At 53.6% G+C, this 136,901-nt stretch overlaps 10 protein-coding genes and 3 long non-coding RNA genes across 18 annotated transcripts; 4 read left to right on the plus strand and 9 right to left on the minus strand.

The window, feature by feature from the left end:
- Positions 1-7,451: 7,451 nt before the first annotated feature.
- LOC139684153 (zinc finger protein 239-like) lies at positions 7,452-12,249 on the minus strand. Its single transcript, XM_071579754.1, has 3 exons — positions 12,218-12,249; positions 9,596-9,674; positions 7,452-9,407 (listed from the first exon to the last, which is right to left on the minus strand). Exons 2-3 carry the CDS (start codon positions 9,645-9,647, stop codon positions 8,659-8,661), a joined length of 801 nt encoding a protein of 266 aa, XP_071435855.1. The 5' UTR covers positions 9,648-9,674; positions 12,218-12,249; the 3' UTR covers positions 7,452-8,658.
- Positions 12,250-25,557: 13,308 nt separating this feature from the next.
- On the minus strand, positions 25,558-25,992 carry LOC139684136 (RILP-like protein 2). The gene has a single exon (XM_071579733.1). The coding sequence runs from the start codon at positions 25,990-25,992 to the stop codon at positions 25,558-25,560; it is 435 nt and encodes a 144-aa protein (XP_071435834.1).
- A 151-nt stretch (positions 25,993-26,143) lies between these two features.
- On the minus strand, positions 26,144-29,618 carry BANF1 (barrier to autointegration nuclear assembly factor 1). Its single transcript, XM_071579734.1, has 3 exons — positions 29,272-29,618; positions 28,370-28,651; positions 26,144-28,224 (listed from the first exon to the last, which is right to left on the minus strand). The coding sequence occupies exons 1-3, from the start codon at positions 29,282-29,284 to the stop codon at positions 27,800-27,802; spliced, it is 720 nt and encodes a 239-aa protein (XP_071435835.1). The 5' UTR covers positions 29,285-29,618; the 3' UTR covers positions 26,144-27,799.
- On the minus strand, positions 29,563-42,568 carry LOC139684138 (spidroin-1-like). The gene is made up of 4 exons (XM_071579735.1): positions 42,451-42,568; positions 32,150-32,356; positions 31,271-32,066; positions 29,563-29,569 (listed from the first exon to the last, which is right to left on the minus strand). Exons 1-4 carry the CDS (start codon positions 42,566-42,568, stop codon positions 29,563-29,565), a joined length of 1,128 nt encoding a protein of 375 aa, XP_071435836.1.
- Positions 42,569-44,422: 1,854 nt separating this feature from the next.
- On the minus strand, positions 44,423-49,763 carry LOC139684143 (toll-like receptor 13). The gene is made up of 2 exons (XM_071579742.1): positions 49,714-49,763; positions 44,423-49,368 (listed from the first exon to the last, which is right to left on the minus strand). The coding sequence occupies exon 2, from the start codon at positions 49,355-49,357 to the stop codon at positions 46,397-46,399; it is 2,961 nt and encodes a 986-aa protein (XP_071435843.1). The 5' UTR covers positions 49,358-49,368; positions 49,714-49,763; the 3' UTR covers positions 44,423-46,396.
- Positions 49,764-50,824: 1,061 nt separating this feature from the next.
- Positions 50,825-59,067, minus strand: LOC139684144 (histone H3-like centromeric protein A). 3 transcript variants are annotated; one of them, XM_071579744.1, is made up of 6 exons: positions 59,031-59,067; positions 56,278-58,767; positions 55,020-55,571; positions 54,530-54,621; positions 52,334-52,411; positions 50,825-51,495 (listed from the first exon to the last, which is right to left on the minus strand). In XM_071579744.1, the coding sequence occupies exons 2-6, from the start codon at positions 56,372-56,374 to the stop codon at positions 51,361-51,363; spliced, it is 954 nt and encodes a 317-aa protein (XP_071435845.1). In that variant the 5' UTR covers positions 56,375-58,767; positions 59,031-59,067; the 3' UTR covers positions 50,825-51,360. The 3 variants fall into 3 exon arrangements, with proteins under 3 accessions (XP_071435845.1, XP_071435846.1, XP_071435844.1); XM_071579745.1 differs by lacking the exon at positions 56,278-58,767 and having other exon boundaries at positions 59,031-59,062; XM_071579743.1 differs by lacking the exon at positions 59,031-59,067 and having other exon boundaries at positions 56,278-58,881.
- A 2,945-nt stretch (positions 59,068-62,012) lies between these two features.
- On the plus strand, positions 62,013-84,909 carry FCGBP (Fc gamma binding protein). Its single transcript, XM_071579726.1, has 21 exons — positions 62,013-62,108; positions 63,056-63,100; positions 65,822-67,030; positions 67,172-67,506; positions 67,730-68,300; positions 68,675-69,279; positions 69,464-70,034; positions 70,678-71,258; positions 71,650-72,217; positions 72,415-72,608; positions 73,553-73,694; positions 74,477-74,808; positions 76,016-76,589; positions 77,971-78,569; positions 79,170-79,737; positions 80,087-80,682; positions 81,200-81,653; positions 82,051-82,250; positions 82,908-83,282; positions 83,778-84,059; positions 84,794-84,909. Exons 2-21 carry the CDS (start codon positions 63,058-63,060, stop codon positions 84,794-84,796), a joined length of 8,802 nt encoding a protein of 2,933 aa, XP_071435827.1. The 5' UTR covers positions 62,013-62,108; positions 63,056-63,057; the 3' UTR covers positions 84,797-84,909.
- Positions 68,681-85,129, minus strand: LOC139684129 (uncharacterized). Its single transcript, XR_011699857.1, has 5 exons — positions 84,929-85,129; positions 82,109-84,069; positions 76,000-76,216; positions 71,806-71,908; positions 68,681-71,228 (listed from the first exon to the last, which is right to left on the minus strand). It is a non-coding gene; the product is annotated as an uncharacterized lncRNA (long non-coding RNA).
- A 736-nt stretch (positions 85,130-85,865) lies between these two features.
- On the plus strand, positions 85,866-86,629 carry LOC139684130 (uncharacterized). Its single transcript, XR_011699859.1, has 3 exons — positions 85,866-85,894; positions 86,284-86,384; positions 86,555-86,629. It is a non-coding gene; the product is annotated as an uncharacterized lncRNA (long non-coding RNA).
- A 130-nt stretch (positions 86,630-86,759) lies between these two features.
- Positions 86,760-88,424, plus strand: LOC139684139 (sushi, nidogen and EGF-like domain-containing protein 1). The gene is made up of 4 exons (XM_071579736.1): positions 86,760-86,807; positions 87,158-87,445; positions 87,683-87,820; positions 88,203-88,424. Exons 1-4 carry the CDS (start codon positions 86,760-86,762, stop codon positions 88,422-88,424), a joined length of 696 nt encoding a protein of 231 aa, XP_071435837.1.
- A 622-nt stretch (positions 88,425-89,046) lies between these two features.
- LRRC14 (leucine rich repeat containing 14) lies at positions 89,047-93,176 on the minus strand. Of its 3 annotated transcripts, none has more exons than XM_071579740.1 (4): positions 93,129-93,176; positions 92,028-92,333; positions 91,314-91,937; positions 89,047-90,455 (listed from the first exon to the last, which is right to left on the minus strand). In XM_071579740.1, the coding sequence occupies exons 2-4, from the start codon at positions 92,318-92,320 to the stop codon at positions 89,897-89,899; spliced, it is 1,476 nt and encodes a 491-aa protein (XP_071435841.1). In that variant the 5' UTR covers positions 92,321-92,333; positions 93,129-93,176; the 3' UTR covers positions 89,047-89,896. The 3 variants fall into 3 exon arrangements, with proteins under 3 accessions (XP_071435841.1, XP_071435840.1, XP_071435839.1); XM_071579739.1 differs by lacking the exon at positions 93,129-93,176 and adding an exon at positions 93,043-93,124; XM_071579738.1 differs by lacking the exon at positions 93,129-93,176 and adding an exon at positions 93,050-93,115.
- Positions 93,177-109,047: 15,871 nt separating this feature from the next.
- On the minus strand, positions 109,048-110,684 carry LOC139684151 (zinc finger protein 664-like). The gene is made up of 2 exons (XM_071579752.1): positions 110,440-110,684; positions 109,048-110,015 (listed from the first exon to the last, which is right to left on the minus strand). Exons 1-2 carry the CDS (start codon positions 110,582-110,584, stop codon positions 109,270-109,272), a joined length of 891 nt encoding a protein of 296 aa, XP_071435853.1. The 5' UTR covers positions 110,585-110,684; the 3' UTR covers positions 109,048-109,269.
- A 14,050-nt stretch (positions 110,685-124,734) lies between these two features.
- Positions 124,735-130,340, plus strand: LOC139684159 (uncharacterized). 2 transcript variants are annotated; one of them, XR_011699862.1, is made up of 3 exons: positions 124,735-124,953; positions 125,656-125,734; positions 129,874-130,340. It is a non-coding gene; the product is annotated as an uncharacterized lncRNA (long non-coding RNA). The 2 variants fall into 2 exon arrangements; XR_011699863.1 differs by lacking the exon at positions 124,735-124,953 and adding an exon at positions 124,960-125,092.
- Positions 130,341-136,901: the final 6,561 nt, after the last annotated feature.

Raw genomic sequence — 136,901 nt, forward strand, 5'->3', positions numbered from 1 at the left:
TTTTTCCATACTCTCAAGTTTATTCTTTTTTTTCTACTCACAGTCACCTTTATTCCCTTACCGAAAGTGTTGTGGTGATCTGCCCTTCCCACAGCCTTCTTCCACTGTTGTCAGGCCACAGATTGAAAGAAAAACTTCAAAATCTATTTAAAATGAATTAGGCTTTGTGGTAAAACCGTGCAGTGGGTAATTTAGTTACAAGGACACTTATTTTTAAAGGGTTTCCATTAAGAAAATGATCAAAAGTGCTGGAGGGAACCACGCTGGGTCCTCGTTGCCTCTCTGGGGTCACCTTGGGGACCCTCCTGCACCCCCAAATCGAAATTATTGGATACTCTGCCCTCCCCAGCTGAGGAAGAAAAGTTGGGAAAGCTGGGAAAAGGGCCGAAAAGCAGATGGAGCTGGAGGGTGGAGCTGCAAGACAATTTCCCAGGAAAAAAAAACCAATAAGATAAACTAAAATAATTATTAATTCTTTAAATATTTACTGTTCTGGTTTTGCAGGACATCGGGGCCGGGAGGAGCCAGAAGAGGGGTGTTGAGAGAGAAAAGGTAATTGGGGGAGAAAGGTTTAATTATGGGGAGAAAATTTAATTGACTGGATTTTAATAAGGGGAGATTGTTTTAATTGGGGAGGAAATTTAACTGGGGCAGAAAACTCTAAGGAGGGAAGAAAGCTTTACTCGTAGAAGATTTTAATTTGGGGAAGGAAAGTATGATTGGGGAGAAACCTTTAATTATGGGGAGAAATGTTATTATTCAGTTAATTTTAATTAGAGGGAAAACTTTATTTGGGGAAGAAAACTTTAATGGAGGAGAAACGTTTGTGTGAGAAAAGTTTAATTATAAGACTAAAAGTTTATTGGGGAGAGAAAATTTAATGAGGAAGTTTGATCATTAGAAGAAAACTTCAGTTACGTGGGGGAAGTAAATTTAATTGTTAGGAGGAAACTTTACCTGTTTATTCTCCCTCGAATCCTGCTCAAAGAGATGCAGGAGCCTCTGTGGAAGCCTGTGCGGAGTTCAGAGGCTTTGGGAACAATTAAGGGGTATTTTACGAGAATTCTGAAGTATGTGCGGAGCTTTCAAGTATTTTGGAGGAATCCGAAGTATTTGAGGAGGTTTCTGTTATTTGGGGAGAATTCAGAGATATTGGGAAGGGAGAAATTCAGACCTATTCTGGGATAAATTCGGGCGTGTTTTGGAGTAATTATTCAGGAACGTCGAGACACGCGTGGGTCTCTGTCCGCACTTCCCTCCCAGCTCCAGTGTGCCCAAGGAGACCCAAACCCGCTGTTCAGCCACGAATTTGCCACCAGCAGATCCCCCGCTGCTCCAATCCCCGCCCGGGCTCGTGGCACTGAGATGCCGCTGCTCAGCCGGGCATGTCACGGGGGGAAATCTTTATAAAAAGGGGTTTTTTAGTCCACTGGGGCAATGTCTTGGGGGCCTGGTTGGGAACTGCGGGGCGGCCTCCGCGCGATGCCCGAGGACTGAGTGGCCCGGCTGGGAACACCCCGCTCGTCTCCGCCGCTCCAGCCGCTTCCCGGTTCCGGCTCTGCCGCCGCTCGGCCCCGGCCGGTCCCTCGGGGCTGCTCTTTGAGTGTCACGGGCCGGCGGGGACTCCTCGGTGCCGCTCATCGTCCCCTCACCACCCCCCCGGGGCCGCCCCGCTGATCTCTTGAGGCAGCTGTTTTATGTACCGGGAGGCACAAACGCCTTGTCGCAGATGTTTTATTCCGTATATTTTTTCGCTGTATTTTATTCTATTTACACCCCGTAGGTCCTGCCGTGCAGCTCCTTCAGTGACAGGCGGCAGCGGAGACTCCCCGGTGCGGTTCTTTTTTTTTTTATTATTCTTTGTATTGAATTCCGTTCAGGCTTCCCGTTTCTCGGCGCTGCCCTTCTGTCGCCGTCCAGTGATGCGGCTTTTTCGGGGACACCGAACATCATCCAACCTCCACGGTGCCATCCCGCTGCTCCCTTGGAAAAGCTCTTTTTAGATACGGAGCAGAGACCGCTCGGCGCAGGTTTTTATTCGATTTATTTTATTCTCTATATTTGGTTGCATTCACAGCTCGCCTGTCCCGCTGTGCAGCTCCTTCAGTGACACGGGACGGCCGGGACCCCTCCGTGCCGGTCTCCAGCCCCTCACACTCCCCGCTCCCTCGGGGCAGCTCTTTTAGATCCGGGCCGGCGGGGACCCCCCTAGCGCGGCTTTTTATTCTATTTATTTTATTCTCTCTGCTTAATTCTAGTCACACCTCGCCCTCCCCTCGGTGCAGCCCTTTGACGACACCCGACAGCGGGTCCCTCGGGGCAGCTCTTTCGGTGACTCGGGAACGCTCTTTTAGTGTATTTTATTCTACTCTCTATATTTTATTCCATTCACGCCTCCCGCGCCCCACCCGGGGCGACTATTTCACCGCCGCTACTCTTCGCTCATCCCACGGTGAAGTTCTTTTAGATATCGGGCGGCGGAGACTCCTCCGGTGCGGCTCTTTTACTATTTTTTATCCTCTGCATTTTATTCTACGCAGACCTCACCCCCCCATCTCGGGTCACTCCCGACAGGGCCCGTCCCGCGGTCAGTGTCGGCCGGGACCCCTCAGTGCCGATCTCTCTTCCATTTACTTCATTCTCTGTTCGTATTCGCACTTCGCTCGTCCCGCGGGGCGGCTCTTCAGAGACGTGGGCCGGCGAGGACCCCTCGGTTCAGCTTTTTGTCCTATTTACTTTATTCTATTGTCAGTAGTTTATTCCATTCCCACCCCGCCCGTCCCGCGGGGCGGCTCATTCAGTGCCACGGGCCGGCGGGGACCCCTCGGGGCGGCTCCCCCAGGGCCCTTCTTCTTCTCCTCCCCCCTCCTCCACCTTCCCCCTTCCCCCCTCTCTCCCAATTCCGCCCTCCTCCCTCTCTCCCTTCTCCTAATTCTCCTCGCCCTCCCCCTCGTCCTCCTGCTCTTCCGCCTCCCCGGCCTCCTCCTCCTTCCCCTCCTCCTTCTCCTTCCCCTTCTCTTCCCCCTCCTTCCCCTCCTCTTCCCCCTCCTCCATCCCCTCCTCTTCCCCCTCCTCCATCCCCTCCTCTTCCCCCTCCTCCATCCCCTCCTCCTCCTTCCCCTCCTCCTCCTTCCCCTCCTCCCCCGCCTCCTCCTCCTCCCTCCTTCCCCGCTTCCCGCTCTTACGTCTCCTCCTTCTCCTCCTCCTCCCCCCCAATCCCCCTCCTCCTCCCCCTCCTCCTTCCCCTCCTTCTCCCGCTCTTCCACCTCCTCCCCCTCCTCCTCCTCCTCCTCCCCCTTCCCTTCCTCCTCCCGCTCTTCCACCTCCTCCCCCTCCTCCTCCCCCTCCTCCTCCCCCTCCTCCTCCCTCTCCTCCTCCTCCTCCCCCTTCCCTTCCTCCTCCCGCTCTTCCACCTCCTCCCCCTCCTCCTCCCCCTCCTCCTCCCTCTCCTCCTCCTCCCCCTTCCCTTCCTCCTCCCGCTCTTCCGCCTCCTCCTCCTTCCCCTCCTCCCTCCCTTCTTCTCCCCCCCTCCTCCTCCCCCCGCTCTTCCGCCTCCCCCCGCTCTTCCGCCTCCCCCCGCTCTTCCGCCTCCTCCTCCTCCCCCCTCCTCCGCCTTCTCCTCCCCCCTCCTCCTCCCCCCTCCTCCTCCCTTCCTTCTTCTCCCCCCCTTCTTCTCCCCCCCTCCTCCTCCTCCCCCTCCACCTCCTCCCCCCTCCTCCTCCCCCTCCTCCTCTCCCCCGACAGGACAAGCGGGGGCTGCGGGGAGCCCCCCGTGCCCCCGGGTGCAGGCACTGGGGGGTCGTGTCCGTTGCCCCCCGCCCCGGATCGGTGGGGGAGAGGAACTCGAGGGGGGTGGGAATGGGAGCGGGTCCCCAAGAGCTGCTCAGGGTGGGAAAACAGAGGCCGGGGCTGAGGCTGGGGGGGGGGGGGGGGGGGTTCTCGAGGCTCTGATTGGCTGCTGTCCCACCCCCGAAGCTGGGACCCCTCAAAGGAGGGAGGAGAGGTTTTTTGGGGGACACTCAGCTCCTCCTGCTCCTGTGCAGAGGGGTCTGAAGGGATTTGGGGGGTCTCACCAGGGGGCTTTGCCCCAGGACACCCTGCCTCGGGCTCTGGGGATGGGAGGTGACGGATGCCTTGAGTCCCCCCTTTTTTCCATGCCCCTTCCTTGGAATTCCAGGACCTGAGGTGTCCTCATTGCAGCCTCCTCCCCACATCGCCCCCCAACACCCCTGCTGTCCCCACTGTCCCCTTGGGGCCCTGACAGCTGCCCTAGCGCTGTCCCTCGTACTGGGTGGGGAGTTGCCCCCAAGGGCTTTCTGGGGGGATGGTGCCTCTTCCCACCCCATCCCTGATGTCCCTGACGGGGCTTGACATCCCACTTTCCAATGCCTTGGTGGGTGGCACAGAGGGGACAGCCCGCTCGTCCCAGCCTGAACGGCATCTCTGGGAGCTGCAGAGGATCCTGTGCCCCCCGCCAGGTCACCCACCCCTCCGGGGTCCCCTCAAGGCAGGGACAGGTTTTGACAGCCCGGGGAGAGCTCACGGTCACACAGAGCCTGAAGAAAATGGGGCCGGGACAGACGCTCAGGGAGAATGTGAGAGCCAAAGGGAATGGATGTGGGAGCCAAAGGGGGTGGATATGGGAGCTGAGGAAGGGGATGGATGTGGGAGCTGAGGAAGGGGATGCAGGAGTCGGGAGGGGATGAGGCAGCAGGTGTCGCCATCGCCTGTCCAACAACCACCACAAATGAACGAGGCCCTTCCCTGGGTCTGCTCTCTGGTGTCTTCCAGCACCTGATCAACAGGGACACAAAACCCCTGACACCCTCCCACGTCCCCAGCCCACAGGTTTCTTCTCCCACCACTCACATGGCGTGTGTGTCCTACAGCTGCTTCCAGGGCTGCTGCAGCAGCACCTTTGGGGGGTCAGGGTTAGGGGGCCCTGAGAGCCCTGGATGCAGTCCCAGGTGAGCAAAGCCCCCCTGAGCACAGCCAGGGGTGTCCCCGCCCTGCTGCAGGGACAGACCCCTGACCCCAGCACCACCTCTGCCCTCCCCAGCTCTGCCCCTCCTGCCCCTCCCTCTGCACTGGGCAGAGGGCACAGGAAACATCTGCATCCCCCTCCAGCTTCCCAGCCCAGGAACAGCTTTGGAGCTGCAGCTGCTGCTCAGCACCCACAGCTGGGGCTGCGCTGGGGCTGCTTTTCTTTGCCCTCTTGTGCTGGGAGAGAGAAGGAGCCTTTCCCTGGTGCAGAGGCCCTGCCCAGGGCTGGGAAATGGTTCTGTGTGGGGAAGGCTGGTGGGTTCCAACCCCCCTGACCCACTGGGGGCCGGTGGGGGGAAGGGCTGGAGGGGCCCTTGGGAGGGGTTTGTGAGCTGCTGTCCCCCTACCCAGAGGGATCTACTGGAGCTTTGGTCCAAAACAGGCCTGGGGTGGGTGTGAGTAAAGACATCAGGGAGAGAGGAAAGGAGGGGAAAAGCTCTGAGGGAGAGATATTTCTGTGCCTCCATCCCCTTTTCCGACCTCTTTCCACCCCACACTTGGTTTTCACTGCAAAATACCTCAAGCTGCAGCCTGGAGCAGGAGGGATTTGGGGATGGGGGACAGGAACAAAATGCTGCATCAGTGAAACCTTATTAAACATTCAAGTATTTGGACAGGGAAAAACATTCTTTTTGGTCTTCCCTTTGCAAACATAGGCAGGGGATTCTCACCTGGAAAATCTTTACCTGTGGGGGAAGTACCAGGTGCAGGGGCTGGTAATAATTTTATTTACATTGGTGATGACAAGAACACCTGCTGGGCATTGATGTGGGGGGGGGGTTATTTAATTTTAGTAAGTACAGAAACCCTTTGCAGTTTCCAGTGACTCAACAGCAGCATCCACAGGTATTTCTAGTCTGTGTCAATTGGTCCTTGTTCTATTGAATTTTTTTTTCTTTTAAATATTGCACAAATCGCTCCTATGGGACCAGTTTTGCTTTGCTGAGGAGAGCTGTGACTGCCTGGGGGGGAGGGAGCACAGGAGCATCCTGGCAAAGCCCTGGGCTGCAGCAGCAGCTGTGCAGGCTCTGGGAGCTCGGGGTGTTATTCAAGCTCAGGTGGTGGCAGGAGGAGCTGAGGGTGCCCCTGTCCCCTCTGTGCCCCCCCAGGGGTGACAGCGCCTTCCCCAGCCCTTCCTCCCTGTGGGCTGGCCTTGCCCAGCTGCCAGGCTGTGGCTCCAGGTCTGGCTGGCCCCCGGAGGGGCTGGCACTGCCTCCTGCTCCAAAGCAGCGCTGGGACCCCAGGGCACGTTCATCCCCCTGGGCTCTGCCTTGCCCAGGGTGCCCTGGGTGGGGGCACAGCCAGGCTGGTGCTGAGGGTGTCCCCGGGGCTGGTGCTGAGGGTGTCATCGGGGTGGTGCTGAGGGTGTCACCGGGGCAGGAGTTGCTGGGACAGTCCCTGCCCCGTGCTCAGCACCACCCACACCCCACCCTGGCCTGGTTTAACCCTGGGGGCAGCTGATCCCTCCCAGCTGCTCACACACTCTGCTCCATGCTGGGCTGGGGGACACAATCCAAGGGAGAAAAATGCCAACCCCCCTGGGCTCAGATGGGACAGTTTAATAAAGAAAACAAACCCAAACCAGTCAAGGGATGCAGAAAGCCACAGGGGCTCACTCCCAGCTGCCCCAGGCCTTGTCAGGGCAGCAGCAGCAGCATCAGTTGTGTTGCTGCAGACATGGGGTGTGGGACACCCACTGGGTCAGGGGGTTCAGCTGGCCCAGCTGTGCCCCCTCCCAGGCACTTGTGCCTCCCCCAGGCTGCTCTCTGGGGCTGGGCTGAGGGGCAGGACAGGCCTGGGCACTGTGCCCTCCCTGCTCAGCCGTGGATGAAACCCCAGGGTGGCCCTGGGATGATCCGTTCCCAAAGAATGTGGCCTCAGCATTCCCAGCCTTCAGCTCTCTCATTCCAGACCCCATCCCACCCTCCCAATGCCCAGCCCACCCCTCACCTCCCCAGCTTCATTTCACCCCCCAGTCCACATCCCACCACACCCTGGCCCCATCCCACTTCATCCCAATGTTGTAGTTTGGGATTATTATGTAAATTCTCTCCCCTGCCACTTAACTGCCCAGGCCAGCGGTTAACAAAAGAAGCAGTTAACTGTTGATCGCTGGGGTGGGGGCAGGTTTGTCTCTTTTGGGTTTTTTTTTTGGATATTCTCGGGAGTCTTGGCTCGGCGGAACGGGGGAGTGGGGGCTCGAAGGAGGCAGGCTGCCCTGCTGGTTACTGCTGGGGTTTTTCCTGGCTGTCTTGCCGCTGTCCACCTCGGACTACTTTTTTTCGTGCCGCGCTGCTGCTGCTGCCTGCCTTGGATTTGCTGCTGGTTGCTCGTACCTTTCTGCTTCTTGGACGGGGAACACAGGGGGAAGAGACTGAGTCCATCTGAAAGCTCACTGCTCGTCTGTTTCGCTGGCGAGGGACTGAAACTCACTCTGCAGCCAGCCGGGCTGTGACAAGGACACTTAAGTATAACCTTTTCTCCCGGAGAAAAAACCTGCTGGGTTTTGTTGTTGTTTTGTTTCTTTTGGTTTGTTTTTTTTTCCCTCTCTTGTGGTGTTGGGGAAGTGGGTTGCACTAGTCTGTTTACATATATATATATATAGCAGTTATCCTTCTTGTATTAAAATTCCTTTTCTTAAATTTGATAAAGAGTGGTGTGATTATCGTGGAGGAGGCCCCTCCCCTGCTTGTGGGTAAAACATTTTGGTTTTTTTCCCCTCAAACCGAGACACCCAGCAATCCCAGACACCATCCCACCCATCGCAGTCCACATCCCACCCCTCCCAATCCAGATCCTACCATTCTAAGGGGTCTGGGTGGGCTGTGGGATCAAGTAATTTTGGGGAGGGATTGAGCCATTTTGAGGTGGGATCAAGACATTTTCACTGGGATTGTGTTGTTTTCAGGAGATAAGCAAAGGAGAAAAGTCCCCCAAATCCAACCAGGTTCCCCAAGTATCTTTCTGAACACCAACATCCCCTCCAATCCCATTAAAATGGACAGGCTTTAGAGATTATTGTTCCTTATTTTTATCCCAGTTTTGGGTGTTTCGAAGGAATGAAGATGAATCACAAGTAAAGCAAAGGCAAAAGAAAAGGATTTGCATGTTTGGTGTCATGTGAATATCCATGGGTGGGTGGAAGAGATTTTTTGGAGAAGTTTCCATCCCAGTATCTCCAAAATCTTGGTTTGTTCACCAATCCATAACCATTGGGATGCGGAAGACCCCCATGGACCACAGAGAACTAGAATCATGGAATTACTGAGGTTAGGAAAGACCTCATAGATCACCCAGTGTTGCTTGAGGCAACCAGAAGAAATGATGGGACGGAGCAGGTGAGATTTTTCTGAGGTCTAAAGTCACCAAATCCACTCTTCCCACACAATTTCTGACATCGGTCTATGTCCAGATGGATGTTATTCCCCCTGCCTTCACCCAAGTGCCCACAGGGAACCAGGAGGCGGTGGAATCCACAAGCCAGGTGTTTTCCCAATGGGGATCACTGGGAACGTGGCTCACCACGTCTGCTGCCAACACGGATCCTCCAAAGGGTGATGGAGTTGGAGCAGCGTACGAAGCTCTTCCCGCATCGGGGCATTTGTAGGGCTTCCCTTATTGGTGGGTCCGTTGGTGCCTGGTCAAGTTAAAGCTCCGGTTGAAGCTTTTCCCGCAGTCGGTGCAGTGGAAGGGCCTCTCCCCCGTGTGTGTTCGCTGATGGCTGAGGAGCCACGAGGTGGTCAGAAACCTCTTCCCACAGTCGGAACACTGATAGGGTCGTTCTCCGGTGTGGATCATCCGGTGACAGGTCAGCCTGGAGCTGTTGCTGAAACTCTTCCCACACTCTAAGCACTTGTAGGACTTAGCGTGGCTGCGCTGGTGGAGGATCAGGTGTGAGTTCCATCTGAAGCTCTTCCCACATTCCAAGCACTTGTGGGTCTGTTCCCTGGTGTGTTTCTTTTGATGGCAGATCAGGTCACATCTCCAGCTGAAGCTCTTCCCACATTCCAAGCACTCATAGGGCCGCTCACCCGTGTGTATCCGTTGGTGGATGAAGAGGTTGGAGGTCCGGCTAAAGCACTGCCCACATTCCAAGCACTTGTAGGGCTTCTCCCAAGGTGGAAACTGAACATGGATGACCAGATCAGAGCGCCAGGTCAAGCTCCGGCTGCCTGCCTTGCACAGCCTGGGCTCCTCCTTCTCAGAGCATCCTGGGCAGGGCTTAGAACTTCTCCTCCTGTGGGATCTCCGTGGCTTTTCCTCCCTGGTGACTTCCTGTGCCGTGGAGCCATTTAAAATGGCCTCTGCCACCAGGTTCTGCTGGGGGGATTTGTCCTCCGTGCTCCCCGTGCTCAGCTCAGGGCCTGGGGCAGGAAGGAACAAGGACAGGCAGGGCATTTGCCTCCGGCCCACAGGGAAGGCCAAGGACATCCCCCCAAACCCGGCCCCGGCAGGACGGCGTCGGCAGCGGGGCTGTCCTGCAGCCGGGGCCATGCTGGGCTGGAAGATGCAGCACAAGAGAGGGGCAAAGGGGCACTGACTTCCTCCTCACCTGCCTGGGGGGCCCGGGCCACCTTCCTCTTCCTCACAGTCTTCTCCTCCATCCTGACAAGGTTTGGGAAGGACAAATCCTGGTTTTAGGGGAAAAACAAGGTGTGAGTGCACTGGGTTGAGGGTTCCACCTGCCCAAGTCCATCTCTGGAATGCACTGGGCTTCCTGTGTCCATGTAAACCTTCAAAACACCATGTTCAGACCAAGGAAACCCTCCCAGGATCTCCTTCTCTTTGGCCTCCCCACAGAGTTCTGGGGGTCCCCTGCCTGTCTGGGCTGCTCGGGGTCTGTCTATTGGGGGTCCTCCCTCTCCAGGGTCCCCACCCTCTCCAGGCTGCCAGGGCTTCAGGACCCCCTGCCTGGCCATTCCCGGTTTTCCAGCCCCCACACCCCATTGTCTTTGATTCCAGGATCCTCCTGCCCCCTCTTTCCTGCCCATCCTGCCTCTCTCAGTCCCTGCATCTCCCTTTTCTTTGACCCTACGGACTCTCAGGCCCCTATTCCCAGCCATCCCAGCTCACCTCACCGACCAGCCCTTTTTCTTTGACTCCAGGAACCCTCTGATCCCACTTTCCCACCCATCCCACCTCTCCCAGACTCCATATTTCCATTTCCTTTACCCTGGCACCCCCTGGACTCCCCTTTTCTGTGCACAGGGACCTCCTGCACCCCCCAACCACCTCTCCCCACCCCTAGTCCTGCCTTTCCTTCACCTTGGGCTAATTCTGATCCTCCATTCCCAGGCCTCAGATGCACCTGCCCCACCTATTCCAGCCCTCACAGCCCTCTCTTTGCCTTGACCCTGTGACCCCCAGAATCCCCACTCCTGCATTTCCCAGACCACAGACTCACCTTCTTTGAACCCTGGGGGACCCATTGAACCCCTTGTTCTGGCCACTCTTGGTCTCCTAACCCCATGACTCCCCTTTCCCCGATATCTAGGACCCCTGGACCCCTCTTTCCTGGGCACAGGGTCCCCCTGGAACCCCCACCCCACTTCTCCAAGCCCCTACACCCCCTTTTTTTTGGCCATGCAACCCCTGAAAATCCCCTTCCCCAGCACTGTGTCCCCCCTGCACCCCCAAGATTCAGCCCAAAACCCCAAGATTCAGCCAAAAAAACCCTGTCAGGAGTTCCCCCTCTCTGGTCTCCCCACTTTGGTGTTCTGGGGGTCCCCCCTCTCTGGGGTCACCCGGTTTAGGGGTGCCAGGGGGGATTTGGGGCCCCAGGGTTCCCATCTACCCTGATTCTGCTTGGGGTGCTGGTCCCCAAAGGTCCTCCCCTCTCCAGGATGCTGGGGGTCCTGAGGGAGCCCCCTCTCCAGGCTGCCCGTTTGGGGGCTCCAGGGGGGTCCCTGAGCAGCCCAAGCAGAAGGTCAGAGGTGAAGTGACCCCCGGGACCCCCAGCACTCCTAAGAGGGACCCTGGAGAGGGAAGAATCCCAGAACCCCAAAGGGGTCAGATCACAGAGTGGAGGACCCCTGGCATTCCCGGGATCTCCAGCAGTCTGGAAAAGGCAGAACTCCAGAGAGGAGCCCCCAAAACACAAGGCACCCCCAACAGCCTGGACAGGGGTGATCCCCAGAACCCCAAAGTGGAGACAGCAAAGACAGCAAATTTCTGGGAGCGGTTTTGGAGGTGAATCTTGGTCGTTTCAATTTCTTTGGCCTTAATCTGTATATTTGGCAGGGTTTTTTTCCGAATCTTGATGGCTTGGGGTTTTATGGGATCTGTGCCAGGCGCCTCCATTTGAGGGGATGGGAAGATCCCAGGATTTTCCAGCATCCAGGGATGCTCCCCAGGCAAAGCCCTTTTTGGGGTGACTCCCTTTGTTCCCCACACTGTGGTTGCCCCTCACTCTCCCACACCGTTCCCTTTTCCAAGAACATCAACCCCAATTTCCTCCTTTCAGCCTCTAGGAGAAAAACAAGAAATAAATCCCAGTTTTCAGCTTTTTAGGGCTGCCCACATGTCTCAGCTTCAGATCTCTGTTTCAGTTGTCATTTTGAGATCCCAGTTTGGTGCTCCTGAGGTGGTTTGAAGGGACTGGGAGGCAGTTTAGGGAGGGTTTAGGGTGGTTTGGGGATTTTGAGGAGGTTTGGGGTGGTCTGAGAGGGGGCCTGAGGGGAGGTTGAGGGATTTGGGCATGTGTGGGTGCTCTGGAAGGGGGTTTGGCTCATCCTGCGGTGGTTTGGGGAGCCTGGGAGGGGATTTAGGGGAGTCTGGGGATGGTTCAGGGGGTCCTGGGAGAGGTTTGGGGGTCTGGGAGGGAGTTTAGGGGATCTCTGGGGTGTTTGGGTGAGCCCGGGGTGTTTCAGGGGCTCCGGAGTGTTCATGAGGGGATTTGGGGCATCCTGGGGGGTCGGGGGAGCTTGGGGGGGGCGGGGGGGGTTCTGAATTTCAGGGGTGTTTTTTTAGGGGGCGCTTGGGGTTCCAGTCGGGATCTGGGGGGTCCTGAGGAGAATTGGGATGGGGGGAGGGACTTACCCGGCTTCTTCACCTTCCCGGCCAACACGGCCTCGGGGAGGTCCCGGGGGTCTGTGGGGGGTGGGTGGTATCGTGAGGGACCCCCAAAACCCGCCCCGAGTACCCCATCCCCCCCAATTCGGCGCCATTGTCTCACCTCCCCGCTCAGCGCACCCGAGTCCCGCCCTCCGTCTGTGCCGCCTCTGATTGGCCGACGCACCTGCTCGTCACCACCCGCAGCCAATCAGCGCCTAGAGATGCGGCGGCTGCAGCGGGACCCGGAGTCCCCACCATTTTAAGATTGTCGTGTACTACAACTCCCGTCATGCATCGCTGTCCAATTGGAGTCCTTTTCTCGCCGGGACTACAACTCCCATCACCCCCGGCGGCCTTTTTAAGCCCTCTAAAAGTCGGGTTTGCAGCCCCCCACCCCCCCGCGGACCCCAAATCCTCTCCCTGGACCCCCATGTGCCACCTCGGACCTCAAACTGCCCCAGAAGTGTCCCCAGGACACCCAAATGCCACCAAACCTTGCCGAGATCCCTCTATTCCATTCCAGCCCCCCCACCTCCCGCTTTCCCACGGGGCCCTTTTCCGGGATTTGGGGCACCAAGGGGGGCACTTGGGGGCCAAGGGGGATTTGGGGGCACTTGGGTATTGTAGAGTTTCGGTGGAATCGGCGGTTTTATGGGGGATTAAAGTGATTTGAGATGGAATTAAAGAGGATTTGGGGTGGGATCAGGAATTACAGGTGAAATCAGTGGAATTTTAGGGTAAATTAAGGAGATTTTGGATGAAATCAGGGAGATTTTAGGTGAAATCTTAGGAATTATCTGTGCATTTAAGGGATTTTGGAATGGAATTACGAGAATTTTCAGTGGCTTTAAGAGAATTTTCAGAAGATTGAGATTTTGGGGGGAAATTAAGGGAATGTAGGGTGGAATTAAGTGAACTTTGTGTAAAATTAAGGAAAATTTCGTGGAATCTTGGAAACTTGGGGTGAAGTTGGAAGGATTTGAGATGAAATTCTGGGGGTTCCAGGAGGTATTAAGGGACTTTTGAGTGGAATTAAGGAATTTGGGGTGGAATTAGGAGGCTGGATGGTACCAGAAGAAATGATGGGATGGAGCAGGTGAGATTTTTGGGGGTGTAAAGTCAACACATCTGCTCTTGCCAAGGAATTCCCAACACTGCTCTGTATCCTGATGGATGTTCCTCCCCCTGTGTTCCTCATGGTCACAGTTATGGCCATCTCAGGGGTTTGATCACCTCAGAGTCGTGGTTGTGTCATGTCCTCTCATGGCCAAATGGTCAGTGTCCTCTCATGGGTTTGATGACATCATGCTCACGATCATTTCACGGTCACCTCATGGTCACGATCATCTTTTGTTCATGACCCTCCAGTGGTTGGGGCTGGAAAAACCCTCTGAGGTCATTAATCCAACTCCAGCTGCAGGGAAATACTACTTTATTAACAGCTAATAACTACAAGCAGCAAGGAAAGCCAGAGGACCAAGAGCTCCAATACCCTCAAGAACCCAAACATCCCAAGCAAATCAAGTAAGCCCCCTTAACAGAAGCCTTAACTGTTTATATATCATCTTTCTCTCTGTCCATGCTCACATATATCACTTTTAATTGGCTAAAACTCTTTGTTCACTCATCTTGACTCAAGTCCTGGCAGGTGGCTGATATCTCTCTCTGTGCTGGCAGTTCTCAAGCTTTGTGCTTAGCAATTCTCAAAACATATCTTGTTATTTTGCAGGTGTTCTTCCTCCTCTCTGGTTTCCCACGCCATAATTAAACCCACTCAAGGTCAAGGCTGCCAGCAGCCCAGACTTCATCCTCAATTCCCCCTTTCTGTTTTAGTGTCACAAAACACTTTATACTCTGTTATTTCTTGAGTTGCTGCCTGCAATTCTGCATTGTTTTTGTATATTGGTTTAGATTCATGCAGCACATTCCTTCAAAATCCTGAGGCCCATGTCCCTGTGCTAGAAGCGAAAAATCAATGGCAGCTCAGTTTTGAAGAGTGGCGTGGGGTAACGTACACTATCGACATCTCTTGCTAATTGATATAAAGTTGAAGAGGTTTTCTTTGCTTGCTTAGTTATCCAACATGCCTTTCTATTCAATGTTTCTGAAGCTTTGCCTGCCGCTACTCCAGGAGCAAAGAATGAAGCTGCTATCACTTCACCACGATTCTCTAACCATATATCACTTTGACAATTAGATGCTGCTCTTATGTTGCATTTGTATCATGTATGCATGTGAAGCTGAGTATGATTTAGTTAGAGTTTCTGAGTTCGTGTCAAGGGTCCTAAATGACCAATAGTATAGGGTCTTCCTTTTGTTTTTCCAGGAATCCCTGGCCTGGCTCTGTTTCCACAAATGAGAAACAGGCCACTGTTACAAATATATTTGTAAATCTAATCGTGGAAGTAGTTATGCTAAGGTTTACGGGGTTTAACTGGGCCTGAGGTGGGGTAACTTGAAACAGTAGTGGGGTCCTGGAAACTGTTGGGAATTTGCTAGGAACAGCAGGACAATAATCAAAGGGATTAGTGAAGTAAATAGAACCTGAGGAAGAAAACAAACTGTTGCTTAAAGATAAGATTAGAATCAACATATGTAAGGGGATTTGCAAATGGTCTGGTGGTGGGAGTCTAATTAACCAGTATCCTGTGTTAGACGAGCATGGTAGATTTTTAACCCTTGGAGACGGACATCAATTGTATATGTATAACCTATGTAACTGATTTATGGACGAGACCGTGTGTCTTTGTGCACGTACAACGCTGTAGAAAAGGTATAAAAGCTGTCTTCAAGAATGGCTCGTTGGAACCCTGGCTTAGGACACTAGTCCCCAGGTTTCCCGGGCCCAGCAAATAAAGCACCGCATAAACTGGCATTCTGTCGGTTTGTGTTCTCCTTTAAACGGGCAACACCACGAGGTAACTGTTTTGCAACAGCAACTCCTGGAGGAGGATGTGTTTTATCATGTCCTAGGTGTTTACACCAGGCAGAATGATTCTGGTAAAGAGGAACATCAGAGGAAACATCTTGGAGAATTATTCCACCCCTCTTTCTGTGTATCATGACCTTTAGCACAGTTAAAGTAAATGCGGCCTTCACCTGACAAGCTCCCCAATATGGCTAATCCTTGGGGTTCTGCTGCAGGTGGGAGGTTATCATCCCACACATCCCAATTGTCTGTACAAACTTGCATGTTCGTGCAGATGCCCTTTGCTATGGAATTGTTTTGGGTAGTGTTTGCTTCACTGCCATTTATCAGAACTCCCACCATGCAAGTATGAAAGGGCTGTTCAGGTTGTGCAAGTGAGGCACAGAAGGTAGTTTGATTTAAGGCTTTCATTAAGGTCACCCAGACATTCCTACTGTTCCATGGGATCAAATAGTGCAGTTTCAGGTTCTGTTCAGGTTCTGGTTCGGGTTGCCTTGGATCACTCTTAGGCCCATAGCAGGATGCACACACCTGGCAGGAACCCACCAGGGTCGGCATCTGTGGAAACACAAGCATACCCGTGTCCCCAGGTAATGGGCTCCCACAGATCGTCCCACTCTTAAGTCTGCAGGTTGTCCCACTCTTAAGTCTGGCCTTAGGCTGTAATTCATCTTTGGCTCCCAGCAATTGATAAGAAATGTGTTCAGATTACAGGATTTTCTGCATCGGAGGGCACTGTGACTGCTTTCTATATCCATTCTGTGGTGTTTCTCTACGCATTCCCCCTTTCTGTTTTTCAAGCATGTGCTTAAGGGTCTGATGCATCCTTTCGACTACGGCTTGCCCTGTTGGGGAATGTAGGATACCTGTAACATGAGAGATGCCCCAGTGGTCAAGGAAGTTAGTGGTTTTACTTGCAGCATACCCTGGGCCATTATCAGTTTTAATGAGATGGGGAACACCCAAAGCAGCAAAAGCCTCACGTCAAAGTGCAATGACCTGTGTGCTCTTCTCACCGGTATGAACTGAGGCCCACAGTGCAGTCAAGTGGGTGTCAACCAATACATGGACTTATTTGAGGTGATCAAATTCCGGCACGTGTCACATCCGTCTCCCAAAGCTGTAAACTTTGCAAATCACAGGGATTTAACACTTGGTGAGGGTAAACGCGTGACATTGGCAGTCTCCACAAGAAGCAACAATGTCTCTCACCTGACCACTTGTAATGCGAAACTGACGCTGCAAAGCGAGCACACTCTGACTAAAAAAGGCATGAGAAGACAATGCCTGTTGACAAGTATCTGGTACTGGGGCAGCTCACGCAGGGGCATGTGTCAGCCCATGCATTGCCCTCATAAATGAATCCAGAAAGGCCAGTGTGGCTATGGATGTGCAGAACATAATAGGGCTCTGTTCTACTCTGTAATTCATGCCATAAAAGCTTTAACAAGTAAAACAAGTCTGATTGTTTACCTCCGTCAAGACTGCACGATCTAAGTGTCGCAGAACACCTGCCACACAGGCAGAGTCAGTTAAAGCAACAGAAGAAAAATATTGGAATGCCATAGCTGTAGCATGTAGTTCCACTAATTGAGGAGATCCATCCTCTTGGCCCACTAATTCGTGCCATTAACCTTGCTCTTTCTGTGTAACTATTGCTTTTCCTGTCTTCCCAGAGCCATCAGTGAATAACGTGACCCCTCTGACAGGACAGAGGAAAACAAAGGTTTCTCTATAACATGCAGTTCTAATTCCAAGCAAAGCTGCAAAACCTTGTGGGAGGGCATGTGAAACAAAACCTCCCTCGCAAAATGCAGCAATGCTAATTGTAGATTGGAGCTGCAGGCTAATCACCGCTCCAGGAAATCCTGATGCATAAGTAGAATGATATTCTGTGTATCGGGGCCAGTAAGCTGTAGACACTGATGCCGGCCTTTACAGATCACCCCTGCAATGAGTTCAGTGAGGGTACTCACGGTCTTACGTGGTTGATGGGGCAGAAAAAATCACTCAGTGAAATGCAAGTGGTCTTTCCCCCAGGCATCCCACTGCCCTAACAAGCCAATAATGCGGTTAAGATCAAAAGCAACATACAAATTAAGAGGATGATCTTCTACAATACAGAATGCCTGTTGTGTTTCTGTTGCTCTTTCAACTGCCCAAAGAGCAACTTGTGCTTCTGTAGTTAAAGTTTGAAGAGACAGAAAGTCAGTGTCACCCTTTAACAACGGAAACAGAGGTGCCAAGTGAGTAGGAGTTAGCCCAAGCAAGGGACGTAACCAGTTAATTGTCCCCAGAAGTTTCTGCACATCATTCAATGCTTTACCTCATGAGAAATCTGAATAGTTTGTGGTTGTATATTCTGATCCAAAATTTTAACTCCTAAATATTTCCATGGAGCCTGGGTCTGTATTTTTTCTGGGGCAATTTGTAAGCCATAAATCTGCAGTGAACATTCCTCGACTGGCGTAACCTGACACAATTGCAATGCAGTTGAAGCAGTGACAAGAGTATCTTCCATGTAATGGTAACAAAACACCTGTGGGAATTGTTCCCAAACGTCTGACAAAGCTTGAGCTACATACCACTGACAAAGGGCGGGGCTATTTCTCATGCCCTGTGGCAAAACGGTCCATTGGTAATGCTTACAAGGTGCCTGATGGTTAATTGCTGGGACAGAAAAAGCAAACTTTTCAACATCATCAGGATGCAGAGGGATAGTAAAAAAGCAATCCTTCAAATCAGGAATGTAAATATCCCAGCCAACAGGAATCATAGCAGAGGATGGCATGCCAGGTTGTAAGGACCCCATAGGTTACCCAGTTTATATGCCTCAGGTCATGAAGAAGCCTCCACTTCCCTGATTTTTTCTTAATAACAAACACAGGAGTGTTCCATGGGCTATGGAAGGGTTCTATATGATGCTGCTCTAATTGCTCTTGCACTAACTGATGGAAGGCAAGCAATTTCTTCTGAGATAGGGGCCACTGATCCTTCCAGACAGGAGTGGTAGTTAGCCACTGCAATCTAATTGTAGGTTGGTGTCCTGGGTTAAGATGGCAAAATGCCAACTGCCTAATACAGAGTCAAAGTCTCCCTCCCCCTGCCGAGAGAAGGGAGAAAGAAAAAAAATTGTAGGGGCTAAGATCTAAACTTAAACTAATTATATATATTTATATAGAAAGGACAAAATTAAAAGAATATAACAATATAACACACACTTACACAAGTTAGAGATAACAACAATTTTCTACTTCCCACCAAAACCACATTTCATTACTCTAGATTCATAAGCACCCCAAAAGACACCCAGCAAAGAACAGAAAGAATAACCATAAAATGTTTCTACTTCCCTGAACTCAAACAAAATGCAAAGTAGTGGTGGCTGCAGCAAAGCCCAGCACAGCAGAACAACGGCAGCCTGTCCTGCCTCTACTGCAATTATGATGCCAACTGAGAGAACACTTCTACTCTACTGTATTTATATCTCAGGTTTGCGTCATCTGGTATGAAATATTTCTTTGGTTACTTAAGTCAGGTGATACCTGTCTCTCCCAATCTATGTGGATTCTCTGAGCCTGCTAAATTGAGGCCTAGCTAAAACTAAAGCCAAAATGACCACAGTCAGGTTTTTTCCCTCATGCACAGTGACCCCTAGAAAAAAATCCCTCTGTTCAGTTCCAACAGACACCCCCCACATGCTCAGCATGTCTCTCCCCCCCAAATTCAATGGTTCCATGACCACAAAGGGTCATGTTGTTGCTACCTGCCCATCAGGGTTCACAAATCGGACAGAAAATGTGCTCTGAAAGCTTTGAGCAACACCCCCAACACCAGCAAGCACAGATCCCGCTGCTACTCTAGGCCAGTATTTTGGCCAGTCCTTCTGTGAGATGATAGTCACATCAGCACCAGTGTCAATCAAGCCCTTGATCTGTATGTTTTCTGAATTTCCATGTGTGAGTGTGAGCACACAACTCAGTGTTGGTTTGTCCGCAGTGACGGCTCTTGTCCAGAGTACTTATGCAGCACCTGTGGACCCAAAAGCTCCTGAACCTGCACCTGAGGGTCTGCTACAGGGACTTTAGCAACAAAAGGTGTGCTATTCCGCTCCCTTTTGGGATAATCACCGGGGGGAAGGAGGGGGTCCACACAATAGTTTGGATTTGTCCCGTATAATCTGCGTCAGTAACACCGGGCCAAACAAAAAGGCCTTGTATGGTAGCACTAAAACATCCCACGAGTAAAGCACTCAATCCATATCCCAGTAGCCTGTGTGCCTTTAAGGGTACCTCATGCACTTTGCAGTCTGTGATCATAGTCACTGTTGTTGTGGCAACATCCAGTCTATCTCTTCCAGTGGTTCTTGGGATGAGTCTGCCACATAAGCTTTGGTCTTGGGGGTAGTTTGTGTTTGAGCATGATTCCCCTGTGTGCTCAGCTTCCCATTTCCCGATGCCAAGCACGCCTGTTCCAGCTGAACCTGAAAAGGAACCTTGGACTGACAGTGCTCAGCATAATGTCCTGGTTTATGGCATTGTGCACAAACGACACTTGCAAAGCCTTTGAGAGGCCATACCTTTTTAAAATGTCCAGTCTGTCCACAGGTAAAACAACTGTTTTCAGGCCATACTGCAGCAACAAAGGACTTCGTGAGAGAGTCCATCTGATGAGTATCACTGCTTCCTTTTGAACAGGCTTCAAACATGTCCACTAAGCTGGCAGTCACAGGAAGCCACATCAAAGCACGTTTACAATCCTCATGAGCATTATCTCTGGCTACTTGCAACCAAAGGGCCTCTCGAGCTGGGGGATTGAACACTTGTTTCTCTATAGCATCACGAAGTCAGTCCACAAACATGACATATGATTCATCAAGTCTCTATTTATGGATGGCCAAGACTGTTTGGGCTTTCCTGTGTCAGGTACCAACAGTAAAGCTATCACCAATCTCCATGTTGTCAAGCCATTTGTGGCGACAGAGTCCCCTCTAGTAGCAGCCTCAGTTAATGCATATCCTGCATTTTGCCATGTGTCTATGAAGAATGCTGTTTGAGAGTTTGCCTCTATGCCGTTCCTTTTGCACCAGACTAATAGTTCTCTGAGTGCATGTTCTTCAAATTTCACTCTATGTTTCTCTAATATTTTAGTTAATATAGTTACTATCGACTTCTCCTCTATACTCATGTGCACACCCATGATTGTATTCTCAACAGCTCACCTGCTTTCCCAGGTGTCTGCAAGTGTTGTCTGGACTTCCCAGCTCCATGGCCTGCTGGTGTCTGATCTGCTGAGCTCTGCCACTACCCATTCTAGGTCCGTGGCTTTCTTCCACACAGTTCTAGGTCCACGGTGGCTTTTCCAAACAGCAAGGTATTTATTTTCCAGCATGGGGAGGGGCTGGCCAGTTACCACTGGACATCCAGATCCCAAGTGTCAGGGAAAAGCAGGGTAATTTATACAGTTTTTAAACAAAGTTACAACGTCTTAACATACATATTCATATAACTTTGACATCTAATTATCATAATAGGTGAAGTTTAAGTGGAGCCTAAGGCAGAGCCTTCTCAAACCTTCTTTTGGTAGGGTTTTCAGGGGGTCATTCCGGCCTTCAGCCTCACTTTTGGGGCCTTCTGCTTCTCTTCCTCACTTTGAACTTTTCAGCTTTCTTTGTTAGCCTGACTCAAGTGCTAACACTTGTAGATCTTCTTGACTCATGTCCTCCCTATCTTCTCTGAGTGTCTACCTAATGATTTCTGGGGTGCTTGAAGTACACTCCTAACACCATCTATTCAGTCAGGACAGAACAAGTTATCAAAGTTTCACGCAGTAATTTGCAGAGCAAGGCACTAACATTACAACTTTTTAAGGCCTTGCTCTTGTTTCAGTCCTGCTTTTCTTAGGACTTATGAATTCTTTTGTCAAATTCTAAAGGCAAAGGATTTTGGTAGGTATGCATCATTGCTTATATTATTTGTGTCTTCTTGACTATGATGTAGTTAGTTGACAGTACTTGAGATGACTCTTTTTAGTTGGCATGCAGGGGTCACTGTTGAATAAGAGGCATCATGGGAACTTATGTTGTCTCTCTGCTTTAGCTATAGGCAAGGCTTGAGTACATGACACAGGTGTCTCTTATACCTCTTGCATCTCTTGACAAATTTTGCTTATTTGAGTTTTAGGAGTGTTTTCCATAATTCACCACTCAGTTAAGTTTTATAAGGAGTGTGCAATTTTGCAAATCTCAGGCATTTTTCAAAGGGATCTCGAATTTTAGAATTCTTACATTTTGACAATATAAAAAGAGATTCAGCATTTATAATATAAAGCAATTAACTGCTTGCCACAGGCAAGGTGTGTTTGGAGTTTTTGCAATGTCAAACAACATCTTGGCACTACTAATTGCTCCCCACACAGTGCTTGCATTCTCTGAATAGATTCTGGCTTCATCGAGGACAGGCCATCCCGCCACAGCCTGTCCCTTGACTGCAGTCAAACCTTCTTCCTTTCACGGAGTGACTGCGCAGAAGTCTCTTGCCTCCATGTATAAAAGCATTTTTTTCAATGCCAAACTGTGTATGTGTATGTTAACATGTGAAATAACAATGGCATCTTCACATATTGTGAGCTATACTATGAGTTTCTAAAAAGATCACTTAAGTGAAAGGAATCCAAGAGCATGAAGAAAGTATCCAGGACATGACTGGAATTCATTTAACTAGCTAAACAAGATACAAGCTAAAGAAATAATTTAAATAACTTAAACAAGCTATTAAGTTATAATGGTTATGATGTTACCAGTTCATCTCAATTATTGTAGGCTTGCTGTAAGCCAAGGTCTATGAGAGAGTCCATCAAATCAATCTTGCAGCTACAGTGTTGCAAACTAGCTACTTTCTTGTCTTCTAATTCAGGACTTGTTTTCTACAGTTAGACACTGTGACAAACCCTAGATGATAAGACATGTTAAACACAAAATTCAAAATAGACAAATTTGATTTTTCAATCACACAAACCTCTGTGTAGAATTCTCAACCCAGATGCAGAGAAATCTCTCTCACGCAGCAGCAATCAAAGAGGAGACGTGGTCATTCTACAAAATGCTTGCACAAGATTGCTTTCCTCGACTTTGCTCTCAGTTTGGATTTTTCAGAGGCATGTCCTTCAGATCTGGTGGTGGCATAGACTTCTTTGGTGGTCTGAAAATAGTCATATTCTAACAGCAAATGGTTAGTTCACATTAAAGGCAAAAATACATTGGTGACAAGTATTGATTGCTTTCTGCACGAGTATGATACTGGTCCTGGTCTTAGCAGCCTCAGTCTAAGCTGAGGAACTGACTTGCTACAGGTTGGAGAACCCAGGGACTAACACAGATTGTCTTTTGCTTTGCCAAACTCTCTCAGTGTATCAGATATTGAGGCTTTTTTAAAGGTGGAAATGAATGAGAACCTCAGACAGAATCTTTGGGCTTTTGCAAGTTACACTTAAACAGGATGAAGGATCTTAAGTTAGTGCTTTAACATTTATCTAAGTTAGAATTAACTGCTTTTCTTCAGGCAACTTGTTTCACTCTTCTGGCCTTTTTTTTTCATTTTTTCTGATCTTGGTAACAGGGGTAGGGGCAAAGGCTGGGAATGCCCCAGGGGGGTGTGGAGAAACACCCCCCTCTTTTTCTGCAGTTAGAAATTTTGTACACCAGGGGAGGGTAGTCAGATGACTTCACTGCCTGCCTGCTCAGTGGGGAGTCCTGCATACTGGACAAGGAGTCCACATCCTTTGCCTGCCTGGCGGGAGAGGTACGGACTTGTAGGAACAGGGTTCAAGAGGAAAGGATGGCCCGTGGCCCCACCGCTGTCAGTCGGGGCAGGGGCTTGGCTGCAGGCACTGCCCGTGCTTCCCTGGCCCTGGTCTTGCTGTACTGTGCTGCCCAGTCCCGAGGAAAGCTGTTTTTTGGCTTCCTGCTCCTACTTTGTTTGCATGTCTGGCTACTCCGCAGCTCCAGGCTCTGGGGGGAACCCTTGTCCCTCTTTTCTGGCAGTGCTGTTGTGCTTGCAGCCCCAGAGAAGCTGCACTTGGCTCCCCCGTGCCCTCTGCACTTGCTTGGCTAGTAAGTCTTGCTTGTCTGGCCACCAGCTCTGGGATCTGTCCTTTTCTTTTCTTTCTGGCTAGTATCAGGTGATTGCTAAACAGCAGCCTTGCCTGCATGAGAGGGAGGGAACTGTTGCAACTTCGTGCTGGGGAATGTTTTTGCCTCGCAGCTGGCCCAGGGCAGCTCTGGGCCAGGACTGCTGTAGTGACTAGGCAGACTGTTCTACTCTGGGGGGTCCTGGACCATGCTCAAGTTTCTCTTCTCTCCAGAAACTGCTTCATTTCTGGCTGCCCATGGTTTGTTTACAAGGAGTTTCTATAGTGACACTCTGCTTCTCTGCTCTCTGCAATGTTGGTGTTAGATGCAGCTTTTACCCTTTCCCTCTGTATTATAGCAGGGGCTGCCTGCTGGGCAGGGGCAGAGCTGGCTGCTGGGCAGGGCTGACTGTTGGGCAGGGGCTGGGCTGGCTGTTGGGCATGGGCAGGGCTGGCTGTTGGGCAGGGGCAGGGCTGGCTGCTGGGCACAGGGGCAGGGCTGGCTGTTGGGCAGGATTGGCTGCTGGGCATGGGCAGGGCTGGCTGTTGGGCAGGGGCTGGGCTGGCTGTTGGGCAGGGGCAGGGCTGGCTGCTGGGCAGGGGCAGGGCTGGCTGTTGGGCAGGGCTGCCTTTTGGACAGGGCTGGCTGTTGGGCACAGGGGCAGGGCTGGCTGTTGGGCAGGGGCAGGGCTGGCTGTTGGGCACAGGGGCAGGGCTGGCTGTTGGGCAGGGGCAGGGCTGGCTGTTGGGCACAGGGGCAGAGCTGGCTGTTGGGCAGGGGCAGGGCTGGCTGTTGGGCAGGGGCAGGGCTGGCTGTTGGGCACAGGGGCAGGGCTGGCTGCTGGGCAGGGGCAGGGATGGCTGTTGGGCACAGGGGCAGGGCTGGCTGTTGGGCACAGGGGCAGGGCTGGCTGCTGGGCAGGGGCAGGGCTGGCTGTTGGGCACAGGGGCAGAGCTGGCTGTTGGGCAGGGGCAGGGCTGGCTGTTGGGCAGGGGCAGGGCTGGCTGCTGGGCACAGGGGCAGGGCTGGCTGTTGGGCAGGGGCAGGGCTGGCTGCTGGGCAGGGGCAGGGCTGGCTGTTGGGCAGGGCTGCCTTTTGGACAGGGCTGGCTGTTGGGCACAGGGGCAGGGCTGGCTGTTGGGCAGGGGCAGGGCTGGCTGTTGGGCACAGGGGCAGGGCTGGCTGTTGGGCAGGGGCAGGGCTGGCTGTTGGGCACAGGGGCAGAGCTGGCTGTTGGGCAGGGGCAGGGCTGGCTGTTGGGCACAGGGGCAGGGCTGGCTGTTGGGCAGGGGCAGGGCTGGCTGTTGGGCAGGGGCAGGGCTGGCTGCTGGGCAGGGGCAGGGCTGGCTGTTGGGCAGGGGCAGAGCTGGCTGTTGGGCAGGGGCAGGGCTGGCTGCTGGGCAGGGGCAGGGCTGGCTGCTGGGCAGGGGCAGGGCTGGCTGTTGGGCACAGGGGCAGAGCTGGCTGTTGGGCAGGGGCAGGGCTGGCTGTTGGGCAGGGGCAGGGCTGGCTGTTGGGCACAGGGGCAGGGCTGGCTGTTGGGCAGGGGCAGAGCTGGCTGTTGGGCAGGGGCAGGGCTGGCTGCTGGGCAGGGGCAGGGCTGGCTGTTGGGCAGGGGCAGGGCTGGCTGCTGGGCAGGGGCAGGGATGGCTGTTGGGCACAGGGGCAGGGCTGGCTGTTGGGCACAGGGGCAGGGCTGGCTGTTGGGCACGGGCAGGGCTGGCTGTTGGGCACAGGGGCAGGGCTGGCTGTTGGGCAGGGGCAGGGCTGGCTGTTGGGCAGGGGCAGGGCTGGCTGTTGGGCACAGGGGCAGGGCTGGCTGTTGGGCATGGGCAGGGCTGGCTGTTGGGCACAGGGGCAGGGCTGGCTGCTGGGGAGGGACAGAGCTGGCTGCTGGGCAGGGACAGAGCTGGCTGTTGGGCACAGGGGCAGGGCTGGCTGTTGGGCATGGGCAGGGCTGGCTGTTGGGCACGGGGCAGGGCTGGCTGTTCGGCAGGGGCAGGGCTGGCTGTTGAGCACAGGGGCAGGGCTGGCTGCTGGGCAGGGGCAGGATTGGCTGCTGGGCACAGGGACAGGGCTGGCTGTTGGGCACAGGGACAGGGCTGGCTGTTGGGCACGGGCAGAGTTGGCTGCTTCACCTGTCTCTGTCTTTGCATAGTTGGAAACGGCAGAGGCAGAGGAAGGGGGAAGGGAAGCTGCTGCCTCCCACTCTTCGCTGCTCCTCGTAGTCTCAGTGTTGGCTGCTGCACGTTATTATAGGGGCACTTGGCTTGTCGTGGCCTGCAGCTCCGGGGGTGACTCCTGTGCCAAGGGCATTGATACCCGTGGTGTCTGGGGCAGTGCCCAAGTGCCTGCCTGGTCCTGTCCCGGGAGTGGTGCCATCGATGGAGGAGGCAGCTCTTGCTCACTCAGCTTTACTCACAATTCCTGAAACTTTTCTTGCCTCTGTTTCATTTCTCACTACTTTTCCCTCAGTCTCTGCGACAGCTTCTCTCGCCTCTTGCTGCCTCTTGCCCTCAGCTGCTGAAGGGCCGGGGGCAGCAGAATCAGCGCTTGTTCCGCTGGCAGCAGCGGGTGGGGTGGGGTTCAGCACAGCCGAGTGGGACGGCTCCTCCTGCTCTTGCCGCAGCTGCCTCTCGGTCACAAGCACCTCTAAGTTTTCTAAAAATTCCAGGATCCTGTACTGCAGCTGCCCACAGGCAACGGTGACCTGGGGCCTGGTGCTGAGCTGCATCAGGTCTTGGCCCAGGACAGTCGAGACGTCACAGACATCATCGCCTGTCAGCTGGAACGGGCTCTTCTCCAGAGCCTTCTCTGGGCTACGATCCACATCTTTCATTCTCAAGGATTTAAACCTGTGATACTCAAGACCATCTGTCTTTCTCAGGCTGAGAAAACTGATTTGCTAAAGTCAGCTTCACCTCCCAGCCCAATTCCAGGAGAAAACACCTCTCTTGTAATTTTGCTAGCAAAATACCCAAACATACTTAAGAACTGCTCTTTTTATTTCACCCATGATTGTTAGGAGTTGGCTTTTCAAAGATCATTGAAGGAATTCTTCAAAATAGCAGGCAGTAGAAGAATAAATTTCCCTGTCCAGAGCCCTAGTTGTTCCAGGGTGCTGGAGTTCACTGATTTTACATTTAAAACACCTAAATGTCATTTACTCATAATTGTCACATTAAAGAACATATATGCATGAGCCAGACAGCAATAGAACCTAATTTACTGAGTCTCTTTTTTTTTTTTAACTAACTCTACACTGAATACAATCCAAATTTAGAGTTTGATCTAGTCTTATTTCCTAGGTACTCCTGGGTCTTAGAGAGAAAGGCTTGTGGACAATGCAGTATATTCATAGTTAATAATTTAGAATAATTTCTTAGAATTACTTCTTCTATAATAGCTTAAGCATACAAAAGAGATTCTTCACAGAAAACTTTTAGGTTTTAACATAAGACAAGTTGACACAAAGGACAAACAGAACAGATAAAACACAGAGCACTGCAGTTATCACAGTTATTGCACTTCATGAACTTATTATTAACAAGATGAAAACTAAAAGGAAACTTGGACACGTAGCTTCTCAAATCTTAAGAAAACGAAAAGGACACTTAGCTTTCCAAATCTTAAGATAAGTAAAAGGAAACTTAGAAACTTAGTTTTCCAAATCTTCAAGTCAGAATAAACATTTGGCCAAATACAAACAAATCTGCATTAAATCCAGGGGTCACTGCCCCTTTAAGAAAAGCATCCTTTTATGTAACCCTTCGAGACATGGTGTCCTATTCTCATTTTAAGGAAACCACAACTAATGCAAACAAAAGAATAAATACTTTTAGGTTATGAAGAGATCCTCATCCACGTGTATAAGTCAAGGGAAGGGGAATCTCACTGACCAAAATGGAGCGGGGGGGCCGTCGAGAGTCCCCAAACCCCCGACTTCTACCACCAGTGGAGTATTAGGGTCCCGTCTTGGGGTGCCAGATCTGATGCCAAAAAGGCATGGAATTAAAACAACTGCTTAGAGACAATTTATCTTGAAACAGCAAGGTATTTATTTTCCAGCATGGGGAGGGGCTGGCCAGTTACCACTGGACATCCAGATCCCAAGTGTCAGGGAAAAGCAGGGTAATTTATACAGTTTTTAAACAAAGTTACAACATCTTAACATACATATTCATATAATTTTGACATCTAATTATCATATTCCTAGTAGGTGGAGTTTAGGTGGAGCCTAAGGCAGAGCCTTCTCAAACCTTCTTTTGGCAGAGTTTTCAGGGGGTCATTCCAGCCTTCAGCCTCACTTTTGGGGCCTTCTGCTTCTCTTCCTCACTTTGAACTTTTCAGCTTTCTTTGTTAGCCTGACTCAAGTGCTAACACTTGTAGATCTTCTTGACTCATGTCCTCCCTATCTTCTCTGAGTGTCTACCTAATGATTTCTGGGGTGCTTGAAGTACATTCCTAACACCATCTATTCAGTCAGGACAGAACAAGTTATCAAAGTTTCACGCAGTAATTTGCAGAGCAAGGCACTAACATTACAACTTTTTAAGGCCTTGCTCTTGTTTCAAGATAAATTTTCTCTAAGCAGTTCTTTTAATTCCATGCCTTTTTTCCATCACTAACACCTCCCAAAACCTCCTTTAGCCCCTCCACAAGGGGTTGGAACCCCCCTGAGGATGTTGGGGTGCCTCAGGCAGGGAGGGGCTGGGGGCAGCTCCAGAAAGGGATAGGGGGCCCGGGCAGGAAGTTGTTTGGCCCAGGGGTGACCCAAGGAAGTTATTGCACCAGCTCCTCAGGTAGGCCAAGACATCTTGGCTCTGCTTGGCATTGGCTTTGCATACTTTTTTGAGCCATTTCCAGAACTCTTCCTCATTTCTCTGCAGAGCCAGGTATTGTAGTATCACCTTGCCAACCTGAAGGGGCACAGGGGGGTCACCGGGGGAATGGGAACACCCCCCAAGTATCCCAAGGCAAGTCCTGCCCTCCTCCCACCTCCATGTCCCCAACAGCTCCTCGTCCTTGTGGAGCACCTGGAACTGCTCCAGGCCGGGGGGCGCACAGGGGGGTCACCAGGGGACACCCCCATATCCCCATAGTTGTCCTGCACTCCGTCATATCACCAAGGGGTCTCTGTATCCCCCCACATTGTCCCCAGAAACGACCATGTGCCACCCCTGTGTCCCCAGGGATGTCTCCATGGGTCCCTCATGTCCCCAGTGGGGTCCCTGGGCCCCCAGGAGACATCCCCGTGTCCCCCCAAGTTCCCAGGGACACCCTTAACCCCTTGGGCACACCCCAATCCTTCCAGTGACACCCATGGGGACACCCCAATCTCCAGTGTCCCTGATGTCCCCAGTGTCTCACTGTGTCAAACCCACTCCTCTCGAGGTGCTTCCCCAGCACACGCCCAATCTTGGGCAAGGCCTGGACAGGCTTATTCCCCCAGGGCTCTGTCATCAACTGGTGTTTCTTTGGTGGCAGGGGCAGCGCTCCTGTGGGGACAGCGAGGGGACAGTGGGGACACCGCCAGCTATGGGGACACGGCACTTCTGTGGTGATGTGGGGACAAGGACAGAGCCGGGGGGAACAGGCTGAGGACAGCAAGGACCCCCCTAAACTACCCCCCAGACCCCTTTAAATCCTTCAAAAGCTCCTTTAGCCCCACAAACCCCTTTGAACTCACCCCAAAGGCTCCCAACGCCACCCTGAAGCCCCCAAACGCTCACAAGACGCCCCCAAACACACCTATAACACCCCCCAAAACCCCCTTGAGCCCCTCCACAAACCCCTTTTACCTCCCCAACCTCCCTGTAACATCCCAAATGCCCTGTTAACTCCCCCAAAATCCTCCAGACAGCTCCTAATACCCCACTAACCCCCCAGAGAGCCATCTACATCCTTGTCCCCCCCAAAAAACCCCAAGAATTCTGAGACTCCCCTCAAAACCCTTTTAAACCCCCCCAGAACCCCCAGTTCCTCCCCAACTCCCCTTTTCTCCCCCCCGCAATCCTCTTTAATCTCCACCAGACCCTCTTTAACCCCCCCAGACCCCCTTCAATCCCCCCAGACACCCCCTTTAACACTCTCCAAACCCCATTTTATCGCCTCGTACCTTCATTTCTCATCCCCACCACCACAGCAGCCTCAGGGAGCTCCCCTGGCAGAGTAGGCTGAGGGACACCCCCCTGAGGGCTGGAACCCCTGGGTGGGCTGTGCCCCCCGGTGGGACGCCTGACGTGTCTCCGGCCCCTTCAACCCCGGCACACTCGCCCATGGTCAATGGCGAGCCAACAACGGCCGTAGGTGCCGAGGCTCAGCCAATGGGAGGTGAGGAGGGAGTGGAGGGACCAACAGGAAAGAGGGGTTTGAGTTTGGGGGGCAGTGTCGGCTGCGGGTCCAAAAGTCACGCTCTGAAAAGATACAAAAAAGGGCAAATTAGGGGTGTGGGGGGAGGGTGAGCGGGGGGGGCGGGGGCTCCCCCAGCCTGAGCCCCCCAAACACGGCCCCTCCCCACAAATCCCCCCCCAGGCCCCAAATCGGCCCCTCTGCCCCCACCCCCTTTTGCAAAAGCAGCAAAAACCTCCAAGGAAAATCTCTCAAATCAGCAGGTTTGCCCCAAAACAGCGCCGAGGGGAGGGGGTTTGGGGAGGGGGAGGGGCTTTGTGGAAGGAGAGAAGGTTGAGCAACCCCTCCCCCCACCCCGAATGTACAGGTGACCCCCCCGGGGTGGGGGAGGGGATGGGGAACCCCTTAAAGGAGGAGGGGCGGGGGGGAAAGGGAACAGGTTTGGGGAGCAAAAGTGGCTTGGGGTGACAAAAGGGAGCTTGGGGGTGAAAATGTATCTTTGGGGAAAAAAGGGGGTTTGGGGTGAAAAATGTCGATTTTAGGGTTAAAAAATGGGCATTTGGGGGTGAAAAAGTGCTTTGAGGGAAAAGAAGGAGTTTGGGGTGAAAAATGGGGATTTTGGGGGTGAAAAAGGTGGTCTTAGGAATGACAAAGTGGTTTTGAGTGAAAAATCGGGGGTTGGGAGGTGAAAAAGGGGAATTTGGGGGGTTAGAAAGTGGTTTGGGGTGAAAAAGGGGGGGGCTGCGGGTGAAAACTTGTTTTGGCGAGAAAAAAGGGGGGTTTGGGGGTGAAAAAGTGTTTTGGGGTGAAAAATGGGGATTTTGGGGATGCAAATGGGGGCATTGGGGCTGAAAAAGTGGTATGGGGAGAAAAAAGGGGGTTGAGGGGTAATGTTGTGGGATGGGGGAACAGCTCTTAATTTGGGGGGGTTGACCCCCAAAATGGGGGAAGAGAGGGAGAAAAACCTCAGATAAACCTAAACCTGCCCATTTTAGCCTCTAAAAATCTGTATTTTTGAAAGGAATGAGCAACTTGGGGTGTTTTGCCCCAAAATGAAGGAGGGAGGGGGATGGACACCCCCCCTTTACAGGGAAAGGGGGAATTTGGAGGGTTTGCCTCAAAACTTGAGAGGTGTGGGAGGAGCTCCCAAAATAGACATTTTGTGGAAAAAAGTGAAAACTGGGGATTTTGACCCATATTTGAGGGGGGAAAAGGGGTTTGAACCACTCAAATTGTGAGGAAAGGGAAAATTTGGAGCTTTGGCCCTGAAAGTTGGGGAGGGGTGAATTTTACCTTTAAATTACCCTCAAAATGAACAATTTGGGGGCAAAAAGGGAGAAACTGGGGGGGGGATTTTGCCCCTAAACGAGAGGGGGAGGAGCCTGGAGGGAGAGGCCCCGCCCACAATACGTTAAGCCACGCCCCAAGGGGTATTGCTGATCATTAAGGGGTTAATTAAACCCCCGAGAGTTAATTAAACCCAAAGCCTTAGCCACGCCCCAACTGGGGTAACTGATGCTCTTTAAGGGTTAATTAAGCCCTCAACAGGGCTAATTAAACTGTGAGCAAACCGCGCTCCCGCGCCTTTAACACGCCCCTCCCGGGGCATTCACACCCCCGGGCGCCTCCCGCGGGGTTAATTAGGCCGCTCTCACAGTTAATTAACCCTCTATGGAGCCCAAAGGGCTTTAATTCCGCCCCGGTCCCTCACGGCCCTGAGAGCCGGCCCTGCCCCCGCAGTGAGAGCCCCCTGGAACCCCCCGGACCTCTCGCCCCCGGCCCCGCTCGCCGCCCCCGGCCCCGCTCGCCGCCTCTCTCGCCGCCCCCGGCCCCGCTCCCCGCCTCTCTCATCGCCCCCGGCCCCGCTCCCCGCCCCGCTCGCCGCTCCCCGCCCCGCTCGCCGCCTCTCTCGCCGCTCCCCGCCCCGCTCGCCGCCCCCGGCCCCGCTCGCCGCTCCCCGCCCCGCTCGCCGCTCCCCGCCTCTCTCGCCGCTCCCCGCCCCGCTCGCCGCCTCTCTCGCCGCTCCCCGCCCCGCTCGCCGCCCCCGGCCCCGCTCGCCGCTCCCCGCCTCTCTCGCCGCTCCCCGCCTCTCTCGCCGCTCCCCGCCTCTCTCGCCGCTCCCCGCCCCGCTCGCCGCCCCCGGCCCCGCTCGCCGCCCCCGGCCCCGCTCGCCGCTCCCCGCCCCGCTCGCCGCTCCCCGCCTCTCTCGCCGCTCCCCGCCCCGCTCGCCGCCTCTCTCGCCGCTCCCCGCCCCGCTCGCCGCCCCCGGCCCCGCTCGCCGCTCCCCGCCTCTCTCGCCGCTCCCCGCCTCTCTCGCCGCTCCCCGCCTCTCTCGCCGCTCCCCGCCCCGCTCGCCGCCCCCGGCCCCGCTCGCCGCCCCCGCCCGCCGCTCGCCGCTCCCCGCCCCGCTCGCCGCTCCCCGCCTCTCTCGCCGCTCCCCGCCCCGCTCGCCGCCCCCGGCCCCGCTCGCCGCTCCCCGCCCCGCTCGCCGCTCGCCGCCTCTCTCGCCGCTCCCCGCCCCGCTCGCCGCCCCCGGCCCCGCTCGCCGCTCCCCGCCCGCCGCTCGCCGCCCCCCGGCCCCGCTCGCCGCTCCCCGCCCCGCTCGCCGCTCCCCGCCCCGCTCGCCGCCCCCCGGCCCCGCTCGCCGCCCCCCGGCCCCGCTCGCCGCTCCCCGCCCCGCTCGCCGCCCCCCGCCCCGCTCGCCGCTCCCCGCCTCTCTCGCCGCTCCCCGCCCCGCTCGCCGCCCCCCGCCCCGCTCGCCGCTCCCCGCCCCGCTCGCCGCCCCCGGCCCCGCTCGCCGCTCCCGGGGCGGAGCTCCACCCGCGGGAGTGCGCTCCGATTGGTAAACAGTGCTGCCAGTCAAGTCGACAGCCAATCAGAGTGCAGGAAAGGGCCCCAGGGCGGGTCAGGGCTGTGTCGGTCGCGCACGTCAGTCCTCACTGGCTGAGCGCGCTGGGGTTGAAACTTCGAGAAAAAAGTTTTTAGTAACTTTGGAAAAGAGGCCGCGGGGGCTGCAGGGGAGACCCCCCAAAACGGGGGACGGCCCCAAGAAATGGGGGGGACCCTGATGCCTGAGGATTTTAGTGTGTTTTTGTAGATTTTTGAATCGTGTAAGTTACATGGATTCTCCTGGACTGTTCACATCTTCAATGAGTTACCAAACACTTCGTCAAAGATTCTTAGACTCTCTCATGCCCTGCCAAGGACACGCTGTTTGGAAGGAGCCACTTGCAAGAAAGCTTGGAGATAAAGCACAAGAAGAAGGCCTAGAGGTTCTGGAACTCTGCAAGGGACAGTTCTGGAGAGCCCTCTGGGTGGGGCACAGAGGGAAATGAGAGTCAGTCATAGATGTCTCATCTGTTCGTTGCTGGAGAGGCTGTGAAAGCCGTGACATCCCTGCCCACGGGGTGCACGTGTGGGCTGTGCCTGTGTGTGCACAGAGCTCGGGGGTGCCCCTTGAAAGCTTTCACTAAAGGGAACCCATCTAACCTTCTTAATACTGAGTGTCCATTTTCACAGGAACACGGGCATCAGGCAACAGCCCCCAAAAAAGAAGGGAATCCCCAAAAACAGGAGGGGTCCCCAAAATAGGGGGGGACTCAAAAAATAAGGAGCCTCCAAAAGGGGAGGGGTTCCCAAAAAATGGGGGGACACTCAAAACCAAGCAAAGGTCCAAAAGAATTGGGGGGGGAGGGGGCACAAAAACGGTGGGAAAGGCCTAAAAAATGGGGGGAGACCCTAAAACGGGGGAGGCAAAAAATAAGGGGACCCCCAAAAGTAGAGTAGGGCCTGAAAAAATAAAGGGAACCCCAAAATCAGGAGAGATTCCCAAAAATGGTGTGGACCCTCAAAAAACAAGTAAGGGCCCCAAAAATGTGTGGATCCCAAAAACAGAGGAGGGCTCAAAAAAATAAGGGAAGCCCTAAAAGAGTGGGGGTCCACAAAAAATGAAGGTACCCCCAAAACCGGAGAAGGGCCCAAAAATTGAGGGACTCCCCAAAACGGGGGGGGGATCAATAAAGAAGGCAGCCCCCAAAAACCAGAGGGGTCCCCAAAAAGTGGGGAGACCCCCCAAAACAGGGGAGGGACCTGGGCACACCTGGGGTACCTGCCCACATCTGGAGGCACCCCTGGGGGTACCTGTGGGCTTACCTGGGGTACCTGTGCCCTCCTGTGCACCCCGGGGAATGGTACATGTACCCACTCAGTGCAGCTGACGAGGGCACTGCTGGTTGGCTGCAGAAGGCAGGGGCTGCAATACAGGCCCCATTGCACCTTCAGGGACCCCAGAGACTCCCAAAGACCCTTGGGGATGTGTCTGTGCAAGGCTGAGGGTTGGACTCCGTGATCCTTGTGGGTCCCTTTCCACTCAGCACATTCTGGGATTGTGGGCTGGTCCCAGTGCAGGAGGAGCCCCTTTCCCCCAAAAAATACTGTGGTGCCCCCTGTGTGGGGAGGGGTTCCAGCCCCACCCCAACAGGCCTGGAGGAAGGGGGGACACCCTCCTGCAGGTGGGATGTGCATCAATGGTGACTCCCCCACAAGCCACTTGAACACCTCAGAGCTGGGGATTATAACCCCCCTCAGCCCCCAGTGGAGCCAGGGGGTCCCTGCAACCCCCAGAATGAGGGGGGGGGACTCCCAAGAGCCATTTAGAACCGAAAAAACTGGTGATCTACCTCCAAATGGGTTCATCTCACTCCCCTCCCCAATGCAAGGGCTTCACCTCAGTCCTTGAAAAAGAGGAAAGGGACCCACAAAAGGTGTTTATAGCCCCCAAAATTGGTGGAAAGCAGCAGGATGCCCCCACAACATGTTGCTTGGTCCCATCCTATGGGGCCCCACTCCAAGTGCTGGAGACACACGTCACCTCCACATCTCTCAGTACCCCCTCAGGAAATGGGGTCTCTGCAAAAGCTCCCTCAGTATTAGAGGGTACCCCAAAGCCTCCTCAGGAACAAGAGATATGTCAAAATCCCTTGAAGGAATAGGTACCCCCTGGCCTCATCCCATCCCACTTCTCTGAGTATGATGTCCCTCTTCTCTGGTTTTGATTCCCCACAGGTGGGTTTTGGGGGTCTCTTGGGAGAGATTGAGTCATTTTGAGTGGGGTTGAGCCATTGTTGATCCCTCTCAGCTGCTGGAGTGAAAAGTGCTGGAGAGAACTTTTTCCACTTGGGCCCCCTGAATTTTGGGGAAAACTCCCACAAATCCTCCCAGATCCCTGAAAATGTCCCGAATATCCCCATGAACCCAAAATTCCCCACCTCACCCCCCGCCCCCCAAAATTCTGGAAACATTGTAAGGCTTTAGATGTCTTTGTTCAATTTCTTTATTTTTACCACAATTTCATTAAGGGATAAAGATGGATCAAAAGAAAACCAAAGAGACAGAAAAGGCACTATGTGAATATCTGGGGGTTGGGTTGGGTGGCCTTTAGACAGGGAGGGCCATAGAAAATTGAAGTCATGGAATTATCTAACTTGGAAAAGAACTCAAAGGTCATCCAGGGTTCTTGATGCCACCAGAAGAAACAACTGAACAGAGCCTGTGAGACTTTTTGCAGGTCTCAAGTCAACAAATTCCCTCTTCCCAATGAATTTCCAGTATAGGTCTGTGTCCTGCTGGATGTTCCTCCCCCTGCATTCACCCAAGTGCCCACGGGGAACCAGGAGGATGTGGAGACCACCAGCCAGCTGTGTTCCCAACATGAATTACTGGGAATGTGGGTGACCAGGTCTGTTCCCAACGTGGGTCCTCTCATGGGTGACGGAGTTGGAGCAGCAGACAAAACTCTTCCCACAGTCAGGGCACCAAGGCTGACAGAGCTCCAGGAGCATTTGGATGATGCTCTGGGGCACAGGGTGTGAGTCTTGGGGATGGGCCTGTGCAGGGCTGTGGGTTGGACTCCATGATCCCTGGGGGTCCCTTCCAACTCAGCATATTCCATGATCCTTTGTAACACCCCACCTTTGCCTGCTTTGCTGCTCCTGTTCACCACAAGTTCCTTCCTTTACTGTTCTTTGCTTTGCTTGACTGGTTTCTTTCCATTGCAGCTTTGGGTGCACAGGAAAGGAATGCTGAGACATATTGGAACATCGTGGAATCGTGAGGCCATTGTGACTCTGTGGAACCTCCTGAACTTAGTGGTCATTCTGATACTACTGGGCCCTATAGAATCAAATAAACCCTGGGATACTGTGAAACTTCCTGGAATCCAGGGAGCATTATGGCAATACAGGGCCGCAAGGAATCAAAGGCCATTGTAACACCCCAGGGCCTCATGGAACAAAGGGGCAATTTTGACACTGAGTGGGCTCATGGAAAGCAAAGGAACCCTGGGGCACTGTGGAACCTCCCTGGATCCAGAGGCCATTGTGACATTGAGGGCCTGCATGGAACCAATGGGACCCAGGGACAGTGTGGAACCTCATGGAATCAAGGGGCCATTGTGACACTGTGGAATCTCATGGATCTGATGTCACCCTGTGTCTGGGGTGGGATTGTAGGGCTTAGATAAAATTTATTAAAGAAGCCCTGTCATTAAGTCATGAGGGGCAGAAAGGACCCCTGGGCTTTCTAAACTCCTCCTCAGAGCAGCCTGGGAGGAGCTGGATCCAGTCCCAGCCTCGGGTTATGGCAACGGTTTGAATTCACAGAATTGTAGAGGTGTGACTGGATCACATTTGTCCTGCAGGTTTTAATGATGGCAAATCAAAACTATGCATATAAAATTAATTACTTATTATGACAACACACAAATGAACAGATTAGTGAGCAGATGAAAGATCACAATCAGAATTATTTACTACACAATACAAACGCTACAACTACCAGTACTACAGTTTAAGACAGGACATTGCACAATACTAGAGCAATTATTGAAGCAATTATATTAAAGCTGGCAAAAAGAAGCAATTATTAGTAGGCATTTGATGTAACTCACCCAGCCCAAGGCTCCTGGGAGTTCTTTTATTCAGCCTCTAGAAGTGACATTGGGAGGGAAGGGGGCCCACTCAAGGGAGGAATCTCCAGACACACCCTAAGAAAGGTTATGTTGGAAGAACCTGTCCCTGTGAAAGGGGACTGGACCTTTATGGAATAAAGGGACTGAGTGACAGTCATTTGGTTCCAGTGCTTGCCTCACCATCAGGATGTTAATTCAGGGTTGAAGCCAGACTGGTTTCAACCAGGCGCCCATCTCAGCCAACACTGATACATTTGCAAATAGGGCATTGTTTGCTTGGACATTCCAGCCACAGCTCTAAAGTAGACAAATTCTCACTGCCCGCATTGTCCTCAGTGTCCTGAAGCGTCCTCCAATGGGGCACAAGGAGGATGAGGAGACCATTTGCCAGGTGCTTAGAGGGTTTTTCCAGCCCCAACCACTGGAGGGTCATGAGCAGGAGACGGTTCTGGCCATGAGATGACCATGAGATGATTGTGAGCATGATGTCATCAAACCCGTGAGGGGACACTGACCATTTGGCCATGAGAGGACATGACACAACCACGACTCTGAGGTGATCAAACCCCTGAGATGGCCATGACTGTGACCATGAGGAACACAGGGGGAGGAACATCCATCAGGATACAGAGCAGCGTTGGGAATTCCTTGACAAGAGCAGATTTGTTGACTTTACACCCTCAGAATCTCACCTGCTCCATCCCATCATTTCTTCTGGTACCATCCAGCCCCCTAATTCCACTCCAAATTCCTTAATTCCACTCAAAAGTCCCTTAATACCTCCTGGAACCCCCAGAATTTCATCTCAAATCCTTTCAATTTCACCCCAAACTTCCAACATTCCATCAAATTTCCTTTAATTTTACACAAAAATCCCTTAATTCACCCAACAGTCCCTCAATTCCCCCCCCCCAATCTCTTCAATCTGCTGAAAATTCCCTTAGAGTCACTGAAATTTCCCTTACTTCCATCAAAAATTCCATTGAATCCACAGAAAATATCCAAGATTCCACCTAAAATCTCCCTGATTTCACCCAAAATCTCCTTAATTTACCCTAAAATTCCACTAATTTCACCTGTAATGCCTGATTCCACCCCAAATCCTCCTGGATCCTATCCCAAATCCTCTTTAATTCCATCTCAAATCACTTTAATCCCCAATAAAACTGCCGACTCCACCACAACTCACCAATTCCCAAGTGCCCCCAAATCCCCTCCGGCCCCCCAAGTGCCCCCCTTACAAGAAAAGGAGACCCTCCCTTTTTTGAAGATAAATCACTGGAAGTCCTTTAACAACAGATTGTTTGGTGTGGGGGAGAAACATTATCAAGATAAGGTCAAACCTATCTACAAAGCAGAAAAATGTACTCTGGAAGATGAAGCGCCTGCTCAAACAGCATGGGCTCAAACTAAGTGACTTTCCTTTACAACACTCACTGCGGTGGTGTATCTGGGATTAATAAAATGCTATTATTTTTGGTCTATGTTTTGGACAGCCACTTGTGGAAAGTTTCTTTTTTTCCTGCCAAGTTCTAGGGAAAAACTGCTGATAAAGAGAAGTTTTTGCTCTTGAAGACAGAGCTTGTATAAACTAGAACTAAATGTGTTCACCTCATTGGCCAACAGCCTTTAGAGGACATTTGAAGGAGAAAGTGACAATGAGGAGGATGAAGGAAGCCCCCAGACCCATTTGATAAAGGCCTTCTGAGTGATAACACACATGCAGGAGGGGAATTCCAATGCCCACGCACATGTGCAAAAGAAGTACCACTTACATAAGCACGAGGTGGGGCCAAGGGCCTCTGAGTGGGCAGTGCTGGCCACACCTGCCTAGGCAGACATCATTGGCAGATGAATAAAGGGCAGATGGCTCGTGCTCAGGTGCTGCTTCAACATGAAGACCAGCGTTGCTGTTCCTGTGAGCCAGCCAATGCCTACAGAATGATGCCTCTGCCTTTGGGGAGTCTGAGCGTTCTGGGTCGGTAAGACAACCTCATGAGTAACCCTTGGGTGAGTGGGGATGTTACATGTAGGGCTTATGTTACCTCTTTCTCTCAGGTTCACAGTTACTTGGCCACCTCTGGTAATACAGATACTGTTTTCACAGAATCATAGAATTGACTGGGTTGGAAAAGACCTCCGAGATCATCAAGTCCAACCCTTGGTCCAACTTCAGTCCCTTTACCAGATTGTGGCACTCAGTGCCATGTCCAATCTCAGTTTAAAAACCTCCAGGGATAGGGAATCCACCACCTCTCTGGGCAGCCCATTCCAATGCCTGATTACTCTCTCTCTGGAAAGAATTTATTCCTGATATCCAACTTAAGTTTCCCCTGGCAGAGCTTGAGCCCATCGTGCCCCCTTGTCCTATTGCTGAGTGCCTGGGAGAAGAGACCAACCCACACCTGGCTGTAACTTCCCTTCAGGCAGTTCCAGACAGTGCTGAGGTCATCTCTGAGCCTCCTCTTCTCCAGGCTGAACACCCCCAGCTCCCTCAGCCTCTCTCCACAGCACTTGTGCTCCAGTCCCTTCTCCAGCCTCGTTGCTCTTCTCTGGCCCCGCTCATGCCCCTCAATCTCTTTCCTGAACTGAGGGGCCCAGAACTGAACACAACACTCAAGGTGTGGCCTCACCAAGGCAGAGTCCAGGGGAAGGGTCACTGCCCTGGTCCTGCTGGCCACGCTATTTTTGATACAGGTCAGGATCCCATTGGTCTTCTTGGCCCCCTGGGCACACTGTTGGCTCCTGTTGAGCTTCCTGTCCCTCAGTGCCCAGGTCCCTCTGTCTGGCTGCTCTCCAGCCACTCTGTGCCCAGCCTGCAGCCCTGCAGGGGTTGGGGTGGCCACAGGGCAGGACCTGCACTTGGCCTTGTTGAACTTCATCCCATTGGAATCAGCCCATCTCTCAAGTCCATCCAGATCCATCTGCAGAGCCCTCCTGCCTTCCAGCAGCTCGACACTCCCTCCCAACTTGGTGTCATCAGTAAATTTCCTGATGATGGACTCAATCCCCTCATCTAAATGATCAATAAAGATGTTAAACAGGACTGGGCCCAACACAGACCCCTGGGGGACACCACTGGTGACTGGCTGCCAGCTGGACACAGCCCCGTTCACCAGCACTCTCTGGGCCCGGCCCTCCAGCCAGATCCTGACCCAGTAGAGGGTACACCTGTCCAAGCCATGGGCTACCAGCTTTTCCAGGAGTATATTATGGGAGACAGTGTCAAAGGCCTTGCTGAAGTCCAGATAGACACACCCACAGCCTTTCCCTCATCCCCCACGTGGGTCATCTGATCAGGTTGGTCAGACAGGACCTGCCCCTCCTAAACCCCTGCTGGCTGGATCTAATCCCTTGCCCATCCTTTAGGTGCTGTGTGATTGCACTCAGGATGATCTGCTCCATAACCCTGCCAGGCACCGAGGTCAGGCTGACAGGCCTGGAGTTGCCAGGGTCAACCTTGCAGCCCTTTTTGTGGACTGGGGTGACATTGGCCAACTTCCAATCATCTGGGACCTCCCCAGAGAGCCAGGACTGTTGGGAGATGATGGAGAGTGGCTTGGCAAGCTCTTCCACCAGCTCCCTCATCACCCCAGGATGGATCCCATCTGGTCCCATAGACTTGTGAGGATCCAGCTGGCTCAGTAAGTCACTATTTCCTCCTGGAATACAGGGGGACTATTCAGTTCCCTCCCTCTGTCTACCAGCTCAGGAGGCCAGTTGTCTTGAGGGCCACCTGTCTTACTGGTAAAAACTGAGGCTACAGGCTCTTCAGAAAGGATAGGCAGGGTAGGAGAGGTGGAGGGGTGGCTTTATATGTTAGAGAGTCTCTTGACTCTGTTGAAGTTGAGGTCAGCAGTGAAAAGGTTGAGTGCCTGTGGGCCAGAATCAGGGGGAAGGCCAACAGGGCTGACATCCTTGTGGGTGTCTGTTACAGGCCACTCAACCAGGATGATGAAGGAGATGAATTATTCTACAAGCTGCTGGCAGATGTCTCAAAATCTCCAGGCCTTGTTCTTGTGGGTGACTTGAACCTGCCAGATATCTGCTGGGAGCTCAACACAGCAGAGAAGAGGCAGTCTGGGAGATTCCTGGAGTGTATAGAGGATAATTTCCTTCATCAACTGATAAATGAGCCTACCAGGTGTAAGGCCCCACTATACCTACTGTTTAGAAACCGAGAGGGGCTGGTGGGAGATGTAGTGTTTGGTGGCCGCCTGGGGCACAGTGACCATGAAATAATAGAAATTTCAATACTCAGAGATGCAAGGAGAGCCATCATTAAAACCACTACTCTGGACTTCCAGAGGGCAGATTTTGGCCTATTCAAAAGACTAATTCAGAGCATACCCTGGGAAACAACCCTTAAAAACAAGGGGGTCCAGGAGGGATGGACATGTTCCAAGCAGGAAATTTTGAGTGCACAAGAACAGGCTATACCAGTGTGTTTTTGTTAAGCTCTCACTTCCGGTATTCTTCTGAACCCTTCCCTGTAACAGAGGGAGGGCATCCAGGGGGACCTTGAGAGCAGAGTTTCAATCAATTGAAGTCTGAGCAATGTGATGGAGCTGAGCCCTGCTCATTGCAAGGCACTGGGACTAGATGGCCTTTAAAGGTCCTTTCCAACCTGAACTGTTCTGTGATTCTGTGCATTTGCATTTCATGACACATTCTGCTCATTTTCTGTGCTCATCTGGATGCAGATTTTGCCTGTAAAGCAAGTACAGAAAAGACACATGTGGGTTGAATCAATGTCAGGAAACTAGTTTGCTCCCTGTTGGAAGCAGGTGAAAAAAGGTGGGGAAGGAAGCTGGGAAAATGGTGGGTTTGGATGAGTTTGGAATGTTTTAAAGTGTATTTCCCATGACCCCCCGCCCAAAATACCAAAACAACCACATCAAACCTCAACCTGTTCCCCCAAACTTAAAACCAAACAGCTCAAATTATCCCAAACCAACCAACCAAGCAAAAAGCAAACCCCAAAAGACAAACACCACTCCAAACCCCTCAGACTCCAGCAGGACCCAGGTGCCTCCAGCACTCCATGTGTAGATGGTCTCAGCTATGCCAGAAGGATCCCTCACTCAGGGAAGCTTTTTTCACTTCAGCTGTGTAAAGGACAGAGTGTCTGTTACGTACAGTATTCAAAATAATGGGAAGGACAGAATTATGTTTTTATAATTAAATATGAGGAACCATTTCTACTCTCGCTCTGTCTTCTCAGTAAAGCAAACTCCTTTAAAGGCTTTTATTGCTGTCACAGCTCTATCGACCCCACTGCCCAAGGCACAGACTTCGCTGCTTCCCCAGCTTGAGGGCTCATCCTCACCTCCAAACTGGTCCTGACCCGCCTGGGAAGTGTGTTTGCAAATCCTGAAATCTCCTGCAGAGCCATAACAGCTCTGACCCGGGAGTCCCCCAAACCGCCTGTTCCACCCCAAATTCTTTTCCAGCAGTTCCCCCGCTGCTCCAATCCCTGCCCGGGCTGGTCGCACTGAGATGCCGCTGCTCGACCGGGAACGTCACGAGATACAAACGTGATGAAAAGGTTCTTTATTCCATCCAGGCAATTTCCCGGCGTTTCTTGGCGGCAGCGGGACAGGCGGGGCCCGGGCCATGCGGGCGGAGCTGGGTGGTACAACCCCCCGATACCCCCCGGTGCCCGAGGGCTGAGGGGACCCGGCTGGGAACAACCCCCCCGGTGCCCGAGGGCTGAGCGGACCCGGCTGGGAGGAGAGGTTTGCTGGGGGACACTCAGCTCCTTCTGCTCCTGTGCAAGAGAGGTCTGCAGGGATTTGGGGGGGGGTCTCACCAGGGAGCTTTGCCCCAGGACACCCTGCCTCGGGCTCTGGGGGTGGGAGGTGACGGATGCCTTGAGTTCCCCCTTTTTTCCATGCCCCTTCCTTGGAATTCCACGTCCCAAAGGGTCTTCATTGCAGCACGCACACGCACACAACACACACCCACACCCACACCCACCCACACACACACACACCCCGCTGTCTCCGCTGACGGCCACCCTGGCGCTGTCCCTCGTGTCGGGTGGGGAGTTGCCCCCAGGGGCTTTCTGGGGGGATGGTGCCCCTTCCCACCCCATCCCTGATGTCCCTGACGAGGCTCAGCATCCCCCTCTACAGGGTCCTGGTGGGTGACAAAGAAGGGACAGCCCGCTCGTCCCAGCCTGAACGGCTCTCTGGGAGCTGCAGAGGATCCTGTGCCCCCCGCCAGGTCACCCACCCCTCCGGGGTCCCCTCAAGGCAGGGGACAGGGTGTGACAGCCCGGGGAGAGCTCAGGGTCACACAGAGCCTGAAGAAAATGGGGCCGGGACAGACGCTCAGGGAGAATGTGAGAGCCAAAGGGAACGGATGTGGGAGCCAAAGGGGGTGGATATGGGAGCTGAGGAAGGGGATGGATGTGGGAGCTGAGGAAGGGGATGCAGGAGTCGGGAGGGGATGAGGCAGCAGGTGTCGCCATCGCCTGTCCAACAACCACCACAAATGAACGAGGCCCTTTCCTGGGTCTGCTCTCTGGTGTCTTCCAGCACCTGATCAACAGGGACACAAAACCCCTGACACCCTCCCACGTCCCCAGCTCAGAGGTTTCTTCTCCCACCACTCACATGGCGTGTGTGTCCTACAGCTGCTTCCAGGGCTGCTGCAGCAGCACCTTTGGGGGGTCAGGGTTAGGGGGCCCTGAGAGCCCTGGATGCAGTCCCAGGTGAGCAAAGCCCCCCTGAGCACAGCCAGGGGTGTCCCCGCCCTGCTGCAGGGACAGACCCCTGGCCCCAGCACCCCCTCTGCCCTCCCCAGCTCTGCCCCTCCTGCCCCTCCCTCTGCACTGGGCAGAGTGCACAGGAAACATCTGCATCCCCCTCCAGCTTCCCAGCCCAGGAACAGCTTTGGAGCTGCAGCTGCTGCTCAGCACCCACAGCTGGGGCTGTGCTGGGGCTGCTTTTCTTTGCTCTCTTGTGCTGGGAGAGAGAAGGAGCCTTTCCCTGGAGCAGAGGCCCTGCCCAGGGCTGGGAAATGGTTCTGTGTGGGGAAGGCTGGTGGGTTTCATCCCCCTTGACCCACTGGGGGCCAGTGGGGGAAGGGCTGGAGGGGCCTTTGGGAGGGGTTTGTGAGCTGCTGTCCCCCTACCCAGAGGAATCTACTGGAGCTTTGGTCCAAAACAGGCCTGGGGTGGGTGTGAGTAAAGACATCAGGGAGAGTGGAAAGGAGGGGGAAGGCTCCAGCAAGATTTTGTCCTGGTCTCCCTCATTGTTTTTCTCTTAAAGTTTGTCCATTACACTCTGGTTGGGCAGACAGAGATGGGCAGAAAAGGCAGCTGGATGATGAGGCTGAGAGAGCAGAGGGGAAGTGGAGAAGTTGTACCTGGAGTCATGCTTGGACATTTTGGGGCAGCACAGGGGACTCTCCTGAGACCTGGGAAGTTCAGCACCTGGACCCATGACCCAGAGGACACAACTCTCACCATGTTTATTCATGGTGTTAAACTGGGAGTAACATTCCTTTGTCTTGGGATGCCATTCAGGGGACACCTGACAGGCAGGTGGACTGTCCATTGAAAGTTCATAGGACAATCCAGGGAGGGGAGGGAGCTCAGTGGTCTGCAGTTCAGTGCCCAGCTCCAACCTCTGAGCTCAGACTGGATGTCTCAGTAAATGTCAGCATTCACAGATTTTACACACAAACCAGATATCCACATCTCCCCCAAAAAGTAAAGGAGATGCGATTTTGACCAGCTACCTGAAAACAGGCATTGGTTTGCTGTACCTCCTGACATTCCTGGGAATATCCACCTTGTCCAGAGGATGGGGTTCCTCCTGTAAGGGCTGCTGGCAAATCTTCAGGCCATGGGGTGCTTTGTGTTGTGCTTTAGGGATGAACTTCAAGTTTATTGTTCCCATTGACTCTCCAAACCACACTGGAGAGGAGAATTGGAGGCAAAAAAGGTGAAGATCACAGACTGAGATAAGAACAGTTTACTGGAAATTGTGATAAGAAAAGGAACAGCAACAGCAACAAATAATGGAAAGCACAAGAGAAAGTGACTGAGATATATGAATGTATATACAAGAAGAGGTAGCACTTCCATAGTCAGTGCTGACCCTCCAAGGCGCCTGTTGAGTTCATTTAGTCCATGACTGTGGGTTCTATCCATCCTGGATGTCTCCCAGGGTGCTGTGGGCTGGTTCCAACTGCATCCGTACCCATGACTGGTGTGTCTGGAGCAGTCCATCCTCATGGTCCATGGTAGTTCTGGCACACAGTGGCAGTGTCATTCATCCACCAGTATTACACAATTCAACATTACAGACTCTCCTCACCCAAAATCAAATCCCCCATCCCTCTGCAGTACCCACCAAGGGCACACAGGTCCTTGAGCAAAAACAATCCCACAGATGGGTTTGCCTTTGTTTGAGGCAGGACTGATCCAAACTGTCTTCTCTCACACATTCCTCATGTGCACCACAGGGACTTATATCCCCTTCTGTGACAGGGGGAGGTTTGGATTGGGCAGGGCCAGCTCAGTTTGTGGAGCCCCAGGTGTGAACTGACCAGGTGGCCTTGGCTAAATGGAGATCCCAATGTTTGAAGGTTCCACCACCCAGTGCCTACAAGGTGGTTTTTAACAGTCCATTGTTCCATTCAGCTTTCTCAGTGGCTGGTGCATGCCAGGGAATATGAGACACCCACTCCCATCCCAAGCTCTCTGGCCCATGTGTCCATGAGGCTGTTTTTGAAATGAGCCCTGTTGTCCAGCTCAATTCTCTCTGGGGGCCATGTCCCCACAGGACTTGCTTTTCCAGGCCCAGAATGGTGTTCCAGGCAGTGGTGTGAGCACAGGGTGTGTCTCCAACCCTCCAGGGTGTGATGTGATCCATCTGCCAGGCCTCTCCAAATCTATATTTCTGTCATGGTCCCCCACTCCACAGAGACTTTACCTGCTTGTCCTTCTAGATCTCAGCATGTTGCAGTCATGGATAACCTAGAAGTTGGTGTCCATGGTTAAATGCACCCCTCCATCATGAGTCAATGTTCTATCTCTTCCCTGATTACCTGGGCCCACTGAGCCAGAAATAATTAGTCTTGTGTTGCCAGTCCAGATCCACCTGACACTTCAATCTTGGCATCTCAATTCACCTCCTGACCCTACAACAGTCTGTCAGTGCAGAGAGCATGTCACTTTTCATCTTCTGGGAGCTGACTAAAGGGTGGGGCCTCCTCAGCACATGGCACCTTCTCTGATTATGATGATAGTCTGAAATTTCACCTTCAGGCCAATTTGTGATGATCTCCAAGACCTCTGTTCAACTGGGTTTCTGTGTGAGCTTGCAGTGTGATGACACTGATCCAGTTGCTCCTCATGGCATCAGTGGCACAATGTGTGGAAAAGGACTTTCCCTTTGAACATCCATCCCAGCACTGGTAGTTGGGATGCCAGGAGGATCTGGGGTTCTATGCCAATCACTTCCAAAGTGGCTTGAACCCCTTCACAGGCTGCCAGGATTCCTTCTTCCAGGGGGAATGTGAAAGGCTTCAGATCCTTTGTATCCCAAACTTCAGAATCCCAGGGATAATCCTCAAGTCTCTCCAGGTACTTTCTGCCAGAGGCTCCAGGAGGACCATTTTCCAGGGACTGGGGAGCTGCTGGGGTTGGGGGCATTGAAGTCCACCTTGCGTCCCTCTCCTCCTCCTCGCTATTGTCCTCACTGTACAAGGTACATTTTCCAAAGGGAAGATGGGGATTTGGGGGCAAAAAGCTGGGGTTTTGATGGGGAATGTTCTCAGGGGTCACAGTTGCACCAGGGTGAGGCTGCTGTTGGGCAACTGCTCTCTCTCCTTGGAGCCTTCCTCATTCTTCTCTTCCTCCACCTCACTGTCATCCCCACCATGCAAGCGCATATTCCCCAGATGAAAATCAGTGATTTGGGGACAGCCATTTCTCCCTCTCCCCCTCCTCTTCCTCACTGCCCAGGGCACATTCCCCAGAGAAAAAACAGTTATTTTGGGGAAGAAAGCTGCTTTTCTGAGGGGGGACCTCCTTAGGGGTCCTGGTTGTGCCCCTCTCTCTCTTCCTGTCCTCCTCCTCCTCATCCCCACTGCTCAGGGCACCCCTAAGCTTGGCCCAGAAGAGGGGCTGTGCGGGGGGCTCCTGGGGCCAGCGCAGGTGGGTGCGGCGCAGCAGCACGCGGCGCATGCGGTGGAAGGCAGAGAGCTCAGCCTCGGGGATGTCCTCGAGGAAGATGAGCACGAGGACATCGCGCAGCTCGTCAAAGAGGCGGTAGCTGGCCATCTGTATCTCCAGTGAGCACCACTCGCTGCGCAGGTACCCACGGCTCACCACGCACACCGTGTGCCGGCTGTTGTACACGGCGTCCACGATGTTGTCCACGATGGCACGGCCGGGGCGGAAGTCGCGGTGGTGGAGGCAGAGCCGCAGGGCCCCGCGCTCCAGCTCAGGCACCAGCTCCTCCAGCACCCAGCGCTCATCACCGGAGTTGTAGGACACAAAGGTGTCATAGGTGTAACGACGCTGCTCCCGCCGCCAGCGCCCACGTACCCATGCCCGCAGCAGGTACAGCTGGTAGCGCAGCAGCCAGTACCAGCGGTGGTGCAGCAGCGGCAGCACCAGCAGCAGCAGCACGGCCGGCGCTGTCCCAGCAAACAGGTACCGCCCCATGTCCAGGTAGCACACGTGTGTGTCAAAGCGGTGCAGGTATGCCGGCGCCCCGCCCGCCTCGCCGCAGGTGTAGTTGTACAGGTAGACCACCTGGACGGGTCCATGTGCCAGCCAGGCGGGCAGCCAGGCGTTGGCACAGCTGCAGCTCAACGGGCACTTGCGCAGGTCCAGGTAGCGCAGGGAGGGCAGGTGCATGGCCAGGGCCACGTCCAGGCCACGCAACTCATTCTTGGCCAGGCGCAGCTGCTCCAGCTGCGTCAGGTTGCCGAAGACCTCAGGGCCAAGCCCGCGCAGCCCTGCGCTCTCCAGGTCCAGGCTGCGCAGGCGGCTCAGGTTCTTGAAGATGCCGGCGGGCAGCGTGCCCATCCCGCCACTGCCATCGGCCAGTGTAAGGTAACGCAGCTGCACCAGGTCATCAAAGGCATCGGCAGGCACAGCCGAGAGCGCGTTCTGTGACAGGTAGAGCGAGCGCAGGGCAGTCAGGCCTTGGAAGAAGCGATGTGGGACCACGCGCAGCCCGTATGGCTGCTGTGCCTGCAGCTTCAGGTCGTAGAGCCGGTGCAGGTGGCGGAAGGGTGGGGGCTGCCGCGGGCGCCGGCTCAGGTAGCGCAGTGCATTGGCGCGCAGGTCCAGCACACCCAGCATCGCCTGCACCGGCCGGAATGCAGCCTCACTCACCTCCAGCAGCCGGTTGCGGTCCAAGTAGAGTCGGCACAGCCGGGGCAGCCACTGGAGTGCCGCGGCTGCCAAATGTCGTAGGTTGTTGCCACCCAGGTCGAGGGTCTGCAGGTTTCTGAGCCCCTTGAAAGTGTCACGGAAGAGCACGGCCACGCGGTTGTTGCGAAGGTTGAGGTCACGCAGCTGGCTCAGGTCGATGAAGGATCTGGGCAGGAGATCGGTGAGCAGGTTGTTGTCAAGCCGCAAGTGCCGCAGGTTGCGCAGCCCACGCAGTGCCATGCGGTCCAGCCGCGCCAGCCCATTCACGTCCAGTCGCAGCCGCCGGAGTGCTGGAGTGTTGGCAAATGCATCTGGACCGGCCACCAGGATGCGGTTGAAGCGCAGGGACATGTTGTGGAGCCGGTTCAGCTCTGGGGTCCCAAGGCATGATGGCAGCCTCTGCAGCAGGTTGTGCTCTGCCACGAACTCGCCCAGCACCGCACGTTGTGCTGTGCCCAGCATCTTCCCCACGCAGGGCAAACTCTTCAGCCGATTGCCAGACACATCCAGGGTGCCCAGCACTGGGCAGTTGGCCAGCAGCCCATTGGACATTTTCGTCAGCCCCACACGCTGCAGCCGCAGCTGCCGTAGCGGTGACCCCGCAAGGCGCTTGCACAGCTCAGGCAAGCCCTCTGCACCCACCTGCAGCCCCGACACGTCCACGTGGCGTGGAGGGACCACGCTCAGCAGCTCCATCACATCCAGTGGGTTCCCAGCCAGGTGCAGCCACGTCAGGTTGTGCAAACGGAGCCGGGCGAGTGGCGCCACCTCCGAGATGTTGTTGTAGGACAGGTCGAGCACGCGCAGCCCCGGTGGCAGCGTCCCAGGGGCTGCTCCCGAGAGAGCCCCCAGGGAGTTGTTGCAGAGCAGCAGGACCCTCAGTGTGGGCGGCAACCCCGGGCCCAGGGCCGACAGGACATTGCCACACAGGTCAAGCAGGTCCAGGCGGGGCAGGTGCCCCATGGCCGCAGCCACGGGGCCCAGGGCACCGAGCCGTCCCCCTCGCAGCCTCAGCGTAGCCAGTGCAGGCAGTGCCCGCAGGGCCCCTGGGGCCACAGCCAGAAGCGGGTTGTGATCCAGCCGCAGCACACTCAGGTTGCCCAGCCCAGTGAAGACACCCGTGGGCAGCACTGACAGGTGGTTGTGGGCCAGGTCCAACTGGGTCAGCGCTGGCAGCCCCTGGAAGGCCCCTCGGGCCAGCAGCTCCAGCCGGTTGTGGGTCAGGTCAAGGGTGTGGAGCTGCGGGAGGTGGGCGAAGGCGTCTGGGGGCACCTGGCGCAGGGTGTTGACGGAGAGGTTGAGGGAGGTGGTGTTGTAGGGGAGGTCACCCACTGCAGCCTCCACAGTGGCCAGGAAGCGCTGGACACAGCGGAACAGCCCTGGGTCCCACGGAGCTTGGATACAGTTGCGGAAGCCGTAGGGAGAGATCCCCATGGGCACCATCACTAGTGTCACCAGCATCACCAGCACTGGGAGGCACATCCTGCCCCACCCTGGGGGGTATTGTTGGGGGAGGGGAAGAGAGAGCAGGGTGAGGGATGTCCTTTGCATCCCAGGGACCACCCTCAAGGCCCAAAGACCACCCTTGGGGCTCAGGGATTCTTCCCCACACCACCTCAGAGACCCTCTGTTACACCCCAGGGACGCCCCAGGGCCCAGGGACAGCTACAGGGCTGAGGATCCCTTATCCACATCCTTCGGACCACCCACAGTGCCCCAGGGATCTCCCTCAGGGCTCAGGGACTCTTCCCCCTCAGGACCCCAGGGACCCCCCCCTCACATTCCAGGGACCTCCCTCAACACCCCAGTGACCACTGCCCCCAATCCAAGACACCTACCCCACCAGCAGGATTCTACGGTGCTGCTGCCTCCACCTCAGGCGTTTGGGGCACAAAAGGGAAGTTTTGAGTATCACTTTGGGGCACAAAAGGGAAGTTTTGGGTATTGTTTTGTGCCACTGCTTCCCTCCCCTCTCTCCCTGTGACATGGGTGGGGTTGGCCCCTGCCCAGATGGATTTGGGGGTCCCTGGAGGGGCTGGGGGGAAACAGCTGGGTCACCTCTCCCTGCCCTGTGCAGCCCCCTGGGGGGCCCTGGGGCATCCCTGGGACCCACAGTCTGGTGCTTTCCACCCACTGCCCTTCCCCCCAACACGTGCTGATCTTGGTTCCTCTTTCCTCCATCCTGGACAGACCCACCTGGTTTTGGTTCCCCAGGGGAAATACTGGGTTACTGATCTATACTGGATGGTACTGAGGGGTCTGGGGGGTCCAGGAAGCTCAAGGGGAGCTGGGAAGTGCTGGGTGGGGCTGAAGGGACTAGGGTGCATCGGGCCTGGGGGTATATTGGGGTCTGGGGGGGGCTATAGGTGGCTAGGGGGCCCCTGGGGGGCATTGGAGTTGGGGAGACATTGGGGTCGGGGGGTTATGGAGATCTAGGGGGGCTGTTGGGTCTGGGGGTGTCTAAGTGGGCTGCAGACATTGGTGTGCATCAGGATCTGGGGGGCTATGGGGTTTCAGGGATCTGGGAGTGCTGGGGGGTGGGTCCTTGGGTTTTCTGGGAGGGTCCATGACGTGCAAGGCGGGTTTCTGGGCCCTTGGAGGGGCATCTCTGGTGTGTCTCTGAGGTGTTTTTAGGGGTCCCTGAGGTTTGGGGGTCTCATTCCTCTGCCTAAGCCCTGCCCATAAAGAAAACCCCTAAGCCCTGCTCCCACAACCCCACCTCCTATACAACCCGCCCCATACAAGGGACCCCTTATGCACTGACCAAGATCCTCCTGTCCACTCCCCCAGCTGTCCCCCATCTCAGTCTCCCCAGAGCTCCCCTGGGGGTGCCCCCCCCACCAAATCTCCCTTCCCTGGGTGTCCCCCATCCCAGCCTCCCCAGAGCCCCCCACCATGGGGGTCCCACCCTCAATTCCTCCCCCCTTAACCAGAAGCAGCACTTGAGAGGTCACAGATATTTATTGGGGAGTGGCAGCACTGGGGGTGTCCCCAACAGGGGGGGCTCCTGGGAGAAGTCATAGACAGGGATCCCCAATAATCAGGAAGGGGACCCCCACCCTGGGCTGGGTCCCTGGAGGAGTTGGTGGGGATCTCGGGGTGGGGGTCCCATAGGAGGGGCTGTGGGGGGTCCTAGGGTGAGGGGAGACTGATGAGGATTGTTAATAAGATTGGGGTGTCAGGATTGAGGTATGTCCCATGGGGAGATCCCTTGGGTGGTGGGAGGGCATCTGGGGTGCAACATCCCTGCAGGGGGGGGATCTCAAACAAGACTGGGATGTCAGGATAGGGCCCCAGGCTGGGGGCCCATGGAGGGGGTCTCTGGGGTGCAGCATCAGCAGGAGATCCCTGGAGAGGGTCCTAGTGCGGAGGGGGGGGGGTGTCTCAAGCACGGTGGTCCCATAGGGGCCCCCAATAAAATCAGGGGTGTGAGGTGGGGTGGGGGTCCACAGGGTGGTGGGTACCAGTGCAGGGGGTGTCCCCGTTCAGATGCCCCCCGCCTCGAGCCCACGCAGGCGCCGGGCCAGCTGCAGGTCCTTGGGGAACAGGGTGACCCTGCGGGCGTGCAGCGTGCACAGGTACGCATCCTCCAGCAGTCTCACGGTGAAGGCCTCCGCTGCCTGCACCCCAAAAACCTCAGAGGGGGCCTCCAAAGCCCCCTCAGCGACCCCTGGGGGTAGCAATCCCCAACCCCCAAACAGCCTCTCCTCTCCAAACCCACCCATGGGGCACGGGACAGTGAAACAGCTTGTGGCACTAAATGGGTGAGGGGCTCCTCCCTGTACCCTGACAGACCTCTGGGGTTGGAGACCCCCAAATAACCCCTCCAAACCCACCCATGGGGGGCTGAGGGGCATGAAATACTCCTGTGCTGCTAAATGGGTGGGGAGGCCCGTCTGTGCCCTGACAGACCCCCTCCAGCACCCACAGGACTCCCCCAGCCCCGTGGGAACACCTCAGCATGCATAGCACCCTCCCAACACCCGTGGAATCTCCCTCAGCACCCATAGGATCCCCCCCGAGCCCCCATGGGAACCCCCCAGCACCTCTGGGACCCGTCACAACCCCACTAAGCCCCCTGGGACTACCCCCCAGCACCCATGGGAAACCCCCCAACCTTCATGGGAAACGTCCCAACCCTCATGAGACACCATCCCCCCAATCCTCATAGCCCCCAGCCCCTCTTCTCACCCCCCTAAGCCCACTGGACCATCCCCACAGCACCCATAGGACCACCCCAACCCCCACTAGAACCCTCCCAACCCCCATAGGACCATTCAAACCCCCACAGGAACCCCCACCCCAGCATCCGTAGGACACCTTCAGCCCATCTGGCACCCTCCCAGCACCCCCAGATCACCCACAAGCACCCATAAGACCCTCCCAGTTCCCCCTCAGCTGCCATAGGAGCCTCCCCAGTTCCCCTGGGCCCCTCTGAGCTCCCACAGGACCCCCCACCTCCTGCAAGGCCAGTATGGCCATGCTCTGCCAGCGGTAATCGACCCCCCGGGTGAAGAACAGGCACAGCTCCCGCACCTGGGACAGGGGGACAGACCAGAGGACATGGGGGGGACAGCAGGAGAACATGGGGGGGACAGCAGGAGAACATGGAGGGCATGAGGGGATATGGTGACACCCTGGGCTGGGGCCACCACGCCAGGGATACCCTGGGGACATGGAAACACCACCCTGGGCACATGGAAACACCAGCCTGGTTGTCACCCTGGACACACTATGGGGACAGCCCAGGGACAGGGATGCTCTGGGGACATCTTGGGGACACCCAGGATCAGGGTCCAGGCAGGTCAGTGGCACCATGGGAACACTTTAGGAACATTGCAGACATGGGGACATGGGGGACATCTTTCTCGGAACACCTCGAGACAGGGCACAAGGGAGAGAGTGACACTTTGCACGGGTCCCAGTGTGGATCTGGCAGTTCCCAGGGGTTTGGGAGGGTCTCAGGGGAGGTTGGAGGGTTCCAGGTTGGATTTGGGGAGAGGTCCAAGGGGGGGGATTTAGGCTGGATTTGAAGGGCTCCTGAGGATTGTTTGAGGGGTCCCAGGGCAGGTTTGGGGAATCACAGAGCAGATCTGAGGGGTCCTGAAAGAGGTTTGAGGAACCCAGCAAGGTTCCTGGACAGTTCTGAGAGATTTCTAAGGATTCTGAAGTCCCAGGGTGGATTTGGGTGTCCAGAAGTGCTTGGAGGGTACTACTGGGTGTTTGGGGGAGTACGAGGGGAGTGGAAGAGTCTCAGGTTGGATTTGGGGGATCCCAGGGGGTGTTTGGAGGCATCCTGGGGGATGCTGGGGGATTCTGGTATGAATCTGGGGTTCCTGAGACGGGGCAGGGGCATTTATGGGGGTCTTAGAGTAGATTTGGGGAGTCAAGTGTCCTGGGGTGGATTTGAGGGGTCCCAGGAGGTGTTTGAGGGCCCCAGGTATGGATTTGGGGCACCCAGGAGAAGTGTCAGAGGGGTTTAGAGAGTCCCAGAGAATGTTGGAGGTTCTGGGGTAGATTTGGGGGGTCACTGGGTGGATTTTGCAGGGTTCTGAGAGGGTTTGGAGGGTCCCAGGGGAGTTTAAGAGTTCCTGGGGGTGGGTTTGTGTGGGTCCCAGGGTGGGTTTAGAGCTCCCAGGGTGGGTTTGGGGGCACCAGGGGTGGGTCTGGGGAGCCCCAGGGGTGGGTGGGGTGGGTCCCAGGGGTGGGTGGGGTCCCGGTGTGGGTTGGGTCCCACTCAGGGTGGGTTGGGGGGGCCCAGGGGTGGGTTGGGGGGCCCAGGGGTGGGGTTGGGTGAGTCCCAGGGGTGGGTTTAGAGGTCCCAGGGTGGGTTTGGGGGGCACCAGGGGTGGGTTGGGGGCCCCAAGGGTGGGTTGGGGGGGGTCCCAGGGGTGGGTTGGGGGGCCCCAGGAGTGGGCTTGGGGGCCCCAGGAGTGGGCTTGGGGGGGTCCCAGGGGTGGGTGTGGGGGGGGTCCCAAGGGTGGGTGTGGGGGGGGTCCCAAGGGTGGGTGTGGGGGGGGTCCCAGGGGTGGGTTTGGGGGGGGTCCCAAGGGTGGGTTTAGAGGTCTCCGGCATGGGTGGGGGGTCCCAAGGGTGGGTTGGAGGGGTCCCAGAGTGGGTTGGGGGGGTCCAAGGGGTGGGTTTGGGGGCCCCAGGGGTGGGTTTGGGGGGGTCCCAAGGGTGGGTGTGGGGGGGTCCCAAGGGTGGGTGTGGGGGGGTCCCAGGATGGGTTTGGGGGTCCCAGGGGTGGGTGGGGATTCCCAAGGGCGGGTGGGGGGGGTCCCAGAGTGGGTTGGGGGGTCCAAGGGGTGGGTTTGGGGGCCCCAGGGGTGGGCTTAAAGGCCTCAGAGTGGGTTTGGGAGCCCCAGGAGTGGGCTTGGGGGCCCCAGGGGTGGGTTTGGGGGCCCCAGGGGTGGGTTTGGGGGCCCCAGGGGTGGGTTTGGGGGCCCCAGGGGTGGGTTGAGGGGGTCCCAGAGTGGGCTTGGAGGGGGCCCCAGGGGTGGGCTTGGAGGGGGTCCCAGGGGTGGGCTTGGAGGGGGTCCCAGGGGTGGGCTTGGAGGGGGTCCCAAGGGTGGGCTTGGAGGGGGTCCCAGAGTGGGTTTGGGGGCCCCAGGGGTGGATTTGGGGGGTCCCAGGGTGGGTCGGGGGTCTCACCAGTCGGGCGAAGGGCGTGGGCCGCAGCAGCAGGCGGGTGGTGGTCTGGAACTTGCGGATCTCCTGCAGTGCCCGCTGGCCCGGGCGAGACCCTGGGGGGCACAGGGGGTATGGGGCCTATAGGGCATCTATAGGGCCTGAGGGATCTACAGGGCCTGGAAGGGTACAGGGGGGCTACAGGGGATCTCTGCGGGGCTGTAGGGACAGGAAAGAACTATAGAGAAGTACCGGGGGTTATGGAGAGTATAAGAAATCTCTACAGGGCCTGGAGGGACCTGAGGGGTATAAGAAATCTCTGTAGGGCCTGGGGAGACATGGAGAGTACGAGAGATCTACAGGGGCTCCAGGAGCTGGTTGGTATAGGGGGGTATAGGGGACAGGGTATGGGGGTCTATAGGAGGGGGTCTATGGGAGTCTATAGGGACCAAGGGAGCTCTAGGGGGGGGTCTGTAGGGTGTCCATAGAGGGTCCCTCCCGCCCCCCGACTCACTCCGTGCCCGCCGCTCCGGCGGGGGCGCTGGCACGGCCCGGGGGGGCACGGCCCGGGGGGGCACGGCCCGGGGGGGCCGGCGCCGCCGGGGGGTGGGCTTGGGGCGAGGCATGGCGAGGCCGAGCCCACCGCGGGCTCGGGGGGTGCTCCGGGCGTCTGGCGGGGGTGGGGGCTGGAGGGGACCTGGTGGGGCCGGGGAGGGCCCAGGGGGCTGATGACCCCTCCCGACCTTCCCAGCTGTGCCCCCCCGGCTCGCCCGTAACGTCACTCGCAGAACCCCCCGGACCCGCCGCCGTTCAAACCTCCCGCCGCTCAGCGCTGCTTCGACGTCAGTTCCGCCGGCACCGCCCACGAAGGGCGCTCGGTGGCCGCTCTGCCCCGCCCGGAGGCCGCGGCTCGATGGTGCCATGGCGGGACTGCAGACCAGGACGTCAATAACACAGCGGATCCGCCCCCAAAACCGCACTCTCGGGTGCTGATTGGTTGGCAGTGGGGACGTGCGGGCGCAGCGGCCAATGGGAAGAGGCGCGCGGGGAAGGCGGGAAGTGCCGGCTGCGACCCCCAGGTGAGCCGCGAAGGGGGAGAAGGCAGGTGAGCCCTTCCCCCCACACTGCCCCGAGGGCCACTGCAGACCCCTCTGGGCCCCCCCAAAATACCCCCGAGACCCCTCGGCCCGTTACAGCCTCCCCAAACCCCCTGCACACCCTCCCCCAACATCCCCAAACCAACCCCACAGACCCCCAGGTTTCCCCCCAAAGCACCAAACCCCCCGTAGATCCCCCCAACCTTTTCTGCAACGCCAGTGCCCCCTCAAATACCCCCAACGCCCCCTCCACCCTGCCCAGAGCCCCCCAAATGGGGGATTTTGGGGTCCCCCCCAGCTGCAGTTTTGGGGCGTCATTACTTTATTGGGCCCTCCCGGGCTGGGGGCTCCAGGAGGGTCTCGAAGGCCAATGGGGGGGAGAGCTGGGGGAGGGGCACGGGCAGATTCCCCAGATTTGGTGTGGGGGTCGTACTGGAGCTGCTCCTGCAGACCCCAATGGTGGCACCGCAGCAGCCGCAGGATGGGGGCCTGGGCAGAGCCCGGGGGGGGGGGGGCTGCTCCACATGTGCCCCCTCCTGGCCCCATAAGGTGTCCCTCACCCCCACAATTTCCCTGCCAGACCCACAAGTGCCCCCAGCCCCTCAATTTCCTCCCTCAGCCCCTAAATTTCCCCTCAGTCCCCCAAGTGCCCCCCAGACCCACAATCCCCCTCACCCAGTGCCTGCTGTGAGGGCATCCCCTGCTGGACATCCCAGGTGCCACTCCTGATTGGCTGTGGAGCATCCTGAGAATCACGTGGCCCCCCCAACATGGCACCCTCCTCAGGGCACCACGGGTATCATGTGACCCCAACATGACACCCTCCTCAGGGCCCCACGGGCATCATGTGACCCCAACATGACACCCTCCTCAGGGCCCCACGGGCATCATGTGACCCCAACATGACACCCTCCTCAGGGCACCACGGGCATCATGTGACCCCAACATGACACCCTCCTCAGGGCACCACGGGCATCATGTGACCCCAACATGACACCCTCCTCAGGGCACCACGGGCATCATGTGACCCCAACATGACACCCTCCTCAGAGCACCACGGGCATCATGTGACCCTCCAACACAGCACCCTGTTCAGGGCCCCACGGGAATCACATGACTCCAATGTGGCACCCTCCACAGGGCCCCAAGAGCATCACGTGACTCCAACATGGCACCCTCCACAGGGCCCCAAGAGCATCACGTGACTCCAACATGGCACCCGCCACAGGGCCCCAAGAACATCACGTGACACCAACATGGCACCCTCCACAGGGCCCGAAGAGCATCTCGTGACTCCAACATGACACCCTCCTCAGGGCCCCACGGGCATCATGTGACCCCAACATGGCACCCTCCTCAGGGCCCCACGGGCATCATGTGACCCCAACATGGCACCCTCCACAGGGCCACAAGAACATCACGTGACACCAACATGGCACCCTCCACAGGGCCCCAAGAGCATCACGTGACACCAACATGGCACCCTCCACAGGGCCCCAAGAGCATCACATGACACCAACATGACACCCTCCTCAGGGCCCCACGGCCATCATGTGACCCCAACATGACACCCTCCTCAGGGCCCCACGGGCATCATGTGACCCCAACATGGCACCCTCCTCAGGGCCCCACGGGCATCATGTGACCCCAACATGGCACCCTCCTCAGGGCCCCACGGGCTTCATGTGACCCCAACATGGTGCCCTCCACAGGGCCCCAAGAGCATCACGTGACTCCAACATGGCACCCTCCACAGGGCCCCAAGAACATCACGTGACACCAGCATGGCACCCCCCACAGGGCCCGAAGAGCATCACGTGACTCCAACATGGCACCCTCCACAGGGCCCCAAGAGCATCACATGACTCCAACATGGCACCCTCCACAGGGCCCGAAGAGCATCTCGTGACTCCAACATGGCACCCTCCACAGGGCCCCAAGAGCATCACGTGACTCCAACATGACACCCTCCTCAGGGCCCCAAGAACATCACGTGACACCAACATGGCACCCTCCACAGGGCCCCAAGAGCATCTCGTGACTCCAACATGGCACCCTCCTCAGGGCCCCACGGGCATCATGTGACCCCAACATGGCACCCTCCTCAGGGCCCCACGGGCTTCATGTGACCCCAACATGGCGCCCTCCACAGGGCCCCAAGAGCATCACGTGACTCCAACATGGCGCCCTCCACAGGGCCCCAAGAGCATCACGTGACACCAACATGGCGCCCTCCACAGGGCCCCACGGGCTTCATGTGACCCCAACATGGTGCCCTCCACAGGGCCCCAAGAGCATCACGTGACTCCAACATGGCACCCTCCACAGGGCCCCAAGAACATCACGTGACACCAGCATGGCACCCCCCACAGGGCCCGAAGAGCATCACGTGACTCCAACATGGCACCCTCCACAGGGCCCCAAGAGCATCACATGACTCCAACATGGCACCCTCCACAGGGCCCCACGGGCTTCATGTGACCCCAACATGGCACCCTCCACAGGGCCCCAAGAGCATCACGTGATTCCAACATGGCACCCTCCACAGGGCCCCAAGAGCATCACGTGACACCAACATGGCGCCCTCCACAGGGCCCCAAGAGCATCACGTGACTCCAACATGGCGCCCTCCACAGGGCCCCAAGAGCATCACGTGACCCAAGCATGGCTGTCCTCAGAAAGACTCCCGGGAGTTGGGCTGCGGCAAGAGCGCCCCCTGCAGGAGGGACATGCAGACGTAGTTCCTGATTGGCCGCAGGGGCTCCGGCGGGTCACCACTCTGCCGGGCTCCAGTGGGGTCACGTGACAGTGAGGAGCCCCTGCCCAGGGGCGTGTCCGGCACCGGCTCCTCCCCCCAGCGGCGCTCCAGGCGCCATTGGGCAAGGGGCGGGGCCTAGCCGAGACTCCGCCCCTCCAGCCCGCGGGGGCGGGGCCTGAAAAGACGCTGACGGGGGGGCGGGGACCCCTCGCAATGCCGCCCCTTTCCGAGAGGTTTGGGGGCCAACGGGGGGTCTCCAAGGGGGTTCTGGGGCCAGAGGAGGGCACTGAGGGGCACTTGGGGATCCGGGGGCTGGCACTTGAGTCTCCCGCGGGTCGTTTGGGGGCCGCGCCGCTGCCCCACCCCCTCTGCACCAGCCGCTCCGCTCGCTGCTCCAGGCCGAGCCCCTGCGGGGTGGACGCGGAGGGTGACGCGGGACCCCCAGATTCTCCCCCGCGACCCCGCAAATTCCCCCCGGATCCCCCACACCCTCCCCGCGACCCCGAAAGTTCCTTCCGGACCCCCCAGATCCTCCCCCAGGACCCCGCAAATTCCCCCCGGACACCTCCCCCCCCTCCTCCAGAACCTCGCAAATTCCCCCGGACCCCCCACACCCTCCCCCGGGACCCCGCAAATTCCCCCGGGCCCCCCAGATCCTGCCCGCCCTCACCCGCTCCATGGCCCGGCCCCGCCCCTGAGGCCGGTCTCGGGCGCTGATTGGCTGCGAGCACTGACAGACAAGCGCTGCGGCCAATGGGAGGCTGTGGGGGGAAAGGCGGGAAGTGGGGGCGCTGCGGGCGGGGTGGCCCTGAGAGGGTTTGGGGGGGGGGGGGGCCCTGAGGAGGTTCGGGATCCTACGGAGGATTTCGGGGGTCTTTGAGAGGGTTTTGGGCTCCCACTGGGGGTTTCGGGCTCCGACAGAGGATTTGGGGGGTCCCTGAGAGGGGTTGGGTCTCCCACGGGGGATTTCGGGGGTCCCTGAGGAGGTTTCAGGCTCTCACTGAGGATTTTGGGGGTCCCTGAGGAGGGCTGGGGGTCCCTGAGAGGGGTTTGGGCTCCCACTGAGGATTTTGGGGGTCTTTGAGAGGGTTTTGGGCTCCCACGGAGGATTTTGGGGGGTTCCTGAGGGGGGTTGGGGGGATCCCTGAGGGGGTTTTGGGCTTCAACTGAGGATTTCGGGGGTCTTTGAGGGGGCTTGGGGGGGTCCCTGATGGGGTTTTGGGCTCCCAAGGAGGGTTTCAGGGACTCCCTGAGGGGGGTTGGGGCTGACACTGAGGATTTTGGGAGTCTCTGAGAGGGTTTTGGGCTCCCACAGAGGATTTTGGGGATCTTTGAAAGGTTTGGGGGATCCCAGAGAGGATTTCGGGGGTCCCTGAGAGGGGTTGGGGCTCTATCTGAGGATTTAGGGGGTCCCTGAAGAGGTTTGGGGGGTCCCTGTGATAAGAAATTTTATAAATAAAGACACTTTAGCTTAAATATTTTTGGGGGCTTTTTTTTGGTATACCTTCAGGGATTTTAGTCCTAAGATTTAAGTTTTGGCTAAGGGGGGGGTTTTCTGACCGTACATATGAGAAAAGTTACAAGCTGTGGAATTCACTGGCTGCAAAGGTGTCTTTTTCCTGATACCTATTTCTTATCACTACAAAGCCTGGCCGAGCTAAACTAGACCTTAATTCATGGCTATGTCCAATCAGAATTCAGCTGCAGAACTGGTAAAACAAGCCAGGGACTTTCCAGAGAAGAATGTCGAAACAGAGTGAGCGTCCAGCAGAGAGGTTAAAAGTTTAAGTGAGGAAGAACCCCTGAAACGACCCCCTGAGGCCGAAGAAGAGCGAGACCCCCACTCAAGAAAAGCACCGCGCGGGTGCAGATCAAAGCACCGCCCCAGTTACACCATGTGCATGAAGAGTTCTCCTTATTGTACATGTATCACATTCCTCAGCCATTGCTTTGCATGTGCAGCACAGAAGTGTCCAAGGTGTGTGAGCTGACCCAGCACGGCAGGAGCAGCGGGTCTCACCAGCTCACCCCTCTCTCCCCGCTGGCGCTATAAAAACAAATACCTGCTGCTTAACAGAGCACAACTCAGCAGTTCTTTGTCGACCGGGATTTACCTCCCAGGAATTTCGGCATCACCTGGGGGAGTTTGGGGCTCCCAGGGGGGATTTGGGCCTCTCAGCCCTCCCACTCAGCTTCAGGGACCCCCCCAAATCTCCTCTAGGAACTCCAAACCCTCCCAAGAACCACCCCCCATGAGTTACCCTCAGCCCCCTTTTATCCCCAAGCCTTAAAATAATCCCCTTAAAACTCTCCAAGGAACCCCAGACCCACCCTAGGGACCACCAGAGTTCTCGTGAGTTTGGGGTTCCTGGAGAGGATTTGGGGGTTCTGGGTTACTGGGGGTTTGGGGGGGCTCTGTGGGGGGGCCCTGGGTTGATTTGGGCACCCCTAACTGGTTTTAGGAGTCCCATCAGGTTTCCGAGGTTCCCCATTTTTCTATCTCTATTTTAAGGCAAAATCCCTTTAATTCCCTGTTTTCCTTCCCGGCTCCAGCTGGGTTTTCTCAGCCCTTCCCGGGCTTTGGGCCAGAATTCCCCATTCACTGGAATTCCCCCCTGGGACTCGGCTCGTTCGTTTTGGGTAAAAATGACCTGGATTTCAGTCTGTCCCTCCCCACGCAGGGTCGGGGGGCAGAGGGCTCTGAGCGGCCAGCAATTCCAGCAATTTGGGGGGGCTGGGAGGGTCCCACGGACATCTCTGTGGGTCCTGATAGGGAATTGGATAAATAAAGACACTTTAGCTTAAGTATTTTTCATATAACTTTGGGGATTTTAGTTGTAAGATTTATGTTTTGGTTAAGGGGGGGCTTTCTGACTGTACATATGAGAAAAGCTACAAGCTGTGGAGTTCAATAGCTGCAAATGTATCTTTTTCTGATGCTACAAAGCCTGGCAGAGCTAAAATAGACCTTAATTCAAGGTTATGCAATTCAGCTCAAGCAGCGAGAGAACTGATAAAACAAGATAAGGGAAAACAACGGAACAGAGTGAGCATCCAGCAGAGAGGTTAAAAGTATGTGAGGAAGAACCCCTGAAACGACCCCCTGAGGCCGAAGAAGAGCGAGACCCCCACTCAAGAAAAGCACCGCGCGGGTGCAGATCAAAGCACCGCCCCAGTTACACCATGTGCATGAAGAGTTCTCCTTATTGTACATGTATCACATTCCTCAGCCATTGCTTTGCATGTGCAGCACAGAAGTGTCCAAGGTGTGTGAGCTGACCCAGCACGGCAGGAGCAGCGGGTCTCACCAGCTCACCCCTCTCTCCCCGCTGGCGCTATAAAAACAAATACCTGCTGCTTAACAGAGCACAACTCAGCAGTTCTTTGTCGACCGGGATTTACCCCCCAGGAATTTCGGCATCAGTGCCACACCTGTCGTGACATCCCTGTTGGTTCCCCCCCCCCCCCCCCCCCCCGCCTCCCGACGTCTCCTCAGTGAAAGGATCCAGCTGCCACTTCCCAAATTCTCTAGAATTCCAGCGTCATGCCCCCTTGGCTCTCCTCATTCCCAAAATTCTGCCGAATCAGCCCAAATAAGCAGGTTTTGGCCCAAATCTGCCGGTTTGGGACCAAATCCGCCCTTGGAAGGAGCTCCAGCCGAATCCCATTTGGGTATAAAAAGGGGGATTTGGGGTCAAACGCCGACTCTGTGGCTGCAGGATCCCAGGAATTCTGAGCTCAGGGGCCGGTGAGCGCCTTCATTCCCTGCTTTTCCCAATTTTTCCTCATTTTTAGGGTGGTTAGGAATTTCTACCCATATTTCAGAGGTTTTACCCTTCCCTGCCCCCCCACCCCACCCCCCAGTTTTGTGTCTTTTACCTCTTATTCCTGACAAGTTTCATATTTTTAACCCCTTTTTCATCCCAAAGGTTGGATTTGTAACACTTCCTATGCTCATTTTTTTTTACTTTTTACCCATTTCCCGCCCGCCTCCCCCCAATCTCATGTTTTCACTTTTTGTGCCCAAAATTCAGATTTTCACCTTCCCCTGTCGTCCTCCTCCCCCCCCCCCCCCGCCAAATTTATGGTATTTTTGCCCTGTTTGTGTCCAAATTGAGCATTTGCCACCCGTTCTATGTACAAAATCAGCACTTTTTTGTCCACTTTCCCCCTAAATTTCAGGGTTTTTTCTCTTTGTGCCCAAAAGTTGGATTTTTGTTTTCCCCATTTTGAGCCCAAATTGAGGATTTAGGGGGTGGGTGGAACAAAGTGGCAGAGAGTTGTCCTGGCTTTTAAACTCCATTTGGCCCCAAATTCGGGGGATTTTGAACAACATTTATAATATGGGGAAAGTTTTGGGGTGGATTTGGTGGAAATGGAGACTCTGAGGTGGGTCTCGGAGGGGGTGTTAAAAGGGGAAGGGTTATCCTGGCTTTTTAATCCCATTTTGCTCCAAATTTGGGCAATTTTAAACAAACTTCATCAATTTTTGGAAGATTTTGGGGTGGATTTGGTTGCAACAGGGGCCAAAATAAGCCCCAAGAGGTTTCAAAGGGTAACAAAAAAAAAAAAAAGCCATTTTGGGGTAAATAGGGAGTTGTTTGGGGGTTCTGGTGACACCCGTGGGCTCAGGTGGATTTTCCACACAAAACAGAGATTTGGGGTGATTGTTGTGATTTGGGGTGTTTTTTTCAGTGATGGCTCCAGGCGGGACCTGGTGGCTCCTCCTTCACTTCTGTGGTGAGAAAACCCCCTTTTCCCCCCTAATCCCCCCCCCAATTTCCTGTATTGTGGTCTTATTTTAGGGCTTTTTAGGTCAGAAAATTATTATTTTGAACCAAAAGCTCATCTTTTTTAGTAACATTTTTCATCCAACAGCCTTTAGGATTTTCTTTTTTTCATAAAAAAAACCCCTTTATTTTCAGGAAAAAAGCTTTTTTTCCTCCCTATTTACAGAAAAGAAGTGCACTTTGTCCAAAATATTTTGGTTTCAGGGTGGGGTTTTTTGTGGTAAAAAATTTATTTGGGTTTTTCACCGGGAAAAAACAACCCAACAAAAACATATATAAAAAAGCCACTTTAGAATCTATTTTTAAAGGGGGGTTTAGTGAAAAAAAGTCCTTTTATTTGACCTATTTTAATAAAAGATCCATTTTTTAAAGGAAAAAATCCCTTTTGTTCTCTATTTTCCTAGAGTGTTTTTTTTTTTTACAATTTTCATGAAAAGAACCCTTCAATTGTATTTTTATGGGGTTTTTTATGAAGGGAAATACCTTTTATTCCCCTTTTTTAAAACAGAGTCCTTATTTTCTTTTCATTTAATTTATTAGGCAAATAAAAGCCCTTTTGAACTCTGTTTTGGGGTGGGTTTTTTAAATGAAAAAACTCTTTTATTCACTGTGTTTCAATTTTAAAAATCCTGATTTCTGATTCCCAATTTTATTCCTTGTTTGTCCCCTCCAAAGACCAAAATTCCCTGGGGTTTTTTCGGGAGAAAACCCAACAAAATCAGTGGGTTTTTTTCAACTCCCCCCTAATTTCCTATTTTTAAATAAAAGCAAAATCTTATAACCCATTTATATATATATGTAGTTAGATTTTTAAATGAAATTTTATTAAATTTTAATCGAGTAAATCCATTTAATTAAATTTTAATTAATTGATTATTGATTAAAAGATGATCAATAATAATCTTTTGGGGATTTTTTCCAGTGAGAATCTCTACGATATCTTTCCTTATTTTTTATTTAGAAGAAAAAAAAGTCCTTTTTGAAACCTGTTTTAGTTAAAAAAGGACTTTTTTGTTGTTCTATGGCATTTCAAAAAAGCCCCAAAAACCTTTTTTTGGGTCCTTTTAAAATCCCTATTATTTATACAGTTTAATTTTATATATTTCCTTAGATTTTTATGGATAATTATTAATTTAGACAAAAGATTAAAGAGTTAATTGATTAATAATAATATTGGATAGTGTATCCGAATAACATCTATTACTTATTAATACTTATCTATATCCTTACATGCTGTGGGGATATTCATTTTAAATTTACACTATGTTAATTTTAGATATTTACCACTATAGTTATATATGAATGTAATAATAGAAATAAACATAATCTCTCTATAAATATAATAATAAGTAGATAAATAAAATTATAAATAACTCTAATATCTATATATGAATAGAATAGATAATAAATACAATATCTTTGCATTATCTAAAATATGGCAGTAAAATATAAAAATATCGAATATATATTTATGTAATATATTCGTATATTAATGCAGCAAATGATATCTCTAATTACATCTTGATATGGAGAGATAATTATAAAATGCAATAATATAGAAATATAAATTACTATAAATGTGGACAATTTTTAATTATTATAATATGAAATATGGCAGAATTAAAGTATAGTATAGTATTATTTATAATTGTATATAATTAATTAATAATAGAGGATACTCATGAATTTATTATCATCATTGTTGTTGTTACTAATTCTTATTTAATATAAAATATTATTGAATGGCTGTTGTTATTTATCAATGTAACAACCTGTCAATATAATTTTTCCTATGATTATATATAAAAATAGACCCTATAAATTAAAGATAAGGCTGCCCTGCCGTTACAGTTTTTGTGTCATTTAAACACAATTCCTACTATAATTCTATATTCCATATAACAAATATTAGTCTATATAACCCTACATTAAAAAATCTACATAATTCTATATAAAAAATTCTGTAACATTCTAGATATGTTGCTCCATGTAACTGTCTATTAAAAATCTATATAATTCTATATAATAGATATTATTCTATATAATCCTACATAACCCCTTATATAATAGGTACTATTATATACAGTTCCATATTAAAAAATCTGTATAATATTATAGAATAGGTATTGTATATAATCTTAAAAACTCCATACTTTTATATAATAGATACTATTATTTATAATGCTACAGAAAATGCTTATATAATCCTATATAATAGATATTATACTGTATAGTTCCACATAAAAAACTCTAAAACTCTATATAATGTATATTATTTTACATAATTCTCTCTAAAAACCTGTATAATTCTGTTTAATAGGTATTCTTTGTAATTTCTCTAAAAAAATCAGTATAATTGTATATAATATATATTCTATATCATTCTCTGTTAAAAACCCTATAATTCTATATAGTATTTATTACTGTATATAATCCTACATTTGAAAAAATCTATCCAATTCTATATAATACATAATATTCTATATAATTCTACATTAAATAATCAATTTAATTCTATATAATATATCTTACTCTTTACAATTCTCTACTAAAAAGTCTATATAAGTCTGTATAAACCCCTGTATATAATTATTTATTAAATGCGTCCATCTCATTCCCCATAACCTCACTGTCCCCTGACCCAGGAGCCCTTTTCCTCCTGTTTTCCCAGCTCTCTCCAGCAGCAGCTCGGTGGGCCGGGAATTCCTGGCTGTGTTCCCCCAGAATGATGATGAGTCTCCAAGTGCGGAACTGCGGCTGCTGCTCACCCGGCAGGGCCCCAGTGACACCGCGGCCTCGGTGGAGCTGCATGGCCCCTTTGGCACCCGCAAGGTCACTGTGCGGCCCGACACCACCGTGCCCGTGTCCCTCCCTGCCAGCCTGGAGGTCACTGGGAGCCGTGTGGCCAACAAGACTGTGGTGGTCCGGGCCAGCGCCGATGTGGCTGTGGTGGCCATGAGCGCCAAGAGCTACACGGTGGGTGCCACGGCCCTGCTGCCCGTGCCCAGCCTGGGCACCAGGTACTACGTGGTGACGCCCATGGGGATTGACACCTATGGCATGGCCGAGCTTGTGGTGGTTGCCGGTGCTGCCATAACTGCCATCTCCATCACCACCACGGCCACCTTCCAGTATGAAGGGGACACCTACGTGCCTGGTGCGGTGCTGCGCCTCTTCCTGCAGCCCTACCAGAGCGTGCAACTGCAGAGCAGCCAGAACTTTACCGGCACAGCCGTGGTGGCTGATGCACCAGTGGCTGTGCTCAGCGGCCACACCTGCGTCAAGGTTGCTGCACGCTATGACTTTGTGGTGGAGCAGCTCCTACCCACAAAGGCATGGGGGAGGAGCTATGTGGTGCCACCCAACCCAGTGCAGCCGGGCACTGACCTCGTCTACGTGGTGACGGAGGAAGACAATGCCATCACCTATGACAGTGGCAGTGGGGAGGTCACCATGGCCATGGCAGCGGGGGAGGCGCGGGAATTGGTGGTGAGCCACAACTCCCCGCTGCGCCTCAGCGCAGTGGCGGTGGTGCAGGTGCTCCTGTTCTTCACTGGCTCATCTTGGCAAGACCCCTTCCTCCTTGTTGTGCCACCCATCACTGCCCACTGTGCCGCCTTCTACCTCAGCAGTGTGCCTGGATACAACAACCATGCTGTCCTTGTCACACCCACTGCTGCCAAGACCACTGTCACCCTCAACCACCAGCCGGCCACCACCATGGTGTGGCATGACATTCCTGGTACAGAGTTCTCCTGGGCTGGCATCAATGTGGATGCAGCAACACGGAGTGTCGAGAACCCACAAGCACCCATGGGACTCCTAGTGTTTGGATTTCTGAACCGTGATGGGTATGGCTTCGCTGGGCTCTGTGTTGGTGGTGAGTACAGTGAACCTGTTCTTGAGTCAGCCCAGTGGTTGGGTGTTTTCCAGTTGGTCATCCATGGATTTCCCTGTTGCATCAACCCAAAGGTTGGGTGTTCTCCCATTAGCCATTCATGGCTTTCCCTGTTTTTTCCAGCCCTTGAGCCGCTATCCTGCAAGGATTTGATGTGTGAGGAGAGGTGTGAGGTGGTGGATGGTCAACCAGGGTGTGTCCAGGAGTCCTTCTCCACCTGCTGGCTCACCAGTGGGCTGCACTACCAGAGTTTTGATGGGAAGACCTTTGATTTCATGGGAACGTGCACCTACACCTTGACCACCATCTGCAATCCTGATCCTGCCCTTCCTGCCTTCTCTGTGGAGGTCCAAAAGGAGGAAAAGGAGAACTCCAAAGTCTCCTTCATTGGTTCTGTCACCGTTCACATCAACAACATCACTGTCACTGTGGTCCGGGCAGAAAAAGGGATGGTGAGGGTAAGTAAAAATCAGCATAATTCCCAATTTCTAAGCAATATTATGGAGTTTCACAAAAATTACACATTTAGTGGTGATTTTGAGGGTCTTTTTCTAAATAATTCTGGGATTTGCCAGTGTGCAGACAGGCCTTGCATGAAAAAACCCCAAATCTTCAAAAACTCCCCATTTTGCTCGATTTTGATGGGGTTTTGGCTATTTTTCTGTTCATTGCCTCCCCCAGGTGAACAACCACCGCTCCCGCCTGCCCATCTCCCTCTCCCACGGGAAGCTCCAGGTCCGCCAGAAGGGCAAATCCATGCTGATCCAATGGGATTTCAGGTTGAAGGTCCTCTACGACTGGGACAATCATGTAGTCATCAAAATTCCAGCTGATCTTTCTGGCAAAGTCTGTGGGTTGTGTGGGAACAGTAATGGAGACCCCCAGGATGATGCACTGGCTCCCAATGGGAGCCAGGTGTGGGATATCGTGGAACTGGGGCGGAGCTGGAAGGTGACCAATGGGAATGGTCGCTGCCAGGACTCCTGTGACGGGGACTGCGGGCGGTGCAAGTGGGATCAGGTGGTGCTGTACAAGGCAGAACCATGGTGTGGAGTGTTGTCCCAGCGTTCTGGGCCATTCCGGCTCTGTCATGATGCCATCAATCCCAATGTCTATGTGAAGAACTGTATCCGTGACCTGTGTGCCCATGGTGAACATCATGCCGTGCTGTGCAGCACACTCCAGGCCTACGCCAACGACTGCCAAGAGAGAGGGATCTACATTTCTGATTGGAGGACAACGGTGGGATGTCGTGAGTAAGAGTGGATGTTTGTGTGGAAATACTCCCTGAGGTGGGAGGAACTTAGTTCAAGTGGGTCCCAGGATCCATGAGATGCTGTGTTGGGAAAGGTTATGCTAGCAGGTCCACGCAAGAAGTCCATGGAAATCCAGGGAGACTCTGGGAATTTCATGTAGAAAGTCCATGAAGCCCATAGTCTCTAGAAAGTCCAAGCAGGAAATCCAAGAAGTCCATGGAGACTCTAGAAAGTTCAGGTGGAAGGTTCAGGAAGTCTGCGGAGACTTCAGAAAATCCATGGAGACTCCAGGAAGTCTGTGTAGTTAGTCCAGGGAGTTCATCCCACCACATCCCACCCCGCGCTGACTATGGTCTCCCTCCCTTTACAGCCCTCATCTGCCCTCCCAACAGCACCTACAGCACCTGTGGCCCTGCCTGCCCCCCCACCTGCAACATCCCAGCCGTGCCATCCAGCTGTCCCGCCTCCACCACCTGCGTGGACAGCTGTGTGTGCCATGAGGGCCTTGTCCTGGATGCCAACACCTGCATCCCTCCCTCCGACTGCGGCTGTGTCTTCGGGGGTCTCCTCCATGGCCTCGGCGAGGAGTTTTGGGGTGACCCCACCTGCACCCAACGTTGTGTGTGCGATGCAGAGCAGCGGCAGGCGGTGTGCCAGAACTCCAGCTGCGGCATCAAGGAGGAGTGTCGGATGGAGAAGGGGATCCAGGGTTGTTATCCCAAAGTTTTTGGGGTCTGCAGTGCTGTTGGAGCCACCCACTATAAAACCTTTGACAGTGCGAGGTTCATCTTCCAGGGGACTTGTGTCTACCTGTTTGCTGGGTTGTGTGAGGGCATCCCAAATTTGGTGGGGTTCCAGGTGTTGGTGCAGAACGGCCACTGGCATGACAAGCTCCTGTCAACCATTGCCATGGTGACAGTCAAAGTCTACAACAAAACCATCAGAATCAGCTGGGAACACCCTGGGAAAATCATGGTGAGCTTGGGAAACAGTCCTTTATCTTTCCACCACCTCCTCCCAAATCTCCTCATCCCATAAATTAATTATTAAATCTAAAATGGAATTAAATCAACATCATTTCAGTGCTCTGGCTGTTGAAAATAGTTGGTATTTCCCATCAGGCCCCAAATTTGATCCATTTTTACGGTTTTTCCCCCAGATCAATGAGCAGTTGGTCAACCTCCCATATGTTCACAGTGAAAGGCAGTTTGTTGTCTATCGCGACGGGTGGGAAGCAGTGGTAGAGACCAACTTTGGCCTAGTTGTCACCTATGACTGGCATGGCCACGTCACCACAACAGTGCCTGGCAGTTTCACCAATGCCCTGTGCGGGCTTTGCGGGAACTTCAACGGTGCCGCTGAGGATGACATGAGGATGAGCAACAGCCATGTGACATCAGATGCAGACGTCTTCGGGAGCAGCTGGAAGGTCACTGATATCCCAGGATGCATTGAGAACTCGATGGCAGAATGTTTTGGCACTGCTGTGGCACCATGGCTGCAAGAGGAGGTTTCTGGAAAGGGGTGCAAGGTTATTTTGCAAGAAGATGGACCCTTCGGAGCATGTCATGGGCATGTAGATGCCAAGCAGTACTTCCAGAGCTGCATCCGGGACTCCTGCCTCTTCCCAGAGCAGGAAGATGGGATGTGTCCCATCATTGCCAGCTATGCCAGTGCATGCCAGGCTGCCGGCGTATCCATCGGGAACTGGAGAATGAATAATTTCTGCTGTAAGTTGGAATAATTGGAAAGGTTTCTATTAGCAGGATCCCCAATTCCACTCAAAATCCTTGTAGGAAAAACCTAGAGGTGGGAAACCAGTGGGAATCCCAGACAAAGCCTTGTTTGATTCCATAATCCCTATTTTCACCCAAAGTAAACCCTTCCCAAGGAAGAACTTGTTTCATCTGTTAAAATTTTCCCCCCAGATCTCCAATTTCGTGGTATTGGCTAAAAAATGGATGATTTGGAGGGAAACCCAGCAGAAATGCACCAAAATAGCGGAGCTGGGGCAAAGGGATCCAGCCTGGGGCAAAGGGATCCAGGAGGTCAAGTGAGGACCCACCATGGAGTGATCCCATTCCCAGTTTTCTCCATGAAGATGCGAAAAATCAAGTATTTTAGGGGCAAAAATTCCTATTTAAGTTGGTTGGGATGCTCCTTATGGATGATCATTGGATCATCACTGGGTAGTCACTGGATTGTTATTGGATGATGTCCCTTCTCATGTCCACGGGGAGGAAATCTGTGATTGGGCTAAAATACTCTGTGTTTTGTGACTTTCAGCAGCAGACCCATTTGAATTCTGGGAAACCTCCCAAGTTTGGCTTGGGATTTTCCTGGTTGCTCATGGGTCCCGTTGTCTCCCGGCAGATACTCCATGTCCTCCCAACAGTTCCTATGAGCTCTGCTCCCACACCTGTCAGCACAGCTGCGTTGCCAGCTCCATGGTGTGCCCAGGGCAGTGCCGCGAGGGCTGCACATGCCACGATGGCTTTGCGCTCAGTGGGGACGAGTGTGTCCCCACGTCCCGCTGTGGCTGCATCCACCACGGTGTCTACTACAAAGAGGAGGAGACCTTCTCACCCACAGAGCATTTGAAGTGCCAGTGCCTCGCCGGTGGTATTGTGGAATGCCAAAATATTTCCTGTCCTGATGGTGGTCCCCAGGAGGTTGTTGATGGCGTCTTCCAGTGTCCCTTGCCAGCATACAGCACCTGTGTAGCCATGGGTGACAGTGCCTATGTCACCTTCGATGGGGTGGCCTTCAGCATCACTGGGACTTGCTCCTACATCCTCAGCCAGACCTGCACAGGTGACAACGTGACGTCATTTGTGGTCTCAGTCCAGAAGGAGGCCCGGCGGAAGGGGAAGGTCTCCGGGATCCAAGCGTTGTCTGTGGAAGTCTATGGAGTCAACTTGACCCTAAGCCAAGGAAAAAGGGGAGATGTCATGGTAGGGTGGCACTTCATTGGCCAGATCACATGGGGTCCTTCCAAAAGTGGGTTTCCTTGATGCAGGGGACACCTTACCCCATCTCCAAACCGATTCCATATTCATTGCAACTTTTCTTTCTAAGTGAGATCCAAATTGCATGAAAACATTGGTTGGAAGATGCTATCCCCAAATTTTTAATCCTACCTCCATCAACCCCTAAACTCTTTTTCCATGACAAAGGGAGCCCTCACCCCATCTCCAAGACCCATCTCCAAGCCTAATCCATGCTCATCCCAACTTTCCCTTCCAGGTGGGGTACATGAATCCATCAGATTATTAGTTGTAAAGTGTTTGCCCCACATTTCTAGTCCCATCTCCTCACTGGAGGACTCTTCCTTTCCTTTCTCAGGTGGATTCCATTTCCCACCACCTCCCAGCCATCCTGGGTGGGGGACAGATTCAAGTGTATCCCCATGGGACAGGTGTTCTGCTCCGCACTGACTTTGGCCTCATCATCCACTATGACCTCGCCCAGCATGTGACAGTCATGGTCCCCCAGACCTACCTGGGCCACCTGTGTGGCCTCTGTGGCAACTACAATGGGCAGCGCGATGATGATTTCCACTTCTCCAATGGCCAGCCAGCTCTGGATGCAACAGCCTTTGGATCTGCGTGGAAAATCAAGGATATGCCTTGCGACGATGCCTGTCCCAAGGAGGATTGTCCCACCTGCTCCAAGGAAAAGGTGGTCATCCTCCAAAAACCCAACTACTGCGGTCTTCTCACGGCTCCTGAGGGGCCCTTCAGCTCCTGCCACCACATTGTCGACCCAACTCCATATTCCCAATCCTGTATCCAAGACCTCTGTGTGACTGGAGGGGACACAGGTGTGCTGTGCCAGAGCATCCAGAGCTATGTCAGTGTGTGCCAGGACGCTGGAGTCACCGTGGAGAATTGGAGGACACCATTCTTCTGCCGTGAGTTTGGAGGGAAATGTCCCTGGTTTGGGTTGATCTCCAGGTGAGATCCCACCTGGAATGCCAGGATTTGGGGAGGATGTCCCTTCTTTGGGGTTGGGTGACAGCAGTGACACTTAGCGTGTAAGATGATGGTTATGGGCTGAACTTTAAGGTCCCTTCCAATCCAGCTCAACCCAATTCCATGAAAATTCCAGCTGTTCTCTGCCCGGCCAACAGCACCTACTCCCTCTGCACCAACACCTGCACCAACAGCTGTGCCGGGAACACCACTGCATGTCCCCAGACCTGTGCCGAGGGCTGCCAGTGCCACCAGGACTTGGTGTTTGATGGCCAGGGTTGCATTCCCAAGGAGCAATGTGGGTGCTTTGAGGATGGGCAATACTACAAGGTAGTTTTTCCATGTTTTTTGCCCTTTTTGCCCTATTTTTAGGCATTTCATCTTTTTCCCAGGCATTTTTTCCCATCTTTATACAATTGCATCCTTTTCCCTGCACTTTTTGCCTTCTTTTCCCTATTTTTCTGTTTTATCTCTATTTTTCCTGCATATTTTTCCCTATTTTTTACTCATATTTTTCTGCATTTACCTTTTTCCATGGCATTTTCCTTTCATTCCCTAGTTTTATCGATTTACAGTTTTTATTACTTTCTCCCCTTTCCCCCTATTTTTATGCATTTACATCTTTATTCTCTGCATTTTACTCTTTTCCCTGTTTTCCTGTCTATTTTTCCAGCATTTCCCCCCCTAACCATTTCCCCCCCTGTATTTCATTCCTTTTTAGGTAGTTTTTGCCATGTATTTTTCCCTGGTTTATGCGTTTGCATCTTTTTTCCTGCATTTTTCCTATTTTTCCTATATTTGTTCATTTTCCCTGCATTTTTCCATATTTTCATGTATTTGTGTCTTTTTTCCTGCATTTTTCCCCTTTTCCCCTTTTTTCTATTTTCCCAGCATTTCCCACCTTTTCTCTCCCCTATTTTTACATTACTTTTCTCCCTGTATTTTCCCTATTTTATGCATTTGCATCTTTTTCTGCATTTTTCCTACATACCCTATATTTATGTATTTCTCTGCTTCCCCCCCTTTTAAACATTTATGTCTTTTTCCCCTGGTTTTCCTTATTTTTACACATTTACAACTTTATTCCCTGAATTTCTGCATATTTTTCTCTCTATTTTCCCAGTATTTTCTCCACCTATTTTCGCTTCCCCCCCCTCCCCGGCTTTTCATGCATTTTTTCCCAATTTTTCTGGCCATATGTAATTTTTCCTACATTTTCCCTTTTTGTGCCCTATTTTCATGGATTTCCTTCTCTCCCTCCTCCTTCCCCACAGCCCCATGAGGTAGTTTTCCAGGATCACTGCCGGCGCCGCTGCTCGTGTATCCCAGGCCAGGGCCTCACCTGCCACGACTACTCCTGCACCGAGGATGAATCCTGTGAAATTCGGGAGGGGGTCTTGGGATGCATCAATAAAAGTGAGGGAAAATGGGGGTAAAGGGGATTTTGATTTAATGGGTAAAATCCTGTGGAAAGGGGAGGCAGAGGGAACAGATCCCACCTGGAGAGTCAGGGGTGGGGAGTTTCTTACCCTGGTTTCTCCCACCCCATGATTTTTCCTAAGGTCTTTCCCATATTTGTTCCCATCCCAAGTCTTTTTTCATTCTTCTTCCTCTGTTTTTTCCCATGGCCTTTCTCATGTTTTTTCCCATCCTGTGGTTTCTCCCATGATTCTTCTTCCCATTTTTTTCCCCATGGTCTTGCCAATGGTCTTTCCCATCCCATTCCATGACTCGCCTCCAGTGTTTTCTCATCCCATGGTCTTTCCCATCCTACAGTTTTCTCTGTCTCCTGAGTTCTCTCAAGTGTTTTCCCATGGTGTTTCCTACATTTTTCCCATCCCAATGTTTTTCTCATTCTTCTTTCCATGTTTTCTTCCCTGTTTTTTCCCATCTCATTGTTCCTTCCATGGTTCCTCCCAGCCTGTGGCTTCCTACATCGTCTTTCCTATGTTTTTTCCCATCCCATGGTTTCTCCACGATTCTTCTTCACAAGTATTTTCCGTAGTCTTTCAAATTTTTTTTTCCATCCCATGGTTCCTCCCTGACTTTCCCCATGATTTTTCCCATCCCATGCTTATCCCACCCTGTACTTTTCACCATCCCACAACTTCTCCCAAGTGTTTTCCCATCATTTCCCACAACCCATGACTTCTCCCAATGCTCACGCCACATTCCCCTCTCTCTCCCTCCCTTTCCAGACCCCTGCAAATCCCTGAGGTGCCGCTCCAAGGAGCGGTGCCGGCCCCGTGGCTCTGAAGCCCGCTGCGTCCCAGCGCTGGTGGCCACGTGCTGGGCATGGGGCGACCCCCACTTCCGCACCTTTGACGGGCTGGAATTCGACTTCCAAGGAACCTGCACCTACACCATGGCTGAATCCCATGAGAATGACCCTGGGCTGGAGCCCTTCAGGGTGGAGGCCAGGAACGACATCCGGGGTGGGATCAGATCCGTATCCTATGTCTCTGTGGTCAACATCGATGTCTACGGACAGCGGGTCTCCTTCCACCAGAACGAGGACGGGAAAGTCCGGGTGAGTTGGGAAGAGAGGAGGGAAATCTGGGATTTTTCCCAATTTCTTGCTTTCTCCACAACTTCCCAGCATTCTTCATCTACCCAATGGCTCCATCAGTACCAGCATTATTTTGGGATAAATTGGTCAGACTGGAAGGCAAATTGTTGAAATTTTGGGATGTTTTGGGGATAAATTGTTGGGATATGTCGGGAATAAATGTTGGGATATGATGGGAATAAAACCTTGGGAATAGTCAGATATGGCAGGAACAGAATGTTGGGATAGGCTGGGAATAAGATGTTGGGATTTGTTGGGAATAAAATATTGGTGTGTGCTTGGAGTAAGATGTTGTGATAAATTTGGAATAAAATACTGGGATATGTCAGGAATAAAATGTTGGGATATGGTGGCAATTAAGTGTTGGGAATAGAATATTTAGATATATCAGGAACAGAATGTTGGGATGGGCTGGAAATAAGATGTTTGAATTTGCTGGGAATAAAATGTTGAGATATATAACGAATAAAGTGTTGGGATGAATTTGGAATAAAACATGAGGATCTGCCAGGAACAAAATGTTGGGATAAGTTGGGAATAAAATACTGGGATATGTCAGAAATAAAGTGTTGAAATATTGAGGGAATAAAACCTTAGGAACAGATTATTTGGATATGTCAGGAACAGAATGTTGGGATAGGCTGGGAATAAGATGTTGGGATTTATTGAGAATAAAATATTGGGATATGTCCAAAATAAAACATGAGGATATGCCAGGAATAAGATGTTGGGATGAGCTGAGAATTAAATGTTGGGGTGTGTTGGAAATAAGATGTTGGGATAGGTTGGGAATAAAATGTTGGTATATCGAGGGAATAAAATATTAGCATATTTCAGGAATAAGATGTTGGGATGCACTAGGAATAAAATATTGGGGGGTGGTGGGATATTTTGGGAATAAAATACTAGGATATGGTGGGAACAGAATGTCGGGATAAAATATGGCAGGAATAAAGTATTGGAATATGTGATGTGTAAAATGTTGTGATAGGATTGGATTTAATGTTGGGATATGATAGGACAATGTTGAGATATGATGGGATTTAGTGTTGGGAACACACTTTGAATAAAGAATTGGGATATATGGTGAATAGAATATTGGGAATGAAATTGTGGGGGGTGGGAGGGGTGTTGAATCCAATCCCGGGTTACCTGGGAATGCCGGCAGGTGGACGGGGAGCTGGCACTGCTCCCGGTGATCCTGGCAGACGGGAGGCTCCGTATCCGTCCCAGCGGGCTCCGCGTGCTCTTGGACACGGATTTCGGGCTCCGTGTCTCCTACGACTGGAACTGGCACCTCCTCATTGACCTCCCCAGCAGCTTCTCCGGCCACGTGCGTGGCCTCTGCGGGAACTTCAACCTGCAGCCCCTGGACGACATCCCTGAGGCTGGTGACAACATCCCTGCCCTCGTGGCCTGGGCCAGGGGCTGGAGAAGCTCGGACCCTGAGGCCCAGGACCCACTGTGCTGGGATCACTGTGACGGGGAGTGCCCTGTGTGTGAGGAGAAGGAGCTTTGGGGTGGGAACAGCTACTGTGGGATCATCAGAAAGTCCTTCCAGGGGCCCTTCCAGGCATGTCATGCTGTGGTGAAGCCCCAGGAGTTCTATGGCAGCTGCCTGACTGAGCTGTGCCGGAGCCGTGGCGCGAGGCAGGTCCTGTGCCAGGTGCTGGAGACCTATGCGGCAACATGCCGGAGAAGTGGGGCCACCGTGGGCGACTGGAGGACACCAGCACAGTGCCGTAAGAGATGGGGGTACTTTGGGGTCCAGCTCCTAAACCCTTCGCTGTTTCATTCCAAATCTGCCAAGTCCCCCACCTCCATCCACAGTTCTCTTCATCCCACCTAAAATCCCCCTTATTTCAGTCCAAATCCCCATGACTTTCCCCCTAATTCCATCCACAGTTCCCTTCATCTGACCTAAAATTGCCCTCATTTAATTCCAAATCCCCTGACTCCCCTAATTCCATCCACAGTTCCCTTAACCTCACCTAAAATCCCCTTGGCTTCTCCACAAATCCCCTGACTCCCCTAATTCCATCCACAGTTCCCTTAACCTCACCTAAAATCCCCTTGGCTTCTCCACAAATCCCCTGACTCCCCTAATTCCATCCACAGTTCCCTTAACGCCCCAAAAATCCTCTTTGTTTCTCCTTAAATTCCTGGTTTCATCCCAAAACCACTTAATCCTACCCAAAAGTCCCTTAATTCCACTCCAAATCCCATAAATATCACCAAAAATCCCTTAATTCAACCCCAAAATTCCTTAATTCCTCCTACTCCTGCCTCCAATCTCACCCCAAATTCCCTGAATTTCAGTTAAAATTCCCAAAGCCCCCTCTAGGGTCTGACTCCCTCTAGACCCTCTGAACCATCCTCTAACCAGCTCTGGAGACCCCGTGGATCCTCCCTTTCCATAGGCTCAATCCTCCCAGGCCTTGGGGGCCCGAGGGAGCACTTGGGGGGCACTTTATGGGGCACTTCTGGAGCAATGGGCTCTATCCTGGGGTGAAGCCCTCAAATTCCTCTATTGGGAAGTTCTCCAGACCCTTCTCCATGTGTCCCAGACCCCATCCTGTCTTTCCAAGGCCCCATCCCACATTTTCCAGATCCTTCACCTATCTCCCACTCCTTTATCCTTGTGTCCCAGACCCCATCCATTGTATTCCAGACTCCATCCCACATGGTCCAAACCCTGTCCTGCCTATTCCCAGACCCTTCCCACATCCCAGCCTCTTCCCACATTTCCAAGACCTTACTCCTTGCACACTAGACCCTTCTCCTTGTATCTGGAATATCCCACATGTTTCAGACCTCCTCCCACTTCTCCAAGTCCCCTTTCTGTGTACCCCAGGCCACCTCCCACATGTCCCAGTCTCTTCCCACATCTCAGACCCCATCCCCCATGTCCCAGACCCTGTCCTGCCTATTTCTAGACCCTTCTGATGGGTCCCAGACTCTATCACTTGTATCACAGCCCCCATCCCACATATCCCAGCCTCTTCCCACACCTTCCTCCTCGTGCTCCACATCCTTCTTCTTGTCTCCCAGACCCCTTCCCCCTCCTCCCATCAGATGCTCTCCATTCTCTCCATCCCTCACCCCAATTCCCTCCCTCCACAGCCCTCCCTTGCCCCGAGAACAGCCACTACGAGTCGTGTGGCACTGCCTGCCCTGCCACCTGCTCCGACCCAGACGCTCCATCCTCGTGTTCTCTTCCCTGCGTGGAGTCCTGTGTATGTGACCGTGGCCATGTGCTGAGTGCTGGGCTCTGCGTGCCTGTGTCCCGCTGCGGCTGCACCCGTGCCGGGCGCTACCATCGCCCTGGTGAGGAGTTCTGGGAGGACTCCTCATGCCGCTCTCGGTGCCGCTGCGACCCGGAGCTGGGCATGGTGGTGTGTGAGGAGGCCAGGTGTAAGTCAGGTGAGGTGTGTGCAGTGGTGGAGGGTGTGAGGAGGTGCGTGGCCACCAACTATTCTGTCTGTGTGGCCACGGGGGACCCCCACTACACCACATTTGATGGACACCGCTACGATTTCATGGGCACCTGTGTGTACCTGCTGGCTGGGCTCTGCTCTGCTGACCCCACCCTGGTGCCCTTCAATGTCACTGTGGAGAATAACCACCGTGGAAACAATCTGGTGTCCTTCACCAAGGTGGTCACCTTGGAGGTGTTCAACATAAGCCTCAGCCTCAGCCAGGAGCACCCCAAGAAGGTCAAGGTAGGGAAGAGGCAGGGGATGGGAGGGAAGGTTTCAGAGTCACTATGTGGCATTTGGTGGGGGTTGAGGTCATTGTGTGCCATTTGAGGGAGTTCAAAGTCATTGTGTGGCAATCTGGGGGGTGTTCAAGGTCATTGCATGGCACTGGGAGGGGGTTCAAGGTCACTGTGTGTCTTGGGGGGGTTGAGGCCATTGTATGATGGTATGTTGTGTTTCAAGGTCTTTGTGTGGCCTTTGGTGGGTGTTCAGAGTAGTTGGGTGTCGTTTGGGGCATTCAAGGTCATTGTGTAGCATTGGAAGGCAGTTCAAGGTCATTGTATGGTCTTCAGATGGGTTTCAAAGGGATCCCATAGCACCAGGGGGGTTTCAAGGTATTTTTAAAGGGATTTAGATGGGTCTCAAGGTCATTCTATGGCATCTAGGTGGTTTTCACAGTCACTGGGTGGCATTGGAGTAGGCTGCAAGGTCCTTGGGTTTCAAGGTCACTGCATGGTCTTCAGGTGGCTTCCAAGGCCACCGTGTGCCATCCAGGTGGCCTTCAAGCCCATCCCATGCCCCTTGGGTGGTCTCTAAGTCCATCTCTTGCCCTCCCACCCCCAGGTTGACGGTGTCCTGCTGGACCTGCCCTTCTCTCACTCCCACCACAAGCTCCGGGTGTTCCTGCGTGGTGTCCACGGCTTCATCACCACAGCCTTTGGTGTCACTGTCACCTTTGACTGGCACAGCTATGCCCGTGTGATCCTGCCCAGCACTTTCGCTGGTGCCGTCTGTGGCCTCTGCGGCAATGCCAATGGAGACCCCCATGATGACTTTGTAACCAGCCAGGGCCAGCCTGCCCACAATGACACCCACTTTGGGGATAGCTGGAAGGTCACTGAGGTCCCCGGGTGCTCCCCGGGTTGCAGCGAGGGCTGCCAGGGGTGCGGTGAGGCCCAACGCCGTGCCTACCGTGGGGACAAGCACTGCGGGGTCCTGGTGAAGAAACGAGGCCCCTTGGCTACCTGCCACGAGGTCATCGACCCCACCCCCTACATGGAGGACTGTCTGTTTGACACGTGTCTCTTCGACGGCCACCAGGATGCTGTATGCCAGGCTGTGGGCGCCTATGTCAGCGCATGCCAGAGCCAGGGTGTGGCTGTGGGGCGATGGCGCACCCATGCCTTCTGCAGTAAGGGGTCCTGCGGGCTAGAGGGGTTTTTTGGGTGTCTGGGGGTTTTGGGGTCTGCATGGGGAGGTTTGGGTTGTTCATGAAGGTTTTAGGGTGCCCATAGTGGGTTTGGGGTGTGAAGGGTGGTTTTGGGGTGTAAATGGAGAGTTTTGCATTGTCCATGGGGATCTGGGGGTCTGCATGGGGAATCTGGGGTGTCCATGAGGGTTTTAGGGTGTCCATAGATGTTTGGAGCTTTGGAGGGGTTTGGGGGATTTTGCAGGGTTTTTTTGGATGTCCATGAGGTTTAGAGGGTTTTTGGGTCTCTATGATGCTTTCGGCCTCCTCATCCCTTCTCCCCTCCCTACAGGCCCTGTGTGTCCCCCAAACGAGCACTACGAGCTGTGTGGTCCCCCGTGCCCCCCCACCTGCCAGGATGAATCTGGCCCTGCTTCCTGCCCAGAGTCCTCACGGTGCTTCGAAGGCTGTTTCTGTGATGCCGGCTTTTTCCGGAGTGGGGATTCCTGTGTCCCGCTGGCCCAGTGTGGCTGCACTCTGGGGGGTCGGTACTACCCCCGGGGGATGCAATTCTACCCCTCCTCACCCTGCACCCAGCGCTGCGTGTGCTCCAGTGGAGGACATGTGGAGTGTGAGCCCATCCCGGGGTGCCCCCCAGATCAGGAGTGCACGGTGCAGGATGGGGTCCTGGGGTGCTACCCCCGCAGCACCTGCAGTCACTGCCAGCTTCTGGTTGGGGGCACCTACACCACCTTTGGGAGGCAACTGGGGGGCTTCAGGGGGTCCTGCACATTACCCCTACTGGAGGTGGATGCAGGGGACCCCGAGGAGGGGCCGGAGCCACTCCGGGTTTCCCTGGAGCAGCACGAGGGCGAGGTGAGGAGAGTGACGGTGATGGTGCAGGGGGTGACAGTGGCCATGGACAGAGGACAACGCTGGGAGGTCACGGTGAGTGTTGGGTGGGGAGGACACAGCAAGACAAAGAGAGGACATGGGTGGGGAGGAGGGCCGGGTTGGGGGAAACCTGGGTTTGGGGGTGCAAGTCCTGGTTTTGGGCTGGGAACACTGGTTTTGGGGGCAAAAAGGGGGATGGAAATGGGGTTTTGGTGGGCCCAGCAGTGGGGAAAGGATTGGTTTGTGGTGAAACCTCTGACTTTGTGTGCAAGCCCTGGTTTGAGGTATAAACCCTTTACTATTCTTGGTGTATAAGCCCTGTTCTTTGGCAAGCAAACCCCGTTTTAGGGGGGGTTATAAACCCTGGTTTTTTGGGGGTGTAAATGCTATTTTTGGGAGCATAAACCTTACTGTTTTAAGGGTGCAAACACTATATTTGGGGGCTAAACCCCCTATTTTGGGGGTTACAAACCCTGTTTTGGGGGATACAAAACACGTTTTGTGGGGGGTCCCCCCTTTTTAGACTCCACACCCCCTTTTGGCGCTCCAACCCTCCTTTCCCCCTCCCCAGGTGGATGGCGAGCGCCATGCGCTGCCCCTGTGGCTTGGAGGGGACTCCCTGGGGGTCACGCAAGTGGGGTCCCACCGGCTGCTCCTCGTGCGGGGGGGGCCCAAAATCCTCTACGATGGCGATTCCTACGCAGTGCTGACGCTACCCCCCACGCAGCGACCCCCTCGCGGGCTCTGCGGGGACCCCAACATTTTGGGGAACCTCCCTCCGAACTGCACCTCTGCGGGCGCGGCCCTCCCCACGTGCCCCTCGGCGCAGCGCTGCGCGGTGCTGGCGGACCCCGCGGGACCCTTCGGGGGCTGTCACCGCGCGGTGCCGCCCCAGGCGCACATGGGAACGTGCGAGCGCCAGGTATGCGCAGGGGGCGATCCCTGCCCCGCATTCCAGGGATACGCGGCCGCGTGTCAGGCGGCGGGGGGCGAGCTCCGGGAGTGGCGCGAGCAGACGGAGTGCCGTGAGTACACGAGGGATTCAGGGAATTTGGCGGGGGCCGTGGGATAGAGGGAGGTCGGGCTGGGAGTTTTGTGGGTGGGATTTGGGATAATGGGAATTTTGGGGGATGGGAATTTGAGGGTGGGAATTTGGGTGGGCAGGAATTTTGGGGGTAGGAATGTTTTGGGTTGAGAATTTGGGCATTGGGAATTTGGGGCGTGGGAATTTTGGGGAGTGGGAATTTTGGAGTTGGGAATTTGGGGGTTGGGAATTTTGGGCGTGGGAATTTGGGATTTTAGGAGTTTGGGGCGTTGGGAATTTTTGGGGTTGGGAATTTGACCCCAGTGGCCCCAGCTGAGCCCCTTGACCCCAGGTGCCTCTCGCTGATCCCCCGATGCCCCTCTCTGTCTCGCCCCCAGCCCTGTCGTGCCCCCCCCACACCCGGTACCAGCTCTGTGCCCGCACCTGCGAGCGCACCTGTGCAGGTGTGTCGGCCCCTCCCCCCTGCACTGGGCGGTGCTTCGAGGGCTGTCAGTGCTCTGAGGGGCTCCTGTTCGACGGCGCCCGCTGTGTCCCCCCGGGGTCCTGCGGCTGCTTTCACCAGGGCCGGTACTTCCAGGTGGGTGTGGCCCCAGTGCCAAACAGTTCTGCGCAGTTCCGTCCAAGGCCCTCCGACCACAGCCCAGTTCCAGCCCTGGGTCCTCCCAGTTTCCCCCAGCTGATCCCACTCTATCACACCACCTCCCCAGCGTCCCTTATCCTTCTCAGTATGCTCCAGTTTCCTCTCTTGTGCCCCACCAGTGTCCCTAGTCCCTCCCAGAACACCACAGCATCCTCCCAGTTCCCTCCAGTATGCCCCCAGTGTCCCCAGACCATCCCATAATCCCCCCGTCTCTTCCAGCAATCCCCAGTTGATCCCAGCCTTCCCCACTATCCCCCCAGTTTTCCTAATCCCTCCCAGTTTGTCCCTGTCCCTACTACCAGTGCCTCTCAATTCATCCCAGCCTCACCCAGTGTCCTTCCCAGAAAACCCTGGAATGTCCCAGTGTCTTTCCCAGTGACCCCAATGCCTCCAGAATGTCCCAGTATTCCAGTTCCTCCCCCAGAATTCCCAGTGCCCCCCAGCAGGTTCCAGTCTCCCCCTAAGTGTTTCCATGGAGGACATGGGGACACAGGGATTTGGGGGGTCATGGGGACAAGTACCACCTCCCCTTTCCCATGACACCTCCCAAAACCATCATCCCCCACTTTTTCCCACTTTTTTCCTGGAACCCAGATCGCCCAGACCATCCTGACCCGGGACTGCTCCCAGTCCTGCACATGTCGGGGCCCAGGGGGACTCCAGTGCCGCCCCTTCTCGTGCCCCTTTGGCTACACATGTGGGCTCCTCAACGGTGCCCGTGCCTGCATCCCCCATCCGGGGCGCTGCCTCCTGTCCCCTCCCACCCGCTTTGTCACCTTTGATGGTCTCCCCGGGGTCACCCTGGCCAGTGGGGTCTACGTGGCAGCCACCGTGTGCGACCCCCGGGCCTCCAACTGGTTCCGGCTGCTGGGGGATGTTGGGGACGTCGGGGACCAACCAGCGCTGGTGGCCCTTCACCTCTTCACCCGCCATGGGCTCGTCACCGCCCGCAGGGATGGCAGGGTTTGGGTGAGTCAGACCCAAAAGTGTCACCCTGAATTTCTCCTGCCCTGGTTTTAACAAAAAATCTGGGTTTTCTTCCTGATTTCACACCGGGAAGAAGTCCATGTGGGTTGTCCTGTTCCACCACCACCACTACCACGAGAGGTTCTTGCCTTAGTTTTGCCCAAAATTGCTCTATTTTCCCTCCCAGTTTCATACCAGGGAAGCACCTCTGTGGGTGATGGTCCACAGATTAACCCACCCCACATTTTGCCCCAAATTGCTCTTTCCCCCCAATTTCATGCCAGAGAAGCACCTACATGGGTTATCCTCCCATGCCTTGACTATCTCATAATTTCCCCCAAATTCCCTTTCCACCCAGACTCCTCCAACTCCCCCTCCCAAATCTCCAAACCCAAAGCCCCATTTCCCCCAATTCCCTTTCCACCCAGACTCCTCCAACTCCCCCTCCCAAATCTCCAAACCCAAAGCCCCATTTCCCCCTAATTTGGGCTTTTCCAGCTAAATGGGGTCCCCACGCCCCTCCCCGCTGAGCTCCCAGGGCCACTGAACATCACAAAGTCGGGTGGGACCCTGTGGATTGGGCAGATCCCAAGATTCCAGGTGGAACTGGGACCCCAGGGGGTGGCCCTGGAAGTGACAAAGGACAGCCGGGGCACCCTCTGTGGCCTCTGCGGTGACTACGACGGGGCCGGAACCAACGACCTGCGGGGCCCCGACGGGATGGCAACCAGGGACACGAGGGAACTGGCACAGGCCTGGAGGGCTCCCGACTTCACACAGGTGGGGGCACCTAGGGATGAAAAGGGGAAAAGGTTGCAGGGCTTTGGGGGTTCCAGGGGGAAAATGGAGCGTCAAAAAGAGGGGGAAGAGCCCCCCCAGTGAGGGGGAAGATGGAAAAAATAGGAAAGAGCTCAAAAACGGAGAAAAGAACCTAAAAAAGAAGGAAAGTGCTCCCCCCAGCATTGAGGGGAAAGATGGAAAACAGCTCAAAAAGGGGGGAAAAAGCCTGAAAAAGAGCCTAAAAAAGAGCGGAAAGAGCCCCCCTAATGAAGGGAAAAAAGCCCGAAAAGATGGGAAAGGGCTCAAAAATGCCCCCCAAAAACGGGAAAAGAGACTGAAAGCAGGGAAAAGAGCCTCCTCAAAAAGTGGAAAGGTGGGGAAACAAGATGGAAAAGAGCTCAACGAGGGGGAAAAGAGCATTAAAAAAAGTGGAAAACAGAAAAGTGAAAGAGCCAAAAACAGGGTGAAAGAGCCCAAGGGGGTGGGAGTTGGGGAAGAGACCAGGAGACCACACAAAGTGGAAAAGTGCCTCAAAAAGGGGGAGGGGATAACACAGAAAAGGGGAAAGGGAGCCAAGAAGTGGGGGAAAATGACCAAAAAAAGGGGAAAGAGCCTCCAAAAGGGGGGAAAGAGCCCTGAAAAAGAGGGACAAATTCAAAAAGAGTGGGAAGAGACCTAAAAAGGGGGAAAACCGCCGCAAAGCTCGCCTAGATTTTTCCTTTCTTCCCTCCCAGTGATGCGGAAAATCGACTTTTCGCCGCTGCCATGACCCAAAACCGACCCGGAGCCGGAACACCTGCGTTTCTATAACCCCCTAAACTGCCCTTTCCCCCCGAAAAAAATAAAACCTGGGCAGAAAATGGCGTTACCCGGTGATTTGTGGGTGGAATTCCGGGAGTTCTGGGGAATGCTGGAGCGCAGGAATGTGCGGGGGGTCTGGGACCGGGAGGGTCCCGCCCGTCCCGTCCGCCCCCGGCGGTTCCGCGTCCCCCCCTCCCCTCCCCGTGGGTCAATATTTCCCGAGTCCCACGGGGGATGGGGGTGGGGGGGGCAGGAGGGGCACCCGGATGTTTGGGGGAGGGCCGGGGGGGTGGGGGGGGGATCCCGGACATCCGACTGCCCCGGGGGGAGGTGGGTGCGGCTGCACACCCTGGGGGAACTCTCCCCAGTATGCCCAGTCTGTCCCAGTCCAGCCCAGTACCTGCCCCACTGTCCCCAGTCCCTCCCAGTGCACCCCAGTATCCCCCCAGTTCCCTCCAGTGTGCCCCCAGTGTCCCCAGTTAGTTCCAGCAATTGCCCCCCAGTCTCTTCCAGCCATCCCCAACTGATCACAGTCTCCCCCAGTGTGCCCCCACTGTCCTCAGTCCCTCCCAGTGTATTCCAGTTCTCCCATACTATCACTCCCAGTGTTCTCAAATCCCTCCCAGTTTGTGCCAGTATCCCCCAGTGCCTCTCAATGCATCCCAATCCCACTCAGTGTCCCCCTCCCGGCCTTCCCAGTGTCCCCCAGTATGTCCCAGTAATCCCCAGTTGTGCCTCGTAATGCATCCCAATCCCCCCCAGTGTCACCCCCAGCATTCCACTGTCTCCCAGTATGTGCAGTGCCCCCAGTGCCCTCCCAATGCCACCCCCCCAATCCATCCCAGTCCATCCCAGTCCCCCCCAGTTGCGGTCTGGGCATAGACGGAACTGCCTGGGGCCCTGGGAGGTGCCACCTGGGGGTGTCCCATGTCACCACCCCCACCCCCACCAGCCTGTCCCCAACCCTGTCCCCTCCCTGGGGATAAAGGCACCTCAGTCACAGCATTGGGACACACTGGGACCATGAGAGTACGGTGAGTGGGGACACTGGGGGGACACATGGGACACTGGGGCCACAGGGGTCATGGGGATGTGGGGACATGGGAACACAGCAATATGGGTGACATGGAGGGCATGGGGGCAAATAGGGGGACGTGGGGACATTGGGGACATGGGAACATTGGGGACTTGTGGACATTGGGGACACAGGGACATGGGGGGACATGGCAATGTGGGGAACATGGGGACATTGGGGACATGGGTTGGCACAGGGGGACATGGTGACACAGGGGGACATGGAGACATGGGATCATGCGGGGACACAAGGGACAAGGGGGACAGGGTGACATGGGAACATGGTGGGGTCACTGGGGACATGGGGACACTGGGGACAAGGCTGATGGGGGACCCCCTGATCCCCCAGGCCCAGACAGATGAAGGTCCCCCCTGTCCTTCTGCTCCTCCTTGGCCTCGCAGAACTGTGGGGACCCCTGGAGACACTGGGGACCCCCATAGGACCCCCAGGTGAGTTTGGAGTCCCGGGCCCAGACTGTGAGCCAGGCTGGGAGGTTCTGGGGTGACAACTGGGGGTCCCAGCCCTATCCTGGTAGTCCCAGGCCCATCCTGGGGTCTCAACTCATACTGGGTGGTGGCCCTGGGTGGTGCCGGGGTCCTTGACTGCTGCGTGTCCTCAGGGGGGGTCTTATACCCCTTCGGGCCCGGAGTGGGGGATGAGCCCACCCCCCATGAGGACGACGGGACGAGCCCCGAGATTTTCCTGTGGGAAAAGTTCTCCTTCTTCGGGAGTGGCCACCGCTCCTGCTACGTAGGTCATGTGACTGGGAGGATTGAGGGGGGGGGGGTGTGTGTGTGATGCCCGGTGGGGGCGTGGCAAGAGCGATGGAGGCCACCAGATTTGGTGCCACCTCCTCCTTCTCAACCACGTGGGTGAGTGGGAACTCCTGGGGACATCTGGGACACCAGTTGGGCCCATGGGTGGTTTCGGGGTCCCAGGCCCATCCTGGGAGGTTCTGGGGCAACATTGGGGGTCCCAGACCCATACTGAGAGGTCCCAATGTGACACTGGGAGATTCCAGTCCCACACTAGGAGGTCCCTGACCCATACTGACAGGTCCCAGCTACATCTAGGGAGGTTCTGGGGTGACATCTGGTTTGGGGTGACCATGATAGTGTCATGATGGCTGGGATCCCCATGAATGGTGACACCATAACTGGGACCACTGGGGGGTCACTGGTGGATGCTCCCCAGGTGTCCCACCGGTGCCCTTTGCCCCCAGGTGAACAACAATGGAGTGGTGTCCTTTGGGACAAGGGTCCCTGAGTTCACCCCTCAGCCCTTCCCACTGCCTGGCCACCGCCCCTTCGTGGCCCCGTACTGGGCTGACGTGGATACGCGGCTGGGAGGAGATGTCTGGTACCGCCAGAGCCGGGACCCACTGCTACTGGAGCGCCTGTCACAGGACTTGGCACCCATTGTGCCAACAGGGGACCCCCCCCCACGCCCCACCTGGGCCCTCGTGGCCACCTGGGATCGTGTGGCCTTTTTCGGGGCCGCCTCACGCAAGGTGGGACACAGGGGGATGAAGAGGGGAGAGGGCTCAAAGGTCTTGGCCTTCAAGTGTGGTGGCATTAGTCGTGATGTCCCCAACCCTGGTGCTCCCAACCCTGGTGGCACCAACCCTGGTGTCTCCAGCCATGGTGCTCCCAGCTTTCTGGAGGACACAGGGCTGGGGGCACAGCTGGAGGTGGTGGTGCCAGGGTGATGTGGTGACAAACTGACACAGTGACAATGTCCCCCCCAGGTGAACACCTTCCAGGCCGTGCTGGCCTCTGATGGTGTCACCTGCTTTGTCCTGCTCAACTATGGGGACCTGCAGTGGACAACTGGCATTGCCAACATGGGGGACCCCCACACTGGACTGGGGGGTATCCCTGCGCAGGTAGGGACACAGGGACATGACCAGGAACAGGGGACAGGATGGGAGGGGGGTCCGGGATCTGGATGCGGGTGCATAAGGAGTTTTAGGGTGGAATTAAAGGGATTTGGGATGAAATTAAGGGGAGTTTAGGTGGAATTAAGGACATTTTGGGTGGAATTAAGGGGATTTGGAGTGACATCAGGGATTTTAGGTGAAATTAAGGGGATTTGGGGTGAATTATAGGGGATTTAAAGTGGAATTAAGGGAATTTTGGTTGGACGAGTGGATCTGGGGTGAAATCAAGCTCCTTTTGCGTACAACCAAGGGAATTAGGGCAGAATTGCCCTCCTCACTACCTACCTCCCTTATCCCCCTCGTCTGTGACCCCCTCATGTGCCCCCAGGCTGGATTTAACAGCGGGGACGACATACACTACTACAATGTGCCAGGATCCCGCACACCTGCCGTGCAGACCCTCAGCCGTCGCAGCAATCTGGGGGTCCCAGGGCGCTGGGCCTTCCGGATCGACCACTTTGAGGCCACCGAGGGACCCCCTGAGACCCCCTCAGTGCCGCCTGAATCCCGCAGGACCACAAAGGAGCGGGTGTATAACTGTCGGCTGTGAGCACGTGACACCTGGGGCACCTGGCAGCCCTCCCTCCCCACAGCCTCCCACAGAGGCCATGTGATGATGGGAACACCAATAAACACCTGCTGAGCAACACCTGCATGCAGGTGTGTGTGCACATCTGTTTAGGTGGAAACACGTGGCCCATCCCCACCTGGGTCTATAAAGGTGAAGGAACAGACTGGGGGGTAATTGTCAGTGAGGGGTGACAAGACCTGGGTAGTACCTGGGTGTGACAGACATACATCTACCTGGGCAACACCTGGGTGGGACTGACACACACCTGGGCAACACCTGGGTGCAAGAGACACACACCTGGGCAACACCTCGGTGGCACCTGGCTATGACAGACACACACCTGGACAACACCTGGGTGGGACAGAAACACACCTAGGCAACACTTGGCTGGCACCTGGGTGTGACACACACCTGGATGACACCTGGGTGTGACAGACACACATTTAGGGGATCCCTTGCCTGGTTTAGAAGGTGCTGGGGGTTCCCTAAGATGGGGGTGGTGGTTTTGGAGGATCTGAGGGGATCCCTGGGCTGGTTATGGGAGCAAAAAAGCAGAACCTGCCATGCCAATTCCTCACTGTGCATTGCTGGGATTCAGGATACAAGAGAGTGGGCTTTAAAGGGGATTTGGCGGGAATTTCATCACCAGATGATACTGGTTTATTAATTAGTAATTAATTAATGTATGCTGTTGATTAGTGGAGTTCCGGGGCTTTCCAGTAGCACCAGGTCTGTCCCAGCTGCAGCTGCTGACAAGGTGGTAACAAGTTACTGCAAGACACGGGGATGAGGTGGAAAAACATTGGGATGAGGCAAAAAACCCACTGGGATAAGGGGAAAACACCAAAATGAAGTCAAACCCCACTTGGATGAGGTGGAAAAACACTGAAATGAGGCAGAAAGACACTGGGCTGAGATGGAAAAATCCTGAGATGAAGCAGAAAAACAGTGGGATGAGGAGGGAAAAGACCACAACAAGGTGAAAAAACAATAAAATGAGGTGGAAAAGCACTTGGATGAGGCAAAAAAGCACCAGCATGGGGAGGAAAACCATCAAAATTATGTAGAAAAGCACCCCAGGATGAGATGGCAAAACACAAAAATAAGGTGGAAAAGCACTGGGATGAAGTGGAAAAACACTAGGACAATGAGAAAAACACTGGGATAAGGTAGAAAAAACACTGGGATGAGGCGGGAAAGCACCAGAATGAGGTGGAAAATAGTGGGGTGAGGTGGGAAGACAGTGGGTTGAAGGGAAAAACACTGGTATGAGGTAGAAAAACAATGGGATGAGGTGGAAAAACGTTAAAATTAGGTGGGAAAACATCAGGATGAGGCAAAAAAACACTGAAATGAGCCAGAAAGTGAAGCATAATACACAAATTTTGGGAGGAAGGAGGTGCTGTGGCCGCGGCTCTTCTCCAGGCTGAAGGCTCTAAGCTCTTCCTGAGCTACAGGGAGAAGTAATCCAGGGCTCTGTGTCCATAAGGGTTGGAAGTCCAGATGACATCAGGTCTCCCAGAGCTCTCCAGCATCTGGCCCAGCTCCGCACTCACGGCTCCCAAACATTCCCTGTCCAGCTGGTCCTCCAAAATCCAGCCAGGATCCAGCCCTGACCTGTAGCAATCCACAGGTATTGGATACACAACCAGGCACAGATCTGGCAGGACCACGGTTTTCCATAATAAATCCTTGAGTCCTGCCATGGAGAAAGAATTGCCAAAGAGGCCGAGGGAGCGGAGGAGGGAGCAGCGCTGGAGCGACGCCAGCAGGGTGGCCAGATGAGAGTCTGTCAGCCGACATTCCATGAGATCCAGGTGGAGCAACGAAGCCGAGGTTTCCTCCAGGAGATGCTTGAGGGGTTGGAGAAGGGTTTGGGAGAAGTCGTGGCCGCTCAGATCCAGCCTTTTCAGGGCCGGAGCGTGGAAGCTTTGGGAGAGGAAGGCAAAGTCCGAGGGAAGGAGAGAGCAGAAGGCCAGTTCCAAGCTTTCCAAAGGAGCCTCAAGTTTGCTGCAAGGATGGAAAAGGAGATGATGATACCTATGGTGATACCACAGAGCCAGGAGGGATCTGCCAATGGATCAAACCCTCCATTAACCTCATAATATTGGGATGGTTCCCAAATCCCTGGAGACCTGTGATTGCCTTCATGATCATGGAATCATCGAATTAGGACTTCAATGACATTGGTAAAGAGCTCCAAGACCATCAAGTTCAGCCTTTGAGAATCGGGATTATGGGATTGTGGAGTGATGGGACCATGGAGCCTTCGAATTGTGGAATCACAGAGTAATGAGATCACAGATGTATGAGGTCATGGAATCATGAAGTCATGGATTCATTGCAGCATGGAATCATGGAATGATGGGATCATGGAGTTATGGGATCGTAGTGTCATAGAATTATGGAGTTATGAGATCACAGAGTTATGGAGTCATGGAATCATGGGATGATGGGATTATAGAGTTGTAGAGCCAGCTGGGAGCACCCAGCACTAGTGGAGTCTGGGATGCAGTGCTCCCTGTCCCCTGGAAAGAGGAAATCAGGGAATTCTGGGACCACAGAGTAAAGGAACCATTAAGGTTAGAAAAGACCCTCAAGATGCTCAAGTTCAACTTTTGAGGAATTAGGGGATCATGGAGCCATGAAATCATGGAATTATAGGATAATGGAATCATGGGAGCATGGAATTATGGCGTAATGAAATCATGGGAGCATGGAGTCATGGAGTACTGGGATAATGCAATCATGGAATCATGGGGTCACTGAGGTTGGAAAAGATGTCCAAGACCACCAAGTCCAACCTTTGTGAATCCTCCCAAAGCACAGTAAGAGCCCAACTGGCAATCTCCTCCAGCAGGAACTTACCAGAGAATGTGCCTCAAATTCCCAGACAGCCTGGAGGACCCCAGGTTGAGCTCCCTGAGGCTCTGCAGCTTTCCCAGCTCCCTGGCCAGGCACCGGATTCCCAGCACTGACTCTGGTATCAGCCGCCGCACATCAACATTACTGTAGGGAAGTCGGAGACTCCGGAGATTCGGGAATCGGGAGAGATGCGGCAAAACCAAAGAGAGACCCCCCAGTCCGAGGTTGTTGAAGCGAAGATCCACCCTCCGCACACCAGAGGGATCCAGCGATTTCAGTAGACTCACAATTCCAGCCAGGCAGAGCTCCTCGGCTTGAAATTCCCGGCACTTGAGGCGCAGCGGGCTGGCATTCCCAGCCTGGAGTGCATCCCACAGGACCCCGTAGGACGTCCCATTGACAAAGAGATCAGCATGGACATCAACAGATCGTGGAGCTGCTGCAGCACCAGAACTGCCCTTGTGGCTCCTGGATCTGCGTTTCTGGAATTCCTGCTGGCGTTTAGAGACCTCCACGCAAGCCTTGGCCAAGGCCACGGTGCCGGACCAGACACTCATCCCGTCCGGAGCATGGCTGGCGGCATCATCCTGGAGCCCCGTCACGTCCAGCACACGCAGGCGGCATGGGCTGGGTCAGGAAATGGGAAAAATGGGAATGAACAAGCAGGGAAAACCCACAGAAGCAAGGCCTGTGTGTCCCAGAATTCCCAAGATTCACCTGGAATCACAACCTGGTTCCTCCAGATCCCGCCGGAGCTGCTCCACCACAGCCAGGATGATGGACTGGATGCAGAGCTTGGAGGGATGATCCCGGCAAAGCTCGTGGCGCCCCACGATTCGCTGGAAGTTCAGGACTGGGAACGGCCACTGAGCCACCAAATCCTGCAGGACCAGGGGTCTCCCATCCAGGAATGCAGCTTGGAAGAGGACAGGATAGAGCTGGGCAGGGACAGTGGGAAGGGGACGGTGCGCGACGAGCCGGCGGGCAGAGAGAAAGAGCAGGGAATCCATGGATCTGGGGGCGCTGCAAAATTTTGGGGGCCACAGATGAGACTGGGGGATCCCCTGGATGGTCCCAGGGTGAGGAGTGGGTTGGGAGGATCCCAGGGAAGCCCTAAATCCAGGGATACCCCTCCTCGTGGGAGGAGAGGAGGAGGCAAAGGGGACACTGGGGTGGGACCCCACTGGGGTGGGACCCCAGTGGGGTGGGTGGGGTGGGACCACCCCAGCAGTACCCCCAAAAAGGGGGGTGTCAAAGCCTCCACAAAACCCCAAAATCACTCCAAACCCAAACTATCCCAGGTAACCTCTCAAGAATATCCCAGTCCCCCTAAAGTACTCATGGGATGCCCGCAGCACCCTCAACCAGTCCAGGAAACGCCTCCCCAGCCCCCCTAAACCAGCCCCCATACCCAGGAAGCCCCCAAGGCCCCACAAATCAGTCCAGAGATGTCCCCTCAGCCCCCTTAAATCACCCCAGGGACCCCTCAAACCACCCGAGAGACCCTTCCAGCCCAACTAAACCAGCCCAGGGACCCTTTCAGCGCCCCCGAATCAGCCTCCCCACCCTTCGGGAACCCCCAGAGATCCCGTAAACGAGCACTGGGACCCCTCCCAGCCCCCCCAAACCAGCCCACGGACCACCCCACCCCCAGCTGCCCTAAACCAGCTTAGTGACTCGCCCAGGAATACCAAACCCTCCCAGCAGCACCCCCAGCCCCCCTAAAGCAGACCAGAGACCCTCCAGACGCGCCGAACCAGCCCATCCTATCGCAGGAACTCCCCCAGCCGACCCCCCGCCATGGCGACCGCCCCTCACCGTTCGCCCGCGGCCCCGCCCGTACGGCAGCCACACTTCCGGGTCCGCGCGCTGCTTCCGCCAATCAGTGAGCGAGAACAACCCTGGGGGCGGGACCTCACAGTCAATTGGGTTTTTCGCTGTCTGTCATCATCTTTCTAATTTTCAATTGGCTGAGACGACCATTGGCTTGTTTCGCTGTCCATCATCAATCCCTTTGTCTCCATTGGCTGCGGCGCGGCGAGAGGGCGGGACTGGCGCTGGGCAGCACCGCCATCGCCTCGGAGGCCCCGAGACCGGCCGGGCCTTCCCAGCCCTCCGGATCCCCACCCCGCTCTCGTGGAGCGACACCGGGAGGTGAAGGCGCTGCTGCTTTAGGGGGGCTGGAGGGTGCCCCTGGGGTGGCGTCAGGGGGCCTGGAGTGGGTCCAAAAAAGCCCCCAAGCCCCTCAGCCACAGAGGCCGCTCCCCCGGCACAGCCCGACATGGGGGCAAAGGGGAGTGGTAACCCCCAAATTGAGTGGAGAAGGTGACGGGGATCCCCGAAATCAAACGCAGAGGGTGCTGAAGATTGGGAGGATCATGAGAAAGGAGAAGGAGGCGGGGAGAGGGGAAAGGGGAGTGGGGCCCCCAGGCTGAGTGCAGGGGGAGCTGAGCATTGGGGGACAATGGGGAAAGGGTGGGAGAGGAGGAAAAAGGGGGGCTTTGAACACCCCAACAGAGCAGAAAGGGACTGAGACCCTGAAACCAAGCGGGGCGGGGGCGGGGACACTCCCAAACCGAGCTGTGGGGAGAGGGGAGACGGCGAGAACGAGGAGAAAGGGGTGGGACAGTGGGGAAAAGAGGTGGGACAGCGGGCAGGGTGGTCCCATAGGGGTCCTGTAGTAGGATGTTGTGCCTGGGATAGGGTAAAACAACTTCTAAAAGGCCTGTTTGCAAAGCCCCCAGTGGGAATTTAAGAGGTTTTGGGGTTGAGCAAAGCTGAAACCAGCCTAAGTCATCAATTCCAAAGTGAAACATCCTGAGAAGGAGGGGAAGATGTGGCAGAGGTAGGAGAATCCCCGCAGTAAAGGAACAAAGAAGTGACACCACTGAGAACTTCTCCAAAGCTGCTAAACTGGCAGAGCCTGGGCACACCTGACTGACAGTCCAGCACTTTACACTATAAAAGCCCAGTCCTAAATTCTAAGGGTAGAGTCTTCTGACATATCCCTTCTTGGGGTGTGTGTGTGGAAATTCCTCCCTGGAGTGGGGATGCTCCTCAAGGTCACTCCTCAAGGCTGGGCCAAAGAGATACCAACAGTCATTGGTCTGGGTGAGTGACATCAATCTCTACTTCATAATTGGTTTTGCTTTAATACAATTGCTTCAGTATTGCTTCCTAGTGCACTATATTGATGCCTAAGAATATGATTTAATGTAATTTTAGAAGGTTTTAGAATCATATAGTCTCTGCTAAGTTGCCATGATTTTAAGTCTGAATATTAAAGTGCCTTTTTCACAAGTTTCAGGCCTTGTCAAGGCCGAGCTATTCTCCAGCAGACACCTGCAAGATAACAGAAGACAAACAACAGGAGAAGAGGGTAGATTGGCAGGACTTTTGGGTGGGCATTAGAGAGAAATGGGAACTTCTGATTGGATGTCCATGAGGGGTATAAAACCCTATGACTTCCTGACCATAGGGTCAGACCTCGCGGTCAAACCCCCTGGGTTTGAACGTGGAACCTTCTTCTAATAAACCCTCTATCCATTAACTTGTCTTCACTGTGTCTCCACAGGGATATGCGATCCAAGGCATCAGTTTGGCGACTCTGGTGGGACCCGGGAGACGCCTGCGGGCAATTGACCCTTAATCGAGAGATTACCACGGAAAGGAAGACTCCCCACCTGCCGGCACATGCAGCGGGAAGCTCCCTTTTCATCTCCACCGGGAGGCACCGCCCCCTGCGACCCCAACGGACCGCTTATAAGAAGTAAGATAAAAGGTATTTGCATAGCTAGCTATTGTAAAACCTGGGCAATTTATTGTAAAACTTGTCCACGCTGATCCTCATGTAGCAGGATGATCATTTTGAGGAACTTGGGGGAACATCCTAAACGTTCCAAGATCTGCCACAGGCCTTTTCTGCTCACAGTGTTGAAAGCTTTGGTGAGGTCCACGAAGGTTACATAGAGACCTTTGTTCTGTTCCCTACACTTCTCTTGCAGTTGTCTGAGAACAAACACCATGTCTGTGGTGCTCCTATTGGCTCTGAAACCACCCTGGCTTTCAGGTAGAAGGTCTTCTGCAATAGTGGGTACTAATCTGTTCAGAAGTATTCTTGCAAGGATTTTACCAGCAATGGAGAGCAAAGTAATATCTCGGTACTTTGAGCAGTCTGATTTTTCTCCTTTCTTCTTGTACAGGGGGATGATGACTGCATCACGGAGATCTGGTGGTAGTTCCCCTTGTTCCCAGCAACTCACAACAAGCTCGTGGAATTTGGCATGGAGTGCTTGACCTCCATGCTTCCAGATTTCAGGTGGAATTCCATCAACCCCAGCTGCCTTGCCAGTTTTCACCTATTGTATGGCCTTGAGTATCTCTCCCATAGTAGGGGCTGCATCCAATTCATGTTTCACCAGTTGTTGTGTAATGTGCTGAATTGCTGAGCCGTGGACTACACGGTTGGCACTGAAGAGAGTCTGAAAGTGCTCAGACCATTGGTTCATGATGGAGGTTTTATCTGTTAGAAGCAGTTGACCATCTGCACTGAGTAGGGGGCTTTGAACCTGGTGTGTGGGTCCGTACACTGCTTTCAGGGCATCATAGAATCCTCTTTGGTCACCCGAATCTGTGCATAGTTGTGTCTTTTCTGCTGGGTTGAGCCACCATTTGTTCTGGATGTCTCGAAGTTTCTGTTGGAGCTCACTGCATGCAAGACGAAAGGCGGCTTTTTTTATATGGCAAGACGGTTGAGCAAGGTGTGCTTGGTGAGCAGTTCTCTTCTTCTTCAGCAATTCCTGGATCTCTTGATTGTTCTCATCAAACCAGTCTCTGTTTTTCTTGGAGGAGAGCCCTAGGAACTCTTCAGAGGACTGCAGGATGCAACTTTTAATATGTCATAATATCTCATAAGAGGCAGAAGATGGAGGTTTAGATTGGGCAAACCTCCCGATTGCTGAGCGAGCAAAAAGACCTGGGTCACTGACTTTCTCTTCCCCTAATTGCTTTTCCTGTATCTGCATTCTTCTTATCTCTGAACTCGCTCATAATTAGTACAAAGTGGCAGCTGTCCAAAATTGCCTTGCACAGGAGTTCTGGCACAGGTCCTGAACTGTAATTGCCCAACAAGATCCCCTCCGTTTGCAGAGGGGCGTTGCCCGCCCTGAGAGCTGTTAAAAGTTCTACGGAGTTGGAAAAGGGGGGAAAGACATCTGTTCTCCCTTAGTACCAGGGGTTTGCCCAGAAGATGGGTGTCCTATGTTCCTTGAGTAGTGAAATCCCTGACGATACACCTCTGAGACATATTTTGAGAAATTAGTATGATTTAGTCGGTTCTCAAAGAAAAATGACAAGATAAGAACTTGTAGAATTAAGCACAGAAGTTTGGCCAGACTATGCTAAGAAAAATGATACAACTTGGCCGAAATACAGATCTCTAAGGAGCAATCTAGTACTGCAGTGAATATCGTGTTTACATGAAGACCAGAAATAGACTGAAGCCAGATATGCAGATTTATTTCTGATGCTGATAGAGCGGAAAAATCAAAGGAAAAATGGTAGTTCTGAAACTAATTTAATGGCTGAACCACTTAGCACACCAGGGGACGTGCCAGTAATGGCACTGGGCAGAAGGGAGAAGCAGGGAAAGAAAAAGATATATATCCCAAAGATCCCTCCCACGGAAACTTTGGAAGATTTAGATTTATTAACTTCTCCCAGTTTGCGCTGGGGACGTTTCCCGGCTATGGGTGCGGCTGCGCCCGCGGGGGGCCTGGGGGGAGCGGGAGGGGCCCTCGCTTTGCCCGCTGGCCCCGCCCAGCTCCCGGCTGCGGCTGGTGGTGCAGCTTCGGGGCGAGTTGCGGGGGGGCCACTCCAAGGCCCGTCTCGGGGGGCGGCTCCTGCTGCCGCCCGGACCCCCTTTGGCCCTTCGCAGGGGGGGGTTCTGCCTCCTCGGTCCCTACCCCTGCTGTGGGTGGGGCACCCCCCTCTGCCGCGGTTGTTGGCCCCTCCCAGGGGGTGGTTTCTGCCGCCCCAGTCCCCACCCCCGCCGCCACGGGGACTCAGGCCCAGGGGCGGGCCCCTGGCGTTGTGAAAGAGGAGGCGGCCGGGCCCGGCGCAGACGCCGGTGCCACTACTGTCTCAGCGGGTAGGGCCGTCCCAGCCGGGGCTGGGGGTACCCCTCTTGGGGCCACCGCCGTTCCTGCCCTTGCCCATACCAACGCCGGCGCTACTGTCGCGGCCCGCCGGGGCCGAGGCTGCTGCGACCCGGGACTCCGGGGCTGGGGCTGGGAAAGGGGCCACCGCGGCCGTTTCTGCGGCTGCCCCCGCCGGCGCCGCTGCCGCCGGAGCCACTGGGGCCGGGGCCGCCGCTGTTCGCGCGGCCGCGCCGGCCCCCGGCGGCGTTGCCGCCCCCCCGGGGCACCTGCCGCAGTCCGTGTAAAGGTAGAGCCGCCCGGAGCCAGGGAGGTTCCAGCTGCCAACCCTTCCGCCCTTGCTGCGGCCGTAAAACAGGAGGCGGGCTTAGCGGGCGCCGGGCAGGCGGCTGCCGTTGTGGCCGCCGCCATAAGCAGAAGGACGGGGCTAGGTGGTGGTAATGTTGCTGTAGTGCAGGCAGCTGCTGGTTCCCTACAGGGATCTGCTGGAGGAGGCATTGTAGTGAGTAAAGAGACAAGAACGATAAGCCAGAGCTATCAAGCTGCCTATCCCTCCCAAGGTGCTGCCATTATGCAGAGCAGACCACTTGGTATAGGTGATAGCACAGGAACAGGAGTTCCCGCAGCCCCTGTCATTCAGAACCCTGAACCATTAGGGACTAAGGTAAAGACAATCAGTAGTGCTGGCCCTCAGGCTGCAATGCATTATGATGTCCCAAGAAGGGAAGTAACTACTCTTAAACAAGTGTAGCTCAAGTTCCAGGTGCTGTACAGCTCCAAACAGAGAAGAGCCAGACCCAGCTACACAAACTTCACTAAAGCAAGCTGCAAGTGCTCAAGGCCCAGGCCCACCTAAGAAAGGCTTATCTTTAGAACAGCATCAATGCGCCTTTCGTGAAAAGGAAGGACACTAGGAAAGAGACTTTCTCAAGAAAGAGACTTCCAAGCAAGTTTCCAGAACTAGTTTTCCAGAATGTTGGGGAGCAGAAGATATCTCTCCAGCAAAACCTCTGGTTATAGCTAAGCTAGGAAAAAACAGTATTAAATTTCTAGTAGACATAAAGGCAACATATTCTGTCTTGAATACTTTAGAGAAGAAACTGAGTCATGACACTGTAAAAGTAGTTGGTGCTACAGAAGTGACAGAAACAAAGCCTTTCTTTCAATCTCTAAAATTTAAATTGGGCAAACATTGAGTGACGCATCAATTTCTCTATATGCCAAACTCCCAAATTTTTATTAAGTAGAGACCTATTGAAAAAATTAGAAGCTGAAATTAAATTCACTAAAGAGAGAGAAATAGAAGTTATAATTCCAGAAACTAAACATAAGGAAACAGCTACTCTCTTTGTACAAGAAAGTCGCAGTGAAATCCCCATTGAGGTAGAAAAGGCAAAAGATATTTATCCAGTAGTAGCAAATCCCTACACCCTCCTAACTAGATTGACAGATAACCTAGAGTGGCTTACTGTACTAGATCTCAAAGATGCCTTTTTCTGCATCCCAAAGATGGTCAAGAGCTTTTTGCTTTTAAATGAGACAGTCCTGAAACTGGACGCAAAGTCCAACTGACCTGGAGTGTTTTACCCCAGGGCTGCAAAAATAGTCCAACCATATTTGGAGATCAGTTAGCAAACCAGCTAACTATGTCTGTTGAACTTCTTAAGGCAGAGTAGACCCATGTACCACTTGAATTTTTTGGCAGCTGGAAGATGGGCACACGTCCCTGAGACAAACGTACCAATACCCCTGACTGGTTTAACTCCTGAGCATTGTGCTGTACCCTGTGTGGTCATTAATGCCACCGGGAAAGCCACCCTCCCTCCATATTGCCATGATGCCCAAACAAAAATAGGAGTACCGTCAACATTTGTTGCAAAAATAGTAAAAACACCCTAGAGAATGATCCCACTGAAGGGTGAGGGGTGGTATTGGTTTTGTGGTGACCAAGCATGGAAAATTCTACCTTTTGACAAGGATTGTGCTTGTGCTCTTAGAGCTGTGATCCCACACATAACAATATCCGATCAAATCAGAAGAATGGGAGCCCAGGTAAAAAGGGTAAGAGGATCTGTCAATCCTCTTGTGGGCTCCACAACCTTCCACAGCATACTCAAAGTTCTTATGCTTGCTCTTGGAGTACTTGAGCCAAAGAAGGCAATCATTAACATTTTGGCCATTGTAGAGTCTATTAAAAACAAAACCATAGATGCAATTAAAGCCGTACAAGAGGAAGTCAGTAGTTTGTCTCATGTAGTTTTACAAAACCAGATGGCCCTTGATTTCTTACTGGCCTCACAAGGAGGTACGTGCAAAGTCATTAATACCGGCTGCTGCTCTTATATAGACCAGAGTAAGAAGATCAATACAGATCTAAAAAAAATCTCAAACCGAAATCATACATCAAGTGACTCTTGATGATAAATTCTGGGATCTTAAGAACATCTTAAATGCACTCACCTCCTGGTTGCCAAACTGGACCTAGCTAAAATAGCTGTGTATTTTAGTTCTAGTCATAATCAGTCCCACTGTACCACTTACGGTTACCATCGCTATGCACTTCTATAGTGTTGAGCCAAAGACGCATTGCCAAGACTAAAGAAAAAGTAAAGTTTAAGTTCAAAAAATTCTGTAATCAATAGTAATATGTAGCAGTGTGTGTGTGTATAACCAGATTAGTATATATTTGTTAGTAAAGTGAAGTAAGTTAAATAGTAGAGACTGGACAAAAGAAAAAATTTGTCAAGACTCTAAAAAAGAAAAATGATGCCTAAGAATGTGATTTAGTGTAATTTTAGAAAGTTTTAAAATCATATATTCTCTTCTAAGTTGCCCTGATCTTAAGTCTGAATATTAAAGTGCCTTTCTCATGAGTTTCAGGCCTTGTCAAGGCCGAGTTGTTCTCCAGCAGACACCTGCAAGATAACAAAAGACAAACAACAAGAGAAGGCCTAACTGCCCCCTCATAACGAAGGGGGCAGATTGGCAGGACTTTTGAGTGGGCATTAGAGAGAAATGGAAACATCTGTTTGGATGTCCATGAGGGGTATAAAACCCTGTGACTTCCTGACCATAGGGTCAGACCTCAGGGTCAAACCTCCTGGGTTTGAACGTGGAACCTTCTAATAAAACTCTATATCTTTCTCCATTAACTTGTCTTCAGTGTGTCTCTTTCCACAAGGATACGTGATCCAAGGCATCAATATTATAATAGTTGTTACACCTCCTATACTGTGTAGTGAATAATTCTGATTAATATCTTTCTGTGTAATCATTATGTTATGGGTTCACCTAGGTGGTCCTGGATTTGGGCTCTGGAGTTTGGACTAGGCCGAAGCTGTCAGCTGACTTGAGCTGGGCTGAGCTAACAGCTGACCTCTTCTAGCCAGTAATTTTGTATTCCATACTCTCGGTGGATGAGTGGATCCACCGATATGGTAGATGGAAGTGACGCTCCTAGGAGAAGGGCTCAGAGAGCAACAGTGTGTGCTCACGAGGAACCAGCTCCTTAGAAGCTTTGGGGACAGCTCCTCCCACTCCCAACCCGGCGACGATCCCGAAGGAAGAAGTCCACACGAGTCAGGAGTCAACGCGGAGAAGCAAGGTTTATTGGGGTGCTCAGACTTATATAGGGTAGCATGGGACCTTCTAGAACTAGGGCGGAGTAAGGGGCGGAGACAGGGAGGAGCAAAGCATCGGATTGGTAGGTATGCAAATGAAGGGGAGGAACGAGGAAAGAACCAATCTGTGAACTGGGGTTGAACGTAACCATATATGGAAAGTGGTGCACTGCACCAACCCGGGGACCAATCAGGGAAGGGTTGGCGGGAAAATGCCCTAGGGGTTTGTGGGGAGAAGAAACCTGGATAGGGATGACTAAGGAAAAAGACAAGGGTAGCCATTTTGAGGTAGATAACAATTAAACAGGAGAAATGTCTAAATAACTCCTAAAGCCTTCGTGATCGTTGTCGGGCTTTTTCCAAGGTCTCCCCAGTTCTTGCACCTCTGCATGTTCATCCACCCAGCGTTTGTAGTATCTCTGCCACTTGATGAAATCCTCGTCCACTAAGTCTCCTCCGACACCATACCACATTATGACATCATCTCCAGGGAAGTAGGAAACAGTGTGGGAGTGGTTAAGGCAGTCGCTTCTCAGCCCTCCTCTTGGGAGGACATATGATGCTGCCCCAGGGGGGATGGAGAGGTCCAGGCCCACCGCTGACTCACAGGGTATCTCAGAAAAGTAAAACGTGTTGTTCTGGGTCTCTCTGCTTGAGTTTGTCTTCCTGGGGAATAAGGTTTTTTTTAAGTAATGTGTAGTTAAGACAGTAGAATTTGTGTGTTCGTTAAAAAGTGGGAAATTTGTTGTTGCAGACTTGTGTGAGTGAATATTTGTACTCTCTTCTAATTGTCTCTTTCTTTCTGTAAAAATATATGTATTTTTAGTATAAACACGGTTTGAAGTGGTTTTTTTGTCTTTCCCCTCTCTTTTCCTCCCTTTCCTTGGCATTAGGAGGGAGGCTTTCTCTCTGTTCTTGGGGGGTTGGCAGTTTGCTATCTCAAACCAAGACACATTATCATCATAAATTGCATATAATTGCATAATTATGCCCAAAGAGGCAGAACAAACTGTTTAGAGACAAAGTTTTAGTTAATAAACAGCAAGGTATTTATTAAGACAACGTTGGGGAACTCTCAGATTAGTATCGGACAAAAGAGCTCCCAAATCTACAGTGAGAAGCTACAGTATTTATACATTTCTAGTGAGGGATTACAATATTTTTACCTACATATTCATGCACGATTATAATATTGCAATATCTAGTTATAATATTCATAACAGGCGGAGTTGGGGCGGAGCTGTCCATTTTGAGGAATATTATGAGGGGAGATCCTGTTACTTCATCTGGTGGTGGTCGTATTTTTGCTCTTCATCCTCATGAACTTTTCAACTCGGTCTAATATTGCTGATTATTGCAGATTCTTGCAGTGGGTCTTGCCAAACATGGTGCTCTGGCTTTTTTTCTTGGGATTAACCTGTTCGCTACATGGACCTTTAATTAAGACTTCACTGAGAGTTAGATGTCTTCCGTAAATTAAACCTTATCTCTTGGAGACTCCCCGGAAAGTTGGGTGCTTTTAGTAAAATCCCCTAGGTTCTGGCTTTTCTCTACTTCAATGATATACATATATTTGTATAAATATATATTTTTATAAATATATATATAATTTTTCATCCTTAATCCTGCAGGACAAAGTTGTATAAAGGTTCAATCGCACTTATATAATCCTTTATGCATAAATCATTCAATAAGTCTGGAGCTGAGATTGGATCCAGCTGCCCACAGGCTCCTCTGAGAGAAGGAGTTTAGAAAGCCAGGGGATTCTTGGGTGTTTGGTGTCTGTAGGGTCTGTTGGGATTCCTTTCTGCACCTCATGATTCAACATGAGCTTCTCTAATAAACTTTGAAGCTCCCACTGTGTCCAGGACAGGAACTTGTGTGACATCATGGCTCTTTAGCAGCCCTTGGAATGTCTCCCAGAGCCCCTTGCACTATCTGTGACCTCACTGTCCTTTGGCAGCCCATGCACACCTGGGATGTCACCACTGACACTTCCTGCCAGTGGCAGAGAGCCCATCCTGGAGCCGTCTGGCATTGGCTACTCCAGACACTGGGAAACTTCTGGCAGCTGCTCACAGAAGCCACCCCTGGATCCTCCCTACTACCAAAACCTGGTCATGCAAACCCAATACAGGTGGCCTGTCCACTTTGCCCAAAATGGGTAGAATTTTGCCCCAAACTGATGGCCTGTGACATGCCATGATACAATTCCTTTATTGTCTCTACTTAGTATCCATCCCTAGTGTCAACTGGATTGTGGTGGCTTTACCTTCAAAGTGTTCCCGTTCAGTCCTGTGAAACTTTACTGGTGACTGGCATGATACACCACGATATGCTTTCCTAGCAGACATCTGTTCAATGTCTGCAGAAGGAAAGAGTGCCCCGGAAGCAGCTGGAGACACCCAGGGCCCTCAAAAATTCAGAACTGCTGTGGTACCACTTCCCACATGCTCCAAAGCGAAAAGCCATGAACACAGTGTCTGTGGCATTTGTTAGTTCCTGAATTTGTTCTTGAAGACATTATTTCATCACCTTTTCCATTGCAGCCTCTTTAAGGATTTTTAATTGTGTTGCCCATGGCAATGGTCCGGAGCAAAGAGTTTGAGAATGGTTGCCATAGCAACCGGCCATAGCAACACATGGAACAGGAAGCTGTGATGGCACCAGGGTGTGACAATCAGGGGGGCTTTATGATGGTTGTCATGGCAACCAGTCTGTGTCAAGAGCTTCACTGCAGATTGCCACGCCACCCAACACAAGCCCCAGTTTCTTGTGCTCGTTGCCATGGCAACTACCCCTCATAATGGGTCTTAGTGCAAGTCTCCGTAACAAAAGCCTCCAGGAATCAGTGTTGGAGGAAAGTTACCATGGCAGCTTACCATTCTGATGGGTCATTTGTTGGTTGCTATGGACACTACTGCCATAGCAACGGTTCTCTCTGTAAGTGTCCATGAAAACAGTTTCAAGCAACAGGTCTTTCTGATGGCTGCCATGCCAACTGATCATATTAAAGGGTTTCAGCTCATGTCTCCATGGAAACAGTCCCCAGTAATGGGTTTTAACTATGAGTGCCACGGCAAACAGCTGTAGCCACTGGTCTCAGTGAACATTGCCTTGGTAACCCAACTCCAGTGACTGAACTGTGATTGTTTCTGACCTCAGCAACTGGCTCATGGGAATGTTGCTACAGCAACTGCCATAGTCACAGGTAATCAGGTGGTTTTCATGTAAACTGACCATGGCAACAGAACTGTATGGTGGCTGCCATGGCAACTGGCCCTGGCCATTGGTCTCAGTGCAGGGGATCCTGGCAACAGTCTCCGGCAATTAAGGGGTGGTTGCCATGGGAATAGCCCTCTGCAGGGTAGTGTAGAATCCAGGGGCAAAAGGGACCAAACTCCTGGACTGAGGCACAGGCAGTTTCATGAGGGAACCAAAAGGCTTACAGGGAAGCAAAACCAGGAATTCCTTTCCTGCTTCCTACAGGCAAGTGGGTGTTCAGCAACCCCAGGGCAGCTGTTCAGCATCCCCAGGTGAGCAGGGCTCCATCCCAGGGAATGGTGAGTTGGGGACACAAAACACCATGACTCCCTGCATCCCCCCTTCCTGCTTCTCCCCCTCCTTTCCACACTGACTGTGATGCCACATGGTCTGAGACACCTTGGTGTCAGTTGGGGTCACCTGTCCCGGCTCTCTCCTGTCCCAACTCCTGGTGCCCCCACTGCTCATTTGCTGGCAGGGCAGGATGAGACCCCAAAATTAAGTCCCCCTCAGCCCGTCCCCCAGCACCAGGGGTCCACAGGGTCAGTGCTGTGCAACCAGCTCTGGCAATGGGGCATTGGGGTGGTTGCCATGGCAACCAACCTTAGCAACGGGTTCCTATGATGGTTGCCATGGCAGCTGACTTTCAATAGGATTGTGAAGTGGTTTCTATGGCAGACAACTTGTGCAAGTGTCCATGACAAGGTCCCTGGCAATGGGTTTATTGATGGTTGCCATAGAAGCTGACTGCAGCAATGGGTCTCTGTGCAAGTTGTCATGGCAACTGCCACAGCATTGGGTCCTTTTGATGGCTGCCATTGCAACCAGCCTTAGCAATGGGTCTCAGTGCAAGTGCCCATGGCAGCAGTTTGGGGCAATGGGTTTCCATAACAATTGCCTGGACAATTGCTGACCCAAGCACTGGTTGCCATGGAAACAACCCTTGGGAAACCATCTCTGAGCCTGGCATTGGGTACCAGCAGTGGATGGCAATGTCACAGACCCAGAATTCCATGGCACAAGCCCATAGCAATAGGCCCTAATGCAGGTTTCCGTGGCAACCAAGCATCATAACTGGTCCAAACCTTGGTTGTCATGGCACCACACTCGAGGAACGGGACCTTAAATGGTTGCCACGGCAATGGAGTCTGGCTACAGGACTCAGCTCGCTCGTTCCAATGGCAAACACTCTGACAAGGCATTTCCATGGAGCTGTGACCTATGTGAGCAATATGTCCTGATGGTTGTTGCCATGGAAACTGACCATAATAACAGGAAATTATAATGGTTGTCTACTAAGGAGCCAATTTGTCACAGGCAGTCATACGGGTTTCATAGTGACATCACAGGGGTCTTTAATCTGCTAAAGGAGTCATGAGTTCACAGGCAGTCACAGGGGCTCCATCATGACAGCAGAGGTGTCTTTACACTCCTAAAGAGCTGTGATGTCCAAGGCAGTAACCGAGCTTCCATGGTGACATCTAAGATTTCTCTAGACTGTTAAAGAGCAGTCACAAAGCTTTCATCATGACATCCCTGGGGTCTGGATGGCAAACCAGATATATTTATATAACTATATATATATGATTTATTATGACAATGATTAAGTAAGAAGAATCATAATTATTCACCACACAATATAGGAGCTGTAGCAACTATTATAATATAATGCACTAGGAAGCAATACTGAAGCAACTGTATTAAAGCAAAAGCAATTGTTAAGTAGAGCTTGATCACACACCCAGACCCATGACCATGTGCAAATCTCTTTGGCTCAGCCTCAAGGAGTGACCTTTAGGGGCATCCCCACTTCAGGGAGGAATCTCCACACACAACCTCCAGGTAGGGATATGTCAGAAGATCCCACCCTTTAAATTTGGGCCTGGGCTTTTATAGTGTACAGTGCTGGACTGTCAGTCAGGTGTGTCTAGACTGTGCCAACTCAGCAGCTTTGGAGAAGTTCTCAGGGGTGTTGTTTGTTCCTTTATCCATGTATTTTACAAAGTCTGCCAAATATTCTCTCTCTCAGGATGTTTCACTTTGGAATTGATGACTCAGATTGGTTTCAGCTTTGTTCAGTCCCCAAAAGAGCATGACATTCCCCCCTTCTTAATTTCCCACTGGCGGCTTTGCCAACAGGGCCTTTTTGGAGTTGTTTTATTCCATTCCTGGCTACAGGGTGCCCTTGTCTGCTGTTCCAACTCTTTGCTGCGCTCTCCCACCCCTTTCCCATCATCCCCGCATTCCCCAGCTCCCCGCACAGGTTGGTTTCGTGGTATTCCCTCTCAACTTGCTTGAATTCGTGGTCCCAGCTCCCTTATGCTCATTTTGGGGGTCCAAAGCCCCCTTTTTCCCCTCTCTCCTCCCTCTTTCTAATCATCAATAATCCCCAGTCATTCCTGCTCTTGGTTTGGGTGGCTGCACTCCTCTCCCATTTGGTTTGGATGTCCCTCCCACTCTTTCTCCCGCTCTCCCATCCCTTCCCATCCCCACCCCACCCTCCTGCCCCCCACACTGGTCCCCTGAGTTCCCCTTACCCACAGCCAAGGGGACTCCCAGCACCACCAGTCCGATCCCAGCTCCCCCCACACACCCTATCCCCAGGACTGGGCAGGTGCCGACACCCCAAAAGCAGCTGGACTCTGGCCCTGCCCTTCCTGGCATGACACTGGGAGCACCAGTCTGGCCCAGTGTGTAGCCGGCGGATGGCATCAGCCATCCCCAGGCAGGGCTGGGCCCCGCAGGGCTCCCTCCTGCACTCAGCCCCCACTGCAGCTGCCACAGCCGGGACAGCGCAGGGGAGCCCGGCCTGGGCGCCACCCCCTCCCCCCTCCCCAAATTGCCATTCCTGGGGGTGCAGGTGGGGTCCAGGTGGGGAGTGCTGGGCGCTGCAGGGTCTGCCTGGGAACTGATGAGTCATAAGTGATGAGCACTCTCATTGGCCGAGGGCTACTTTCGGGGTGGGGGCTGCAGGAAGCGGGGACACCCTCCACCCCCAGGTGGGATTTCCACCCAACATTCGGGTCCCCAAGCCGCTTATAAGCCCCTGTGGTGAGGTGACTCTGGCTGGGGGCCAGCTGCCCACCAAAACCGCTCTGTCACTGCCCTCCACAACTGGGCATGAGGCAGAGAATATAGGAAAGGTCCAGGAGTTGAGGCGAGGACCAGGAGAGATCCCTCACCCATCACTGTCACTGGCAAAACAGACTCACCTTGTGGACAGGAATTGAATTTAATACCAACCACATCAGAGCAGGATCATGGGAAGTATACTACATCGTACAAACAGTGCCGCCCCATCCCTCCCTTCCTCCAGGGGTGCAGGGAGACAGAATGGGGGTCATGTTGTTCCTGCCACTGCTGAGAGACAGGAGTCACAGTCCTTCCCCTGCTCCAAGGTGGGTCCCCCAACAGGGTCACAAGTCCTTCCAGCAAACCTGCTCCAGTGTGGAATCCTCTCCAGGGATCCACATGCCCCTGCTGGGACTCTGCTCCAGCACAAGCTTCCAATCTCAGCTCCAGCACCTGGAGCACCTCCTGCCCCTTCTGCACTGCCTGGGGCTCTGCAGAGCTGTTCCTTTGTTTCCAATCAGTGTTTTAAGGTTGCTTTAAGAATCACCAGCAAAGGCATCAGCAGAAACAGGCCAAATATAAAAAGCAACAAGCATGATAAAGTTTGTTGCAAGGTTCTCTCCACCACTTACTAGTTGTTTAAAGCACAGCAAGACAAAGCAAACAAAAATCCAAAATCAATCACTCAAAGCCAAAATAAACCCGAAACTATTTATGTGGAGGCTGGAAGGGGACTGAAGGGTCAGGGGAGAGAAGAGGCTAGGAAAAGCTAAGGATAAAAAGGAATACAGAGACTGTCCTGTTAAGTCATAAGGTTCAGAGTAGGACTCCCATGCTAAACTGAGCCTGGAGTTGATCAACAGTTTATGCCTAGAGGCTCAACAGCACTTAAATTAAAATTAAATTTAACTTTACTTAACAGCACTTACCTTAAATTTTAATGATAACTGAACTTAAACTATTTTTAGCAAAGGACTCATATAGAATTTACTACACCATAAGGGGAACTGACAGGCCTGACTGACTTACAAATCTGAAGTCCTGAAGAATCCAACAGAGCAGTATTGCCAGGACATTCGCTATGGCAGATTCACACTCACAGAGACAGAAGGAGCCTGGACAAGGTACCTGGGATCCAGGGAAATCCTTGGAGTGCTTTTGCACCTTCTCAGCAGGCAAAGGGCTGAGCTTTGAGAAATGGGGGGGATCAGCCCTGGACCCGCTGTCGGTTGGGACCCTCTGAGTGCATCAAACCTTCAAGTTGGGGGCTCTGAGAGGCCCTGGCAGAGGGAGGTCACTGTTGCATCTGCTGCGGTCCCAGAGAGCTCAAAGGGTCTTGCTCAGCACCGCTGGTCCTTGGGCCCATGCAGAGGGGGCTTTAGGCACAGGACTTTTTCCTGGCCCCAATTCAGGTCAGTGACTTTCTTTGAAAGTTTGAGAACAAAAATATGGTTCCATTTGCATTGTTATTCAGACAAGAAAAATAAGTTTCCAAGGCTGTGGGTTAAAAAACGCAGGAGCTCCTTAGCACCAGTTCCTGGAGCAGAGAGTGTTTCTGATGAGCTCAAGAGCAGCTCAGCCCAGGAGCTGTTCATCAAGGCCGAGGCCTAAGAAGGATTTCATAGATCGTAGTGAGGGGTGGAGAGGGTGGATGCCTCACCATAGTGGGTCACAGGGAACACAGGTCACCAGGAATGTTCATCAACAGGCCTCTATCCAACATGGATCACCAGGTCTCTGCAGAATGTGGGTCACTATGGATAATCCAGTGTGGGTCCTCCAATGGGTGATGAAGTTGGAGCAGCGGACAAAGCTCTTTCTGCAGTTTGGGCACTCGTAAGGCTTCCCTTACTGGTGGGTCCGTTGGTGTGAGGTTAAGGCAGAGCTCTGGTTGAAGCTCTTCCCACACTTGAAGCACCCGTGAGGCCTCTCCCCAGTGTGGATGTACCAGTGCTTGATGAGGTCGGAGCTGCGGATGAAGCCCTTTCTGAAGTGGAAGTGCCTCTCCCCTGTGTGCAGCCGCTGATGCAGGATGAGGTCAGAGCTGGTTCGAAACCTCTTGTCATACTCAGGACACTCATAGGGCTGTTCACCAGTGTGGACACGCTGGTGGATGATGAGGCTGAAGCTGTGGTTGAAGCTCTTCCCACGTTCCAAGCACTTGTAGGGCTGTTCCCCTGTGTGTGGTTGGCGGTGGGTAAGGAGGTGAGAACTCTGGCTGAAGCTTTTCCCACATTCCCCACATATGTAGGGCCGTTCCCCAGTGTGGGTCTTCTGGTGGCGGATCAGGTGGGATCTCCAGCTGAAGCTCTTCCCACATTCCAAGCATTTGTGGGGCTTCTTCTTGGTATGAAGCTGCTCATGGACCCCAAGGTCTGGGCTCTGTCTCAAGCTCCAGCCGCATTCCTGGAACAAGGAGGGTCTTTCCTCCTTGGAGTACTCTGGGATGGATTTGGAGCCATTTCCCATGGGGAACGTTCCTGGTTTTGATTCCCTGTTGAATTCCTGCACCATGGAGGCACTGAAAATGGCCTCTTCCACGAGGTTCTTCTGGGTGGATTTGTCCTCCATGGTCTCCATCCTCAACTCAGTGTCTGGGGGAGGAAGGAAAAGGAGAGGAAGGAATGAGGAGAAAGAAGACAGAACAAGAATGAACAAGGGAGAGGAAGAAACAAGGAGAGGAAGGAGCAAGGAGAGGAAGAAGGTGAAGAAGGAAGAAGGAGACAAATGAAAAAGGAGAAGGAAGATATAAGGAAAAGAATGAGGAAAAGGAAGAGAAAAAGGAACAGGAAGAAAAAGGAACAAGGAGAGGAAGGAAAAAGCAGAAGGAAGAAAGGGAAAAGGAGAAAGGGAGTAAGGAAGAAAAAGGAAGAAGGAGAGGAAGAAAGGAAGGACATCCCCCCAAACCCGTCCCTGGCAGAAGGGCAGTGGCAGCGGGGTTGTCCTGCAGCCGGGGCCATGCTGGGCTGGAAGATGTAGCACAAGAGAGGGACAAAGGGGCACTGACTTCCTCCTCACCTGCCTGGGGGTCCCGGGGCATCTTTCCTCGTCCTCCCCGCCTCCTCCTCCATCTCGCCAAGCTTTGGGAAGGAGAAATCCTGTTTTTAGGGGAAAAGCAAGGTGTGAGAACATTGGGTGAGGGGCTTCTCCTGTCCAAATCCATCTATAGAAGTGACCAGGCATCTTGCATCCATAAAACCCTCCAGAATACCAAGATTCAGCCCAACAAAACCCTCCAAAACACAGCCCCAAGAATCCCAAAATGTTATGATTCAGCCCAAAACCCGTGCAATCCATCAACAGTCATCAAAACCCCCTCCAAAATATGAAGATTCAGCCCCCCAAAAATCCAAGAATACTAAGATTTACCACAAAACCCCCTCCAAGACACCAAGATTCACTCCAAAAAACTCTAAAATACAAAGATTCAGCAAAATCAAAAGGGTGAGGGATATTACTAAGAGACTTCCTAAGCTAATTCAACCCTCAGACTATTACCCACTGTTGGTTGTCCAGGTTGGAAGTGATGACATCCATGAAAGAAGTACCAGGGTAATTAAAAAAGATTTTAAGGCTCTGACCCGATCACTTCATGGAACAGGAGCACAGGTAGTAATTGTCTCAGTTCCTGTGCTAGCCAAGATGAATGAAGAGGTAAATGAGAGGTATAGGAAAACCTGGCTTACAAATTGGTGGCTTAGGGGATGATGCTACCGTCAAAATTTTGGGTTTTTTGATCATGGAGCAAACTCCATGTTGCCCAGTCTCCTCAAGCCAGAAGGGCTTCATTTATCTAGGAAGGGCAAAAGAACTGTAGCCCATAAGTTGGTGGGGTTGGTTAGGAGGGCTTTAAACTAGGTTTGAAGGGGGAAGGGACTGAAACTGGGCTCTCCAGAGATAAGCCTAAGGGTGTAGAGCCTGAATTGAGAGTAAAATCAATGGCCCAGCTGAAGTACATGTACACCAATGCACGCAGTGTGGGAAACAAACAAGAAGAGGCTGGAAGCCAAAGTGCAGCAGGAAAACTGTGACATAGTTGCTATTACAAAAACATGGAGGGATGACTCACACGACTGGAGTGCTGCTATGGAGGGCTACAAGCTCTTCAGAAAGGACAGGCAGGGAAGGAGAGGTGGAGGGGTGGCTTTATGTGTTAGAGAGTCTCTTGACTCTGTTGAAGTTGAGGTCAGCAGTGAAAAGGTTGAGTGTCTGTGGGCCAGAATCAGGGGGAAGGCCAACAGGGCTGACATCCTTGTGGGTGTCTGTTACAGACCACCCAACCAGGATGATGAAGGAGATGAATTATTCTACAAGCAGTTGGCAGATGTCTCAAAATCTCCAGCCCTTGTTCTTGTGGGTGACTTTAACCTGCCAGATATCTGCTGGGAGCTCAACACAGCAGAGAAGAGGCAGTCAAGGAGGTTCCTGGAGTGTATAGAGGACAATTTCCTTCATCAACTGGTAAATGAACCTACCAGGAGTAAGGCCTCGCTAGACCTGCTGTTTACAAACAGAGAGGGGCTGGTAGATGGTGTAGTGTTTGGAGGCCGCCTGGGGCACAGCGACCATGAAATAATAGAATTTTCAATCCTCAGAGATGCAAGGAGAGGCACCATTAAAACCTCTACTCTGGACTTCCGGAAGGCAGATTTTGGCCTATTCAAAAAACTAATTCAGAGCATACCCTGGGAAACAACCCTTAAAAACAAGGGGGTCCAGGAGGGATGGACATGTTCCAAGAAGGAAATTTTGAGTGCACAACAACAGGCTATACCAGTGTGCCGAAAGGCCAGCCGGAGGGGAAGATGGCCAGCTTGGTTAAATAGGGAGATTCTGAAAGAAATCAGGGATAAAAAGAAAGTTTACAGACTGTGGAAAAAAGGGCTGGCTACTTATGAAGAATTTATGAAGAGAACTGGGTGATGCAGAAAAATCAGGGAAAGAAAAATGCAATTTGAAGTTAATTTGGCTAATTCTATTAGGGATGACAAAAAGTCTTTCTATAAATACATTGATAACAAAAGGAGGGGCAAGGAAAACCTCCATTCTCTGTTGGACTTGTAGGGAAATATAGTTAACAAAGATAAGGAGAAGGCTGAGGTACTTAACACCTACTTTGCCTCAGTTTTTACCAGTAAGACAGGTGGCCCTCAAGACAACTGGCCTCTGGAGCTGGTAGATGGAGGGAGGGAGCTGAATAGCCGTCCTGTATTCCAGGAAGAAATAGTGACTTACTGAGCCAGCTGGATCCTCACAAGTCTATGGGACCAGACTGGATCCATCCCAGGGTGATGAGGGAGGTGGCAGAAGAGCTTGCCAAGCCACTCTCCATCATCTCCCAACAGTCCTGGCTCTCTGGGGAGGTCCCAGATGATTGGAAGTTGGCCAATGTCACCCCAGTCTACAAAAAGGGCTGCAAGGCTGACACTGGCAACTCCAGGCCTGTCAGCCTGACCTCGGTGCCTGGCAGGGTTATGGAGCAGATCATCATGAGTGCAATCACACAGCACTTAAAGGATGGGTGTTATAGTTTGAGCTGGCAAAATGCCAACTGCCTGGTACCCAGTCAAAAAGTCCACTCCCAGAGCAGGAGAGTGAGGGAAAACAGCAGAAACGAGGCTTTAGACACAGTGAGGTTTTTATATTTATACAGAGAAGAGGAGAGCTTAACACAGAATATGAAATAGCACATAGTGACAGGAGACAACAACAGGCTCACCGAGGTCGCCCCAGCTAACAGGTGAAACTCCAAACCAACCAAACCCCCTCCCCAGAGGAAACCTCCCAGCAAGAGGGAAAGAGGAATTAACAGGAATGTGCTCACGTCCCCGGCTAAGCAGACGTGCCGACTGGCAGGAGGGCCTGATATCAGCAGTCAGGGAGCGGGAACCGTCCTGGTCAGAAGCATGGACCAAAAAGAGGGTGAGACTCCTCCCACCTTGCTTGTTATACTCCCCGACACTTCCTGATGATGTCAGATGATATGAAATACCTCTATGGGTGCTTAAGTCAGATGATGCCTGTCCCCTCTAATCTGTGTCACAACCTTTGAGGCCCGCTAAAAACTGAGGCCTAAATGGGGACCTATGCTGACTAAAGCCAAAACTACTACAACGTCCACCCCTTATTTCATATCATATGACATCAACGGCCCATATCCCACAGTAATCATTTTTTTTTTTTCCTCGCTTATATGCATATATGTATAGTCCATATGCAGTCTTTCGAGGCAGGTGGCCTTTCGTCAAGGATCAGCCCCAGCATCAGTTCAGCTTGGGTCCTTCGCCTTTTGGTTAAAGTCACAGTTCCAAGTTCAGGACTGGTTCACAGGTTAGGGCTGCCTTAACGTTGGACGTCATGGGATACCAGTATCAGCTTTGTTTGGGTCTTTCTCATCCGGTGTCTGGTTTCCTGCAAAACACAACTCAAGGCACACAATTAGGTTTTCCCCAAGGCTAGGTTGCCTTGGGGCACGCACTGGATCTCAGCATCTTGTCTCATCACCCACCAGGTATTCCCAGGCCCTTGGGCAAAAACAATCCCACGAATGGGTTTGCTTTCGCCCGAGGGAGAAGTAACCCAAACAGATTTCCCTAGTATGCCTCTCAGGTGAATTGCAGGAACTTTGTCTCCATCCACCGTGTGGAGGGATTCTGTTTGGGCAGGACCAGCTTGATTGATAGAGCCTCTAGTGTTAACCAACCAGGTGGCCTTGGCTAAGTGCTTATCCCAGTTCCTCAAAGTTCCTTCACCTAGTGCCTTTAGAGTTGTTTTTAACAGTCCATTGCACCTCTCAACCTTCCCAGCCGCAGGTGCATGATATGGAATGTGATATACCCATTCAATACCATGCTCCCATGCCCAAGTGGCCACCAGATTGTTTTTGAAATGAGTCCCATTATCTGACTCAATGCGATCTGGAGTGCCATGCCTCCACAGGACCTGTTTCTCAAGGCCCAGGATAGCGTTCCGGGCTGTTGCATGTGATACCGAATAGGTCTCTAGCCATCCGGTAGTCGCTTCTACCACGGTAAGCACATGGCGCTTACCCTGGCGGGTCTGTGGCAATGTGATGTAGTCCACCTGCCAGGCTTCTCCGTATCTATACTTGTCCCAGCGTCCACCATACCAAAGGGGCTTCAACCTTTTTGCCTGCTTAATGGCAGCACAGGTTTCACAATCGCGGATAACCTGAGAGATAACGTCCATGGTTAAATCCACCCCTCGGTCTCGTGCCCATTTATAAGTTGCGTCCCGGCCTTGGTGGCCTGAAGCATCATGGGCCCATCGAGCCAGGAACAATTCTCCCTTTTGCTGCCAGTCTAGGTCTACTTGAGACACCTCGATCTGTGCAGCTCGGTCTGCCTGTCTGTTATTATCATGTTCCTCATTAGCTCGACCTTTAGGCACATGGGCATCTACATGGCGGACTCTCACGTACAGCTTCTTTACTCTGGCAGCAATGTCTTGTCACAGATCTGCAGCCCAGATGGGTTTCCCTCTACGTCTCCAATTCATTTTCTTCCACCGGTCTAGCCACCCCCAGAGGGCATTCGCTATCATCCATGAGTCGGTGTACAAGTAGAGCCTTGGCCATCCTTCTCTTTCTGCAATGTCTAGGGCCAATTGGACAGCTTTGAGTTCTGCGAACTGACTCGATTCGCCTTTCCCTTCAGTGGCTTCTGCCACCCGTCTGGTGGGACTCCACACAGCTGCTTTCCACTTCCGGCTCTTTCCTACGATACGGCAGGAACCATCAGTGAAAAGGGCGTAGCGCGTCTCTTCATCTGGCAGCTGGTTATATGGTGGAGCTTCTTCAGCACGACCACTGACTCCTCCCCTTCTTCCTCTGCCAGACTGAAGTTCCCACCTTCAGGCCAATTAGTAATGATTTCTAAAATTCCAGGGCGATTCGAGCTCCCAATTCTAACACGTTGTGTAATCAAAGCAATCCATTTGCTCCACGTGGCATCGGTGGCATGGTGTGTAGGGGGCACTTTTCCCTTAAACATCCAGCTTAGCACCGGTAGTCGAGGTGCCAGGAAAAGCTGTGCTTCGGTACCGATGACTTCTGAGGCTGCTCGTATGCCTTCATACGCCGCTAAGATTTCCTTCTCCATAGGGGTGTAATTGGCCTCAGAGCCTCTGTAGCTTCGGCTCCAGAAACCAAGTGGTCGCCCTCGCGTCTCACCAGGCACTTTTTGCCAGAGGCTCCAGGAGGGACCTTTATCTCCAGCTGTGGAATAAAGTACATTCTGTACATCTGGCCCCGTCCTGACAGGTCCAAGAGCCACGGCATGTGCAATCTCCTGCTTGATCTGCCTGAATGCCTGTTGTTGTTCAGGACCCCATTGGAAATTGTTCTTTTTACAGGTCACAAAGTAGAGAGGGCTCACAATCTGGCTGTACTCAGGAATGTGCATTCGCCAGAAGCCTATGACTTCCAGAAATGCTTGAGTCTCCTTCTTGCTAGTCGGGGGAGCCATTGCTACAATCTTATTGATGATGTCGGTTGGAATCTGGCGACGCCCGTCCTGCCATTTCACCCCTAGGAACTGGATCTCTCTGGCAGGTCCCTTGACTTTACTCTTCTTGATGGCAAAACCAGCCTCGAGGAGTATCTGGATGATCTTTTGTCCTTTTCTGAATACTTCTTTTGCTGTGTCTCCCCATACGATGATGTCATCAATATATTGGATGTGTTCTGGGGCCTCACCCTTCTCTAGTGCGGCCTGGATCAGCCCATGGCAGATGGTAGGACTGTGTTTCCACCCCTGGGGCAATCGATTCCACGTGTACTGGATGCCCCTCCAGGTGAAAGCAAACTGCGGCCTGCACTCTGTGGCCAAGGGAATGGAGAAAAACGCGTTAGCGATGTCAACAGTGGCGTACCACTTTGCTGCTTTGGTCTCCAGCTCATACTGGAGCTCCAACATATCTGGCACGGCGGCACTCAATGGTGGCGTGACCTCATTCAAGCCACGATAGTCCACTGTCAGTCTCCATTCTCCATCTGGTTTGCGTACAGGCCAAATGGGGCTGTTGAAGGGTGAATGTGTTCTACTGACCACCCCTTGACTTTCCAGCTTCTTGATCAACCTATGGATAGGGGTCACAGCATCTCGGTTTGTCCGATACTGTCGCCTATGTACGGTTGTGGTGGCCATCGGTACTTCTTGATCTTTGACTCGGAGCAATCCCACAGCAGAAGGGTCTTCTGAGAGGCCAGGAAGAGCAGACAACTGTTTGGACTTGTCTTCAATCACCGTGGCTACACCAAAAGCCCACCGGTACCCCTTTGGGTCCTTGAAGTGTCCTCTTTTCAAGTAGTCTATACCCAGGATGCAAGGGGCTTCTGGCCCCGTCACAATGGGATGTTTTTCCCACTGGTTTCCCGTCAAGCTCATGTCGGCCTCCACCACCGATAGGTCTTGAGACCCTCCGGTTACTCCAGAAATAGAAACAGTCTCTGTACCCTCATGTTCCGACGGCATCAATGTACATTGGGCGCCAGTGTCGACCAGAGCTCGGTATCTCCGAGGAGCCGATGTGCCAGGCCACCGAACCCGCACTGTCCAGAAAACTCGATTGTCCCTTTCCTCCTCCTGGCCGGAGGCAGGGCCCCTCTATTGCTGCTCCTGCTCCGAGCACTCGCTATCTGACCTCAGTGATGTTCCATCAGAGACTCCTCCATCAGAGGTGATGGAGTCTCTCCTTTTACGTCTTGGGGACCGATGTTTCCTTTGCGGGGTCTCTGCCTCAACTATATGGACAGCCTTTTTGCCAGCTTTCTTCTCTATTAACTCTTGCAACCGGGCTCCGAGCTTAAAGGTGGGCTCACCGTTCCACCTTTCCATGTCTTCCCCCAGTGCACGTAGACTAGTCCACAACCATCCACGTTCACTACGGGGCTTACTCTTGGGGCTTCTCTTCTCGTGTGCACTACGAGGGGAACGCGGACGAGACCGGGATCGAAAATGAGACCGAGACCGTGGCCTTTCCTCGGTTCTGTCTTCGTCAGAGGCATCGGAGGACACCCTTCTCTCAGTGACCTGTCGGCCACGAGACTTAGGGCTGCCCCTAGAGTCTGGAAGATCAGCCCGTAGAACGTCAAGCCCCTCTTCTATAGTCCGTAGCCAACTGCACATGTCACCCACTGTCCGGGGTACATGGTCACCACTCTCGGGAAGAACTGTTAGCAGGCAGCTGACTAACGATGGAGGGCAACCTTGTATTACTTTCCTCCACATCGGCATCATGCAGGGGACATGCTCTGGGTTAGTGGTAGCAAGTCCGTCCAGAGGATCACCATAGAGAAGCTCTAACAGCGCCAGTTCCTGTAGGTATTGGCTGGCCTCATCTATGGTTGTCCACTTCCGTGGGGAACTCTGTAAAGACTCCCTATACGGGTATGCCCCAGTCACACCTCCAAAGAGTCGCAACAACAAATTGCAATCGCCCTCTGTCTTTGCCATCTCCTTTTCAATTTTATCATCTCTTGCAATAGTGCCCAGGTGTTGTGTTTCTTGACCATTCAACACGTAAGACCCAGCTCCTCCATCTCGGCATCGGAGCACCCATGTAAGAATTCGTTCACCAGGCAGGCGCCTGTATTCCTTCCGTATGTCCCGAAGTTCTGCTGGGGTCAGTGATCTGGATATTATGGTCTCCTGTCTAATTTCCCTTGGCCGTTCCTGTTTCCCGGGTGATTGTTTGGCCCCCTCTGTTGAAGGTCCTGCACCTGTATCATCTGTCGAAAAACTCGCACTTGTCCCCTCACCAGCTCCTTCTCCTACTGTTGCTCCCTCTGATGTCCCTATCCATGACTTCCTTTTCACTACAGGAGCAATAATAGTTTTTCGCTGATTGATCTGGGTACCTGTCTGGTTTGGGGTGTCTGTAGTGTCCTCCACAATCTGGGTCCCTGTGTCCTCCCTTGTACCTTTTTGGCAATGCTCTATTGCAGCTCGGTAGGCATGGGCCAAACCCCAATAGAAGGCAAGCAGCTGGTGGTTTGGGTCAGAATAAGCAAGGCATCCTTCCTCCAGGCAATGTGCCAGCTTGTTAGGGTCGAGCACCTCCTCCGGAGTAAATTGCCAGGTAACAGGAGGTGCCAAACGTCCTATTAACATGCCCAGGCTACTCCATCTTCCCTGCCACCCAGGCAGTGACTTCTTCAAGGGACGTCCCAATAAGGGTCTATTAAAACCCCGATTTGAAGCTTGCTCTGTCCTGAACCGAAACCACCAGCATAACACCACCTTTTTCAAACCTATCAATGCACCTAGGGTTTTCACCAGTCCCACGATTGTCATCAAAAACACCAAGTAAGAATCCCCAAAAACTGTGTATGCTCCTGCTATGAAATCTTCTATGTTGAAATCAGGCAGATCTTGGAGGGAGAAAAGAAAATTGAAGTCAAAGGTTGTACCAGGCAGAGTAGCTCTCACCATGTGAAATTGAATAAGCACTAACAAAGGCAAACTGACAGTTATAACTAAGAAAGGAATTAACAAGAGGCCTATTACCAATTTGCTCTCCATTTTGTTTTACGTTCAATGCCCAACGTGTTCCCAAAACACAAGATAATCTACACTAGTTTACCTAAACAATCCCCGGGAACACAGCCAAGCTCCCGGGAAACTTGCCAACACCCTTGGTCAGTTCCTGGGTTTCGGCACCAAAAGAATGTTATAGTTTGAGCTGGCAAAATGCCAACTGCCTGGTACCCAGTCAAAAAGTCCACTCCCAGAGCAGGAGAGTGAGGGAAAACAGCAGAAACGAGGCTTTAGACACAGTGAGGTTTTTATATTTATACAGAGAAGAGGAGAGCTTAACACAGAATATGAAATAGCACATAGTGACAGGAGACAACAACAGGCTCACCGAGGTCGCCCCAGCTAACAGGTGAAACTCCAAACCAACCAAACCCCCTCCCCAGAGGAAACCTCCCAGCAAGAGGGAAAGAGGAATTAACAGGAATGTGCTCACGTCCCCGGCTAAGCAGACGTGCCGACTGGCAGGAGGGCCTGATATCAGCAGTCAGGGAGCGGGAACCGTCCTGGTCAGAAGCATGGACCGAAGAGCCCAGAGACTCCTCCCACCTTGCTTGTTATACTCCCCGACACTTCCTGATGATGTCAGATGATATGAAATACCTCTATGGGTGCTTAAGTCAGATGATGCCTGTCCCCTCTAATCTGTGTCACAACCTTTGAGGCCTGCTAAAAACTGAGGCCTAAATGGGGACCTATGCTGACTAAAGCCAAAACTACTACAGCGAAGGGATTAGATCCAGCCAGCATGGGTTTAGGAGGGGCAGGTCCTGTCTGACCAACCTGATCTCCTTTTACGTGACCCACGTGGTGGATGAGGGGAAGGCTGTGGATGTGTCTATCTGGACTTCAGCAAGGCCTTTGACACTGTCTCCCATAATATACTCCTGGAAAAGCTGGTAGCCCATGGCTTGGACAGGTGTACCCCCTACTGGGTCAGGAGCTGGCTGGAGGGCCGGGCCCAGAGAGTGCTGGTGAGCTGGGCTGTGTCCAGCTGGCGGCCGGTCACCAGTGGTGTCCCCCAGGGGTCTGTGTTAGGCCCAGTCCTGTTTAACATCTTTATTGATGATTTAGAAGAGGGGATTGAGTCCATCATCAGCAAATTTGCTGGTGACACCAAGTTGGATGGGAGTGTCGAGCTGCTGGAAGGCAGGAGGGCTCTGCAGAGGGACTTGAAAGATGGGCTGATTCCAATGGGATGAAGTTCAATAAGGCCAAGTGCAGGTCCTGCCCTTTGGCCACAACAACCCCCTGCAGCACTACAGGCTGGGCACAGAGCGGCTGGAGAGCAGCCAGGCAGAAAGGGTCCTATGGGTACTAATTGACAGGAAGCTCAACATGAGCTAACAGTGTGCCCAGGTGGCCAAGAAGGCCAATGGGATCCTGGCCTGTATCAAAAATAGTCTGACCAGCTGTTTTAGGGTGAGTTCGAAAAGATGCCAGAAAGCGAGACAGACACTGTGAAAAGATTAACAAACGGCGTTTATTTATTCACCAGAGATTGTTAAAATGATAGGAGTTTTATGGTGGAAACGGAGGGGGAAGCAAAAGGAAGGAAAAAGCCTTCAAGAAAACCCAATAAACCCAGGTGTGCCAATACCCCCCCATTCACCAAGGGAGTAGCTGGCACTAATGTCTTACCAACCCACTAGCCAACTCACTGCAGTAACAGGTTCCCTCGTGTAGCAAACCAGCCCCCCGGAGATGTCTGCCGGGGCAGGGGGGTTGGGATGGGGGGGCACCGAAGCCTTTCCCCCTCCCCCCCAGGCAAGAAGCTACCAACTTCGCTGCTGCTGCTTCTCTTGCTTCAAATTCTTCTCCTCTCCCCAAACTCCCTCCCCTAATAGCTCTCTCCTCTCCAGGCAGTCCAACCAATAGAAGAGACTCAAAATAACTGTAGTTTATGCAAAGTCTTTTTCTTCAAGGACAAAATTTTCACTTTATCAGCTCCTTCTCCTCAGAACTAGGCAGGAAAAGGGTAGATCTTCCTCACAGGTGGCAGATGGCAAAAACACAGACCAAAAATGTCAACAATTCTAATTCCCTATAAACCAGCAGGCCCAGGACAGTGATCCTTCCCCTGTACTCTGCCTTGGTGAGGCCACACCTTGAGTACTGTGTTCAGTTCTGGGCCCTTCAGTTCAGGAAAGAGATTGAGGGGCATGAGCGGGGCCAGAGAAGAGCAACAAGGCTGGTGAAGGGACTGGAGCACAAGTCCTGTGGGGAGAGGCTGAGGGAGCTGGGGGTGTTCAGCCTGGAGAAGAGGAGGCTCAGAGGTGACCTCATCACTGTCTAGACCTACCTGAAGGGAAGTTCTAGCCAGGTGTGGGTTGGTCTCTTCTCCCAGGCACTCATCAATAGGACAAGGGGGCACGGGCTCAAGGTCTTCCAGGGGAAATTTAAGTTGGATATCAGGAAAAAATTCTTTCCAGAGAGAGTAACCAGGCATTGGAATGGGCTGCCCAGAGAGGTGGTGGATTCCCCATTCCTGGAGGTTTTTAAACTGAGATTGGACATGGCACTGAGTGCCATGATCCAGTAAAGGGACTGGAGTTGGACCAAGGGTTGGACTTGATGATCTCGGAGGTCTTTTCCAACCCAATTGACTCTATGATTCTATGATTGAAAGAACCCCTCACGTGAGTTCCTCCTCTCTGGTCTCTCCACTTTGGGGTTCTGGGGGTCCCTCCTCTCCAGGCTGCCAGGGGTCCCATGAAACCCAGTGTTCCCCCATCTCTGGTCTCCTCCATTTGTGGTTCTGGGGGCACTGACTCTCCAGGATCCCCCCATTTTGGGATGCTGGGGGTTTTGCAGGTCCCAGGAGTCCATTCTTCCCTGACCTCTCCTTCAGGGTACTGAAGGTCCCAGGGGTGTCCCCTCTCTGGGCTGGGGACCTGGGAATCCTGGGGTGTCCCCTCGCTGGGCTGGGGTCCTACCATCTCCAGGCTCTTGAGGATCATGGGAATCCTGGGGTTCCCCCCTCTCTGGGATCCCTATATCAGTGTCACAGGGGTTGCTTCTCTCTGCAGCCCTCCCTCTCTAGGCTGCTGGGTGCTCTGAGGGTCCCCCCTGTACAAGACCCCCATTTTAGGGTCCCAGGCGTTCCCCCTCTCTGTGCTCCAGGCTGTCAATGGAGGGCCTGACCCAGGCAGACCAACCCCCACTGCAGGGGAGGGGAATCTTGCATCCCCCCATGCACCACCAGGGCTCTTCTGGGAATGACCACTGGGATCCCTCAAAAAAACACCTCCTGGGGAGCCCCCAGTATCCCCATAAGGGGCATATGTGGCTCATTTTTAAGTCCTCAAAGATTCAAACATCCCCTTCAAAAAAACCGCAGAAATCTCCCAAGATATTTGAGGCAAGCTCCGCCTCCCCAGTCACCTGTGCAATGTGGGGGTAGGTGATGCTGTAAGGGGGTACTTTTAAATTTAGATGATCAATGGAGCATAGAAGGGTGAGAAAGTACATGCTGGAAAACTAGGCATAATAGTATACAAAGTTATATAACACTAGATACTCTTTATTATCAAGGCCTTGTTCCTCTCTGACTTGGCTGCACTCATGGGAACACAATGGTGAAGGTTGTACAAAGGGGTGAGGAAGCTGATGATGGGAAGAAGAATAGGTGGGCAGGGGTCGTGTGACCACTACCCAACAGACAAGCATGCGCAGACTGTTGCCATTTATGTAATTAATAGGTGGTGTTTGGCTGCCTCTCAGGTATCACCTTATACTGTGTCCTGGCCTGACATAGTATAATGGATAGCTGATAAATAGGAACGCCAAGAGCGGGGGAGCTGAGCAACACCCATCCTTCCACCAAACCTGTGTTAGCTCCGTGGGGACGCCCACTAAGCATGAGTGCCGTCCAGCTTCTGCCATCCTGGTAGTCCTGGCCTGTCTGCTCAAGTAAGCATCAGAAACAGGAAGCAACTGCTACACCATCAACTATGTTTCTACTATATTGTATCCTTTTGTATCCTTTAATTAAGTTTTAAATAGTTTATTCTTTCTAGTCTCTTGTATTATTAAGTATTTTATCCTTTTAATTCTCTTTTGCTTGTTGTTATTGCAATAAATGCTATTTGCAGTATTTTATGACTGTGATTAGCTTTATTCTGGACATGTATCCAAAACGAACTGTTACAGATGCTCCCAAGGGCAAGGGGACTTTGGATACAGCAATCAATGAAACAGCAAGCAATGAAACCTTCTTCCTCTTTCTGCTCCTTTTTCTTCTCTATCTCTGCTCCTCCTTCCATTACTCCTCCTCTTTCTACTCCTCATCCTTCATCCCTCCTTCACCTGCTCCTCCTCCTCCTCCTCCTCTTCCAGGCAACTCTGGATGTGTGTATAGACTGGGGAATGAGAGGCTGGAGAGCAACTGTAGGAAAGGGCTGTGGGGATGCTGGTCAGGGGACAGTTGGCCGCAAGTCAGCAGTGTTCTGGCAGCCAGGAGGGCCAACCATGTCCTGGAGGGCATCAGGAACAACATTGCTGGCCAGGCGAGGAAGGGGATTATCCCACTCTGCTCTGCACTGGGGCAGCATTACATGCAATACTGGGGCAGTTTGGGGTGACACAATACAAAGACATTAAGCCATTACATAGAGTCCAAAGGAGGCCACAAGGATGGAGAAGGATATGGCGGGAAGGCCTTATGAGGAGAGGCTGAGGGCACTTGGTTTGTTCAGCCAGGAGAAGGGGCAACGAGGTCAGATCCAATGGGGTCTTCAACATCCTCCTGAGGGGCAACGGAGAGGCAGGTACCAATCTCTTCACTCTCATGACTTACAGGACTCAAGGGAATGGCTGGAGCTGAGTCAGGGAGGTTTAGGTGGGTTATCAGGAAAAGGTTTTCTCCCACAGAGGACAGGGTGGCTGGATACTGGAACAGGCTCCCCAGGGAAGTGGTCACAGCACCAGGCTCAAGAAGCATTTGGAACACGTTCTTAAGAACATGCTGAGATTCTTGGGGTGTCCTGCACAGAGCCAGGAGCTGGACTCGCTGGTCCAGATGGTCCCTCCCAACTCTGCCGACTCTGCAGCTATGAACTCCCTGTTCTGCCTTGAGACTCCTCAGCCCCCGCCCCCGCCTCACTCCGTGGTGAAGGGCCGGCAGTGCCTAAGGTAACAAAATGCCCCAAAAGTCTGGTTTACACAAGAGGCTACACCAGGGGAACAAGAAAATGGAGCAGATAGGGGCCCCTCGCTCTATTTCTTCTCTCTTTTCTCTGCCTTTCTTTCGCCTCTTTCCAGTCCCTGTTGGCGGCTCCGGCCCCGCACTGCGGCAGCCCCAGCGCGAGCTCCAAGGAGCGGCACATCCTGGTGCCCTTCCCGGACTTTGTTTCATGGCACAGCCCGCCGGCCTCTGGTGGGGCACCAGGAGGATTGTGAAGCTGTGCTGGACCTTGTGAGCCAGAGCTTCGGGGAAGGGTGGGGAACTGCGGGACGTGTTAGGGACAATAAAACACGTGTCCGGGGTCTTTGTTCAGCCTGATGGGAATTCAGAACGGGCATCACGGCCCCGACCAGTGGGTCGTGACAAGAGGTCCCGGGGCTCCTCCATCTCTGAGCTGTCGGCGGTCCCTGGGGTCCCCCCTCTCTCCAGGCTCTCCTATTTTTCAGGGCTCAAGTGCTGGGATACACGAAGGACCCCATTCCCGCTACTTCACCTCCTCTTATCCCGCTCTCCCATCCCTTTCCCATCGTCCCTCCAAACCTCGGCCCCTTCGACACCTCCCTTTCGGGGTGGGTGACCCACCTCCCTCTCACTCCGTCAGGGGGTACCACTCCCCACTTTTCCTCCCCCTTCCGCCTTTCCCATCGTGGGTGTCCCCATCATCCTCCCCCACCCCGCCCCGCTCACCTGGGAGCTGCTCGGTTGGTGCAAAGAACTGCAGGGACACGGGCAGGAGGAAGAGGAAGAGGACTGGGAGGAACATTCCCCCCTTTCCGGCCCCTCCCGTATCCCGTAGGTGACCGGAGTGGGGAAGCTCACCCCACATATCTTTGGGGGAGTCTCTGAGGTTTTCTTCTGCGAGTGTGGGGATGTTTGTATCTTGCCGGACTCCAGAGCTGAGGCGCAGATATCCCTTGGGGGTCCCCGGAAGGTGTTTTTTGGGAGGTCCCGGTTGGGCTGTGGTGGGCGGGGGGATGCAGGTTTCCCCCCCGGGTAGGGGTCAGTGTTCCCAGGTCGGGCACTGCTGGCTCCATTGCCAGCCCGGGACCCTCGGGAGAGCCAGCTGTGTGTGGGAACCCCTGGGACCCCCCGGGGTGGGGAGAGCAGACAGGGGCGAAAACGGAGCTGGGGGACCCCCGGCAGCCTGGAGAGGGGGGACAGCTCTGGGACAAGACAGTGGAGACCGGAAATAAGGAAACCTCGGGATTCTCGACCCCCTCAGCAGCCTGGAGAGGGGGGGACCTCAGACGGGGGGGCCCGTGGAACCCCCGGCAACTCAAGCAGAGAGTGAGTAAGGGGAGAAGGGAGCCCTGGGACCCCTGAAGCCCCTGGCATTTCTAAGCAGGATGGTGGAAAGCGGATAATCCCAGAATTCCAAAGTGGAGAGACTGCAGAGATGGGGACCCTGGAATTCCCAGTGACTTCTAGAGATGGACTTTGGAAGGAGGAACCCCCAACCCAATGCGCTCACACCTTATTTTTTCCTCAAACCAGAATTTCTCATTTACAAACCTTGGCCAGATGGAGGAGGAGGCTACGAGGAAGAGGAAGATGCCCCAGGACCCCCAGGCAGGTGAGGAGGAAGTCAATGCCCCTTTGCGCCTCTCTTGTGCTGCATCTTCCAGCCAACCATCACCCCTGGCTGCAGGACAGCGCTGCTGCTGACACTGTCCTGCCACCAGCCTCAGTGTTTCAGGTGCAGATGAGAGGCTGCCCAGCGAAAGTCAAAGCCAACATCAGCTTTCTGTGCTGGCACCTTTGGGGTGGGAGCAGTTCCTGGGAGTTTTCACTTGTGGAGCTCAAGGAGCTTCTGGAGACTTAGTGGTCTGGTGGTGTTGCTCTGCTCCCCAAACTGGCCCACAAAAGCAGCTCAGCAGGGGCAGATCTCTCCCATCCTCTGGGCGGACGTGAGACAGTGTCCAGGACAGGGCAGATGATGCATCGAGGGCCTTCTGGAGCCAAGGGGCCATTGTGACACTGCAGGGTCTCCCTGTGCTGAAGGGCCACTGTGCCCCAAGGGCAGTGCTAGCCCTGACCCCCATTTCTGCAATGTTGAGCCTGCAGGAGAGACATTGGCAGAACCCCGAGAGCATGACTCGCAAAAGAGCAGCTCCACTGTCTCCCTGTCCTGCCTGCACCTGAACCACTGGGGCCAGAGCATGGAATGGTCGGACCTGTCTCCTCCCTGCAAGGGCTGCCACTGGTCTCTTGATGCCACTCTTTCCCCAGGACTTCCCCTGCTTCCTTGGCACAACATACAAGTCCTTTATCCCAATTCTCCTCAGGAGCATCTTCACCAAGGTCCCCACTGCTTTTTCTGCCTCCCAGCACATCCCAGGACCCCCCCATGTGTGGGTGCAGTGCACACAAAGCAGAAACATTCCAAATGAAGAGTGGGGCCACCTGCAAGGGAAAACTTCTTGGGGGTGCAGGGCAGACTGAAGACCCTCCAGGATCAGTGGGATGGAAACCATCCTGCAGCTTGTTCCTGGAGTAGGAGCTGTCCCCAGTTTTGCTCTGGGGACTCAGCCAGCAGCACCTGGGTGCAGCACCCCAGGTGGCACCCCATGCTGTGCACTGGGTTCACCCGAGGACCTTGGTGGCACCCCGCACTGTGCATTCCCAGTATCTCTGGCACTCCCACTCCCTCTCCCTCTGAGCACCCTAGCATTCCCAGCTCTCCCAGCAGTCATCATCCACTCCTTGTGAGGAGCAGCTGATGGGCACCTCCCATGTCCCCAAAACCTGTTTCTGTAAGGAGAGACTATGATTGCCATGTTTGGTCTCCCAGAAATACAAGAGCTGAGCAACCCACACTCCTTCTTTGACCTGAACATCAGAAGGAGGTGGATCACAGGCAGGAGGAGCTGCAGCCCCATGGCTTGTCCCTCATCTATGACAGTTCTGAATGAAATGAGTTGTGGTGGGACAACCTGTTCACATGAGGTACTGCAATGGGCAAATTGAAAAGAAAAATGCCATAACTGTGACTGTCTTCCTCCTTCTTCCCCCAGCTTTCAATGCTGAGCATGATGTCACAGTCATGCTATAGAACAACCTTCCAGTGACTAAAGGGGCTTACAAGAAAGCTGGAGAGGCACCTTTTACAATGGCATGGACTGATAGGACAAGGAACAATGGCCTTACACTGAAGGAGACAGATTTAGATGACGTGTTAGGAAGAAATTCTTTACAGTTTGCCCAGAGAAATTGTTGACATCCCATCCTTGGAGGTATTCAAGGCCAGGCTGGATGGAGCTCTGAGTTCTGAAGGTGTCCCTGCCCTTGACAGGGGCGTTGGAATGGGATGATCTTTAAGGTCCCTTCCAGCCCAAACCATTCTATGATTCTATGATACGCTACAGGATATCCCTTTGGTCACTTGGGACAGCTGTCCTGACTGTATCCTCATAACTTTTTGCCTACTCCCACCCTTCTCACTTGTAGGAAAGTGGGAAAAACTGCAAAAGGCCCAGCACTGTGCCAGCATTGTTCAGGAATAGCCCAAATATGGGTGAGTTATCCACACTGGTTTGGCACAGACGGCCCAACACAGGCAGGGGCACGACAGAGATGCCTCTAGCCACTGCCCTGAGCCCCAGGGAGCCCCCTGAACCACTCTACTGAGTCCCAGAGACACCCAAAACCCTGGTGTGGATTCCCCCCACAGGACACTCCCCGTCACTCTTACTTCTCCCCCTGGATGAGCACCCCTCATGTGCTCCTGCCAGCCCTGCCCCCCTTCACCCCCCCAGCATCTCTGGTACCCTCACAGGCTTCCAAGGGGAAAAAAACCCCACAAAAGCATCAAAAGAAAGCTAAGATTTAAAAGCCCAATGCTTGCCTCTAGCCAAAATCATAGGCTTTTTTTAATTTAACAGGCACTGCTGTGCCTTGCCAGTGTAAATGTAGAAATGACTTAAAGGGCAACTTGTCCTCAAACTCCCCTGTTTCAAATGCAAACCTTTCCCTTTGAAATCATAGTAACAATAACAGCAACAATAACAACAATAATAATATAAAATTACATCCTGAGAAATTGGCATCTGCTTTTACTTCTTCCCCACAGGCAGAAGAGCCACTGGCAGGGGGCTTGAAGCTCAGACTGGTGCTCTGAGAACTCCCCAGTCTCCTCACTGCCTCTAGCAGCAGGTTAGGGAGCAGAAGAGAACAAATGAAGATTTATTTTATAGGAGAGAATCCCAGAAAGGTTTGCATTGCAAGGAACTGTTATAATCTTGTTCCAACCCCCCTGCTATGGGGACGGACACCTTCCACTAGACCAGGTTGCTCTAAACCCTGTCCAACCTGGCCTTGAACACTTCCAGAGATGGGGCAGCCACAAAACCTGTGGCAGGTTTTCCAGGAAGGCTTTGACAGTGGTAACAGCTTGAGCAGAATTCCCCTATTCCAGTCCTCAAGTTGCCAAGGAGGAACTTAAATCCTGGCAGCCTTCGCAGATTGTGTGATGGGAACCTTCTACTTTGTGGAGGTCAAGTGGAAAAGATAGTTGTATTATTTTTTTTTTCAAAGGTAATAGCTAGAATTGTGAAATTCCCCTCCCCACTAGTGGTGTTACTATTTAGTGCACTTTATCCTGCCAAACAAATGGTACAGCTTCCTCTTGTTTTCTTTCTGGAAAAGAAGAAATATTTCCAGACAGGGTCCAATGAAGCAAAAGTCCTAAACATGTGTCCCCCTGGGTGAGGAATTGGGCAGTTCCAGCCTCAGTCACCATGGGGTCACCTGCCAGGTTTGGGTTGGGTGACACTGGACATGCATGAGATTTTGGTTATGCAAGTGAAATGATGCCAGAATAAACTCAGGGTTTTTAAAGTTTCCCTGGGTGCTGTCACATGCCTGAGAAGTGGTGGACAAGAAAGAGCTGATGTCAGGAAATCTATAGATGTCTCCCTTTCCTCAGGCACTGGTCTCTGCTCTGTGTGAGCAGCTCTTTTCTTCGTTAAGTCATATAAAGGCTGGGCTATGATAGAAAAATCAGAACCGTGCCTCCTCCAAAACCACCAGTAATCCCAAAGCTTTCTGGAGTTCCTTTTTCTTCCAGGAATTTTCACCTCTTCCAGGATAGTTCTTGTGTCAGGGGGAAGGCATAGAGCTCCTCCTCTCCAGCATATACCCTAACTCTTGCATTTCCTTGCCATGCCTGACCTTACCTTTCCTTGCCTGGCTTTGCCTTGCCTACCACACCCTTGCCTTGCCTTTCATTGCCTACTTCTCCCTTGCCTTGATGACCCACCCCTTGCCTTGCCTGCCTACCCCTTCTTTACCTTGCATTGCATTACAAACCCATCCCCCAGCTAGACTTGCCTACCCCTTGCTTGCCTGCCCGTCCTTTGACTTTCATTGCCTTGCCTGCTCCTCTACTGACTTCTTTGTGTTGCCTACAACAAATCTGTTTTCTTTGGATGCTTTCTACAGATATCCAGCAAGGTCCTTTCCATCCTGAATGACACTTTGATTCCTCACCCTTTGTGTCCTCAGCATTAGGGATGCTGGGAGTGGTCCTTTGTGACACAGGCACCTTTCAGGGTCCTTTGTGACATGGGACAAGGAGGTGCCCAGGGCCCCTTGTGACATCCCAGAACCCTGCCCTGCCCAGGGGTTATATAAGGAGCACAGAGCTCAGCCCATCCCAGAGAGCTGCTCCCCCAGGAAGGGAGCAGCTCCCTGCATCTCTCTCTCTTTTGGCAGGACGATGGAGGTGGGATGGATGAGGAGAGGACAACGGAGATGGATGAGGAGCAGGGGAACCCCAACTCCCAGCCTGCCCAGGGCTGGACCTGTGAAGGAGACTAAGTGGACACCCCATCAGCCAGAGCAGCACAGCTAGATCAATGCAGAAACCAGGACTGACATCCCATCAGCTGGATTGACACTGGAACAGGGACTGGTGATGTCTTTTTCTCTCCCTTTCCCTCTCTTTATCTCTCTGCCCTGTGCTTTTAGAGTTGGTAAAGTAGGGACTGTTAATAAATGAAATTAATTTGTCTATGTATATAAACGAATATGTAAGAAGAACAAAATAATAACAAAGAACAATAATAACAATAAATTACAAATAACAAATACTATCACAACAATGAATAATAAAACCAAATAACAATAACAACTATCATTAATAAAATATTAATAAATGTTTAATACAACTCTCTGGTTGTTTGTGGACCCTCTGACTGTCATCACCCCTTTGCACCACAAGCATTTAGGAATCTTGGGTGCTCCCTTTCCCTTAGGGGTGGGTCATCATAACCTGTTAATAAAATATGCTCTTTTTACCAATCCTGCTCCTCTTTCTTGGTCCATCTTGGGAGCAAGGTGGATGTTGGCAGCCTAAATAATCATGGAAGTGCAGAATATCCTGAGCTGGGAGGGGCACACAAGAATTATCAAAGTCCAACCCAAATCAGAGTCAAGGGAGAGCCTCAACCCCCCCTGAGACACCCCCAAACCCCCCAATCAGAGTCAGGGGAGAACCCCAAACCCCCCAGTCAGAGTCAGGGGAGAACCCCAAACCCCCCTGAGATCCACAAACCCCCCAATCAGAGTCAGAGGTGAACCTCAAAGCCCCCTGAGACCCCCCCAAACCTCCCAAATAAGAGTCAGTGGAGAAGGGACACCCCAAACTCCCCTGAGACCCCCCCCAAAACCCCCAAATCAGAGTCAGGGACCCCCCAAACTCCCCTGAGACCCCCCCCAAAACCCCCAAATCAGAGTCAGGACAGAACCTCAACCCACCACCACCACCCCCCACCTGAGAACCCCAAATCCTCAAAATCAGAGTCAGGGGAGAATCTCAAAACCCTCCTGAGCCCCCAAAGCCCCCAAATCAGAGTTGGCGGAGAAGGGAACCCCCGACCCCCCCCCCCCCCCGAGACCTCCAAACCCCTCAAATCAGAGGCAGGGGAGAACCTCAAGCCCCCCTGAGACCCCCAAACCCCCAAATCAGAGTAAGGGGAGAAGGGACCCCCAACCCCCCCCCGAGACCCCTCCAAACCCCCTAATCAGAGTCAGGGGAGAACCTCAAACCCCCCCTGAGACCCCCAGACCACCCAATCAGAGTCAGGGGGAAGGGACCCCCAGGACCCAAGACAGTGGATCCTGTTACAGGTTCAAGAGGATTCAAAGGCACGAAATAAATTCTTTTATCTTGGTGCAAAGCTCAATCGTTCCTTGGCACATGCAGGTCTGGGAAATTGCCGTTTTTCAGTCAAGAATTGAAGACAGACAAAGATTCCTCCGAGGGAAAAGGTGCCAGGATAGAAAGGGATTGCTGCTTTTCTAGTGTTAATCGGACCGCATCATTGGCACCTGAGAGCCCAAGGCTGTCACCTTTTATCTCAGCACAAACTCAATTGTTCCTGGCACGTGTGGGTCTGGGAAATTGCCATTTTTCAACTAAAAATTCAAGATGGGTTAGGATTAGGGTTAGGGTTAGGGTTTAGGATTAGGGTTTAGAGTTAAGGTTAGGGTTAGGGTTAGGGTTAGGGTTAGGGTTAGGTTTAGGGTTAGGGTTAGGGTTAGGGGTTAGGGGTAGGGGTTAAGGTTTCGGGTTAGGGTTAGCCTTAGTCTTAGCCTTTGGTTTAGACTTGGGCTTATGCTTAGGCTTCGGGTTAGGCTTAGTTTAAGATTTAGGGCACCATTAGGATTAGGGTTAGGTTTAAGATTAGGATTAAGTTTATGTTTAGGTACCCTTTTGGCTCCTAGAGGATCCTTTTGGATTCCCCTGGATTCTGTTCAACCTCTCTGGATCCACCTGCATCATCTTGGATACTGTTAGAACCCCCTGGACCCATGACGGTTGCTCTGACCCTGACTTTTGCCGAGGCCCTTACCCTGGTGCTTGCCCTGACCCAGGCCCTAGGCCTGCCCCTGGCCCTGGCCCTGGCCCTGCACCTGGCCCTAGCTCTGGCCCTGTATATGGCCCTCGTCCTCACCCTGGTTTTGGCCATTGCCCTGGCCCACGCCGTGGCCCTTGTCTTTACCCTCACCCAGGCCGTAGCCTTGGCTCAGGCTCTGGTCCTAGCCGTTGCCCTGGCCCTAGCCCTAGGCTGTGTCCTGGACCTAGCCCAAGCCGTGGTCCAGGTGCTAGCCCTCGCACTAGCCCTAGCCCTAGCCCTGGCCCTAGCCCTGGCCCTGGCCCTGGCCCTTGCCCTTGCCCTGGCCCTGGCTCAGGCCCTAGCCCTAGCCCTAGCCCTAGCCCTACCCCTGGACCTGACCCTGATCTTCACCCTCGCCCTCACCCTGACCCTCGCCCTTGCCCTGGCCCTCGTCCGAGCCCTGGCCCTGGCCCTGACCCTGGCGCTCGCCCTCCCCTAGCCCTGGCCCTGACCCTAGCCCTGGCCCTGCCTCTTGCCCTGGTCGTAGCCCTGGCTCTGGCCCTGGTCCTGACCCTGGCCCTGGCACTGGCCCTGGCCCTGGCCCCAGAACTAGCCCTAGACATGGCCCTGGCCCTGACCCTAGCCCTAGCCTTCACTCTGGTCCTGGCCGTGGCCCTGTCCCAGGCCCTGTCCCTGACCCTAGCATTGGCCCTGGCCCTGGCCCTCACCCTTGCCCTGGCCCTGGCCCTGCCTCAGGCCCTGGCCCTGGCCCTGGCCCAAGCCCTCACTCTGGCCCTGGCCCTGGCCCTGGCCCTGCCTCAGGCCCTGACCCTGGCCCTGGCCCTGGCCCTGGCCCTGCCTCTGGCCCTGGCCCTGGCCCTGGCCCAAGCCCTCACTCTGGCCCTCACCCTTGCCCTGACCCTGCCTCTGGCCCTGGCCCTAGCTCAAGCCCTGGTCCTAGCCCTCACCCTGGCCCTGCCGTTGGCTCTGACCCTGGCCCTCGCCTTGGCCATGGCCCTGGCCCTAGCCCTGGACCTGGCCCTTATCCTGACCCTAGCCTTGGCCCTAGCCCCAGCCCTGGCCCTCGCCCTGGCTATGGACCTGGCCCTCAGCCTCAGAATGACCCTGGCTCTCAGCCTGGCCCAGCCCTGGCCCTTGTCCTGTCCTGTGTCTGCACCCTGGCCCTGGAACTGGCCCTGGCCCTTCATCCTGGCTGTTGTCCTGGCCCTCGCCCTGGCCTGGGTCTGGCCCTGGCCCCTTGCCCTCGCCCTGGTCTTGGTTCTGGCCCTGGCCCCTTGCTCTCGCCCTGGCCTGGGTCTGCCTTTTGCCCTGGTCCTGGCCCAGGCCCTGGCCCTGGCCCCACACCATGGCCCTGGCGATCCTTCTGGCCCTGGCCTTGGCCCACACCCTGGCCCTGGCCCTTGCCCCCGACCTCGTGCTGGCTCTGGCCCTAGCCCTGGCCCTGGCCCCAGCCCTAGCCCTCAGCATTGCCCAACCCTAGCCCTGGCCCTGGCCCAGGCCCTGGCCCCCAACTTGCCCCTTGCCCTCACCCACGCCATGGCCCTGGTGATCCTTCTGGCCCTGGCTTTTGCCCGTGCCCTTGCCCTGGCCTTGGCAATGCACTGGCCCTACCCCTGTCCCTGGCTCCGGCATTTGTGTTGGCCCTACCCCTGTACTTAGCCCTTGCTCTGGCCCTTCCCACGGCAATGGCCCTGTCCTGGCCCTGGCTCTCAACCTGGCCCTGGCCCTAGCCCTGGCCCTGGCCCTAACGCTCGAGATGGTCCTGGCCCTGGCCCTGGCAAAGGCCTTGATCCTAGTCCTCGCCTTGACCCTGGCATTTACACTGGCCCTGACCGTGGCCGCCGTCCTGTCCCTGCCCTGCACCCTGGCCCTGGCCCTCACCCTGGACCTCGCCCTGGCATTTGTGCTGACCCTGCCCTGGCCTTGGCCCTGGCCCTGGCCCTGGCCCTTGCTCTGGCCCTTCCCACGGCCCTGGCCCTGTCCCTGGCCCTAACCCTTGAGATGGCCCCGGCCCAGGCCCTGACCCAGGCTTTGATCCTAGCCCTCGCCTTTGCCTTGGCATTTGCCCTGGCCCTGACCCTGGTTCTCGTCCTCTCCCTTGCCCGCACCCTGGCCCTGGCCCTGGCCCTGAACCTGGCCCTGGCTCTGAACCTGGCCCTGGCCCTGGCCCTGGCCCCCAGACTGGAACTAGCCCTTTGGCCTGGCTGTTGCCCTGGCCCTGGCCCTGACCCTCGGCCTCAGAATGGCCCTGGCCTTAGCCCTCACCCTTGGCCCTGGCCCTGGCCCTAGCTCTGGTCCTGGCCCTGGCCCTCACCATGGCCCAGGCCCTGGCCCCGGGTCAGGCTCTAGTCCTAACCCTCACCTTGGCCCTAGCCCACAACCTGGCCCCAGCACTCACCCTGACCGTGGCCCTGGCTCTGGCCATAGCTCTGGCCATGGCTCTTGCCCTTGCCCTCAACCTGGCCCTGGCCCTGGTCTTGGCATTAGCCCTTGCCGTGGTCCTAGCCCTGGCCCTCGCCCTTACCCTGGCCCTAGCCCTCACCATTACTATAATCCTAGCCCTGGCCCTAGCCCCAGCCCCGTCCCTGGTCCCCCACCTAGCCCTAGCCCTCGCCCACACCATGACCATGGCCCTGCTCCTGGCCCTGGCCTTCACCTGCGACCTGACCCTAGCCCTTGCCCTGGCCCCTGCCCTGGCAATGGCCCTGGCCCTGCCCCTGTCCCTGGTACATGAGCTGGCTCTGGCCCTGGCCCTAGTCCTGGCTATGACCCTGGCCCTCAGCCTCAGAATGACCCTGGCTGTCAGCCTGGCCCTGGCCCTGGTCCTGGCCCTAACACTCAGGATGGTCGTGGCCCTGACCCTGGCCCAGGCCTTGATCCTAACCCTCACCTTGGCCCTGGCATTTGCCCTGGCCCTGGCCCTGGTCCTGACCCTGGCCCCCAGCCTGGCCCTGGCACATCATCCCGGCCGTGGTGCTGTCCCTGACCCTGGGCGTTGCCCTGGGCCTGGCCCTGGCCCCTTGCCCTTGCCCTGGCCTGGGTCTGGCCTTGGCCCTGGTCCTGGCCCAGGCCCTGGCCCTGGCCCCACACCATGGCCCTGACGATCCTTCTGGCCCTGGCCTTCACCCACGCCCTGGCCCTGGCCCTTGCCCTTGCCCCCACGCCCTGGCCCTGGCTCTTGACCCCGCCCTCGCGCTGGCCCTGGCTCTAGCCCTGGCCCTAGCCCTGGCCCTGACCCCAGCCCTAGCCCTCAGCGTTGCCCTAACCCTAGCCCTGACCCTGGCCCTGGCCCTGGCCCTGGCCCCTGACCTGCCCCTTGCCCTCACCCACGACATGACCCCCCGGCGATCCTTCTGCCCTGGCTTTCGCCAGCACCCTGGCCCTGGCCCTCACCCTCGCCCTCATGCTGAAGCTGGCCCTAGCCCTAGCCCTTGCCCTGGCCCTGGCCTTGGCAATGCACTGGCCCTACCCCTGTCCCTGGCTCCGGCATTTGTGTTGGCCCTACCCCTGTACTTAGCCCTTGCTCTGGCCCTTCCCACGGCAATGGCCCTGTCCTGGCCCTGGCCCTGGCCCTGGCCCTGGCCTCAGAATGACCCTGGCTCTCAACCTGGCCCTGGCCCTAGCCCTGGCCCTGGCCCTAACGCTCGAGATGGTCCTGGCCCTGGCCCTGGCAAAGGCCTTGATCCTAGTCCTCGCCTTGACCCTGGCATTTACACTGGCCCTGACCGTGGCCGCCGTCCTGTCCCTGCCCTGCACCCTGGCCCTGGCCCTCACCCTGGACCTCGCCCTGGCATTTGTGCTGACCCTGCCCTGGCCTTGGCCCTGGCCCTGGCCCTTGCTCTGGCCCTTCCCACGGCCCTGGCCCTGACCCTCGCCCTAACCCTTGAGATGGCCCCGGCCCAGGCCTTGACCCAGGCTTTGATCCTAGCCCTCGCCTTTGCCTTGGCATTTGCCCTGGCCCTGGCCCTGGTTCTCGTCCTCTCCCTTGCCCGCACCCTGGCCCTGGCCCTGGCCCTGTACCTGGCCCACAGCCTGGCCCTGGCCCTTCGTCCCAGTCCTGGCCCTGGCCTTAGCCCTGGCCCTGGGCATTGCCCTGGCCCCCAGACTGGAACTAGCCCTTTGGCCTGGCTGTTGCCCTGGCACTGGCCCTGACCCTGGCCCTAAACCTCGGCCTCAGAATGGCCCTGGCCTTAACCCTCACCCTTGGCCCTGACCCTGGCCTTAGCTCTGGTCCTGGCCCTGGCCCTAACCCTCGAGATGGCCCAGGCCCTGGCCCTGGCCCAGGCCTTGATCCTAGCCCTCGCCTTTGCCTTGGCGTTTGCCCTGGCCCTGGCCCTGGCCCTGGCCCTGACTGTTGGTGGGGGATGAACTCTTAAGGGGATTGTTCCTTGTGCCCCTGCGTATTACCCCGACGGCCCCCGGGTTTAGGCACAGAAGTGAAGGTGATTTCTCACAGAGATAAATGCCTTGCTTCTAATAACAACGTACGTACTTTATTAAGGGATCCCAAACTATTCTCTCTTCTCTCTACACACTATGGAACAAACAGGTTAATATAACTTCCTGCAGTGATCATACGTACAACAACCACTTGTGATTGGCTTAGGGCATCTGTCCACACGGACTCATGGCTATGCTGATTGGATGAAGGGCGAAGCTGGCACCACTTGGACACTGTTTTTCCCCAGCTTCAAGGTTGCTTACCTGCTGTCAGGCTCCCCCAAGATTACAGTGTCCTTGGCTAGCCTGTCAGCTCTGGGTAGTGGGTTGTGCATCAGGGCTTAGCCCAAGCCTTTCCCCTACACCTGACCCTGGCCCTGGCCCTGGCCCTGGCCTTTGCCCTGGGCCTGGCCCTCAGCCTGGGCACTGCCCTGGCCCTGG

Source organism: Pithys albifrons, chromosome 32 (assembly GCF_047495875.1).
Source record: "Pithys albifrons albifrons isolate INPA30051 chromosome 32, PitAlb_v1, whole genome shotgun sequence".
Classification (NCBI taxonomy): domain Eukaryota; kingdom Metazoa; phylum Chordata; class Aves; order Passeriformes; family Thamnophilidae; genus Pithys; species Pithys albifrons.

Bases quoted from the DNA above. Each gene is read 5' to 3' on its own strand.
- FCGBP (XM_071579726.1), top strand. From the start codon at position 63,058: ATGGCTCCAGGCGGGACCTGGTGGCTCCTCCTTCACTTCTGTG. The intron at 72,609-73,552 runs GTAGTTTTTCCA...CCTTCCCCACAG, and splicing joins AGGATGGGCAATACTACAAG to CCCCATGAGGTAGTTTTCCA. The intron at 81,654-82,050 runs GTGAGTACACGA...TCTCGCCCCCAG, and splicing joins GCGCGAGCAGACGGAGTGCC to CCCTGTCGTGCCCCCCCCAC.
- LRRC14 (XM_071579738.1), bottom strand. From the start codon at position 93,075: ATGGGCTGGTTCGGCGCGTCTGGAGG. The intron at 92,334-93,049 runs GTCTCTGGTCTG...AAAATTTTGCAG, and splicing joins TGGTTCGGCGCGTCTGGAGG to CGCCCCCAGATCCATGGATT. The intron at 91,938-92,027 runs GTGAATCTTGGG...TTCCTGACCCAG, and splicing joins GAACCAGGTTGTGATTCCAG to CCCATGCCGCCTGCGTGTGC.
- BANF1 (XM_071579734.1), bottom strand. The intron at 28,225-28,369 runs CATGAGGGACCC...TCCCCTGGTGAC, and splicing joins CCCAGGGACCCCACTGGGGA to CCCCCTGTGCGCCCCCCGGC.
- LOC139684136 (XM_071579733.1), bottom strand. From the start codon at position 25,992: ATGAAAGATGTGGATCGTAGCCCAGAGAAGGCTCTGGAGAAGAGCCCG.
- LOC139684139 (XM_071579736.1), top strand. From the start codon at position 86,760: ATGGAGGCCACCAGATTTGGTGCCACCTCCTCCTTCTCAACCACGTGG. The intron at 86,808-87,157 runs GTGAGTGGGAAC...CTTTGCCCCCAG, and splicing joins CCTCCTTCTCAACCACGTGG to GTGAACAACAATGGAGTGGT. The intron at 87,821-88,202 runs GTAGGGACACAG...ATGTGCCCCCAG, and splicing joins TGGGGGGTATCCCTGCGCAG to GCTGGATTTAACAGCGGGGA.
- LOC139684143 (XM_071579742.1), bottom strand. From the start codon at position 49,357: ATGTGCCTCCCAGTGCTGGTGATGCTGGTGACACTAGTGATGGTGCCC.
- LOC139684153 (XM_071579754.1), bottom strand. From the start codon at position 9,647: ATGGAGGAGAAGACTGTGAGGAAGAGGAAGGTGGCCCGGGCCCCCCAG. The intron at 9,408-9,595 runs GTGAGGAGGAAG...TTCCTGCCCCAG, and splicing joins GGCCCGGGCCCCCCAGGCAG to GCCCTGAGCTGAGCACGGGG.
- LOC139684138 (XM_071579735.1), bottom strand. From the start codon at position 42,568: ATGGGGTGGGAAGGGGCACCATCCCCCCAGAAAGCCCCTGGGGGCAAC. The intron at 32,357-42,450 runs GTGGGTGTGGGT...CTTGACTGGCAG, and splicing joins CGGGGTGTGTGTGTGTGTGG to CACTGTTTACCAATCGGAGC. The intron at 32,067-32,149 runs GCGAGCGGGGCC...GGGGGCGGCGAG, and splicing joins GCGAGCGGGGCCGGGGGGCG to CGGCGGGCGGGGAGCGGCGA.
- LOC139684144 (XM_071579744.1), bottom strand. From the start codon at position 56,374: ATGTTGGGGGGGCCACGTGATTCTCAGGATGCTCCACAGCCAATCAGG. The intron at 55,572-56,277 runs GTGAGGGGGATT...TGGGGGTCGCAG, and splicing joins GCCCTCACAGCAGGCACTGG to CCGGCACTTCCCGCCTTCCC. The intron at 52,412-54,529 runs GTGAGACCCCCG...CCCCTGTCCCAG, and splicing joins CCACGCCCTTCGCCCGACTG to GTGCGGGAGCTGTGCCTGTT.
- LOC139684151 (XM_071579752.1), bottom strand. From the start codon at position 110,584: ATGGATTTGGACAGGAGAAGCCCCTCACCCAATGTTCTCACACCTTGC. The intron at 110,016-110,439 runs GTGAGGAGGAAG...TTCCTCCCCCAG, and splicing joins GCCCCGGGACCCCCAGGCAG to ACACTGAGTTGAGGATGGAG.